This window comes from Ovis canadensis, chromosome 10, assembly GCF_042477335.2.
Source record: "Ovis canadensis isolate MfBH-ARS-UI-01 breed Bighorn chromosome 10, ARS-UI_OviCan_v2, whole genome shotgun sequence".
NCBI classification, from domain to species: Eukaryota; Metazoa; Chordata; class Mammalia; order Artiodactyla; family Bovidae; genus Ovis; species Ovis canadensis.
The window spans coordinates 88,343,367-88,487,545 of NC_091254.1; the positions used below are offsets into that span (position 1 = coordinate 88,343,367).

General features: G+C 42.1%; 1 protein-coding gene across 5 annotated transcripts; it reads left to right on the top strand.

Annotated features, from left to right (window-relative positions):
• The first annotated feature begins 58,144 nt into the window (after positions 1–58,144).
• Positions 58,145–117,222, top strand: IPO5 (importin 5). Of its 5 annotated transcripts, XM_069602403.1 has the most exons (29): positions 58,145–58,491; positions 58,887–58,966; positions 70,651–70,762; positions 76,080–76,173; positions 82,402–82,482; positions 85,034–85,226; positions 87,013–87,115; positions 88,213–88,309; positions 88,530–88,634; positions 90,749–90,871; positions 90,957–91,077; positions 93,361–93,448; positions 95,416–95,522; positions 101,000–101,124; positions 101,218–101,307; positions 101,389–101,562; positions 103,266–103,484; positions 104,948–105,031; positions 106,432–106,564; positions 106,662–106,783; positions 108,793–108,889; positions 110,053–110,225; positions 111,144–111,255; positions 111,344–111,399; positions 112,438–112,560; positions 113,414–113,633; positions 114,216–114,444; positions 115,665–115,806; positions 116,404–117,222. In XM_069602403.1, the coding sequence occupies exons 4-29, from the start codon at positions 76,084–76,086 to the stop codon at positions 116,488–116,490; spliced, it is 3,294 nt and encodes a 1,097-aa protein (XP_069458504.1). In that variant the 5' UTR covers positions 58,145–58,491; positions 58,887–58,966; positions 70,651–70,762; positions 76,080–76,083; the 3' UTR covers positions 116,491–117,222. The 5 variants fall into 5 exon arrangements, with proteins under 5 accessions (XP_069458504.1, XP_069458508.1, XP_069458505.1 ...); XM_069602407.1 differs by lacking the exons at positions 58,145–58,491; positions 58,887–58,966; positions 70,651–70,762 and adding an exon at positions 75,037–75,146; XM_069602404.1 differs by lacking the exons at positions 58,145–58,491; positions 58,887–58,966; positions 70,651–70,762 and adding an exon at positions 75,184–75,342.
• The last annotated feature ends 26,957 nt before the right edge of the window (positions 117,223–144,179 follow it).

A 144,179-nucleotide genomic window follows, 5' to 3' on the forward strand; every position in this document is an offset into this window, starting at 1 on the left:
GTAGTGGCAAAATTTTACCAGTTGTCTGACTTCCAAGCATGCGCAGGAACTGCAGGTTTAACAAGAAAAGTACGGTGGTTTAATATCAAATAAAAAGAAAAGGGGGAAGAAAGAGGGAAAGTGTTGGACAGTGGTATGATTTTGTAATTTTTAAATTTATTTTTAGCTGCGCTGGGTCTCTGCTGCTGTGCTCGGGCTTTCTCTAGTTGTGGCAAATGGGGGCTACTCTTCATTGCAGTGTACGAGCTTATTGCAGTGGGCTTCCCTCGTCACACAGCTGGTAAAGAATCTGCCTGCAATGTGGGAGACCTGGGTTCGATCCCTGGGTTGGGAAGATCCCCTGGAGAAGGGAAAAGCTACCCAACTCCAGTATTCTGGCCTGGAGAATTCCAAGGACTGTATAGCCCCTGGGGTTGCAAAGAGTCGGATATGACTGAGCGACTCTCTTACTGCGGAGTACAGACGCTAGATGCCCAGGCTTCAGCAGTTGCAGCAGGCAGGCTCAGTAACCGTGACTTGCTGGCTCTAGGGCACACAGCAGTTGCAGTGCTCAGACTTAGTTGCCTCACAGCATGTGAAATCTTCCCAGACCAGGGGTTGAACCCCTGCGTTGGCAAGGCAAGATTCTGATCTACTATACCACCAGGGAAGTCCATGATACTGTACTTTATAGGAAATATAGATGTGGTCATTCAGATGAGCCAGCTATATTTCTTATTTGTGTTTGGTCTTTATTTATGGTTCCTGGCGCATCGCTCCCCACACCCTTGGAATTTTCTGAGTGAAAAGACAACAGTAGTGTCTTTTATTACAATGTTTGGTCTCTAGTTCCCAACTCCTAAAAAGCTTCAGAGCCAAAAAGGTGGACTGGGTATATTGATATTCCTGATAAGTCCTTTCCACCACAATTGGGCTTAGGTTAATAAGATGACTTTTGTTTAGTCTCTATCTTTTTTAATTGTTGATTTACAATGTACAGATAACTTCTGATGTGCAACAAAGTGACTCAGTTATACATACAGACATAATATACACGTTCTTTTCTATTTCTTTTCCATTACAGTTCCAGGAGACTGGGAGGTGTTCCCTATACAGTAGGACTTCATTGTGTATCCATTCTACATGTAACAGTTTGCATCTCCCAACCCTAAACTCCAAGTCTGTCCCTCTCCCTGCCCCTCCCCTGGGAGACACAAGTCTGTTCTCTGTCTGCAAGTCTGTTCTGTAGACAGGTTTATTTCTGCCACATTTTAGAGTCCACGTGTACGTGGTATCATCTGGTATTTGTCTCTCTGCTTCTGACTTACTTCTCTTAGCATGATCATCTCTAGTTGCCTCTATGTTGCTGCAAATGGCATTAGTTCATTCTTTTTACAGCTGAGTAATATTCCACTGTATATATGTACCACGTCTTCTTTAGTCATTCATCTGTTGATGGACATTTAGGTTTTTCTACGTCTTAGCTATTATGAATAATACTGCTATGAACATAGGGGGCGCACGTATCTTTGCAAAGTGACTTTTGGAAAGCAGCAAGAGAACCAACCGTGAATAGAAGGGTGAAACCTTCAGACACACCCCCTGGTTTCTGGGGAGGTGAGAGGGGATGAAGGTTGAATCAATCACCAATGGTCAATGACCTAATCAACTGTGCCTATGAAACCAAGCCTTTGTAAAAACCCAAAAGGAGGGGGTTTGGAGAGCTTCCAGGGTGGTGAATCAGAATGCTTCCATGTAACACTGCACTGGGTCCAAACTCCATAAAAGTTTATGTCTACATACCTTGGTCACCCACAAATGAGTAAATAGCATTTTAAAAGATGGACAGGACATCAATAAACTGAAGGAGTCAACCAACAACATGGGAGGGGTGACAACCATGGTGAGGGATGTAATTGGCAGACAAGATGAGAACATACACACCCCAAGAAAGTTGAGTAAAGCTGGCTGCAGCAGCCACGTGAGTCACCTGTGGTGAGGAATACCCAAGAGGCTCAGTGTCATATGGTTTCTTTGTGAGCTGACTGCTACACTCTAGACGAGGGGTGCCCAACCTCTGGGCCATGGACCAGTACCTCCTGTCCAATCGGTGGTGGCATGAGGTTTGAAATAAAGTACACAATAAATGTAATACACTTGAATCATCCTGAAACCATCTCCCCAACCCCTGGGGGGAAAAAAATTGTCTTCCACGAAATTTGTCCCTGGTGCCAGAAAGGTTGGGGACCACTACTCTAAGCCAATAATAAGTAAATAGCCCTCACCTCATCATAACTTGCTTATCCACAGTGTCTAAATAAATGAAAGAAATTATAAGATATCCACCACACATGACCTATTTCAAATTGCAAATGGGTCAAGGGATACTCACCATTACCCTCAAACCATATCAAGGAGTGCTAGGCAACAGCTGTTATCCACCTCATTGAAGAAAACGTTCTATGAGAAGCAGGCCAAGCGTGGAACCTTTGGGAGGCCAGCCGAATATAGCACAAATGTCTATATTTGTGATCCAAGAGGGATCCAGGGATCCAAGAGCTGACTTGCAGCTGTTCAGCTTTCAAAGACATGAATCCTCTTGGATATTTCTGGACCAGAATTAGCACCCATGTTCTGTGAGCTAGCTCCCTTATGCCGTTCAGCTGACATTCTTCCTGCCCTTTCTGAGAAAGTAGCTGACCTGAGAGAGTAAGGTAAAAAGTTCCAAAGAGTTTCATGCTCTCCTATTTCCCTAAATAGCTGTGGTCTGTCTTTAGACCTGTAAAGAGCTACACAGCAACAGTGGATCACAGATGACCCTAACAAAGGAAATTACTGGACAAGGGTAAGCCTGCCCCTTTAACCAGAATCCAAAGTCCAGTGGGTGACCTCAGCATTTAATTTTTTTCAACACCAAAAGCACTTTGTACTGGGGGTTTCCCAGGTGTCACTAGTGGTAAAGAACCTGCCTGCCAATGCAGGAGATGTAAGAGAAGTGGGTTTGATCCCTGGGTCGGGAAGATCCCCTGGAGGAGGGCATGGCAACCCACTCTAGTACTCTTGCCTGGAGAATCCAATGGACAAGGATCCTGATGGGCTACAGTCCATAGGGTCGCCATGAGTCAGACACAGCTAAAGCGACTGAGCACATGGCCAATTAACAATGCTGTGACAGTTTCAGGTGAAGGGACTCAGCCATACACAAAAACCATTTCTGAATCAAGAACTGTCCTCGGACTAGAGTGATGAAAAAACATGGTTGAAAGAGGGCTGAAGCAGGGCTGGAGGACTTGGTTTCTTATCATTGTCCTTAACCCTGGGCAAGTCAACTGAACTCTAAGCCTTCATTCTCGCTGTCTTTAGAAACAGGAACGGGGTGTTCACTGGCTCCTCTGGCTTCACTCTGCACCCTGCTCCAGCTTGCTTTCCTGAGAGGCTGACCTGTAGGAATGACAACAAAGTGTCTTTCACCCTCTGGATTCTGGCTGGGAATCTGCCAAAGGGTGCTCCTGGTGATCTCAATGGAGCAGCAGTGAGCAAAGATGTGAAGCAAGATCTTAATTCCCTGTCCAGGAATTGAACCTGAGGAGCCTGGAACCCTCCCTAGAGGAGGGCACGGCAACCCACTCCAGTATTCTTGCCTGGAGAATCCCCATGGACAGAAGAGCCTGGCGGGCTACATACAGTCAATGGGGTCGCAAAGAGTTGGACACGACTGAGCGACTAAGCACAGCACAGCGCAGCCTGGGATCCTAGCCACCAGACCAGCAAGCGCTAGAGGCTCGAAGCTTTTTATCTTTGCCCCCTGAAAAACATGTTTCTCATGGAGGCCAAGACTGTAAATGTGCATACCCAGCTTATTATTAGAGATAACCACAACATGTGGGCAGGCACACAGAGAAGCAGCTTAACAAGACAGAAGCAAAGCTGCACACCCAGAGAGGAAGGGCAGGGGCGTCCATCCCAGTGAAGAGCACAGTGAAGAGGCGGTTAAGTCACTATGTAGGGCAGTTTTCCTGGGTCTTTGTTGACCTTTAGCCAATTATCTGTTGTCCACACCTGACCTATCCTAGGACCCTCCCCAACACGCATGCACAACTTCTTCCAAGATGGATTCCAGCCCAGAGGTGTACAGGATCACATATTAGCCTCATATATAATGGGGTGGTGCCCCCCTCCCTTCTCACCCCCAAGGAGCTTTCTGTGCACATACAATGTCTCCCTTGCCCCAAGGATGGGAAATATAGACCTTCGGATCCCTTACTCAGAAAAGGTTTAGCCCCTCTCTGTTCTTGCCAAGATTGTTGTCTTAAAGCATCCACAGGAGACAAAGCCTGACTATTTACTCTGTTTCAGTTGTTATTTCCACAGTTTTAAGTATCTAACCTGGAGCCCACCGATCTCCTGTTTCAGGAGGCTAGTTTTAAGTGTCAGACCTGAACCCCCTTTTTTTTTCTTGCCTCAATAAATGTAAACAGGAGGCCAGTTGTAAATGCCTACCCTGGGGCCCATCTATCTCTTGCCTCACTGGAAGGCAGCAGCAGGAGAAAGGAGAGTGACACTGGGTTTGTACTCGTTTTTTTCCTGGAGGATCTCTTGGGAGTGGCGGAGCCCCTCTCCTGAAAGCCTCTGCTCTCTCAAGACAGCACTGCCTGCACAGTCATCCTCCAGGTTCCAAGAGCTCGCTCAGCTTACCCTCAGGTCTACTGGCGCTTACAGCTCCACCGTCAGCAGCCCTGAGGTATCCCGCCACCTATCCCCAACCCTGCCTCTGCTCTTGTAAATGCTTTAATAAACTCAAGGTCTCCTGGAAGCATCCTAATTTGAGAGTGCCAACCGCTTCCTGTTGGGGCTGCGACTGATGCAATGCTAGATTAGACGTATACTGAATATCATGGGACACTTCCAAGAGTTCATTTGCATTTTGATTTGAACTGTATGCATGTAAGTTAAATCTGACAGAAGACCGCAAAACCAGAAATCACCAAATATGAGTTTTGGATTCTTCCAAATTGCTTGGGCTTCTGTGGTGGCTCAGTGGGAAAGAATCTGCCTGCGGTGCAGGAGGTGCAAGAGACGTGGGTTCAATCCCTGGGTTGGAAAGATCCTCTGGAGGAGGAAATGGCAACCCACTCCAGTATTCTTGCCTGGAGAATCCCATGGACAGAGGAGCCTGGTGGGTTACAGTCCACAGGGTTACAAAGAGTCGGACACAACTGAGCACACACACACAGAAATTGCTTTACTCTTCTTGTTGATTGAGGCCAACATAAGTCACAAAATACCTTTCAACTTAGAAAGGTTATCTTAATTGCCAAATTTCACTTGACTGGTCTTGCAGATCAGTGTGTCATATAAAATTGTATTCGAGAAGCAAAACAGGCTTTACTGCTTTCAAATGTTTGATAACCACCAATAGGTGGCTTCTGGGTTCCTTCCAAGATTCTTAGATATTCAAGAGTTGAGCAATACCTAAATCTCTCAGCCACGCTTCTGGGCGATGAAACAGGGTGGCAGCCCCTAGAGGTAAAGTACAGAGAGAACTCTATAGGCCACTTCCACCCCTGCCCAGGGTGACAGCCACTGGAGGCGGGACACCAGGAAGGTTACGTATCGGATGCAGTAGCATCCTCCCACCCCCGACACCCTCATCCCCTCAGCTCAGATGGCTAATTCTTTTCATCAGGATCTCTCCAGTAATATAACGATGCTCATAATTACCGACCACTTCTTTACAACCTTCTATGTGCCAGGCACTGTGCTTAGAGCTTTGTATTTGTAACCGGTCACTGATATGACTGTAGTATTCCAAAATGGAATGCTGTCAGCCCAATTACACTGCCCAGCAGGAAGTCCAGGGTCCCACCCCAACCCCTTCCACCAGCAAAGCGCTCCCCAACCCGATCCCCACTCTGTGGGGGGGGCGGGGGCAGGGGACTTCCAGGTACTCCCACCGACTCCATCCTCTCAGGCTAAAACCGGCAGGAAAAACTTTACCCCAAACTGGACGGGGCTCCCTTTTAGGTTATCCTTCTGAGCTGCTTTTTCTAAGGTCTAACTCTGCCCTCGGGAGGGCCAGGTAGGGCAAGGTAGCAAGCAGGTTGGCTTCCTGGGGGACCAAGAGACACCTGGACTCTGCGCTGTTCACCAGCTCAGGGCTGCAGGCCAGCCACCACCCCCAGGGCCACACATCTTTCTACCTTAGTGGTAATTTTACTTCAGCATCCTCATCAGCCTGTCTCTGCTTGGAGTCCCCCTGGACCTTTCAGAAGAGTGTTCTGAACCTCGATTCTTGGGGACAAGAGGTTAGGGTCTTGGTTCCAGGCTCTCTTAGAAGGTCCAGTGCTCTGTACGCAGGTGCTGAAGATCCATCGAGCGCTCTGCTTTCCAACTGAGTATGTGATGGGAGACATATGGAGGCATTCTCCCTGTGGGTCCCCACGCCCCAGTAATTCAGATCTTCTGCAAAGTAAATTTGCAGTCTCTACCAAAGGCTCACCAAAGTTTTAGGACCCAAATCACCAAGCGCTGCCAACTGTCCATGTTCTATTTTCTCAGCTCCATTATTCCCACGTTACAGTGGCAGTCTAGAATGTCCCAGAGCCTAAACACAGAAAAGACTGAGCTGTAACTGTCATCCTTCAGGGCAGAAGAAAATGCCAACAACTATGCCTATTTCTAATTTCTATTATGAGCAGAGATCTCTCAAATAAATCCTCCCGCTCTGACTTTAAAGTCATCCTGTACTGTCAGGACACCAGATTCTAAAATAAAGCCCTTGGGGAGCCAGGGGTAATTTTTAGAATCACAGTGAATTACAGAGCATGCAGAGCCTCAAAGTCAGAGTAAGGCACGTGTCTCTGATGAATGAGTTAGCAAAAAAAATTTTGTTCTAGTTCAATTCAAACCCCGAAGTCAGACTCTGCTGTTTTTAGAATCTGTAAGGGTTCTGCTAAGTTCAACTCGAGTTCAACGGTGTAAAGAAGAGGCGTTCGATTGTCACTGCGATACGGGAGGAAGAACTCCAGCTTTGGAGGCAGGGGAGCAGACTTTAGTCTCAGCTCTGTCTTGGGTGGGTGCATTACTTAACTTGCCTGCAGCTCAGAATCATCATCTATAGAAGAGAAACAGTAGCAGTGACTTGGTTGTGAAAAGTCAGGGATAACACAAGCTGAAGCCCGACAAGTCCTGCCACATTGGAGACAATACAGCATCTGGTATTCACTCATAGACTACTCAGTAAAGTTGATTTCCTCCTCTAAGTTGAAGCATAGGTGTGATTGAGGTCATCCAAGGGGAGAACAGACAGTGAAGAGAGGGAATTCCCTGGTGGTCCAGTGGTTAGGCACTTTCACTCAAGTCCCGCAAGCTGCCCGGTGTGGCCTAAAAACAGAAAGAGAAGGGCCGTGCAGGCATGCAGGGGTGGGCAGGTGAATGAGGTGGTGCCCACAGATGACACCCATCATGGGGACTGCCAGCTGCCAGGAGGTGGGGCCCGGGTGAGAGGAAGGTGGGAGGAAAGAGGTTGCTGAATGCAGAGATGTCCACTGTCTGGTGCTGAAGATTAGAATGGAAATATGTCCCAGTGATTAGAAGATTAGGAGGCCCTTGGGTTCCAGGGTCAGGGTTCCAGCAGAAACGGATGGCAGGTCCAAAGAGAGCTTCATAGAGAGTATGTGGAAGGCTGGGGCAGACTTACAGGCAAGTGGCCAAGGTGAAGAACCTGGCACTGAAACAGCAGGAAGCCACTACCACCCTTGGGCGTACTGGAGAAGGGGGATCAGGTTCTCCAGGGCCCGGGGACACAGACCGGAAGAAGGGCCGTCCACATGGGGCCTTGGGAGAGAAGGCACAGCCCTTCAGAGATGGCCAGATGGGCTGGAACTGCTGCTGACTCTCCCCTGTCCCTCCTCCCTCTGCCCACAGTCTCCAGACCTCCCCTCTCCCCGCCTCCATCTCTCTCCACCTTCCCTGTATGCCTGCTGCTGCTGCTAAGTCGCTTCAGTCGTGTCAAACTCTGTGCTACCCCATAGACAGCAGCCCACCAGGCTCCCCTGTCCCTGGTCCCTGGGATTCTCCAGGCAAGAACACTGCAGTGGGTTGCCATGTCCTTCTCCAGTGCAGGAAAGTGAAAAGGGAAAGTGTCCGACTCTTCGCGACCCCATGGACTGCAGCCTACCAGACTCCTCTGTCCATGGGATTCTCCAGGCAAGAGTACTGGAGTGGGGTGCCATTGCCTTCTCCCTCCCTCCTTTTCCCTCTCCACTCCCTACTCCCTCCATCTCCCCCTCCCTCCCCCCTCCATCTCCCCCTCCCTCCCCCCTCCCTCCCCCCATCTCTCCCTCCACCTCCCCCTCCCTCCCACCTCCCTCCCTCCATCTCCCCCTCCCTCCCACCCTCCCTCCCTCCATCTCCCCCTCCCTCCCACCCTCCCTCCCTCCATCTCCCCCTCCCTCCCACCCTCCCTCCCTCCATCTCCCCCTCCCTCCCACCCTCCCTCCCTCCATCTCCCCCTCCCTCCCACCCTCCCTCCCTCCATCTCCCCCTGCCCTCCCACCTCCCTCCCTCCATCTCCCCCTGCCCTCCACCCCTCCCTGCACCTCCTCCCCACCTCCTCTCTACCCCTTCCCTCCCTCCATCTCTCCCTCTCCCTCCCCCATCTCTCTCTCCCTCCTTCTCTCCCTGCTGGCCTCCACCAGCAGCCAGCAGTCCAGGGAATCCAGGCGGTGCCATGGGTGAAGGGTGGACCTGTGGCCCCCTGTCCCACCCTCAGTGCCAGAGCAGTTTTCACAGCCGGGAAGTGGGGAGAAGGTCCAACAGGTCCTCTACTCACAGCGGCTCTGGGCACAGCCCCAGTCTCTCTGTAACCCTAAAAAACAAACCATGACACACTGCCACCTCCTATAAGACAGCCTGTTGTTCAGACAAGGTCTCCCTGGCCTCTCCCCGCCCCCACTGAGCTGGGTGTTCCTGCCCACTGTCCCTGTGAGCAGCAGATCAAGCGCTGTTGGACACTAGAGACACCTCAGCAGCGGTATTGGATGGCAACACGCCACAGCACTGTTTCTCTTAGAAACTGTAATTCCCAGACCTGAAAACCCTTGGAGAAAGAACTAAAAAAAGGAGCGTGTCTGCTCCGCTTCTCTCTCTTGCGTCATCACCAGGCAGGGATGCGAGATATTTCAGCTCCTCCTTGGAGGACAGACGTGCCCTGACCCACCTTCCTTCCCCCTGACCGCCTGGAGCTATCTTTGAAACTGGGTCTGCGCTGGGGCCTTGTGTCCTCAAAACCTTGGAGCGAATCAAGCAGGCACTACGGTCTGTGGGCAGGGAGTGGGGGAGCCGGGGGCTTTTGCTTTTCAGGACGGCCCACTGGCTACTCAACGTGCGCACGCGCACTGGCACACCACACGCCATGGTCTGCAGCGTCCAAACTTGAAAAGCAGGAGTGTGTCACCCCCAACCCCGAGGGGAAGCCAGGCCTCCTGGATGGCGCTGGAGGTACTTCTTCCCACCTGAATACCCTGGGCACATGCAGGGAGGTTTTGCGGCTCATGGAGCCGCGGGTCAATGCACCAACTCTCTTACAGACCCTGCAGACCCTGCGCTACTCCCATCGGCAATTCTGACAGCCTCCGGCTTGTTCCATCTTCCTTCAGGCCCTGTTAAAACATCCTTTGCCAGCAATTTTCCAGACCTTCTGAATGTGAAATGTGACAGGGTCAGGGGACATTGGGGGCCCTAAGCGTCACTCTCCATCTCTTCAGGGGATTCCATCAGTTGACGCGTGGCTTGAACCATATGGAACTGCTGTTATTCTTAGGTCAAAAAAATGGTTGAACGTCAGCATTCGAGTGATCCAACCTAAATCACAGAAAGATCCAACCGTCAAAATATCAGCTTTATGAATGTCTTGGACAATGCCCAGCAACGTCCCAAAGGCAAGGATCTCTGGGGAAAACTAAATTAGCTGAAGTGCATCCCGAGGCCTGAATGGAGCCTCCAGTTGCCTTTGCCTAGAACTGCTGACAAGGCTGCCATACACTTTCCCCCGGGGCACAGGGAGAATGGGAGTCCCCCCTCCAACATGGGGATGACTCACCGAGGTCTCCTGTAGAGGTCGCAGGAGGCAGGGTAGGGTGAAGGTTACCCCTTCACTTCATTCTGAACTATGAAAAGTGGCCACCAAACAAGTTGCATTAGCCTGGGGTGTGGACACACTAGAGTGAAACTGGAAGAACAACACGGTTGCGATAGTTAATTTTGTGTCACCTTCCCTGGTCATGGGGTGCTTAGTCACTCAGTCATGTCTGACTCTTTGCGACCCCATGGACTGTAGCCTGCCAGGCTCCTCTGTCCATGGGATTCTCCAGGCAAGAACACTGGAGTGGATTGCCATGCCCTCCTCCAGGGGATCTTCCCTGGAGATTAAATATCAGTTCTGATGTGTCTGTGGGCTGTTTCCAAATGAGATGAGTGTTTGAATCAGTGGACTTGGTAACACAGATCATCCTTCCCAATGCACGTGGCCATCATCAAATCCACTGAGGTCCTGAAGAGAACAAAAAGTGCAGAAAAGAAGAATACCACCACCCCTCACCATCCCCCCACCGCTGCCGCTTTTTTTCCTGCCTCACTGCTTGAACTGGGACCCTTCATCTAATCTTATTCCCCTCTTGCACTTGGGTTTACACCATGGCTCTCAGATCTTCAGACACAGCTGAGTTACACCACTAGCTTTCCTGAGCCTCCAGCTTGCCAGCAGCAATCCTGTGAGCCAGTTCCTTGTAATGAATCTCCCTTCATACATGAGGATTGTCTCCTATTGGTTCTGTTTCTCTGGATAACCCTGGCTAATAGAATGGTTCAGCAAAAGAGCACCCTGGTACTTTGCTTCCCCAAGCTTCTTGTGGCTTCCAGGGGCATAGGTAGAACCAAGAAGTTCCTACAGTCCCTACGTTGAGGACTCAAAAGGCAGCTGAGTTAAAAGCAGCCATGGGCCCGCCATGGGTGACAGGAGGAACAACCAGAAACAGAGGCCCGGGGTGGACCCCCAACCAGGGAGCCAATGCAGAGATTCAGTGTGCTTCAGTTCAGTTCAGTTCAGTCACTCAGTCATGTCTGACTCTGCGACCCCATGAATCGCAGCACGCCAGGCCTCCCTGTCCATCACCAACTCCCGGAGTTCACTCAGACTCACGTCCAGAGTCAGATGTCCAGCCATCCCATCCTCTGTTGTCCCCTTCTCCTTCTGCCCCCAATCCCTCCCAGCATCAGAGTCTTTTCCAATGAGTCAACTCTTTGCATGAGTGGTCAAAGTACTGGAGTTTCAGCTTTAGCATCATTCCTTCCAAAGAAATCCCAGGGCTGATCTCCTTCAGAATGGACTGGTTGGATCTCCTTGCAGTCCAAGGGACTCTCAAGAGTCTTCTCCAACACCACAGTTCAAATGCATCAATTCTTCGCTGCTCAGCTTTCTTCACAGTCCAACTCTCATATCCATACATGACTACTGGAAAAACTATAGCCTTGACTAGATGGACCTCTGTTGGCAAAGTAATGTCTCTGCTTTTGAATATGCTATCTAGGTTGGTCATAACTTTCCTTCCAAGGAGTAAGCGTCTTTTAATTTTGTGGCTGCAGTCACCGTCTGCAGTGATTTTGGAGCCCCCAAAAATAAAAGTCTGACACTGTTTCCACTGTTTCCCCATCTATTTCTCACGAAGTGATGGGACCAGATGCCATGATCTTCGTTTTCTGAATGTGGAGCTTTAAGCCAACTTTTCCACTCTCCTCTTTCACTTTCATCAAGAGGCTTTTTAGTTCCTCTTCACTTTCTGCCATAAGGGTGGTGTCATCTGCATATCTGAGGTTACTGATATTTCTCCTGGCAATCTTGATTCCAGCTTGTGCTTCTTCCAGTCCAGCATTGCTCATGATGTACCCTGCCTATAAGTTAAATAAGCAGGGTGACAATACTCAGCCTTGACGTACTCCTTTTCCTATTTGGAACCAGTCTGTTGTTCCATGTCCAGTTCTAACTGTTGCTTCCTGACCTGCATATCAAGAGGCAGGTCAGGTGGTCTGGTATTCCCATCTCTTTCAGAATTTTCCACAGTTTATTGTGATCCACACAGTCAAAGGCTTTGGCATAGTCAATAAAGCAGAGCTTAGAACACCAGTAAAAACAAAGGCCAGGTCACGGGGGAGGGCTACCAGGCTCTATGTTATTTGTGAGAACAATTAACACATTAGTTCCCACCAAGACTGTAGATGCAAATGCCAGGAGGGTGTGTGGCAACCAGAGCCGCCAGGGAAACTTACACCTGACCAAGCTGTATTAGTCACTATCCATGCTCCATGCATCCAGAAGCCATCTCAGATGGCAGAGAACAGCATTGAAATAAACAACAGCAAAAACACAAGCAACACCAACTTTCTAAACCACTCTAAAATGCTAACTTACTAAAGAACCTGTTTACATTGACTAGATTAGACCTTTTTTTTCCTCTACTCCTTAATGTGGTGATATTTACGAGAAAGACTAGAAGCTATAGAAGAAAATTAAGAAACATCTGAGAATAGTGTGAGCAGAATTTTTGACCCTACTATACTTATGAAAAGTAATTTATTCTGAAGAAACAGAAAAAGACTACACTATACCTTTTGCTGGAACCTTATATAATCTAGATGGATTTTGGTACATACCATATATGCATGACATCCAAAAGGCTTAGAATACATGAATGCAGTGGATAAAACTATTGGTCCTAACTCTTCCTTCATCCCTATATCTATGCCCTTTGTCATGTGATTTTAAAGTTACTGCTACACAAAAGATGGTGTGAACTTCCCCACTCTTTGACCATGTGACTTGCTTTAGCTAAAGGGATGTTAGTAGGAACTAGACATGTGGTTACCTATTGAAGCTGTTCTCTATTCTTCCATCACTGACAGGTAACGGGCCTTGGCTGATCCCAGAAGAATGAGAGCTATTTGGTGCAGAGATATCCTCACTGAGCTGGAACATAAAAGAGTTGACTCAGCTGCCTCAAATTCATGAGCAAGAAATAAATGTTTATCGCTGTGTGACACTGAGATTTTGAGGTTGTCAGGCAGCTATAGCTGACTGACACAGACAGAAAGCTGGCTAGTATGCCAGAAATAGTCCCAACTTAATCTAGGTGGTGGTTACATAGGTGTATAAAATTCATTGAGCTAATCACTTAAGATTTGTATTCTTTGGTGTTATATAAGTTACGCCTCAATTTAAAAAACAAAAAATTATTAACATTAGGATCAGTAAGCTTTTTTAAAAAAATTGAAATCACACAAAAATTTAAGATAAAATCTGTTTGATTTTCTCTCTTATCTCTTTTCCCTTGAAGCATCTTTAGTTTGGAGAATTACCTGATATATTCAATGGGGACACATTTCGAAAACAAAAACAGTTGGCCATTTTTAAATGTTATGCAAAGCATAATGCAGTTAAATCTATTTTTAATCTTTTCTTTTTCACTTTATCTTATAACATGGGACAGTCCTTTCTTCTGCAGATCCTTCTGAGCTGTAGTTAGTTGACTTGTAAAAAGAATGAGAATTTTCTGTGCCTCATCTGAGCCATAAGAATTTGTGAACAAAATCCTGCTAGCATTCAAAAACATTTGGATGTTGTAAGGAATATTTAGAATATGTGATGTGGCATTCTACCCTAGGCTAGCCTATGCACCATATGTGTGGGTAGATTCCTTTATAATTAATGAGATTTCTTTCATTGTGAACATTTCCCCTTTTTTAGCTTTTATCTTTTGAATATAGACTGTATTCTGAAACATAAAGTCTAAGAAGTTTCTGACACTTAAGTTTAAATCACTAAGATACTAGACTCTCAAGCTTTGCCTCCCCTGGAGTAAAATGTGTGTTGAATGGAGTTCCAAACAGACATATCGAACTCCAAACTGTAGCTTATCAGGGCACTTTAGGTAGCTTTGTAGATGGGGCAAGAGGCTTGTCTGCAGAAACCGTTTCCCTGTGTACTGAGGACTTAGCTTTTCAGGATCAACCCTAGATGTTCTTTGACCCCAGGATCTCCTTGAGAATCTACCCCCACTGCCTCTCTGACCTTGTCCTCCTCCAGATACCTGATGGTTGGGGCACACCCCGACTACAGTGACTTCCCCCATGACTACTTATTATGAATTAGAGTGGTTCTAAAATCAGTTGTCATTCCCCATCTCTTTAGCAAATTCGCCTCACAGCACATCATCCATCTACAAGATAAAAGAACATTTAGCTACCACCAGTTCTGCTAATGAAATGCGTTTTCCCTACTGGGGAAAAAACCACCAAGGTAGCTTTTCCTCCATCTCTAGGGAAGGGTGGGGATTCATGCTTCCCAGAGTTCCATGCTTTTCTACTCAGCATCTTTTAGATCTAAAAATCTCCATCCCTCCCTCTGGGTGTACCGCTACCACTTCCCCTGTGATAGGCACTCAGTTCATTCATCATATGAACTGAAGCTGGAATAATGGCATTTAGAATTCCACACTGATTTCCTATTAAAAAGGATCTAGGCCTGTGCCCCTTGGGAACAAGAGTTACTTTTATAGGCTTCCATGAATATATCAGTACTAAATGAATTTAGAATGTCCAAAGTTAAAAAAAAAAAATCTTTCAAAGAACTATGACCACAATCATAAAAGTCAGACCACAAGAGTAAGAGACGATAAACAGGGAATGGTACTGATGATTTTCCATCCTTCAGAGCCTCTTACAAAGCAAAAAGAGTCTGAGCTGCAAACAAGATTTACACATTACCTATTTCCGTGGGTTTTTTCCCTTAGACACCACCTGGGCAGCTGACCTATTTCCCTGTCAGCAGCAATGACATGAGGCTCTATGTGATATTTTCCTACATCTGTAGGTTTGAAAATAAACAATTTTAAAAGCCTACAGCTCAGCACTTGGCATTTCACCAGAACTTTCCCAACTCCCAAAAGCCAAATCTGTTTTTTATTCCACTATGCAGTGCCTCATCTATCTTTCCAGGAGAAAATATAATAAAAACTAGAGAATTTGGTTCAAAGGGTATATAATGGACACTTAATCCTATAATACCAATTTTTATGAAAAGCATATCAGACAGATTTATATATACATATATATTATGTAGAAGATTTATATTTATATACACACATATAAATAGGTAGATTATATATATGTATATTTATATTACATACATATGGTCTAGTAACCCAGTTTTTATTCTTTTCTATCTCTTCATTAGTAGAGTAATAAAATTTGGGGTAAGAGATAGCAAAAGAGCTAAATGAAACAGAGGCAAAAGACCAGTCTTTTAGTATAATTATTTACAGAATCCTGAGGTCATGTATGGATGTGAGAGTTGGACTGTGAAGAAGGCTGAGCACTGAAGAATTGATGCTTTTGAACTGTGGTGTTGGAGAAGACTCTTGAGAGTCCCTTGGACTGCAAGGAGATCCAACCAGTCCATTCTGAGGGAGATCAGCCCTGGAATTTCTTTGGAAGGAATGATGCTAAAGCTGAAACTCCCACACTTTGGCCACCTCATGCGAAGAGTTGACTCATTGGAAAAGACTCTGATGCTGGGAGGGATTGGGGGCAGGAAGAGAAGGGGACGACCAAGGATGAGATGGCTGGATGGCATCACTGACTTGATGGACGTGAGTCTGAGTGAACTCCGGGAGTTGGTGATGGACAGGGAGGCCTGGCGTGCTGCAATTCATGGGGTAGCAAAAAGCCGAACATGACTGAGTGACTGAGCTGAACTGAGGATAAATTTCATAATATAGCTATCATCATACCTTTAGTCAAGAAGGGACAAAAGGGCTGGTGCTGTCTTTAGAGCTAAGAAAAATTCATTTTTTTCTCAGCAAAAAAAAAAAAGTGATAAAAATTGATCTATTCCTTCTAAGAAAAAAATTTACTATGGCAGAAACACTCAATATTGCAGTCATTTATTACAAATGTTGAATTTAAGAAGTACAGACTTAGTCTGCCCTTGATTGGTCAGATTTATTTCTCTAGGAATAATCTGAAAAATCCCTGTACAAATGTAAACCATCATGTGATTCAGGGTGGCCAAAGGCCTGACATAGGGCCTGCTGATTTAAAACATGTACATGGGCAACTATACGCCAATAAAAATCAAATAAAACATGTCTGTGTATTATGTTGACCAAAACTTTAAACACTATCAAAATCTTAAAGTGTCTAAATCAAAAGCCAATTATCATTTCCTGCAAAATAGGGCACTTAACCATCCATGCCATCTGCATTGTCAGGGGCAAAGGCTCGCCTCTGTGATTATCTCAAAGGCCCCCCACCAGTTCACCCAGGCCTTGGGGGAGCCAAAGAGCTATTCACCTGCTGCTTCAGCTACCCACAGTTCCGGCCCAGAGACAAAACAAAAGCGGAAGCTGTTGTCCCAGCAAGAAGAAAGCTGCGCACAAGGGGAAGACCCCACTGAGCCCGCCGGTCCTTCAAGCAGGTGTTAACACTGTCCCCACCTTCTGAAGAACAAGAAGGCTCAGCTGGTGGGAATGGCACACAGACGCACACCACCACCCTTAGTGGCCTGCCTGCCTTTTAAGGCCGGCCTTAAAAGAGGAGTTCCCAAGTTCATTCTCAAGGGATAGACCAGACTAGGATGTCTCGTCTAAAGAAAGACACTTTGCACAGGTTAACTCAGAAGACACAGGAGCTCTGGCTAAGCTGGTGGAAGCTTTCAGGACCAGTTATGATGACAGATATGTCGAGATCTACCATCACTATGAGGCAATATCACAGGTCCAAAAATTATCTGTGGTTCTCACTGCCAAGATGGAAAGGGAAGGGCTAAAGATTTTGCCACCAAACTGGGATAAAAGCACAATGTTAACTTTTCTGTACATACAAAATACAAATTACCCTTCAGAAAGACTCAACCCCATAACAGTATCTTCACTCTCCAAATTCCCATACTGCAACTATACCCTAGCACATGCAAACACATGCATGAATACCTAGGACTGCATGCTGTTTTCTTCCATTGAGTTAAGGTGAGTGACATGTCTTCACTAGCTAAGTTATAATCTACAATTTATAATGTCCCCAAGTCTAGAAAACGTTATCACTCTACCTTGTATTTAAATTATTTGGTATCTGTTCTAAAGCTCTCCTACCAGGCTGCAAGTTTACTGGGGGGAGAATGTGTGTGTTACTCATCCTTGGACTTAATTCATTTATGGCTAAGATCATGTTGTTGTTGTTTCTGTTGTCAAAGTTCCTCATGCAGTAAAAGTATGGCAGCAAATGAGCAAAGCCTAAAGAGGGCCCCCAGGAACTCCACCATGTGCCCAGATGCATGTCAGATATCAATCTCCCCACATTTGGGATTATCTCAACACTGCAAGTGGTGAATGGGTTGCTGCTGCTGCTGCTGCTGCTAAGTCACTTCAGTCATGTCTGACTCTGTGCAACCCCATAGATAGCAGCCCATGAGGCTCCTCTGTCCCTGGGATTCTCCAGGCAAGAACCCTGGAGTGGGTTGCCATTTCCTTCTCCAAGGCATAAAAGTGAAAAGTGAAAGTGAAGCTGCTCAGTCATGTCTGACTCTTATCGACCCCATGTACTGCAGCCCATCAGGCTCCTCTGTCCACGGAATTTTCCAGGCAAGAGTACTGGAGTGGGTTGCCATTGCCTTCTCTGGTGAATGGGTTAGTAGTTCCCAATTCTCTCATGGTTGCAAGACTTAAAAGAATCAGCATCACACTAGATTGAACTACAGTAACAAACAGATGCCAAAATTTTAGTGGCTTCTCAAATCCAAAGTTTCTTTCCTATTTATAAAATGTCTAATAGAGCTGCTGTCCTTGACATGGTGACTCAGTGACAGAGGCCACCTCCCTCTGTGATGCCTCCATGTCAAAATACTCACCACCAAAAGGAAGAAGATTATGAAAACCTAGTATTCTTTAACTCTCTTGGACCAAAAGTGACAAAAGTCCCTTTTGCTCATGGCCCAGTGGCCTTAATCTAGGCACCTGGTCCCAACTCAGTTATAAGGGAGGTTTATAATTAGGGGTGTCCGTGGAATTATCTGTTGAATATTGCTGGCTCACCATACAACTGAATTTATAAAATGAACCAGGGACCCGTTAAGGAATGACACTTATGTAGAGAGATGGCTGTACCAACAGGGTACACAATGAAGATGTAATGTTTCATCATATCATTGAATCAAGAGCGCCACCATTTTTATATAAGACCTAAGTTTTTGCAATGTACTTTTGCCATTTTCAAGGAAAGCAAGTCCTATAATAAAAAAACATGTTTTCTATTGCAGATAAAGCAATAAGGTGTTATGACTTTGGAGGAAAGTTCTTAAAATAATATATCAGGCTCATCTGTTGAGGCCCTCCTGCTGCAGCTTGCTATTGCCCAGTTTGCTGTCTCTTATAATAGTAACCAGCTTTGAGGCCAAAATAAACTCTCTTGTTGTTCTTTAGGACACCCCATCTGCCGCATCCTTCAACACCAGGAGTACTTCCAGAGCTCTCGATGGTTATGGCAGTGCGTAGTATAAATCAATGGTCACGTGGCTTCATTCCATCCAGGCTAAAAAGATGCGCTCATTTCATCAGTATTGCAAGAATACTTGAATTTTTAAAATTTCATACAGCAGTTTTCCTCATATCTCTAGCTTAAAGACCATCTTTGGGAAGGCAAACAAAAATTATCTAAAAACATTCCTTGGAGATCAAAATAATATCAGAAGAGAATAATCACACACAGAAATAAGTTTTGCATTTTTTAACAAATGCATTTGTTCTATTTATATGCACAGACTAATCATTTCATCATAGCCCTTTTCTTAGTTTACTAGAGAAAAAAAAGAAAAAGGCCTATTTTTGTAACTTATAAATAATGTTTTTATAACTTATAACTCTACTAACTCCTTAAAGTCTGTGACCAAAAAAAAATCAAAACAAAAAACCATTATAAAAATCACACTAGCGTTTCACAAATTCCAATAAAAGGGCATCCTCCAAAATGCCAGTACTCTTCCAAACTGTCAAGGTCATCAAAAAGAAGAAGAGTCTAAACATCACAACCAAGAGACACCTAAAGAGACGTGACAAATAAATATACTGTGGTACCCTAGACATAATTCTAGAGCAGGAAAAATATCATTAGATAAAAACTGAGGAAATGTGAATTAAGTATGGACTACAGAAAGTAGGAGGCTGAGACTCCAGCTGAGGCTGGAAGGGGATGGGAATTATTGTTAAATGGGCAGAGAGTTTCAGTTGAGGATGATAAAAAAGTTCTTGAGATGAACAGTGGTGATGGTTGCCCAACAAAGTGAATGTACCTAATGCTACTGCATGCCCACAAGCTCAGCCACATCCAGCTCTTTGTGACCCCATGGACTTTAGCCTGCCAGGCTCCTCTGTCCATGGGATTCTTCAGTCAAGAATCCTGGAGCAGGCTGCCATGCCCTTCTCAGGAGATCTTCCCAACCCAGGGAACAAACCTGTCTCTCTTGAGCCTCCTGCATTGACAGGCGGATTCTTAACCACTTGAGCCACCTAATGCACACATAAAACTGGTAAAAATGGTAAATTTTATGCTGCATGTATTTTACCAAAATAAAAGCAATCATAAAGTGTGAAATGCGTCACAGTGGTATTACTCAGTTTAGAGATAGGTTTTATAAGCATCAGGTGTGTTCTCCATTCTCAAGGAACTCCAATATATTCTAAACATTAATAACAAAGGGATGTAATTCTAAGTGAAGGCTCAGGAAGTGTTGCTTAGTCAAGAACAGGGAAACTTTCCCAAAAAAGTGTAACCTGAAATCCTTCTAGAAGAAAAAATATTTGGCTGAGAGAAGGTGTTGATGGAGAAGGCAACATTTGATCCAACAAATGTTCTTCTGCAAAGATTTAGGCTTCAAACTGATTCTGGATTAGATCTGCTTGAGTTGGATTCAGGCACAGAATGTGGCTGACTAGCCTTATGGTTGCCACCACCCACCCACACCTTTGTAAAATAAACTTCCCCAAATTACCCAAATCTGAGTAAACCATCTGTGTCTTGTTAGGACCCTGACTGGCACATGGAATCAAATTAGAAGTCACCGAGTTCAGATTCAACCTCGGACAAAATTAAAAAGAAAACTGTAGGTAACACGATATTTGATGAGAAGTTTTTTGGAAGAAATAATATGTTGATATAATTTGCAAACTCAAAAAGATGCTGGTTATTATCCTTGTTGATAACATGAGAGGACAGAGACAGTAGATAGAGGTCAGCCTGGGCTTCCCTGGTGGCTCAGAGAGTAAAGAATCTGCCTGCAATACAGGAAACCCAGATTCGATGATCCCTGGGTCGGGAAGATCCCCTGGAGAAGAAAATGGCATCCCACTCCAGTATTCTTGCCTGGAAAATCCCATGAACAGCAGAGCCTGACGGGCTACAGTCCACGAGGTTGTAAAGAGTTGGACATGACTAAATGACTAACACTTCCACTTTCAGAGCAGAAAGCAGGGTGGAAAAGAGTTGAAAGTGTACGTGGAAGGGCAAAGGGAAGCTATCCAGCACATCCCATGGACAGAGGAGCCTGGTAGGCTACAGTCCATGGGGTCACAAAGAGTCGGACACGACTGAGCGACTTCACTTTCCTTTCACTTCAGAGCAGAGAGCAGGGTGGAAAAGAGTTGAAAGTGTACCTGGAAGGGCAAAGGGAAGCTATCCAGCACATTCCACAAGAAAAATACTATAGAAGGATTGTGAGCTGTGTCAATTATGATATTTTGGACTATAAGAAACAGTAGACCCAACTGATAGAAGTTAAAATAGGGATTTATTATTTTACTGTAAATCTGGAGACGGGGAGGGGAGCTGTTTCTAGGTAAATCCATGATGTCCTCAAAAGTCAGGGGCCTTCCATTTCACAGGCATGAGAGCAAAGTCTCTTCTCTGGGCCACAAGATGGCTGCAGATGTTCCAGATGTCACACACTAATCCAGCAACATCTAGTCAAGAATAAAAGTGTTTTGCCTCCACGGTTTTCTCCAGTTCGGAAAATCTTTCACAAACTCTCCATGTAGGATACCTCAGATCTCATTAGCCAGAATTCAAGCCTAAACCATTCCCTAGCAATGTGACTGAGACTGTCACTTAAATTCATCATGATTGACTTCTGGGATCAGGACGAACCCACAAATTCAGAGCTCTAACAACAAAGAGAAGGGTGGGAATTTCTGAGGGCTGTTATCCAAAATGCCTATCTCTAGAAAGGATAATATATTAATAACATTCTTTTCTAGAAAGACTCTTGTAGCTTCTTCCTCCTTCCCCCAAGAGATCTTCAAAGTTAAGGTAAAACTTTTTAGCGAGAGGAAGATTGGAAATTTCTATTCTTTTCTGCCTCCCTGACTTTAAGAAAGTGCGTTATGGGGCTTTTTACTTAATCTTCTGCTTTCATTCATTCATTTACCAAATATGTGTGGAGAACTTAACATGTGTCCAACTTTGGAGATATAACCAAAAATAAAAAGACAAAGTCCCTGAATTCTAGAAGCTCACAACTGATGTCAAGAGAGCGACCATAGAAAGTGCTCTGTGTATGGAGGAAGGGCAGGTGACTGCAGTCAAAGAATGGGCAAAGGCGGCCAGGAGATACCTTCCACTCTGGAGAGCTGGGTGGAGAAAAGGAAGCCCCAGGAGACAGTTGCTGACAACCTATTTTAGATGCTGACTTTTTAAAAAATTTTATTGTAGTTGGCTTGCCATGTTGTGTTAATGCCTTCTGTACAGCAAAGTGACTCACTCATATTTTTTTTTCATATTCTTTTTCATTATGGTTTATCACAGGATATTCAATATGGTTCCCTGTGCTATACAGTAGGGCCTTGCTGTTTATCCGTCTATATTAACTAGCTTTCATCTTCAAATCCCAAACTCCCAGTCCTTCCCTCCCATGCCCCACTCACACTTTGGCAGCCACAAATCTATTCTTTATGTCTGTGAGTGTTTTTGTTTCACAGATATGTTGATTTGTGTCATATTTTAGATTCCACCTAGAAGTGATATCATATGGTATCTTTCTCTTTCTGACTTACTCCGCTTAGTATGATAACCTCTAGGTCTATCTATGATCTTGCAAATGGCATTATTTGATTCTTTCTGATGGCTGAGTAATACTCCATTGTGTATATGAGTGTGTATATATATACACAGACAGACACACACACACACCACATCTTCTTTATCCATTCATCTGTTCATAGATATTTAGGTTGTTCCCATGTCTTGGCTATTGTAAACAATGCTATGAACATAGGGGTACATGTATTTTTTCAAATTATTGTTTTGTCTGGGTATACAATCAGAAGTGGAATTGCCGGATCATATGGCAACTCTGTTTTTTGAGAAGCCTCCATACTATTTTCCCTACTGGCTGTACCAATTTACAAATAATGCCATCCCCACCAATAATATAGGAGGGCTGCCTTTTCTCCACACTGTCTCCAGCATTGTTAATGATGGCCATTCTGACCAGTATGAAGTAAACTCCAACTTTAGAAGGGAGATGCAAAGACCTTACTAGGATAAGAAATAAGGAAGTAGGACAAAGTTTCTTTAGATGAAGGTTGTATGGTTGACAGAAGCCCTCTCTGAGCTGGATCTCAGGAACCAGAGTGAAGCAGTGATGACTCATGATGAACACCTTCTCATAAAAATGCAGGGAGGGTCATGGTGGGACATCCCAGCCAAGAGATTTCACCAGAGCCAAGGTTCAGAGATGAGACTCCCAGAGCTAAATGCATACATGTGTGAGATAAACCACCCTTGGAGCAGAGGTCTGTGACTACAGAATGGTGGAATATGGAATAGAGGTCTATGCCACATGCAATGAGTTCCTAAACGAACAATCCTAATGATGGCGGTAAAGATGACCACAGTGATGAAGACGATGATAATGACAACATCCCAATGGCTGACTGTGATCACTATCATAAGCCTGGTAGGTTAATGTAGGTCTTTCCTTGACTATTCTTACAGTGTCACCTACAGGTAAACTTGGGAAAGACCTGACCCTTTTTATCGCTTGACCCATAAATCCTGGCAACCTCTCTGATGCTTTTCAGGAGGATGTTGCTAAATATTAATATTTATCTAAGTAATACCTCTATCACTTCACATGATTATCATTTCTTTTTTATAGTGGGAACAATTAAGGTCTAGTCTCAGGACTCCCCTAGTGGCACAGTGGATAAAGAAGCCACCTGCCAATGCAGGGGATATGGGTTCAATCCCTGGTCCGCGAAGACTCCACATGCCGTTGAGCGACTAAGCCCGAGCCACAGCTTCTGAGCCTGTGCTCTAGAGACCATGTGCCTAGAGCCTGTGCTCCGCAGCAAGAGAAGCCCTTGCACCGCAGCAAAGAGAAGCCCCCAACAGTCATAACTAGAAAAAGCCCATGAGCAGCAATGAAGACCTAGTGCAACCAAAAATAAATAATTTTTTTAAACTTAAAAAAAATCTAATCTCTTAGCAGCTTTGAAGTTTATAATACAGTATTGTTTTCTAATCACTATGCAGTGCATTTGACCTTCAGGATTTATCTACTAGTTCCAAGTTTGTATCTTTAAACAATGCAGCCCCAATTTCCCTACCCCTACCACCAGTGTCTGGTAGCCATGCTTTTACACTGTTTTTCACCAATTTGTTTCTTTGGATTCCACATATTAATGATATCATAAGTATCTGTCTTTGTCTTACCTTGATGCTTAGCATAATGGCTTCAGATCCAAAGGTCCATCCATCCTATTGCAAATGCAGAATTTACTTTTTTACTGTGGCTGAGTAATATTCCATTATATGTATACACTCCTATCTTCTCTATTCATCCATTGATGGGCACTTGTTGTTTCCCCTCTGTTGACTGCTATGAATAAACACTGCAATACACATGGGATTGCATACATCTCTTTGATATCCTATTTCCATTTCCTTTGGGTATATACCAAGAGGTGGAATTGCTGGATCACATGGCAGTTCTATTTGTAATTTCTGGAGAAACCTCCATACTGTTTTCCATAGGGACAGTAAGATTTATATTTCAAGGAAGAGAGAGCAATTACCTGAGGCTGTTCTTCCGGTAAAGTCTCTGGGAACAGGTAGTCATGGTCTCCGGGAGTTCGGGGTGGGGTACTCCTAGGCCCCTCGCTGCTTCCGGGCGCAGCGCAGAGAAACAAACGAGCTCGGTGGGATGGCATGGCTCGCTCCTGGACCTGGCGCAGTCCTGGACCTGGCAGATGTTAGATGGGGGCCCCGGTGGCCCACAGGAGAAGCCTGGGCTCCCGGCGTGGCCCTTCGGCCTCTCAGAAGTTGATGCACTCGCAGCACAAGCACGAGCAGTTCTCTCTCCCACTCGGGCCTCGGGTGCTCCGGCCCCTGCACAGCCACAGGCCTGAGCCGGGTCGTTAAGAGCTGGGGGTGCAGCTGGGACGAACAGGCCGCCACACAGACTCACGACAAACAGCAGGGGGGAGGCAGCCCCAGGAGCGGCTTTGGCCAGGTAGGCGATGGGAACCAAACTCCATGGTGAGTGAGGCACCCAGCTGTTTCCCCTTTCAGGAACCTCTCGCCAACCTCTTACGAACTCGCGAGATCCTGTGAGACTTGGCTTCCGCTGGGGAAAGGGATTCTGGGAGGAGCCTTTCGGGCCTGATTCTGCCATCCTCTGGGCTACCTCCTGTGGCAACGCATCCCAGCTCATCTTCTTCCTGCCTTTCCATATGGTCTTATACTTACCACCACCGCCCCCCACCCATACACGTTGTGGATAACAACAAACAGTGGAAAGTTCTTAAAACAGTTGGGCATACCAGACCACCTGACCTGCCTCCTGAGAAATTTGTATGCAGGTCAAGAAGCTATAGTTAGAACAGGATATGGAACAACAGACTGGTTCCAAATTGGGAAAGGAGTACCTCAAGGCTGTATATTGTCACCCTGCTTCTTTAACTTATATGCAGAGTACATCATGAGAAGTGCTGGACTGGATGAAGCACAAGCTGGAATCAAGATTGCCAGGAGAAATATCAATAACCTCAGATATCCAAATAACCCCACCATTATGGCAGAAAGTGAAGAATAACTGAAGAGCCTCTTGATGAAAGTGAAAGAGAAGAGTGAAAAAGTTGGCTTAAAACTCAACATTCAGAAAACGAAGATCATGGCATCCAGTCCCATCACTTCAAGGCAAATAGATGGGAAAACAATAGAAACACTGACAGACTTTATTTTTTAGAGCTCCAAAATTACTGCAGATGGTGACTGCATCCATGAAATTAAAAGACGCATGCTCCTTGGAAGAAAAGCTATGACCAACTTCAGTTCAGTTCAGTTGCTCAGTTGTGTCCGATTCTTTGTGACCACATGAATTGTAGCACACCAGGCCTCCCTGTCCATCACCAACTCCTGGAGTTCACTCAAACTCACGTCCATCGAGTCAGTGATGCCATCCAGCCATCTCATCTTCTGTTGTCCCCTTCTCCTTGTGCCCCCAATCCCTCCTAGCATCAAAGTCTTTTCCAATGAGTCAACTCTTCACATGAGGTGGCCAAAGTATTGGAGTTTCAGCTTTAGCATCATTCCTTCCAAAGAACACCGAGGACTGATCTCCTTGAGAATGAGCTGGTCGGATCTCCTTGCAGTCCAAGGGACTCTCAAGAGTCTTCTCCAACACTACAGTTCAAAAGCATCAATTCCTCGGTGCTCAGCCTTCTTCACAGTACAACTCTCACATCCATACATGACCACAGGAAAAACCAAAGCCTTGACTAGATGGACGTTTGTTAGCAAAGTAATATCTCTGCTTTTGAATACGCTGTCTAGGTTGGTCATAACTTTCTTTCCAAGGAGTAAGCGTCTTTTAATTTCATGGCTGCAGTCACTATCTGCAGTGATTTTGGAGCCCCACAAAATAAAGTCTGACACTGTTTCCACTATTTCCCCATCTATTTCTCATGAAGTGATGGGACCAGATGCCATGATCTTCGTTTTCTGAATATTGAGCTTTGAGCCAACTTTTTCACTCTCCTCTTTTACTTTCATCAAGAGGGTTTTTAGTTCCTCTTCACTTTCTGCCATAAGGGTGGTGTCATCTGCATATCTGAGGTTATTGATATTTCTCCTGGCAGTCTTGATTCCAGCTTGCGCTTCTTCCAGCTCGGCGTTTCTCATGATGTACTCTGCATAGAAGTTCAATAAGCAGGGTGACAATATATAGCCTTCATGTAATCCTTTTCCTATTTGGAACCAGTCTGTTGTTCCATGTCCAGTTCTAACTGTTGCTTCCTGACCTGCATATAGGTTTCTCAAGAGGCAGGTCAGGTGGTCTGGTATTCCCATCCCTTGAAGAATTTTCCACAGTTTATTGTGACCCACACAGTCAAAGGCTTTGGCATAGTCAATAAAGCAGAAATAGATGTTTTTCTGGAACTCTCTTGCTTTTTCCATGATTCAGCGGCTGTTGGCAATTTGATCTCTGGTTCCTCTGCATTTTCTAAAACCAGCTTGAACATCTGGAAGTTCACGGTTCATGTACTGCTGAAGCCTGGCTTGGAGAATTTTGAGCATTACTTTACTAGTGTGTGAGATGAGTGCAATTGTGCAGTAGTTTGAGCATTCTTTGGCATTGCCTTTCTTTGGGATTGGAATGGAAACTGACCTTTTCCAGTCCTGTGGCCACTGCTGAGTTTTCCAAATTTGCTGGCATATTGAGTGCAGCCCTTTCACAGCATCATCTTTCAGTATTTGAAATAGCTCAACTGGAATTTCATTACCTCCACTAGCTTTGTTCATAGTGATGCTTTCTAAGGCCCACTTGACTTTACATTCCAGGATGTCTGGCTCTAGGTGACTGATCACACCATCGTGATTATCTGGGTCATGAAGATCTTTTTTTTTTTTTTTTGAAGATCTTTTTTGTACAGTTCTTCTGTGTATTCTTGCCACCTCTTCTTACTATCTCCTTCTTCTGTTAGGTCCATACCATTTCTGTCCTTTATCGAGCCCATTTTTGCATGAAATGTTCCCTTGGTATCTCTAATTTTCTTGAAGAGATCTCTAGTCTTTCCCATTCTGTTGTTTTCCTCTATTTCTTTGCATTGGTCGATGAGGAAGGCATTCTTATCTCTTCTTGCTATTCTTTGGAACTCTGCATTCAGATGCTTATATCTTTCTTTTTTCCTTTGCTTTTCGCCTCTCTTCTTTTCACAGCTATTTGTAAAGCCTCTCCAGACAGCCATTTTGCTTTTTTGCATTTCTTTTCCATGGGGATGGTCTTGATCCCTGTCTCCTGTACAATGTCACGAACTTCCATCCATAGTTCATCAGGCACTCTATCTATCAGATCTAGTCCCTTAAATCTATTTGTCACTTCCACTGTATAATCATAAGGGATTTGATTTAGGTCATACCTGAATAGTCTAGTGGTTTTCCCCACTTTCTTCAATTTAAGTCTGAATTTGGCAATAAGGAGTTCATGATCTGAGCCACAGTCAGCTCCCAGTCTTGTTTTTGCTGACTGTATAGAGCTTCTCCATCTTTGGCTGCAAAGAATATAATCAGTCTGATTTCGGTGTTGACCATCTGGTGATGTCCATGTGTAGAGTCTTCTCTTGTGTTTTTGGAAGGGGGTGTTTGCTATGACCAGTGCGTTCTCTTAGCAAAACTCCATTAGCCTTTGCCCTGCTTCATTCTGCATTCCAAGGCCAAATTTGCCTGTTACTCCAGGTGTTTCTTGACTTCCTACTTTTGCATTCCAGTCCCCTATAATGAAAAGGACATCTTTTTTTGGTGTTAGTTCATAAAGGTCTTGTAGGTCTTCATAGAACTGTTCAACTTCAGCCTCTTCAGCATTACTGGTTGGGACATAGACTTGGATTACTGTGATATTGAATGGTTTGCCTTGGAAATGAACAGAGATCATTCTGTCGTTTTTGAGATTACATCCAAGTACTGCATTTCAGACTCTTTTGTTGACCATGATGGCTACTACTCCATTTCTTCTAAGGGATTCCTGCCCACACTAGTAGATACAAAGGTCATCTGAGTTAAATGCACCCATTCTAGTCCATTTTAGTTCGCTGATTCCTGGAATGTCGACGTTCACCCTTGCCATCTCCTGTTTGACCACTTCCAATTTGCCTTGATTCATGGACCTAACATTCCACGTTCCTATTTAATATTGCTCTTTGCAGCATCGGATCTTGCTTCTATCACCGGTCACATCCACAACTGGGTATTGTTTTTGCTTTGGCTCCATCCCTTCATTCTTTCTGGAATTATTTCTCCACTGATCTCCAGTAGCATAGTGGGCACCTATGGATCTGGGGAGTTCCTCTTTCATATCCTATCATTTTGCCTTTTCATACTGTTCACGGGGTTCTCAAGGCAAGAATACTGAAGCGGCTTGCCATTCCCTTCTCCAGTGGACCACATTCTGACCAACTTAGACAGCATATTAAAAAGTAGAGACATTACTTTGCCAACAAAGATCCGTCTAGTCAAAGCTATGGTTTTCTCAGTAGTCATGTATGGATGTGATAGTTGGACTATGAAGAAAGCTGAGCGCTGAAGAATTGATGCTTTTGAACTGTGGTGTTGGAGAAGACTCTTGAGAGTCCCTTGGACTGCAAGGAGATCAAATCAGTCCATCCTAAATGAGATCAGTCCTGAATATTCATTGGAAGGACCGATGCTGAAGCTGAAACTCCAATACTTTGGCCACCTGATGCGAAGAACTGACTTATTGGAAAAGTCCCTGATGCTGGGATAGATTGAAGGCAGGAGGAGAAGGCGAATGACAGAGGATGAGATGGTTGGATGGCATCAGCAACACGACGGACATGAGTTTGAGCAAGCTCTGGGAGTTGATGGGGGACAGGAAAGCCTGGCATGCTGCAGTCCACGGGGTCACAAAGAGTTGAACGTGACTGAGCAACTAAATTGAACCCATACCCAAATCCACAAACACACCCTGCAAGCTCCAGCCTACAGACTCTGCTTCCCTTCCTGGCAAACACCAGGCACTATCGCCAGTGGTTGAGAACCCATTTAGTTTAAATTCCAGGTCAGACACTGTTGGTTTGACCTTGATAAATTCCACAGAAAACATAGTGAAAGTGAAAGTGAAGTCACTCAGTCGTGTCCAGCTCTTTGCGACGCCGTGGACTGTAGCCTACCAGGCTCCTCCGTCCATGGGATTCTTCAGGCAAGAATACTGGAGTGGGCTGCCATTTCCTTACCAGATAACAAAACTAATCTTTCTAATCCTTAGCATCCTCATCTGTAGACTGGGCACAATAATATTTACATCACTGCATATATAAAAAGTATATGCACAATTGCACTCATCTCACATGCTAGTAAAGTAATGCTCAAAATTCTCCAAGCCAGGCTTCAGCAGTACATGAACCGTGAACTCCCTGATGTTCAAGCTGGTTTTAGAAAATGCAGAGGAACCAGAGATCAAATTGCCAACAGCCGCTGGATCATGGAAAAAGCAAGAGAGTTCCAGAAAAACATCTATTTCTGCTTTATTGACTATGCCAAAGCCTTTGACTGTGTGGGTCACAATATACTGTGGAAAATTCTTCAAGGGATGGGAATACCAGACCACCTGACCTGCCTCTTGAGAAACCTATATGCAGGTCAGGAAGCAACAGTTAGAACTGGACATGGAACAACAGACTGGTTCCAAATAGGAAAAGGAGTACGTCAAGGCTATATATTGTCACCCTGCTTATTGAACTTCTATGCAGAGTACATCATGAGAAACGCTGGACTGGAAGAAACACAAGCTGGAATCAAGATTGCCTGGAGAAATATCAATAACCTCAGATATGCAGATGACACCACCCTTATGGCAGAAAGTGAAGAGGAGCTAAAAAGCCTCTTGATAAAAGTGAAAGAGGAAAGAGAAAAAGTTGGCTTAAAGCTCAACATTCAGAAAACGAAGATCATGGCATCTGGTCCCATCACTTCATGGGAAATAGATGGGGAAACAGTGGAAACAGTGTCAGACTTTATTTTGGGGGGCTCCAAATCACTGCAGCCATGAAATTAAGAGACGCTTACTCCTTGGAAGAAAAGTTATGACCAATCTAGATAGTATATTCAAAAGCAGAGACATTACTTTGCTGACTAAGGTCCATCTAGTCAAGGCTATGGTTTTTCCTGTGATCATGTATGGATGTGAGAGTTGGACTGTGAAGAAGGCTGAGTGCTGAAGAATTGATGCTTTTGAACTGTGGTGTTGGAGAAGACTCTTGAGAGTCCCTTGGACTGCAAAGAGATCCAACCAGTCCATTCTGAAGGAGTTCAGCCCTGGAATTTCTTTGGAAGGAATGATGCTAAAGCTGAAACTCCAATACTTTGGCCACCTCATGTGAAGAGTTGACTCATTGGAAAAAACCCTGATGCTGGGAGGGACTGGGGGCAGGAGGAAAGGGGACGACAGAGGATGAGATGGCTGGATGGCATCACGGACTCAATGGATGTGAGTCTGAGTGAACTCCGGGAGATGGTGATGGACAGGGAGGCCTGGCGTGCTTCGATTCATGGAGTTGCAAAGAATTGGACATGACTGAGCAACTGTACTGAAGTGATGTTTAAACATATACATACAAAACAAAAATGTGTAAAAGAAAGTACAGTGATTGAGATGATTTTCTTTATTATACTGTTTCTGGATTGTTTTTTAAATTCGTCTGTATTTGTGTATTTTCTGCAATAAACATGAATGACTACTTTTTGTAAAATTTATATATATATATTTAGCTAAGGTAATATATATGTATATCACATTTAGCTAAGTGGCTCAGTGGTAAAGAATCCATCTGCCAATGCAGGAGACGCCAGAGACGCGGTTTAATCCCTGAGTCAGGAAGATCCCCTGGGTCAGGAAATGGCTATCCACTCCAGTATTCTTGCCTGGAAAATTGCATGGACAGAGGACAGTCCATGGGGTCTCAAAGAGTCGGACGCAACTGAGCACACATACACAAGGATTTGCAATTGGATTTTCAACCATACCAACAGGAACACGATCATCCTGTCTGAAAGGCTCCCACTTCAGAAACCGGTACCACCCCACAAGTTAATGAGCTTTTCTATAGATAGTTTCTTCCAGTGTATAATTACTGGCCTGGCTTCATATTATTTTAGGATAGTTCAGCAGCTAATCGTGGTACAGTCTGAATGCTCTGAAATGAGTTCGGCTGAGGATGAGAATAGCTCAGCAAATTTAGGGCTGTGTGTGCATCATTTTTCAAGTCTATTGTTTAGAAGGACACTGATCATGGCAGATTAATGGTGGCGTCCAATTCAAAGGGCAAGTGACTGTGGAGTCTGACCTGCCTCACATTTCACTTTGAACTTCCTAAACTGCTCATTCCTCGGTACCTTGTCACATGCAACCATCATAGGATATTTGAGTTGACCTAAGCATGCAGGGGAGCCTCGGGTCCTGGCAATGCTGAGTCCCTAACATTGTTGTAGGCTCTTGTAGAAAAGGAAGCATTTATTCCCCCCCCCCCTTTCAGATTTCCCTTAAAGGAAAGGAACTTCTTTCCATTCACCTGGAGGCAAAAATGCATGTAAAATTTTTCTGGCCTCTTTCTTCTTCCTTCTTTCATTCCTTAGGGTACAGGAGTATGTTATCTGATGGATCTTTGGGAAAATTAATGACATTACTGACTTAGTCACCATCACTCACTCTTTCTGTTACTCCTGTTTGGGGATACAAGTCTTTTCCACATGAAAATTTGCCCTTGTAGGGGAGACTTGTTCTTACTATGGCAAGCTGTGTTTTCCTGACAGTTTTCCCAATAATTAACAAAATAATTTAAAGTGAACGTGTTAGTCACTTAGTTGTATCCAACTGTTTGTGACCCCATGGACTGTAGCCCTCCATGCTCCTCTGTCCATTGAATTCTTCAGGCAAGAATACTGGAGTGGGTTGCCATTCCCTTCTCCAAGGGCTCTTCCCTGGCCCACGGATCGAACTTGGGTCTCCCACATTGCAGGTAGATTCTTTACTGTCTGAGCCACCAGGGAAGCCAAATTCCACATATTTATTGAACCAAAAGCTGTAGTATAACTACAGTGGGAGGATAGGGGAGATAATGAAGTACAACAAAGCTAAATACTTATCTACCGTCATGCAAAATTAATAGACAATGTCTAAAATTGATGAGTCGTAAGATAGAGCCATATGGAACTCCAATAGATCGGATGGGATAGATGCCAGAAGAAACAGTTTAATCCATCTAAAATTGTTACCAGTAGGAGAAAAACCAGGAGAAGCAGGGAAATATGGAGGTATGCGTCTGCTCAGACTGTCATAATGAAACACCACTGGGCAGGGGTGGGGTGGACTTGGACAACTGAAATGTATTTTCTCTCAGTTCCTATGGCTGGGAAGTTCCAGATCAAGGTGCTAGCCAATTCAGTCCCTGGTGAGGCTCTCTTCCTGGTGTATAGATGGACTCTTTCCCATCATGTGCTCATGTGGCCTTTCTTTGGAGCCTGCATGAGGAGGGGGAGAGCAAGCTCTCTGGTGTTTCTTGCTATAAGGGCACTAGTCTTATCAGCTCAGGGCCCTACCCTTATGACCTCATTTAACCTTAATTCCTTCTTTTAATACAGTCACACTGGGGGGGTTAGGACACCTACAAAGAAATTCTCAGCCCATAGCAGAGGAATTCTGTGTCCCTGTACATCTGGGAACTAGCCTGACACAGCTAGACCATGGTGTTCTCCTGTTGCACATGAACCACCTCATGGGAGACTACCATCAGTCAAGGTCATTCTGGGACTGTGATGAAGTGAGACAGTAAGCTCACATCTAAATTGTGTGTTTTTGTTTGGTCACTAATTCATGTCCATGTAAGGAAAGACAAAAACAAGATTTTTCTGCTACCCACAAAACACCAAGCATTCTCCTTCCTAGCTAATAAGAGTGGCAACTGCCTTCACCAGTCACAACTTCATCAGGGTCTAGTCTGCCTTCTCTAACACAACTAGACATGAAATTGGAGAGACGGGAACGGACTCTGATGGTAGTGAAACTGTGCAACTCAGAGTGGGGCTTGAACCCACCAGGCAGGACTGGAACCTAGCCAAAACCCTGACTGGGACTTGAATGCACAGTCTCTCAACTGAGATCACATCTGATCTCAGGATGTAAAGAAGCTTAGTTTCTTTATGTCTCTTTGAAGAAAGAATTCAGTGAGAGACAAAGTGATAGGTAAGAAATAGATTTATTTAAAGAGAAATGCTCCACAGAGTATGGGCACTCTCAGAAAGAGAGAGTTGCCTTCAGGTATGAGGTTGTCAGTGTTTATAGACTAATGAGTGGAAGGAGTATTCCAGATATTTTGGAGAAGGGGTAGGCCAGGAATTGGGCTTCCCTGGTGGCTCAGACTGTAAACAATCCACCTGCAATGTGGGAGACCCAGGTTTGATCCCTAAGTTGGGAAGATCCCCTAGAGGAGGAAATGGTTATCTACTCCAGTATTCTTGCCTGGAGATTTCCATGGACAGAGGAGCCTGGCAGGCTACAGTCTACAGGGTCGCAAAGTGTTGGACACGACTTAGCAAATAAGCACAGTGCAGCAGTCCAGGAGTTGAGCTGCTGCCCACTTTTTGAACTTTATAGTTGGCTGTAGAACTGTCTTGGCACCTGTGGGTGTGTCATTTAGCTTGCTTGTGTGTTCCAATGACTGTATACTGAGGTTCAAGATCTAGTGGAAGTTGACTCATCTGCTATCTTGGACCTGTTTGGTTCTAATCAGTTTATGTCGTGTCCTCAGGCTATGTCATTCTTTTCAAGACTATGCCCTGCCCCCCCTTCCTCCTGTATCATTACTGCCAAGGGCCTAGGTTTGATTCCTGGTTGGGAAACTAAAATCCCACAAGCCATGTGGTGTGGCAAAAAAAAAAAAAAAGGTACTAGATCTATCTGTATGAATATTAATATGTTTTTTAAAAAGTTCAGTGGAAAAATCTTGATGTAGATCAAATATATTGTACAACATCACTGATATCAATTGAAAACAATAACCTCATAAAACAGTTTTATATACTGATTATAGATCCATATATACATGAAGATGAAGTGAGCAAATACCTACAAAACTCATAATAGTGGTGAAGGAAACAAGAATGGGACATGAAGTCAAATGTCACTTAAATGTTTATCTATAATAATTAAAGAATAAAATGACAAATATAACAAAAATATTCCATGTTGATCCCAGGTGGTTAGAAACTAGTGTTTTTTACACTATTCTTTTCTATTTATTCTTCCTACCTTTCTATCCATGTAAGAAATAGCTAATCTATTTTACAGCAATTAGTTGAAGGAAAAGGAAAGTCATTTTGCACATTTATGCTCATATGAGATTATTTTTGCCTTGAGGAGATAAAATCAGATCTCTGTTTTGGACTCAAGAAGAAGATTAAAATGTTTTCCTGCCTTTTCGTGGGTAAAAGAGGCCTTTTAGAATTCTTACGAGGCCTCTGTGCCTTTGGGCCTTGGCAATCACTTCCTGTTAATCCTCTTCAACAACCCCCTCAGAGGTAGGGTCAATATTGCTTTCGTTGTTTTACACAAAGAGGTCTGTTCACACAGTCCTTCAACCTACATCCAATCAATTAATTTAAAAGAAAAAAAAATCTCTCCATCCCTGGGAGGAGGTCCAACCCCTGAGATAACATGTGGGCTGGTAAGAAAGTTTAAAGCAAAATACTGACTTAGGCTTATTGATTTCATTGATTTCATTCATCTGGGGGCCTGGATGGGCCCCAGTCTCATTGGTTGTGATAACTAGAAAGAAATAAAGTGAGTTACATTTAAACTACAAGGTGATAATCAGGTACTTCCTGCTGGTGCCTAGGGAGAGATTGTGTGTGGTGATTCAGGTGAGAAGATGGGGCGGGTCCACTTCTTCCTCCTAATAAGCATTTTTTGCAAATCTTAGAATTCTTTTTTTTTTGTGGAGACTTTGAACATGTATCCAATTCCAACTGATATTGATGTTAAAAATCTGATCTCATATTCCTTTAGCTTATCTCATTTACATTTCTACCAGATCTTAAATTTCTGTATGCTAAGATTTCAACCTCTGGAACTGACCTTCAAGGGGAAATTGATCTCTATCACTCCCGTGCTTAAGCCCTAGACTTCAGACTCAGCACACACAAAAACAGTGATCTCCTTCTCTTCTCTGTGGCAAGTGGTGGTGGTTTAGTTGCAGAATCATGTCCAACTTTGCGACCCTACGGACCATCCCCCACCAGCCTCCTCTGTCCATGGGATTCTCCAGGCAAGAATACTGGAGTGGGTTGCCATTTCCTTCTCCAGAGGATCTTCCCGACCCAGGGATCAAAATCAGGTCTCCTGCATTGCAGGCAGATTCTTTACCGACTGAACCACCAAGGAAGCCCTCTCTGTGGCAAGTGATATGTTTATTTCTCAATACTCAAGTATGAGAAAGTAGGTGCTTCTCTCTAAGCCAGGTAAATCATGTAGATTCCCACTGGTGGTGATCCTGGTCAAGAGAGGATCTCTCCACAGTTCAAGGAATTATGAGACTCCTGGTGCCAGAAAGCAGGAGAGGGCTGGTCCAGGGTTTTCACCTCACTGCTGGGGTTCCCTCTGGGATGTTGCCCAGGTCCTCTCTGGGTGAGCCCTCATGTCAGGCAAACTCAGGAGTCCCTCTGTTGATCACCTGTGGAGCACAGAATCCTCCCTAGAATGCATCACTGCTGCCAGCCTTGGTCATCCACAGAGATGCTCATTGTACAATGTTTCTGGGGGTGGAGGATAAATGAGGAGTTTGGGATGAACATATGCACACTACTGTATATAAATCTTCCCTTGTAGCTCAGACGGTAAAGAATCTGCCTGCAATGTGGGAGACCCAGGTTCGACCCCTGGGTTGGGAAGATCCCCTGAAGGAGAGAGATGCTACCCACTCCTGTATTCTTGTCTGAAGAATTCCGTGGATAGAGAAGCCTGACAGGCTACAGTCCATGGGGCCACAAAGAGTCAAACACAACTGAGTGACTAACACACACACATATAATAAAACAGATAAGCGACAGGGACTTACTATATAGCACAGGGAAATACACTCAGTATTTTTAATAAACTACAAGGAAAAGAATCTGAAAAAGGATACATAGATTATATGTATTATATATAGATACATATATATAATGCTGCTGCTGCTGCTAAGTCGCTTCAGTCATGTCCGACTCTGTGCGACCCCATAGACAGCAGCCCACTGGGCTCCCTCATCCCTGGGATTCTCCAGGCAAGAATACTGGAGTGGGTTGCCATTTCCTTCTCCAATGCATGAAAGTGAAAAGTGAAAGTGAAATCGCTCAGTCGTGTCCGACTCTTAGCGACCCCATGGACTGCAGCCTACCAGGCTCCTCCATCCATACATACATATATATATATAACTGAGTCACTTTTGCTATACACCTGAAACTAAAACAACATTGTACATCAACAATACTTCAATTAAAAAAATAAAATTTAAAAATTACATTAAAAAACAGTTTATTAAATAAACTGTACCAGCAGGCAAGGACCTGGATATGACAGTGAACTATATTTAATATCTTGTAATAATCTATAATGGAAAAAAATCTGAAAAAGAATATATATATTTTCCATATGTATCTTTTATATCTATATCTATATATCTTTTATATATAGATTCAGCTTAATATCTATATAGATACAGCTATTAAATATAACTATATATATATAGATTCTATTAAACTGAACCACATTGCTGTATACCTGAAACTAACACAACATTGTAAATCAACTATACTTCAGTTTAGAAGAAAGTACCAAAGGGTACATTTCTCCAGCAAAGAAGCCTGCTATGTGTTTCTAAAGGCCCTGGGCTGCCCCGAAACCTCCACCTCATCATCTTCTGCTTCCCCATTCCTTTCCTGGTGAGGAAGAAAGTTTTTATTTCTCATACCTTTTGAGACTTAGGAAATATAAACATGACTGATCAAATTATACCCACCAAATGAACTCTGTTTTTAAAATGTCTTGACATTTTTCCCAGACTTCCACACCAAACGTGAGAAATTAAACAGATTTAAATGTTGAAACACATGCATAATCTCATTTTTTGACATAACTACTAATTTTTTAATTAAAAGGATAACATATATTTTGCAGATTTTAATGTGTTCATATCTCCCCTTGCCTTCTTACACTTTATGAATTCATCTCTGGGTTTTGCCCATCATCTCACATCAGTCTCCCCCAGGAAAGGAAGGGTGACAGTTATGAGTCTATCCTGGAAGATGCTACATTGTATTCTAACTTAGAGAAATCATTATCAAACATCCGTGATTTATTATAAACATAGATAAATTGTGGAATGCCTGACCGATAGATGCACTCAAGAACTCATTCTACCACATTTCTGCTTCTATATTATCTCAACCTTTCCCACTCTCTAAGGCCAAACCCAAACATGTTTCTCCTTCCGCATTCCCCAGTGTCCCTACCTGCCTCCATTTCCTGTTGGGCCAGAGTCCTGTCCTTTCTCTGACTTAAAAATGCCAACCTGACCAAGTTACTCTCTCCTGACTGCTTACTGCGTTGAGAATAAAATCCACAATACAGCCTCACCCCTGGGAAAGTGGTGTGGGGTGCCTGCTTCTCCTTTCCTCCCCCAAATCCCCAACCCTCCCTTAACCGCGCCCCCCAACCCTGCCCCAAATACCCCAACAGTCTCCAATCAGCATAGACTCTGCCAGGAATACCACTTCCTCAACCTTCTCTTCCTGACCACCCCTCCCACTCAGCATCACCTTTGCTAATTCACATACTTTTAATGCAGATGGGATCTCAGACCAAATTACTTGGGTTCAAGTCCACTTATACCTCTGTGTGACCACGAATGAGACACTTAATTTCTCTGTGTTTTAGCATCCATAAGTGTAAAAAGGATATATGTGCTAAGTCGCTTCAGTCGTGTCCAACTCTTTGCGACCCCACGGACTGAGCCCACCAGGCTCCTCTGTCCATGGGATTCTCCAAGCAAGCATACTAGAGTGGGCTGCCATGACCTCCTCCAGAAAAAAATGGGTATACTGACATGTTAATTTAACAAATAATGGTTGTTGATTAAAATAATATTAATAACAGCACCTATTGGCAGGGTGGTGATAAGAATTAAATTAGCTACTAGCGAGCTCTAGGAGTTGGTGATGGACAAGGGACCCATGGCATGCTGCAGTCCATGGGGTTGCAAAGGGTCGGACAAGACTGAAGGACTGAACTGAAACGAAATACTACAGTGCTTGGAGCAAAGACCAGCAGGTGGGAAAACCATACCACCAGCTCTGCTCCAGCTTGATCTCTGAGGAGTCTCCCCTCACTCCTCCAAACTGCCTCTAGCTTCCCCTGTCTGTGTTGTGATGGTTTGCTCAGTGTTAGATAGAGGGTTCTTCAGGTCAGTGATGTCTTTGTCACTACTTCTGTGCCCAGAGCAGATCACATTACAGTGAAAACAGCGCAGATACTGGCGTTCAGCCAGACCACAGTTTTCCAACCCTAGCTGCACATTAGAATCACCTGGGGGAGCTTTTAATACGCTGCCTGGGCCCCCGAGCCATGCGAATTATATTGAGATCTCAAAGGATGGGTTTCTGACGTCAGTACTTTATAAGCCCTTCCCTAAGTGATACCACGGAGAAGGCAATGGCACCCCACTCCAGTACTCTTGCCTGGAAAATCCCATGGACCAAGGAGCCTGGTGGGCTGCAGTCCATGGGGTCGCTAAGAGTCGGACAGGACTGAGCGACTTCACTTTCACTTTTCACTTTCATGCATTGGAGAAGGACATGGCAACCCACTCCAGTGCTCTTGCCTGGAGAATCCCAGGGACAGGGGAGCCTAGTGGGCTGCCGTCTATGGGGTCACACAGAGTCGGACACGACTGAAGCGACTTAGCAGCAGCAGCAGCAGCAGCAGCAGCAGCAGCAGCAGCAGCAAGTAATACCAAACTTCCCTGGTGGCTCAGATGCTAAAGTGTCTGCCTGCAATGTGGGAGACACAGGTTCGATCCCTAGGTGGGGAAGATCCCCTGAAGAAGGAAAGAAATGGCAACCCACTCCAGTACTCTTGCCTGCAAAATCCCATGGACCAAGGAGCCTGGTAGGCTACAGTCCACAGGGGTTGCCAAGAGTTGGACACGACTGAGTGACTTCACTTTTTCTTTCAGGTGTTAACTAACATTCAGCTAGAAATAAGAACTATTGCACAACATACACCCAGGCTTCAAATTCAACTCTTCCTCACTTACTAGCTCAAGGACCTTGGGCAAGTTACTAAAACTGCCCAAGTCTAGACGTGGAAAAAAAAATGTCTAACTGCAAAAGTCTCGTGCAGAACGTGTGGCTACCGCCCTCACCTCCTTCACAAATACCGGGAGAGACACAGCCGCCGTGTTCGCCCTCCACCTCCTCCATCCCCTACACACACATCAGGGATAGACCCCGCGAGGTCAGGGCATTCATTTCTCGGCCTTCCACCCTCCCAGGTCATCTCACATGTCTTGAGTCCCTCCCCCAACGGCCACAACTGCTGCTGGGCAGTGCTTTCCTACAGGCAGAGTAATAGTCTCCCTATTGCAGTAACCATAGCATTCCCTGCCTTTCCAGTGCAGGTGCCATGATGGCTGCTGTTCTCTCTGTCCTCACAAATGTTCGGTGCGCCTTGTTGCTTCTCCTTAACCGCCCACGTATTTACAGATAATCCTTTTGATAAAATTTCCCACAAGCCCCTTCGAATGTGCTATCCTTAATCCTGCCATGATTACATCAGGGCGGGGGAACAACGACAATAAAGAGAGAGAAGAAATTAGAGAAAAAGTGGAACATATGGTTAAATGTTTATAAAAGTGTAAACACACAACACCCTTCTAAATCCTGACTTTACTTGCAAAATTCTCCCATGGAGCCCTGTGCTATGCTGTCTGTGCTTAGTCGCTCTGTTGTGTCTGACTCAGTGATCCCGTAGACTGTTGCTCGCCAGGCCCCTCTGTCCATGGAATTCTCCAGGCAAGAATCCTGGAGTGGATATCCATGCCCTACTCCAGGGCAGCTTCCCAACCCAGGGATCGAACCCAGGTCTCCCGCATTGCAGGTGGATTCTCAGCCACCAAGGAAGCCCTCTAACACTGGAGTGGGTAGGCTATCCCTTCTCTAGGGGCTCTTGCTGACCCAGGAATCCAACTGGGATCTCCTGCATTGCAATCAGATTCTTTACCAGCTGAGCTACCAGGGAGCCCTAGAATGTTTCAAAAGTACTCTGGGTAACTATGATTCACTATTTGGGGGAATAAATAACACAACAAACTGAATTTTATCTCATGTTTCTCTGAGACTTTGTTTCAGACTTTTTTTCCCTAATTCATTATATTGTTCCCTTCTTGTTCTCTTCATGTTGGCATAAATCATCTAACAGGATCACTGTGAAGATTAAAAGATACACCTTGAAAATACATGCCTTGTGGTGATAGTGCAGTGGAAGAAGCTTGGGCTCTGGTACCCATGTAGATAGAAATTTGAATACCAATCCTAGTTCTATAACTAGACGTTTTTTGCATATTGCCTCTGAAGAAGGGGTATGAATTCTTATCTTACTGGGTTGTTGTAAGATGATATATCATAATAATGATAATAGTTATTATTTCTGAGCACCATTGTGTGTCAGGCGATGTGATATGTACTTTATATGCCTTAGCTCACTTACTTCTCATGAAAACCTGTGAAGTAAGTGCTGTTGGTTGTCCTTATTTTACATATGAGGAAGCTGAGGATCTAGGAGGTTAAGGGATTTGTTCGAGATCAAATAGCTAGTAAATAACAGCATTAGGCAATAATGTATGATGTAAGGTGACTGGAGTGCAAATTAGGTACATATTAATGAAATTCTCTGATATTTTGATAATGATTAATTTTCCTTCAAAAAAAAAACAAAAAACAAAAAACCAAGATGAGTTCAGGATAATGTCATGAAGTTCCCAAGCTGAGTAATTGTATCATTTGTTTCCTACCTCAATAGTCTAGGTTTCAATGTTTTTCTGTATGGAAATGGAAAATGGGGTATAACGTCCAGTGTTGTTCAGTTCAGTTCAGTCGCTCAGTCGTGTACGACTCTTTGCGACCCCATGAATCACAGCACGCCAGGCCTCCCTGTCCATCACCAACTCCCAGAGTTCACTCAGAGTTGCATCCATCGAGTCAGTGATGCCATTTAGCCATCTCATCCTCAGTCTTCCCCTTCTCCTCCTGTCCCCAATCCTTCCCAGCATCAGAGTCTTCTCCAATGAGTCAATTCTTCGCATGAGGTGGCCAAAGTACTGGAGTTTCCGCTTTAGCATCATTCCTTCCAAAGAAATCCCAGGGCTGATCTCCTTCAGAATGGACTGGTTGGATCTTCTTGCAGTCAAAGGGACGCTCAAGAGTCTTCTCCAACACCACGGTTCAAAAGCATCAATTCTTTGGAGCTCAGCCTTCTTCACAGTCCAACTCTCACATCCATACATGACTACTGGAAAAACCATAGCCTTGACTAGATGGACCTTAGTCGGGAAAGTAATGTCTCTGCTTTTGAATATTCTATCTAGATTGCTCATAACTTTTCTTCCAAGGAGTAAGCGTCTTTACTCCTACAAATGTTCCCAGTAGAGAGTTGTATTCTTTTTTATTTTTATTTATTTTTTGGCTACTTCTTCTTTTCTGCATATTCTTTGCTGTGCACCTAGCTTTCTCTAGCTGCAGCAAGTGGGGGCTACTCTTCCTTGTGGTGCGTGGCCTTCTCATTGCAGTGGCTTCTTTTGTTGGCTTCTCTTGTTGCAGAGCACAGGCTCTAGGTGTGCAGGCTTTAGTAGCTGTGGCTTGAGGATTCTAAAGCACAGGCTCAGTAGTTGTGGCTCACGGGCTTGGTTGCTCTGAGGCAGGTGGGAATCTTCCTACACCAGGAATCAAACCCGTGTCCCTGCGTTGGCAGGTAGATTACCTACTGGACCACCAAGGAAGCCCAAGAGTTTTATTCTTAACCATCTAAAACTAGAAACTATCCAATAGATAGTGACAGGTGAAAGTCTCTCTGTTGTGTACAACTCTTTGAGACCCCATGGAATTCTCCAGGCCAGAATACTGGAGTGGGGAGCCTTTCCCTTCTCCAGGGGATCTTCCCAACCCAGGGATCGAACCCAGGTCTCCTACATTGCAGGCAGATTCTTTACCAGCTGAGCCACAAGGGAAGCCCAAGAATACTGGAGTGGGTAGCCTCAGGGCTACCCACTTCCTCAGGGGATCTTCCTCAGGGGATCTTCCTGACCCAGGAATCGAACCGGGGTCTCCTGCACGACAGGTGGATTCTTTACTGACTGAGCTATAAGGGAAGCCCAGAAACTACCCAAATGTCCATCAGTGTAAGATGGAAGAATGAATTGTAGTATAGCCATGCAGGGCTTCCCTGGTGACTCAGACAGTATTGGAGCCTTGGGCCTCCTTATTCCCATCCAACAAGAGAGAGTGAAGGAAAGACTTCCTGTTACTCTCTTAATAACAGAGAGAGGGATTTCCCTGGTGGTTCAGTGGTAAAGAATCCTGCTGCCAATGCAGGAGACATGGGTTCGATCCCTGGTCTGGGAGGATCCCACATGCTGCAGAGCAAATAAGCCCGTGTACCACGGGCCTGGTGGTGCTCTAGAGCCTGGGGGCTGCAACTACTGAGCCCGCATGCCACAACCGCTGAAGCCCGTGCACGTAGAGCCCGCGCTCCACAAGACAAGCCACCACAGTGAGAAGCCCATGCACCTCAGCCAGAGAGTAGCCCAAGCCCAGCACTGAAGACTCAGCACAACCAAAACTAAATAAATTAAAGTATTTGTTTTAAGGGAGTAGAGAACTTACCTAGAAGTCTCTAGCAACAGCCTGCATCTCTTTGGCCAGTATTGGATTGCTCACATGTTTATGAACTAATTCACTAGTCAGAGGATTCAGTTATTCTTAGAACAGTCAAGCGTGCCCTGGAGGAAGGACAATCTCCCAGAATGCACGCTGCTGCTCAATGGGGAGGAATAAACTTGGGAGCGCCAGCCATCATATCCACTAGAGGAGCTTTAGGAGACCGAGGCTGGACGGTAAGGGTTAACCCAGATTATGGAGATGCTTTAATAACAGACCGAGGAATTTGGATTGAACATAATAAGGTGCAAGAAAGTAACCTAATGCACATGATAGTTGTAGGATTGAGAGAAGGGTATTGGATTTGAATTTGCAGGTTCTAAGTCTGGTTCTGCTGCTTGCTGACTGCCAAAAAGTGGGCAGTGGCCCAGTTCCTGGGAAATCCTCACCCTTCCCCCAAATAGCAAGAATATTCCTCCCACTTGTTGGCTTATGAAGTAACTCAATCCATAAAAATCCTCAACCCCATGCCCTGGGGCTGCTCACACGTTCTGAGCTGGTCGAGGTCTGTCTATAGAATGTGTATCTGTCCCAGTAACCTGCTTTCCCTTTACTTTGGCTGGGTCTTGAATTCTTCCCTGGGCAAAGTCAGGAACTTTCACTTGGCTGTCCATCCTAAGGAGTCACGACTTTTCCCTGTCCAGTAACATCAACATGTGAAAGTGAAGTCGCTTAGTCCTATCTGACTCTTTGCGACCCTATGGGCTGCAGCCCACCAGGCTCCTCCGTCCATGGGATTTTCCAGGCAAGAGTACTGGAGGGGGTTGCCATTTCCTTCTCCAGGGGCTCTTCCTCACCCAGGGATCAAACCCGGGTCTCCCGCATTGTGATTGCGGGCAGATGCTTTACCAACTGAGCCACCAGGTAAGTCCCTGTACATCAACATGTACAATGCATTAAAGGATGCTGTCATACTTGATCAGTATTTAGTCAAGATTAAAAACAGGATTTAGATATAAGAGAGAAAAGACGTTCTTGAAGGTTGATCAGAGCTGTCACAGAGAGAATAGTTGACAAGGTAAAACCAAGTTGTCCCCTGAAGACATTGCTGCTGCTGCTGCTAAGTCGCTTCAGTCGTGTCCGACTCTGTGCGTCCCCATAGACGGCAGCCCACCAAGCTCCCCCGTCCCTGGGATTCTCCAGGCAAGAACACTGGAGTGGGTTGCCATTTCCTTCTCCAATGCATGAAAGTGAAAAGTGAAAGTGAAGTCGCTCAGTCGTGTTCGACTCTTGGCGACCCCATGGACTACAGCCCACCAGGCTCCTCTGTCCATGGGATTTTCCAGGCAAGAGTACTGGAGTGGGGTGCCATTGCCTTCTCCCCTGAACACATTGGGATGTGTAAATTGGAAGGTTCTAGATTTTGCAGAAAAAAAAATTGATTTTTCCCTCTCACAAATTCCTAGTTTAATCTGAGATCCTCTATTTTAAAAGGGAAATGTTTTTCTGGAATTACATCATATATATGGTTAAGTCCCTAAATCGCAAGTTTATAGCTCAATGAATTTTCACAAAAGGAACCAACATTTGTAATCTCCACCCTGAAGAAATAGAGCATAACCAGCCCCTGAGAAACCCTCCATGGGCCACTTCCAAATCTTTATTCTGTTTCACTGCAGAAACCTCCAGTATTCTAACTGCTAATCATACAGTATACTTTTTTTTGTGTTGGAGTTTTTACTCAACACTACATTTGTGAGATTTATCTATGTAGTTGTTTATAGAAGTAGTTTTTTTTCTTTCTGCATAGCATTCTATTGTATGAATATATCACGATTTATCCATTCTACCATTGATGGAAATATGGATGTTATCAGTTAATCGTTCTCACAGATATGCTGCTCCATGCATAATTTTACATCTTTTAGGGATTTATCTGGAGACCTTTCTACTGTGTATACAGAAGCAGAGCTACAGAATAATATAGTCTAGATGCCTAGCTTTTAATAAATAGTTGTACTGGGAGACTCTTCTGAAAGGATTTTATGTCTGTGGCCAGTTTGCATTAAGAATGTATGTATTGCCGACGTAGAGAGTGGACCTGTGGACACAGCGGGAAAGGAGAGGGTAGGATGAATGGAGAAAGTATCATTGGCACATATACACTCCCATGTGTAAAACAGATAACTAATGGGAAGCTGCTGTATAGCGCAGGGAGCTCAGTGTGGTGCTCTGTGATGACCTAGAGGGGTGAGATGGGGGGATGGGAGGGAGGCTCAAGATGGTAGGGATATATGTATTTATGACTGATTCATGTTGTATGGCAGAAACCAACATGACATTGTAAAGCAATTATCCTCCACTTTTAAAAATTAATTTTTAAAAAAGAACTTATATAGCAAAGAACTATTCAATATTCTGTAATAAACCATAATGGAAAAGAATATGGATATATAAGTGAATATATATATATATAACTGAATCACTTTGCTATACAGCAGAAATTAACACAAATTATAAATCACTGATGTGTGTGTTAGTCGCTCAGTCGTGTCCAACTCTTTTCGACCTCATAGGCTGTAACCCAACAGGCTCCTCTGTCCATGGGATTCTCAGACAAGAATATTGGAGTGGGTTGCCATTCCCTTCTCCAGAGGATCTTCCCAACCCAGGGATCGAACCCAGGTCTCCTGCATTGAAAGCAGTCTTTACCACTGAGCCACCAGACAAGCCCCCCTAAAACTGGCCATACTTCAATAACATAAAAATTTTTTAAAGATAATTACAATCCATAGGGTGCTAAAAATAATAAAATTAGAAACAAACAGAAAAAAAAAGATATATCAGTTACTGCTGCTGCTGCTGCTGCTTAAGCAAGTCAGTCATGTCTGACTTTGTGACCCCAAGGACAGTAGCCCACCAGGCTCCTCTGTCCATGGGATTCTCTAGGCAAGAATATCAGAGTGGGTTGCCGTGGCCTCCTCCAGGGAATCTTCCTGACCCAGGGATTGAACCCAGGTCTTCTGCACAGCAGGCAGATTCTTTACCACTGAGCCACCAGGGAAGCCCCATCAGTTACTATGTGGGCCATAATAAACAAGACCAGAATGCAGAATCTATTTGGCTGTGGTGATTCATGATTCAGTAGATCAGCAATTTGGTTGGCTAAACCAATAACCTTTTCTGCTGGGGTCACTTCTGTGGCTGCAGCTATCTGACAGCTCAAGGAAGTTCAGTGGGATAAAACATCCTTATTTATGTCTTGGCTGAGCTCTATGTCTCCAGCAGGACAACCTGTGCTTTTCACAGGAAGCAGAATTACAAAGGATGAGAGCTAAAGCTGTTATACTTCCTGAGTCCTAGGCTAGGAGGCTGTACAGCATCACTTTTGCTGCATCCCGTAGGTCAAAGCAGGCAAGCCACATTCAAGAACAATAAACACCTCTTTTTGATAAGAGAGCCAGTAAAATATTGTGCCCACTTTTTTTTTTTCAAGTTCCCATGATCTTCAACCTGACTACAATTACTTATTTTCCTCTCACAGGCAAAATATGCTCACTTCCACTCCAGGAACCCCAAGTGTCTCATCCAATTATGGCATCAGGTTCAAAGTCTAAGATCTCACCACCTGTGAAAGTATTAGTTGCTCAGTCGTGTCCAACTCTCTGCGACCCTATGGACTGTGGCCCGCCAGGCTCCTCTGTCCGTGGAATTCTCCAGGCAAGGATACTGGAGTGGGTTGCCATGCTCTTCTCCAGGGGATCTTTGCAACCCAAGAACCTGGCTCTCCTGTGGCAGGCAGATTCTTTACCATCGGAGCTGCCAGGGAAGCCCATTTGGTCCAAATGAGTGCTATCCTCGGGTGCAGCTCCTATCAGGAAGGACACCTGCCCCCACAAAAAGGCAAGTTTCCCGCTCCCCACACACCCAAAACATATTAGGAACGCAGGATAACCACAGTAGACACTCCCATTCAAGGGACGGGGAGGTTGGGAGGCATATAATAGTCACTGTTCCGTGGAAATTCTCAAATATAGCAGGGCACATGGTTACTAGGTCCCCCTGAACCAGAAATAGGAAGGGTCTCTTTTTTTTCTTTTTAAAAAATATTTATTATTTTTATTTATTTATTTGGCTGTGTCATGTCTTAGTTGCAGCATGTGGGATCTTCTGTTATGGCTCACAGACTCTCTAGTTGTGGCCCATGTGCTCAGTAGTTACCGCTCGCAGGCTTAATTGCTCCCTGGCTTGTGGGATTTTAACTCCCCAACCAAGGACCGAACCCAAATCCCCTGCACTGTGAAGCAGATCCTTAACCGCTAGACCACCAGGGAAGCCCAAGAAAAGTTTCCTGATTAGGTTCCATCACTTCTCCCTAGGTATTGAACCATCCAATCCATTTTTCTGGAAGCCTCTTGACTCAGCTCCTATCAGAAATGGCCCATTTTGCAGCTGAGTAGGTTTCTCAGTCTGCCTGCTACCTATATTGACAGCCCAGAGTTTGTTTATTCATTATGAACTGTCTCGGTTCCTTTTAGCCTCAGCTGGCAATGATTTTGCCAGCAACACTCTCTTTAAAATTTTGTGCATTTCCTCTGACTCTGATACAGGTCTACTCGGTGGGGCAAAAGTCATATTTACAGTTATTTTTGAGGCTGGTCTCTTTCTATGTTGGGTCATAAGTCAGGCAGTAGTTGGACAATGTTCTTTTGTCTCTTGAAAGAGTAGCTGACACTGCCTCAAACTATCCAATGATCTTAAGTGTGACATTACAGCTGTATGCTGAATTTGGACCTTGGCCCCAGGCCTCATTTTATTTTGAGAATCTTATTTGCTATGGACCCTGGGCATAATAAACAATTTTATTTTACAGCCAAGCGCATCTTGGATGCATTATGTTTTTCTCAAAACTGTGCTTGCAAATTAAGCAGTTGCATTTTGACCTTGTCTCTTCCTGGTATCTTATCATATGTATCCAAGACCAACAAAGTGACACTCACATCATTCTGCCTGGGGATTTCTTTAGGCAAATCCAAAAGTTTATCAGTAGCATTTCCTATCTTCCAGGTTATTAGAGACAACAGTTTTGTACATTGTTGGGGCACTGCATAATGCCGCATGCTATTACCCACATCGCTGATGAAGTTTTCTCACTGCTTTTCTAATCCCCACTAACAGTTGGTTTGCCACTAATCTAGCTGCTACTGAAAGTTTTCTCATCACTGTCTGCTCTTTTTCCAGGGCAGGATAGTTTATTCAGGTGGTAACCTTGAGTGATGGATTAGTATGTCCCCAGGGATAAGAAGCAGGCTTGCTTACTGCTTGCTCTAAAAGCAGTGGATTCCCCAAGCTCAGTGTTTCTCAGCTACATTTCAAACCCACTGTGTAGAGAGCGCTCATCTGGGCTGTATCACATCACCCACACAGGACCCAAGGGCAATGAGAACTGAAGCAAATATGCTGATGTGCATGCTGCCTGCTCTTCCATGAATAATAAAGCCCCACATCTCAGCCCCGGGAATCTTTGTCTATCGCCAGCACTCAGGAAACAGTCACAGCCTCGATGATTCAACCAAATCCCAGATCTAATAGTCTCCATCTCCAGGAGGCATTCTCAGTTTAATTTTCAATAAAACTTGAGTTAACACTACCAAAGTCTGGCCATGACCTGAAAAGAAGTCTCATTTTCCAAAGGTATAAGGGGGAGTGAAAAGATTTTTTTTTTTTCAAAGTTAAGAACTATATCACAATTCAGAACTGAAAGCAAATCCTGTTGACATCTCTGTATCCATGTCACTTTGTGTCTCGAGAGCTGGCCTGGCCTGAGATCAAAAGACAATATTACAGCATTGTTGAAAATTGTGTATTCTCTTTAAGAAAATGTTATCTTTTAGGCCATTTATCAATCCAGCAACAGAAAAATTCCAGCAACTGGCCAGCTTCAATGATTTACGTAATTTCTAAACAAACACAGTCATATTTTAAGTACTTTTTTGAAAACAGTTGGCCACATGGCCACATGGCCACACCTTGCTGCATGTGTGGGATCTTAGTTCCCCAATCAGTGATCAGATCCATGTACCCTTCATTGGGTTTGGAGTGTGAAGTTTTAACCGCTAAAACCCCAGAAGTCCACGTAAGTTTTTAACTCTGTGATCCCCAAATATGTCTGTCTTGTAAAACAATAAGTCAAAGGAAGAACAGGGGTATCAGAAGTGGGAAAAAAAAGGATTGATAACATTCATACAAGAAAGACAAATACTGCATGGCATCGCTCAGATGTGAAATTTTAAAAATTCAAATTCATAGAAACAGAAAGTAAATTGGTGGTACCAGGGGTTGGAGGGTTGGGAGAAATGGGGAGATGTTGGTCAAATGGTACAAACTTCCAGTTGTAAGATGAATAGATCTTAAGAATTAGATTTGAGGAGATAATGTACAACCTGGTGACTATAGTTAACCAAAGTGTATTGCATACTTGAATGAACTTACTTACAAAGCAGAAACAGACTCACAGACTTTGAGAACAAGCTTATGGTTGCCAGGGGGAAGGATAGCGGGGAGAGGATAGTTAGTTTGGAATGGGCATGTACACACTGCTATATTTGAAATGGATCACCAACAAGGACCTACTGTGCAGCACAGGGAACTCTGCTCAGTGTTATGTGGCAGCCTGGATGGGAGGGGTGTTTGGGGGAGAATGGCTACATGTCATTCAGCATAGGGCTGAATCCCTTTGCTGTTCACTTGAAACCATCACATTGTTTGTTAATCGGCTATATCCCAGTACAAAATAAAAAGTTTAAAAAAGTGTATTGTATACTTGAAAGTTTGCTAAAAGAGTAGATCCTAAGTGTTCTCACCACGAGAGAAAAAAAGATTTTAAAAAACTATGTGAGGTGTTAGATGTGGTAACTAATACTATTGAGGCAATCATTTCACTAGAAATATGTATATCAAGTCACTGTATCACACATCTTAAAACTTACACAGTATTATATGTCAATTATATCTCAATAAAGTTGTGGGGAAATTCATGGATCATTTGCCATATGCCAAGGAACTGTAAAAAGTTCTTTTACTGACACTGATGTGAAACTTTATTATGCCTGTTGTTTTAATCTTGTAAGAAATAGCAGAGGCTTAGTGCCTGAGATCACAGGCTCTGGATCCAGACACCTGAGTTCACAGTGTAGCTGGCTGGTAATTAGCTCTGAAAGGACAGGTGTGTTGTTTAGCTTCTCTAGGCTTTGTTGCTTCATCTGAAAAATGGGGGAAGTATTGGCTCTGAATCACTGGGGCATTGTGTTGAATTAAAAGAGTGACAGGTGTAAAGTGCTTTTCTCAGGGCAAAGACAAGTAAGTGAAGAGGATGAGAGAGGAAATTGCTCCAACATGCAGGATCAAGAATGACAATTTGCAGGACACCCTGAAAATCCAGAAGACTGGAGTGTCTTTAATGCCTGAATTTCTGGATAATGCTAAACGGACTCTGGAAGCATCTTTCTAAAATCTAGGAATCTAATTTCTTTGATCTTGGGTTCTGGTCTCCATAACTGTGAGACATTACATTTCTGTTGTTTAAGCCTCTCAGTTTGTAGTACTTTGTAGTGTAAGCTCTAGAAAAGAAATACAAAATACTAGGGTAATTCTGTCATTTTCTTTTTTTTAATTGAGATATAATTAATTTACAATGTTATTAGTTTCAAGTGTACAGGAGAATGATTCGATTATACATACATATATTCTTTTTCAGATTCTTTTTCCATTATAGGTTATTGCAAGATATTGAGCATTATTCCCCTTGTATTTTCTTTTCTAATCAAAGTAAGACATAGCACTGAAAGGCATTATGGCAAGTAACAACTTCCGGGCCCATCCTTCCCCTCTCTCAGTGCAGTTCTTTTAAAGGACCCTTTATAAGTCAAACAGAGAAGTAGAAATATCATATGACATTGTTTATATATGGAGTGTAAAAAGAAATTATAGAAATGAGCTTATAAAACAGAAAGAGACTCACAGTCAGAGAAGGAATTTATGGTTGTCAGGGGGAAGGACAGGGTGAAGGGATAGTTAGGGAGTTTGGGATCGACATGTATACACTGCTATATTTTAAATGGATGACCAACAAGCTTCCCAGGTGACTCAGTGGTAAAGAATCCACCTGCCAATGCAGGAGACATGAATTCAATCCCTGAGTTGGGAAGATGCCTTGGAGAAGGAATTGGCAACCCACTCTAGTATTCTTGCCTGGGAAATCCCATGGACAGAGGAGCCTGGTTGACTACAGTCCACGGGGTCGTGGAGAATCGGATACAACTAAGTGACTAAGATGAATAGGGGAATAATAGCTCAACATATTAAGCTCAGTGCTCTTCCTTTCATCTTTTTTTCTTATACCGCACAATTGTTTTATAATCTCTTCATGAGGACAAGATCTCTACCTGTCTACAAATTTTTGCAAACACGGAGCAGTTAATTTAAAAGCCAAAACATTTTTTTTCCCTCCTCTGTCCTTTCTTCCTTTTTTTTTTTCTTTTTTTCTTCTTTTTTTGGAAAGAGTCAAAAAGCAAAGCTCTGAAGATGCCACTGATAAAGTTTATCTTTAAACAAGACCTGGGAGGAAGTTAGGTTTTTCTGGGTGAGGATGAGAACCCTGGGGGGTGGTAAAAGGAAGACGTAGGTTCCCCACTGCTGGGGGTCCCTTTCCTCAAGGAGCAGAGTCTCCTCAGGATAGCCTGGCCCCTCCAGGTGAGCATCTTTGGTCTTGACTTCTGGAAGTTAGGCTGCGAGCTCGGTCAAAGTTAGCAACCACCACTGCCATTTGGGAGCGCTTCCTAGTGCAGTGCTAAGAAGCTGCAATGGTTTTGTTGTATCCCTGGAGGGCCTCCCAGCAGCAGCCAGTGATGTGTCAGGGGACCCTCATTAGGAGGGACTCCTGTGAGCAGCTTCAGACTTTGTACAGCCCATCCAGATCACTCAGGGCCCAGGACACAGGTCTGTGTCTGACTCTATGTGACCATATGGACTGCAGCCCTCCAGGCTCCTCTGTCCATGGGATTCTCCGGGCAAGTGTACAGGAGTGGGTTGCCATTTCCTTCTCCAGGGGATCTTCCTGACTCAGGGATCAAACTGGAGTTTCTTGCATCTTCCTCATTGGCAGGTGTATTCTTTACCACTGAGCCACCTGGGAAACCCCTCCGTGTCCCTAAATGTATCCCGATTCTTGAGCAAAATACCAGCTGTCTTCAAGGTTTGCTTTAAGGATGCAATAACCAACCTGAAAGTATCCATAACAGAGTCAACCTCAGCTGTACAGAGGTTTATTTTCTTAGGCAGACCCATCTCTAACGCTGATTACACAAGAATTGGGGGAGTGCTATCGCCATCTGTACAAAGTGTTCTATTTGCTGATAACTCAAGTAACATGAAAGATAGGGAAAAGAAACAACAGTCACCTCATCGTGTGACTGTAAGTAGTGAGGTTGGTTCTCCTGAAAGATGGCCATCTAACTCTGAACAAAATTCCCGCACAGAGGAGGATCCATGCAATTTTGAGCAATGGTGCCATCACTGGGAAAAGCGTGCAGTTTTCCTACTTTGAAGACCAGCACTTACTTAGGTGTGTGAACTCTAGTGACTATTAGAGTTCACACACCTAAGTAAGTCTCTTTATGATGTAACTGATCTCCTGAATGTTATGAGACATTTGTGATTGTTTAAGATGCTTTAAATGAAGTTTATGTTTCTCAGAAATCATTCTTCTTCTTCTTCTTCTCCTAAGTCATGTCAGTTGTGTCCGACTCTGTGCGACCCCATAGATAGCAGCCCACCAGGCTCCTGTCCTCGGGATTGTCTATGCAAGAACACTGGAGTGGGTTGCCATTTCCTTCTCAGAAATCATTAGACCCACAAAAAAGTCTACCTGGACTATAAAATGTTTATTGTTATATTTTTATTTAATAGTTACACCTCTTCCATCACAAGACAACAAATGACATCAGTATTTCCTGAGTAAATACCACGTAACTGCATTTTTATAGGCAGTGAAATGTTACAAAGGAGAAATTAGACATGATCGCTTGCCCTCTGGTTTCTGAGATCTGACCAGAAAGATAAGACAACTTAACAGTGAAATCAATAGAGAAGTGGGGGAGGAAGGGTCAACTAGAAATATGTTTAACCATTTTTTATAATTAACATCGATTTTTTACAAGGCAAAATTTGCAAGGAAAATATTTTGTTGACTTTTTTATGTTCTTCTTGGCTTTGTTTACATTGATCATGATTTCATTATGCTTTTATTTTCATGCTTATTTTATTTTTTACTATGCCATATTCACTATTTTTTTTTAATTGATTTATTTGGCTGTGCCAGGTCTCAATTGTAAAATATGGATCTTGTTCTCAAACCAGGGATGGAACCCAGGTCCCCTGTGTTGGGAGTTCAGAGTCTTAGCCACTGGACCACCAGGGAAGTCTCTTTATTTGTTTTAAGAGGAGATGATGAGATCGAAGAAAAATGGGCTGCCCTAAAAATTAGGTGCCATAAATATTCTCCAAGGAAAGAATTCTTTCAATGACAGCATTTTTGTTTCAATTTATAAATATACAAACTACTGTTAAAATCTTTGCGTTACAATATTTGCTCATGTATACATCAATGGGAACATTTCTTAGAGAGAGGTATGTAGGTTATATGAAGCCCATTTGACTTAAAAGGAAATGTACACGAGGGGGTCGTGTGACTTCTCCAAACTCTCACCATGAGTCATAAAAGCAGAAATCAAGTTTCCTGACTTGGTCTTCCGCTGCGTCCACTTCATACTGTGTTCACTGATTTTAAAACGCAGCTACTTCAATCAGTTTTCAGGTTCTTTGCAGAGCTGGTTATAGTTATGCCTACAGTGGCTCAGGAAAATATCCATATTTTATGTGTCTAGTTTTCTCACAGGACACTGACATCTTCACAGGACTTCAGAGCTGGAGTGGGTCCCTGAGATCTAGTCCAAGACTCTCATTTTATAGATTGGGAATCTGAGGCCCAGAGTGGTTCAGAAGCTCCAGGAGAGGAGATGCTCCAAGGTAAACAAGGGTGTAGAAATGAATCCTATGAAAAAAGGTGAAAGGCGCTGACGTTGTTTCCTCTAAACAGCTAATCAAATATGACCTCTGAGTATTAGAAGCGTCATGATTCAGGAAGTTTAATAAGGAAGTTGTTTCCCTCTCTCTGTCTCTACCAAACTCAAAAGGGAATAAGTTTTGCTTAGAGTGAGCAAAAAAAATCAGAATGAGAATAAATATAAAAAAGAATTTTCTGACAGCCAGAATGATTTAAAAAACTGAGATAGGAAACCTAGAAATACAGTTCACCTACTGCACGATTCCCCTATGCTGCTAAGTCACTTCAGTCGTGTCCTACTCTGTGCGACCCCATAGACGGCAGCCAACCAGGCTCCCCAGTCCCTGGGATTCTCTAGGCAAGCACACTGGAGTGGGTTGCCATTTCCTTCTCCAATGCGTGAAAGTGAAAAGTGAAAGTGAAGTCACTCAGTTCTGTCGGAATCTTAGCGACCACATGGACTGCAGCCTACCAGGCTCCTCCGTCCATAGGATTTTCCAGGCAAGACAGGTGTCAAAGTCAATGGTTGTTAGTATAATATAGTCACTGTTGTGCAATGGTAAACATAATCCATTTTAGAACATAGTCATCAACTCAGGAAAAACCCATACCCTTTAGTTTTCACTCACCATCCCCTCCTTTCTGCTAGCCATAGGCAACCCCTAATCTACTTTATCTTTACAGATTGATCTATTCTGAACATTTCATGTAAGCAGAATCTTATAATACGTGATCTTTTGTGACTATCTTCTTTCCTTAGCATCAAGTTTTCAAAGTTCCGTGTTGTAGCATGTATCAGTTCTCCATTCCTCTTTTTAAGTATTTATTATTTAGTTTTGGCTGTGCTGGGTCTTAGTTGCTGCACATGGGCTTTCTCTAGTTGTGTCGAGCAGGGGCTGCTCTCTAGTTGTGGCATGCAGATTTCTTACTGTGGTGGCTTCTCTTGTTGCAGAGCACGGGCTCTGGGCACTTAGGCTCAGTAGTTGTGCTCACGGGCTCCAGAGTGCAGGCGTGGTTAGTGTGGCTCACGGGCTTAGTTGCCCCGTGACATGTGGGATCTACCCAGACCAGAAATCGAACCAGCATTGCAAGGTGGTTTCTCAACCACTGGACCACCGGGGATACCCTCTTCATTCCTTTCCATTGCCAAAATAATACTCTATTGCATGGATATACCATGCAATCTGTTCGGTAATTTGCTTATCTGTTCATCGGTTGACAGGTATTTGAGTTGTTTCCAACTCTGGCCTTTGTGAATAATGCTGCTGAAAACATTCATCTGCCAGTTCTTGTGAGGACATCTGTTGTTATTTCTCTTGGGTATGTACCAAGATTGTGGAACTGCTGGGTCAAATGATAACAAGTACATTTAACTGTTTAAGGAACTGCAAGACAGTTTTACGAAGTGGCTGCCCTATTTTCACTCTCACCAGTCGTGTAAGAGGGTTTCAATTTCTCTGCATTCTCACCAACATTGTTATTATGACTTTTTGATGCTAGCCATTTTAGTGGGTGTGAAGTGATATCTCATTGTGGTTTTGATTCTTATTTCTCTAATGATTAATGATATGGAGCATCTTTTCCTGGTTTATTGGTAATTTGTGTGTCATCTTTGGAGAAAGTTCTATTCAGATCCTTTGCTCATTAAAAAAAAAAATTGACAGGTTAAGTACAGATTAGATTCTTAGTCTCTGGGTTGCTTCAGATCAGATCCTCTATTATATAAGAGTCCTAATTGCATGAATTAGAATTGTTCCAATTCTGGTTCCATGAATCTACAATTTGGAAGAATTTCTGTATTTTAAGTTTGAATTTTATAGAAGGAAAGATGAGGAATAAAATGTTGCAAAAGGTCCCCACTTCCTGCAGAGATGAACTTTCGAGTTAGAAGAGCTATGGAGACGCCTTTCAGGAAAGTCCTCAGTTTGCCTGTAAGTCCTGCAAAACAGGTTTTCCATATCGGTGCAAAACCTGGCCCAGAAAGGAGCCAGTGGGCAGATGTGCTTAACTTCCCATGGCCTTTGAAAAAAATAAACCCAGTTTTTGTCTGAATTACATTATGGGGTGATCCATCTTCAGCCAGCTAAGAGGGTAGCTACGTTGTTCCACCAAATGTATGATGTAGCATGAAAATATACATCCCAAGAAAAGCAATTCAACAGGGTCTCGTTATAGACATGCTTGTGAAGGGTACAGTCTTGGCAGGGAAAAGCCAGCACTTTGCTTCCAGTCCATTCCCTTCCTCTGAGTTCTCATGTCACTTAATTTAAAGATGAACATTTAGGCCCTTCCCTGGGGTCCAATAGTTAGGACTCCATACTTCCACCACAGGGGGCACCCAGTGGTTAGGACTGAATATTGCCACCGCAGGGGGCACAGGTTCAATCCTGGGTTGCAGAACTAAGATCCTGCAGCCACACGGTATGGTCAAAAAAATTAAAAATTTAAAAAAAAATACAAATGAACATTTAAATTTGTTTTAATTATTTTTTTTAAGTCTGTAGGCTCTGCATTCCTATGTACCAGGTTGTGAGTGCGTAGATGGAATAGTTTGAGGTTTGAGAATTTAGGGTAAAAAGGTGTGACCTGGGGCCAGTGAAGGCACCACAGTTGATCATTTAAACACAGTATGAGCTCACTGAATATTTAAGAATGAGTGACAGGAATTTTTCTTTTTTCAAGAACGGAAGATATTTACATTATCCATCACTAATATGCCCATCACCAGCTCAAATAGAATTTAAGTGGTGAAGCCTACATGAACAGCTTAAAGGATTCAAACCTATTGTTGAGTGAAAATGGAGACTGTATCTAAGTAATCATTAGAAGGTTTACATTTTAAAAAGAAGAAGAGATCACGATGTTTTCTGATTAGCCAAGATTCTTATGGCTCATTTTGTGCCTAACGTGGTGCATGCAAGTTCAGGCACTTCAGTCATATTGACTCTTTGCCACCCTATGGACTGTAGCCTGCCAGGCTCCCCTGCCCATGGGATTTTTCAGGCAAGAATACTGGAGCGGGTTTCCATGCCCTCCTCCAGAGGATCTTCATGACCCAGAGATCGAACCCACCTCTCCTGCATTGCAGGCAGAATCTTTACCACTGAGCCACCTGGGAAGCCCCTGCCTAACATGGACTAGAAGGCAAATAAGGCCATAATGCAAAGCATCCACCCCAAGTCCCTCTATACCTGATTTTCTAGCCTACCCTTACCACTATGATGCTCCCTACTCAACTATTTTTCCATCAGTTGCACCTGCTGATGAAGAAATCAATAGATAGTCCCCAGATTACAGTCTTTGGTATTGGTTTGAAATGCCCAAAGGCCCGCCAGGGCAGCCAGGGTCAGCCAGCAACTGGTCACTTTTCTGGGGGCTGAAGGAATGGCTGAGATTCACTCCTTTAATATGTTCGTCATACATCTTACGATCACCTTGTGATCAAGCATTGATTCTTAACCTGTATAACTTCTGATTTTGGACTCTTGGTAGGATCCTCAAGCAAAATGCCATGAGGACACCTCACAGACATGAGCCCTGCTCAGGAGCCAAAACATTAGAACAAATAACACGTGATGGAACTGAGGAAAAAGAAGTGGGAAATTGGCACCAAAGAACTTTCAGGATTGGCAAGGAAACCTTGAAAATGCTGAGACCTCACATTTTACCAAGGGGGAAAAAAAGTGACCTTTACAAAGGGGTGTGCATGTGTTTTTTATGAAACAATTTTATAAACTGAAAAAATTGATTTTCAGTCATTAGTGATGAAAATTAGGAAACAGAAGAAATACTAAACACAGTGAAACTAGGTTATCAAGGACAATCTAGGCCGAATTTGATCAATTAAAATATCATATAAGAACTTAAACTATAGACCAAAATACCATACACTTATTTAATAGGGCATTGCCTTCTGCTTCTATATAAATTTGTCTCTATCTACTTGAGAAACCAGTTTCTCTTTTCAGTACTGAGTAGTAGAAGTGAAATCCTAGGTCAAGAAGCTAAGTAGTTTCAAAACTGAAGTTGTTGATATATTTGGAGTCTGAGTAACCCCCAACCGCATGAGTTGTCCCTTCTGTGGCTTTGGGAACAGTTGGGTCAGCTAATAATAACCGAACGGCTGAAAGCCTGGGAAGCTTGTATGGTGGGCAAGTTGACGGGGGCCAGCAGCATGGCACTGCTGACCTGCAGCGGGTCACAATGGTAGTCAGCAGTCTCCATGGTAACGTCTCTGAGCCATGAGGTCGGAACTGTGGGATTAATGACATCCCACGACTGGAGCAATCATAGTGCTGAGAACAGCTTTGACTACTACGGTAAGTCATCCCTGGACCTGAGATATAAATGAAAAACTCAATTCATAGTGAGGACAAATTCAGGAGATTCTGGAGAGCAAGTCTTTCGTGTGAGATCCTGCAGGGTCTTTTCACTTTCTCCCCATTTGTGGTCCCCATAGTGGTAACAACAAGGGAGGAAAGGCCAGAAAAAGTGATTCTGAGAATGGATTAGACAGAAACCAAGAAAGAAAGAATGTGAATTCTGTGACCTCAAGTTATTCCTTGAGACTGTGTCTTAAATTAGCTGTTGACCGCCTTTGTGTATTTAAGGAAGCATCATTTGGTTAGAGTTGCCCAAAAGAATGTAGACCATTGCCCGAGTGATCTGGGTGGCCATCCTGAAAGAGTTAGAAGTGCGTTTTTGTTTCATTTAGGTGGTTCCGGGAAGAAACCTTTCCAGGACCTATGTATGGGCACGGCTGTTTCCCCTGATCCGTATCCTTGCAGCACCCAAGTAAGACTAAAATTATCAGATACATTTTGTTCTATCTCTGGCCACTGCTAACTGCATTCTTTGTTTCCTTTATAACAAAAAGTATCTACTATTTTCTTCTACAGTGATGATATTCATTTCTTGATCATTTCACCTTCCAGTCGTCAATAGATTGAAATCCAAGTCACCAGGATTTTCCACCTGACTTTCCCACAGGAAATAAGCACTTAAAAGCAGTTTGACTCTTAGCGTCTTTCATTTCTCAAGCATCTCAAGATAAGCTCTGTGTAAACTCTTTAGAATTTCCGTCCTAGGCCTCTATACATTCTGGCTGCTTCCTTTCAGAGGCTGAGGACATGTTATTTTCATTTTCAGGGACTAGAGGCTAGTAAAGGAGGGATAACATAATTCATTTTCATTGCAGGAAAAGTAAATCACTTAGTAGTCAAAAGACTACTTACTTGATGGACTATCTTACTTAACTGTTTCTCCGAGAACTTAATATCCTAACAAGGTATATGAAGTTGCTCAGTCGTGTCTGACTCTTTGCGATCCCATGGACTGTAGCCTACCAGGCTCCTCTGTCCATGGAATTTTTCAGAAAGAGTACTAGAGTGAGTTGCCATTTTCTTCTCCAGGGGATCTTCCCAACCCAGGGATCAAACCCAGGTCTCCCACATTGCAGGCAGACGCTTTACCATCTGAGCCACCAGGGAAGCCCAGCAAGGTATTAAAAAAAAGCCAAAATTACAAGGAAAATTATTAGATGCAGGCGACTTGTCAATGGCAGTGCTCTTATTATTTAAAGTTCTAATTTAGGCCTCCCTAAACAGTTTTGCTCCACATTTTAAAATGTGTTTAAACATATATATATTGGAACCTCTGTAACACTAGCAGTGAGAGGCAGCTTTGTGCTGGGGCATTGTGTCTGCACCTGCTTAAACATTTGGAGTGCAGTTAGGAAGCCCTCAGTGAAAAATATCTGAGAGGCCAAATAATAGTGAAGTTCATGCACGGGACTCTACAGAAAATATACTCAGTTTTCCCTATTTCATATCCCATTTAATATCCTTGGTTATTCAGTCTCCAGAGTCCACAGCAAACCAGATGATGAGAGCAGCTGAGAAGGAGACGGCTGTCGTTTTATGTCAGCAGCTATGAAAAGTGGCAGGACACCCGTGTTCGATCCCTGGGTCGGGAAGATCCTCTGAAAAAGGAAATGGCACTCCACTCCAGGACCCTTGCCTGGAGAATCCCAGGGACAGAAGAGCTCAGCAGGCTACAGTCCATGGGTGTCGCAAAGAGTTGGACATGACTGAGCGACTATTACTCACACACTCACTCATAAGAAGTGGCAGCTGAACTGACAGGAAAAATAAAAAACGAAAAAGAGAAAACTTCTAAAAGCCAGGCAGGTATAAGACCTCAAATCCCAGAGGTGCAGAACAACTTTGTTTCAGGACAAGCACCTCTAAGTGCCCTCTGTAGTCATCTGTTTCAACGACAGTGAGATAATTGACTTAATTATCCTCAAACCTTGGTGCTAGAAAGACTTCTTGGGACTTAGGCCAACTCTCCCAATTTACAGATGAAGAGATGAAGGCCTAGGGAAGCTCCAGGGGCCCAGGTCAGCAATTGTAGCTGGTTAGTAGTGGAGCTGTAGTTGGAACCAGTTTTATTCTGACCCCAATACACTTTTTTCTTGACAAAATGGTTGAAGCCTCATTCGTTAAAGATGAGGATCAACTGAGATAAAGTATAGAAAGTTCACACAAAAACAGAAAGAAATTGAAACCTTTCTTGTTAGCTATTATTATGAATTTTTAAATCTGATCTAAACAATGGTTGAGCGTTTTTAATACAAATCTTTAAAATATTGTTTCTTCTTCTGAAAATTGATTTCCATGAAGCAACCCATTCTTGGGTGCTAAAATGTCACCTCTTCAGAAAGGTTCTCCCTTGATCACCCTGTTAAAAACAGTGCCTCTTTCTTTTACTTATATCTCCTTACCTTGGTTTAATATGTCTTATAACCTATCACCGTATGAAGTTATGTATCAGTTCAGTTCAGTCGCTGAGCCGTGTCCGACTCTTTGCGACCCCATGGACTGCAGCACTCAGGCCTCCCTGTCCATCACCAATTTCCGGAGCTTGCTCAGACTCATGTCCATCGAGTCAGTGATGCCGTCCCACGATCTCATCCTCTGTCGTCCCTTTCTCCTCCTGCCACCAGTGTTTTCCAGCTTCAGAGTCTTTTCCAATGAGTCAGTTCTTTGCATCAGGCAGCCAAAGTATTGGAGCTTCAGCTTCCAAGGGACTCTCAAGAGTCCTCTCCAACACCTCAGTTCAAAAGCATCGATTCTTTGGTGCTCAGCTTTTTTCCATAGCTTTGACTAGATGGACTTCTGTCGGCAAAGTGATGTCTCTGCTTTTTAATATGCTGTCTAGGTTGGTCATAGGTTTTCTTCCAAAGAGCAAGCATCTTTTAATTTCATGGCTGCAATCACCATCTACAGTGATTTGGGGAGCCCAAGAAAATAAAGTCTGTCACTGTTTCCATTGTTTCCCCATCTACTTGCCATGAAGTGATGGGACCAGATGCCATAATCTTCATTTCTTGAATATTGAGTTTCAAGCCAGCTTTTTCACTTTCCTCTTTCACTTTCATCAAGAGGCTCTTTACTTCTTTTTGCTTTCTGCCATAAGGGTGGTATCATCTGCATATCTGACGTTATTGATATTTCTCCTGGCAATCTTGATTCCAGCTTGTGCTTCATCGAGCCCAGCATTTTGCATGATGTACTCTGCATATAAGTTAAATAAGCAAAGTGACAATATACAGCCTTGATGTACTCCTTTCTCAATTTATATACATATATACACACATACGCATATATGTGCATACACACACACACACACATATAAAGGCTTTCCTGGTGGCTCAGTGGTAAAGAATCTGCCTACCAATGCAGGAAACACAGGTTCAGTCCCTGGGGTGGGAAGATCCCCTGGAGAAGGAAATGACAAACCACTCCAGTATTCTTGCTTGGGAAATCCCATGGACAGAGGAGACTGATGGGCTACAGTCCATGGGGCCACAAAGAGTCACACATGACTGAGCCACTGATCTGAACAACAAATTACACACACACATATAAATGTAACTTATTATAATAAGCCTAAATTATAACATATAACAAAATCCCTTTATAATGATAGTGTTTATATATAAGTACCAATAGTCCCACCTTAAACTGAGTTCTATCAAGATTTTCTATCTGTAGTCAGGTTTTAAGAGGAAATATTTGGGCTGCGGTAGAGGTGAATTCATGTAATACAAGCATTCTTTTTTAAAAAATTAATTTGTTTATTTTAATTGGAGGCTAATTAGTTTACAATATTGTGGTGGTTTTTGCCATACATTGACATGAATCAGCCATCGATGTACATGTGTCCCCCATCCTAAACCCCCCTCCCACTTTCCTCCCCATCCCATCCCTCAGGGTCAGCCCAGTGCACCGGCCCTGAGCTCCCTGTCTCATGCATCAAACCTGGACTGACGATCTATTTCACATATGGTAATATACATGTTTCAGTGCTATTCACTCAAGTCATCCCACCCTCGCCTTCTCCCAGAGTACAAAAGTCTGTTCTTTACATCTAACACAAGCATTCTTATAATACAGTTTCAATGTCACTGTTACTGGACATGGCATATAGAAATTAGAACACTTTCCTGAATCTTCCCCTTTACTTTCCTTTCAAAAAAAATTTTTTAATTTAAATTTATCTAGTTTAATTGGAGGCTAATTACTTTACAATATTGTATTGGTTTTGCCATACATCAACATGAATCCGCCACAGGTGTATACGAGTTCCCCCTTCTAAATCCCCCTCCCACCTCCCTCCCCACACCTTCCCTCTGGGTCATCCCAGTGCACCAGCCCCAAGCATCCTGTATCCTGCATCGAACCTCAACTGGCGATTCATTTCTTATATGATATTATACATGTTTCAATGCCATTCTCCCAAATCATTCCACCCTCTCCCTCTCCCACAGAGTCCAAAAGACTGTTCTATATATCTGTGTCTCTTTTGCTGTCTCGGATACAGGGGTGGATAAAAGATCTAAGACCAGAAACTATGAAACTCCTAGAGGAGAACATAAGCAAAACACTCTCCAACATAAATCACAGCAGGATCCTCTATGACCCACCTCCCAGAATATTGGAAATAAAAGCAAAAATAAACAAATGGGACCTAATTAAAATTAAAAGCTTCTGCACAACAAAGGAAACTATAAGCAAGGTGAAAAGACAGCCTTCAGGATGGGAGAAAATAATGGCAAATGAAGCAACTGACAAACAACTAATTCCCATTTACTTTCTATGTTCTTTAAAAGGGCCTGGACTATTATCTCTGATGATCAAGCAAAAACTTAAGTGTAAACAAAATTTAGATAACAGCTTTATGTCTTAGTTTTGATTTGATCTAACTTCCTTAAATGATCATTTTAATTCCATATTGTTAAAGCATGATTTCTAAGTGAGGTTGAGAAGTAGATGAGATTGTAGGAAGGCTGATAGTTGAAGATTTAGAGAAAATAGTATTTCCTCAGCACCACCACCACTACTACATCTCCTGAAACATGAAGAATTAAAATAGGGAGACTTCCCTCACGGTTCAGTGGTTAAGACTTCACCTTCCAATGCTGCAGGTGCACCAGTTTGATCCCCGGTCAGGGAACTAGATCCCACATGCCTCATGGGCCAAAAAACCCAAACAGAAAACAGTAAATATATTGCAACAAAAGCAGTAATGACTTTAAAAATGGTCCACATCAAACAAAATCTTTTTTTTAAATCCCCTCAAATAAAATGTTGTGCAATTGACATTTAACATTTGTACCTACTTGTTCCTTTGACTACCTTTATTTTCACCCTTAGTGGAGTCCTAGATGTTAAAACAGCCCTTACAAACAGATCAAAGGAAATTAGAATATGAGGGGACAGGTTCACTGTGCCAGTTCCCTCTTATGATGATATGTGTGTTATGTACCAATTAGAAACCTCCTGCCTGACCTCTAGTGTTAGGATGTCTCAAGGCTGAGTCCTTGGCCCCCTTCTCTCTTCCCCAGGCAACGTCACCCACTTCCACAGCTTTAAATGCCGTGAATGTGATGGCTGAAGTTGGTATTTCCAGCTCTGCCCTCCCCCTTGATCGCCTGGCCTCTCTGTCCAACTACTTGCCGGACATTGTCACCCAGGTGCCTAGTGGCATCTCAAATTCACCATGAACAAAACCCAACTCTTATGTTCTTCTCTCCAGACCTTACCCTTAAAAGATCTTCATCTAAATTCCATCACCAGTTCTCAGACCCCAAACCTAGGCATGCCTGATTCGTCCATCTCATTTTCATCAGAGAAGGATCCACCATAACGCTTGTGAAGTTTCACCTGCCATGCCTTCCCCACGCACCGGACCCTTGCAAGGCACCCCATTTTGTGTTCGGGTTTTCATTTTTCTTACAGAGGGCCCTCAACTTGCATATATTTCAGGTCTGCCTCTGCACCCTACCTCCTGCCCTATTTCGTAAGAAAAGTATTGCAAGCCACCACCTTTTCTGACCTCGAGTACAACAATGACCTCCTGATGTTCGCAGCTTCCTCACTTTCCTCTACATAGCAGCCAGAATGATCTTTTGAAACTGTTTTCTAGTCGTACCCCTTACTTAACCCACTGGCTCCTCATTCCACTTAAAATAAGTCATACCACTGAACCATCACAATGCCTGTGGTCATCTAGTCCTTGCTTAGCTCCCAGTCCTTTCTCTGTACAGCTGACTCCCCTCTAGCTGTACCCTTCTTTCCTTGCTGGAATATACCACAGTCTTTTTTGCCTCAAGGCTTTTGTACTAGCCCTTTCCCTGGCTTAAGGGAATTTTCCCCATTTCTTCACTTGTTGCCTCATCATTCAAGCCTCCCTGGTGGCTCAGATGGTAAAGCGTCTGCCTGCAGTGCGGGTGACCTGGGTTCAATCCCTGGGTTGGGAATCCCCTGGAGAAGGAAATGGCAACCCACTCCAGTACTCTTGCTTGGAAAATTCCATGGACTGAGAGGCTCCTCAGAGCCTGGTAGGCTACAGTCCGTGGGGTCACAAAGAATCGGACACGACTGAGCGACTTCACTTTCACTTTCACTTTTCATTCAAGTCTCAGCTCAAATGTCACCCCCCCTCAGAAGACTGTGTCCTTTGGGTGGAGATTCAGCTCCACCCCAGTCATTCTTGATCCCATTATCCCCTTCTTTTCACTTGTCACAATAAGAAACTATCTACTCAGTTTTCTTTATTGTCTGACTTCTTTCAAAAGATTACATACTCTGTGAAGGTTCATTTACTCACCACTGAATCCCCACAGCCTAGCAGTATCTAGTACAGAGAAGGTTCCCATAAAGTATTTGCTAAATAAATGCACAAGTGAAATGTGTGTTAAATAAATACTAATGTAGTAAAATATGCTACGAAGAGGTACTACACATAGAGTCAGTAGGATTGAGGAATACGAACTTTTTATTAAGTTTTTTTTCACGTCTTCCTTATTAACTGTGGACTGTTAAAAATCTACCTTCCCAGTGGATGCAAGTTTGAGATGTGAATTGATGTCACAATTAATATTGCACTCTGTATAGCATCATAATATGTGAACTAAAATATATATGTCATTGTGTCCAAACTGTAAGGTATTTGCCACAAGTAGCAAGTAAATGGAGAGGAAAATATACAGACTAAATCTCATCTGAATCTCCCCATTCCTCTTGCCCCCAGACATTGGTTCAGGAGTGCTCAGGTTTGAGAGTTATGAATGCCATCCATATATTCTGAACAGAACTACATATATTGTGAAAAAAATAGGAAAAAAAATCAGTACTTGAAATCTGCATCAATTTCCTTCATCTTTCTAAGGAAAAGCATTTTTTTTAAATATCCATTTTATCAGAGGTATAATTCATATACCATAAAGTTCACTCTTTCAAAGTGCACAGTTGAGTGTTTAGTATATTTACAAGAGGTTCACATTCATCATCACAATCACATTCCAGAACATTTCACTCCCCCAAGAAAATCTAGACCTATTACTAGTCACTCCACATTCCCTCCCCTTCTCTCTTACTCAGCCCCCTCACCTCCCGGCTCCTGGCAACCACTAGTCCATGTTCAGTCTCTCTGAATTTGCTGATTCTGGAAATTTCATAACCACGTAACCAAAAAATATATGACTTTTAACATTACGTTTCTTTCACTGATAATGTCTTAAAGGTTCATCCATGTTATACACTGTGTCAGTATTTCTTTTTTTTTTATTGCCAAATAATATCTCCATTGTGTAGACAAGCAACATTTTATCTATTCCTCAGTTGATGGACATTTGGATTGTTAATTCTTTTGGGCTATTACGGATAATGTTGCTATGACCATTCATGTACAAGTTTTGTGTAGATACACATTTCCGTTTCTCTCAAGGATATACTTCAGCAGAATTGCTGAGTCATATAGTAGTTCTGTTTAACTTCTAAAGAATTGTCAAACTGTTTTCCAAATTGACGGCTCCATTTTACATTCCCATCAGCAGTGTATGAGGGTTCCAATTTCTACACCAATCTTTCCACCAGAACTTGCTGTTGTCTTTTTTATTATAGTCATCCTTGTGGGTATGAAATGGTACCTCATCATACATTTCCCTAATAATTAAGGATGTTGATCATCTTTTAATGTACTTAAAGCTATCTGTATTCATATATCTTCTTTGGTGGAGTGTCTGTTTAAATATTCTGCTCATTTATTAGTTTGGGGGTTTTTTTTGGCTATAGAGTTTTATAGTTCTTTATACATTCTGATGTAAGTCTCTTAACAGCTATATGATTTGCAAATATTTCTCCCATTCTATGGATTAATTTTCTTGATGGTTTCCTTGCAAGCACACAAGTTGTATCTGTTTTTTTTTTTTCTTTGTCTTTTTGTGATTTTGGTGTCACATCTAAGAAACCAATGCTTAATTCAAGGCCATGAAGATTTGATCTCATGTTTTCTTCCAAGAAAGTTACAGTTTTAGCTCCCACATTTAGATCTGTGCTTCATTTTGAGGTCTACACACTGTGCAAGCTGGCAGTCCTGCTTCATTCTTTTCCATGTGGATATCATGCAAAAGATAATATCAAGTTGTACCAGCAATCTTTGTTAAAAAAGAGTGTTCTTTCACATTGAATGGTCTTGGTACCTGTATATATCAGCATTCTCCAGAGAACCATTAGCCTACATGATAGAGAGATTTATCTTAAGGAATTAGCTACCATGATTGTCAGGCCTGGCATGTCTGTAAATCGTAGGGCAGGCCAACAAGTGGAAATTCAGATAAAAGTTGATTTTGTCATCTAGAGCAAGCTAGCAAGCTTTCCTATGTTGCCATCTTGAAACAGAATTGCTTTTTCTTCTATAAACCTGTCTTTGCTATCAAGGCCTTCCACTGGTTGAATGAAACCCACTCACATACTGAGGGTAATCTGCTTTACTTAGATCAACTATTGTAAATGTTACTCACATCCACAATACCTTCCCAGCAACATCTAGACTAGGGTTTGACCAAACAACCGGGCTTCATAGCCTAGTCAAGTTGAAACATAAGATTAACCATCACAGCACCCTTGTCAAAAATCAACTGACCACAAATGTATCATTTATTTCTAGATTCTCCACTCAATTTCATTGATCTATATATGCCTATCCTTATGCCAGTACTGCTGTGTTTTGATTATTGTAGCTTTATAGTAAGCTTTACAATCAAGGTGTTTGTCCTCCAACTTTTGTTTTGTTCAAGATGTTTTGGCTATTTTGTAGTCTCTTGCAACTCATATGAATTTTAGGACCAGCTTGCCCATTTATGAAAAAAAAAAAGAAGTTGAAATTTTAATAGTTACTGCCTTGAATCTAATTTGAGGAATACTGCCATCTTAATATTAAGTCTTCAATTCATGTACATGGAATATCTTTCCATTTATTTAGCTCTTTATAAATTTCTTTTAGCTATGTTTTATAATGTTCAGTGTACAAGTCTTACTCTTTTGTTAAATGTGTTCCTGGGTATATTATTTTTGATGTTGTTATAAATGGGATTTCCTTAATTTCATTGTTTTGATTGGTCATTGCTAGTTTATAGCAATGTAATTGATCTTTGTACATTGAGCTTGTGTTCTGCAAGCTTGCTGAGTTCTACTAGCATTTTTGTGGATTCATCCGGATTTTTTTCCATACAAGATCATGTCATTTATGAATCTCCAGTACAATGTAAAATAGAAATGATAAGAATGGACATTCTTATTCTTGATGTCAGGGAGAAAGCATTGATTTTTCCACCCAGTAAGCATGATATTAGCTGTGGGTTTTTCATCAATGGCTCTTATCAGTTTAATGATGTTTCTTTCTTTTCCTAGTTGAGTGTTTCTTATTACGAAAGGGTGTGGGATTCTGTCAATGCATCATTGAGATGACACTGTGATCTTTGTACTTTATTCTGTTACTATGATATATATTACATTGATTGATTTCCTTAAGTTATACCAACCTGGCATTCCTGGGTGAAACTCACTTGGTAATAGTATATAATCCTATTTATATGTTGCTGGATTCACTTTCACTTTTTTCATATCAATATTTATATTGGTAAGTGGTTCTCCTGAGCTATCAGTCTTTAGTTTTGATATCAGGTCAACATTAGCCTCACAGAAAAAGCAAGTGTTCACTACACTCCTGTTTTTTGAGTTTAAGAAGGATTGGAGCTAACTCTTCTTTGAATGTTTGGTAGAATTTACAGTGAGTCCTGGAATTCTGTGAAAAGTTTTTTTTTAATTATTAATTCAATCTCTTTTCTATTCCGATTTTCTATTTCTTCTTGAATTTACTTTCAAAGTGGAGATTTTCTAAGAATTTCCCCATTTGATTTAGGTTATTTAATTTGTTAGCATATGATTCCTCAGAGTTGCTGCTAAGTTGCTTCAGTCGTGTCCAACTCTATGCAACCCCATAGACAGCAGCCCACCAGGATTCTCCAGCCAAGAATACTGGAGTGGGTTGCCATTGCCTTCTCCAATGCATGAAAGTGAAAAGTGAAAGTGAAGTCACTCAGTCGAGTCCGACTCTTAGCGACCCCATGGACTGCAGCCTATCAGGCTCCTCCATCCATGGGATTTTCCCGGCAAGAGTACTGGAGTGGGTTGCCATTGCCTTCTCCGATTCCTCATAGTATTCCCTTATAATTCTTTTTATTTATGAAAGTTTAATAGTGATTCCCTCTTGTCTTATTTTATTTTGAGGGGCTGTGCCACAAGGCTTGAGGGATCTTAGTTCCTTGACCAGGGGCTGAACCTGGGCCACTGCAGTGAAAGCACCAAGTCCTAACCACTGTACCACAAGGGAATTCCCTTCTTCTTTATTTCTAATTTTAGTAATTTGAATCTTCTTTTCTTGGTCAACCAAGCCCAAAGTTTGTCAGTTTTTTGACTTTTCAAAGAATAAAAAATTTTTTGTGTATTGTTTTTCTATTTCATTTATTTCCGTTCTTTTTATTTCTTCTTCTTACTTTGGGTTTAGTTTGCCCTTTTCCTATTTTCAGGAAAATGAGATTATTGATGTGAGATCTCTCTTCTTTTTTAATAAAGATCCTTACAACTCTGAATTTTCCTATGAAAATTGTTTTCCCTGTATCCCCTAAGTTTTGGTATCTTATGTTTTCATTTTCTTCCATCTCAGCACTTTCTAATTTCTCCTGTGACCTTGTCTTCAAGCCACTTGTTATTTAGGAGTGGGATGATTAATTTGTACTTTATTTGTGAATTTCCTTTGTTCTTGAGCTCTAATATCATTTTACTGTGGATGAAGAACATACTTCAAAGGACTCCGATCCTTTTAAACCCACCGTAGCTTGTTTTATGGTCTAACATATGATCAATCCTGGAGAATGCTCCCCACGCACTTGAGAAGAATGTATATTTTGCTGTCATTGGATGGAGTGCTACAGATGGATGTCTGTTAGGTCTTCTATTTATTGTTGCTTTTCTGCCTAGTGGTCCTATTCGTTATTCAAAGTTGACACTGAAGTCTCCAACTATTTTATTGAATTTCCCTCTTCAGTTCATTAAAGCTTTACTTCATGTATTTTGGAGCTCTATGGATAGGTACATATGTTTATAATTGTTAAGTCTTCAGGACTGATTGACACTTTTATCATAAAATGTCCTTCTTTGTCTCTGATAACAATTTCATTTTAAAATCTATTTTCTCTAACATTAATATAGCCATTTCAACCCTCTTTCAGATACTGTTTGCATGTATATCTTTTTCTATTCTTTTACTTTTAACCTATTTGTGTCCTAAGGAACAACATTAAACTAAGGAACCACAGTAAACTTAAAAACTAAACTGTTGTGCTAACTATATTTTGTCTCAGGTATTGAGACATTGCAGCAAATGATGGCTTTAAAATCCATTTAGCACATTTAAATGAAAATAATATCTAAATAATAAAAGATAGTCTTCCATCTCCCCCATCTCTTAACCAGTCCTTGATTTAACCCATAACGGTTTATTCCACAGGATTAAATCTGGAGTCTTACTTACCTTCTAAAGGTTCACCAATCCATTTATTGTCAAACCAGCAGGGAAAGGAAATTCCTAAGCAAGGAACACTGCTCAGAAAGTACTGTACCATGTCTCCCAATCCCTGAGAATCAAGTCCGGAAAACTGGAAGCAACGGAGAGCACTATAAGGTAACTGATTTTCATTTGAGTTATGTATATGACTGAGCAACTGAATCTGCATTGGTAATGATTTGTAACATTTATTAAGCATTTGCTCTGTGCCAGGCACTATGACAAGTATTTTAAAACATGGTGAAAGCTGCTTCTGTTATCTCCATTTTATGGAAGAGGAAACTGGGGCTAAGAAAAGTTAATTAACTTGGGCAAGATCAAGCAGCATGTAAGTTGTGAAGTCTCTTTCTGGCTGGCTCTGGAGCCTGGAAGCCTAGCCTCCAAATTCTACTGCCTCCCTAAAATGAATCAACCACCTGCAGACATACAGTGAATTTCATATATAAAGCTATGAGAGTCCAAAGTTCCCCTGCATGTGTTCAATTCAGCAATTTGCTGAGGGCCTATTGTGTTCAGTGCCCTTGGGAATCAGGTTTCACTCACCCCTGGCTGGCATGCTCTGACTGAAACTGACTGCTTCAGATAGGGGCTTGAACATTTTGATAAAAAGCAGCAGAAGAAATGTGAACTGTTCAGCATTTTTTATTTTGAGTAAATAGCTCTTCAACAGCTCTAACTTTTTCTGCTCAGTCTCATCTAGGCAATTGATAACATCAGTAATGGAAAAGAGTTAGAAATCTTCTTTATCAGCCAAGTGTCTACTAACTATTCTTTAATTCATCCACGTACTATTTTAATTTGTATAACTGAAAGACTAATAGAAACTACACAGATATATTTTATACACACAGAAATGTGATTATACATTTATATCATATGTAGCTTTAAAAGTAATTGTTTAAGGCCTGTTTATTATTCAATACCCAAATCCATCTAACTACTAATAGCTGCAACTGCCAAGTAAATACGATGCAGATGCCACACTATGTACATTGACAAATGTTATCCTAGCTTTTACAACACTCCTATGAAGAAGTATTATTCCCAGTTGACAGGTGAGGAAACACAGCCAACATTTTTTTTCAGTATGTTATGTTAGCTATTAATAAAATAAACATTTATAAATAATATCATCACCTTAAACCTGTGTACAGTTACAGATGATAATACTTCCATTTAGATCATCCAAACTGACTCTCATAATGAGTCGTGATACAGAATGCCCACGTGCTTACAACTACCAGGATAAGTAACTGAGGTTCTTTTGGAGTCCTGCGGCAGCTTTAAAAAAAATTACAAATTGTTCATTTGGGAGAATCTTACTTTATTTACATTCAGCACCTAATGAACCAGAAATGACAGACAAGACCAAATTCTACCACAGCTGACAGGAGCTTTCACAGAAGTGTCATAAGCCTCATTTCTCCAGCCTCCGCCCATTTCTAGGACAGGCCCATCCGCGTAGAAGCCCAGAAAACCAAGGGCAGCAACCAGAGAGGATTCTGAGACTCTCTTTTGCTCCTGTAGCTTTATAAACAGACTGATGGCCAGTCAGCACCATGCCTTCTCACAAACTTCAAATTTCCTAAACTACCTAGATGTCAAGTCCCAGGTGACAGAAACTTACAGCTTTCCATTTTTCCCACCTCACCGTCTTTTACAGGGAGTTGTAAATGCCCTAAGCAACTATGCCTCCAGAATTTAATAGAGGTCTGGAGAATTCCAGACTGTACAGTCCATGGGGCTGCAAAGAGTCAGACACGACTGAGCGACTTTCACTTTCACTTTCAATAAGCTAAGACAAAGGCATCAAGAGTTGGCTGTTTTCCCCGTTAATCAGTCCAAAGCAATGCCAACCAATTGGGAGTAAGACTCAAAAAGTTTTCTGCTCCTCCATTTCATTCCCAATTATAATTTAATGTCAGAACTTTGTGATTAGTAATATCATACCTTATCAACCATTATTATTCCTTTTTATAGATGAGACATTGAGCTTTAAAGACATTAAGTGCTCACTGAACTTCACATGACTAGTAACAGACTAAAGACCCAAACCCGTTCAACTCAAGTTCAAGGTGCTTTACCTTAAGCCATCTAATCTCCTTGGGAAATAAATCTCTATTCTTGTGGACTGCCTTTATACAATATCTGAGTTATTTTCTTATGGGGAGATAATACGCAAAAAACAAACTGCATTATCTCCATGGGAAACTGGTTTCCAGTGCAGTAAATTCCTAGAAAGCTGAGCATTACAAACTCTTCTAAGGTGGCAGGCAGTCCTGCTGCTAAGAGGACAGTAGGCCCTGCAATCTATCCACCTAGTAGGTTTAACGCCAAAACTGGTCTCAACTGTTAGGATGTCGGTTACCTACCCTAAGGTTATAGGCATTTCTCCCATTTGGGAATCTCCTTATTCATTACCCTTAAAAATCTCCTCCTTCTCTTTTGATTAGATATTTACAATGCTAAAAGAAAGATGGGCTGTCAGTCCATATTCTAGCTGTTGATGTCACCAATACTAACTTGTGTTGTTTCTAGCCTGAAATAATTTTACACTTTTTTGCCTCATCAAGCTTCCTCTTTTGACAAATCTGTAGACTTAGGTTGTGGTTTAGTTGCTCAGTCATGTCCAGCTCTTTGCAACCCCATGGACTATAGCCCACCAGGCTCCTCTGTCCATGGGATTCTCCAGGCAAGAATACTGGAGTGGGTTGCCATTTCCTTCTCCAGGGAATCTTCCCAACACAGGGATCAAACCCACGTCTCCTGCATCTCCTGCACGGGCAGGTGGATTCTTTATCGCTGAGCCACTAAGGGAGCCCTAGGCTTAGGTTGGAATTTCTATTATTTGAAAGTTAATAAATATATGTACTCTACAGAGTCATTGCCTATAAACACACATGCTACAGCAGGTGTTAGACCAGGCCATACTCTGAGCAAGCCTGTAGGCAATTCACTTACTTCATAGGTAAGCTAGTCATTAAAAGTGATTGTTGTAGGGTTGTTCCCCAAACCCTAATAAACCTTGGGTGAGGTTATTAAGCTTCCTCAGAATCCAGACATGTCCACTGCAAAAAATAAAAATCAAAACCTACCCCAAATTAATGTACACAATGGTTTGTCTTTGAAGAAATAAGGTGTTATAAGAATGACAAACTGTCACATCTAAGAAACATCAATTCTACAAAGCTAGGTTGGCAATCTTCTTATAGACAACAACATCACAGTCAGAGATAAAACTTTATAAGGGAGTTTTCTCCATGAATCAATCAGAATTCTTCAAAAATATTTTGGCTAGCAATCATAGTTTCATGTGGATCCCTGGCAGCTCAGCTGATAAAAGAATCTGACTGCAAAGTGAGACACCTGGGTTGGGAAGATTCCCTGGAAGAGGGCATGGCAACCCCTCCAGTATTCTTGTCTGGCAGGCTACAGTCCACGAGGTTACAAAGAGTCAGGCACAACTGAGCACCTAAGCACAGCACCCAAGCCTTGGCCCACAGATTCTGGACACAGTGGTCTAGACTCTAAATGTACAGCTGAGGTTTATCATTCACTCAAAAGCAAATGTTTCAAGACTTTCAAAGACTAGAACCTAAACAGAATAGTCAACAGGACATTAAATCCCCTAAATAAATACTATGAGCAGCCAGAAGTGTAGTCATCTCTATGTACTCGATGTGGAACCTTCTCTCTCCAAATGTGTCTTCTTGAGGCAGAAATGAATTGTTATTTTCTTCACTGTCACCTTTAGCCCAATGCATTGGACACAGTAGGATCTCAACAGAAGTGCCCTTTGATTGGATCACTCCTATTCCCTCAGCCTTTGGCAGCTCCAATGAAGGCAGGTTGGGGGTATTATCCATTCATTGAGTGAAGTGAAAGTGTTAGTTGCTCAGTCCTGTCCCACTCTTTGCGGCCCCATGGACTATAATCCACCAGGCTCCTCTGTCCATGGAATTCTCCAGGCAAGAATACTGGAGTGGGTTATCATTTCCTTCTCCAGGGGATCTTCCCAACCCAGGGATCAAACCCGGGTCTCCCTCACTGCAGTCAGATACTTTACCGTCTGAGCCACCGGGGAAGCCTTCAGGAGAGAGGGTAGCCATTCCCTTCTCCAGGGGATCTTCCTGACCCAGGAATAGAACCTGCATCTCCTGCATCGCAGGCGGATTCTGAGTCACCTAGGAAGCCCAGTATCTATGGATTAGTGAACTTCAAACTGAAACCAGGTCTCTGAGCTCTTAAGGACTGGTGTGACCCAAACACTTATTGAAAGATCACTACAAGCCAGTCTTTCTTTAGGAAAGGGGATGTGGTCTTAATTTACCCCAGCCACTGAAAGAATGACATCACCGACTCAGTGGACAAGAGTTTAAGCTCCGGGAGTTGGTGATGGACAGGGAAACCTAGTGTGCTGCAGTCCATGGGGTCGCAAAGAGTAGGACACGACTCAGCGACTGACCTGAACTGATTGAAAGAAATGTGACCCCCAAACAAGGTGGGGGGGAGAAGAGGGGGAGGAAAGTGTGCTACGTGGCAATCTCAGGACAACGGGCTAGGGGAGGAGGGTAGGCCTGGCGGCAGGGCCCGGAGCTGAGTAACCCCTCTTCCGGACAAGCCCAGGGCATGCGTCACCGGTGAGCGTGGCGGGAGGAAGGGGCGGCCTGAGTCACAGCCCCGGGGAAGACCAGAAGGTCTGACTGACGGAGGGATCTGTGGAGCTAGGGGTGGAATGGAAGTAGGAGGTGGATTTTGAAACTCATTCCCTCCTTCTGGGGGCGTGGGGGGGGGCGCCGGAGGGAGTGGGGGGTCTAACCTAGGGTCCCAGAGGCTGGGGGCGCTGCTGGGGTCGCAGGGAGGGGCTGGCGGACAGCAAGGGGAGGAGACCCGCCCGCCTGCGGCGCCGAAATCTCCCGCGCTCTGGAGCTAGCCCCTCCTCCCCAGCCGGGTCTCACGCCCCCTCGCAGCCCGGCAGGCTGGCCCACCGGCTCCTCCCGCTTTCCCCGCGACACAGCCGCGACCACAGCTGGGCCGCCAAGGCCCCACCCCCGCCCCCGCCCCCGCCCCGCCGCGCGCCCAGCCAGGCAGCCGGCCGCGCGCCGCCAGTGACGGCGCTACAGGGTGCGTGGCCAATCGGCACTGCCCCCGAGGAGGCGGCCTCGGCTCCGCCCCCCCACCGGCGTCCAGGACCAATGGGGCGCTGGCGCCGGCGGCCGCGGCGGGGGTGAGGGGTCACGAGGCCCCGCGCCGTCCTCCCCTTTCCCCTTTGCCCCGCCCTTTCCAGCCCGCTCCGCCCCCCGCCCCCCTCCTCAGTCCCGCGCCGAGGCTGGTGCCGGTCCCCGCGCTGGGCCCGCCCCCGCCCCTCCCGCCGGCCCGCCAGCGCGCCTCACGGCTCGTGTCTCCCCTCCCTCCTTCTCTCTCTCACGCCTAGCGCAATGGCGGCGGCCGCGGCGGAGCAGCAACAGTTCTACCTGCTCCTGGGAAACCTGCTCAGCCCCGACAATGTGGTCCGGAAACAGGCAGAGGTAACCGAGCGCGCCGCCCCCGACTGTCGGCGCCCTGGGTCGGCGCGCCGACCCTGCCCCCCGACGCCGCCCGCCCGGGCCTCGGTTGGTCCGCCTTGGCGGCGGCAGCGCAGGCCAGGCCGGGCCGGGCCGGGCCGGGCCGGGCGGGCGGCGGCCGCGCAGCCCACGTGTGAGGCGGCCCGCGGCTCCCTGCGGTGCCCCCAGGCCCTTCCGGCCCTTGCAGCCGCGGCGCCCGGCGCCAGTTAGCTCCCCGCCGCAGGTCGCACACACGTGCGGCCGCTGCTGACACGCTGCCCCCGCCCAGATGGGGAAGCCGGGCGGCGGGGAGGGATGTGGGGTGTGGGGCGGGCCCCTCGTCTCCCCTCGCCCCTTTCCCGCTTTTCTCCGGCTGGGAGCCTCCCCCGCCCTTTCAGCTGCGGTCTCCACCCTGCCCAAGCCCTTTGGTCCCCCCCAAACCCTGGCTGCTCCCTGAATCATCACCCCTGCTTTTCTTCTCCTGTCCCTCAACTCTTCATACCACCGTCCGTCCCTCCCTTCCCCGACCCCTCCTACTGAATAGTGTGCCTCGTCGTCTTCCACCTATTTCCATTTCGTCCTCTTTCTCAGTCTAGTTCCTAATATCAGACGCCGGATTTCCATTTCTCTCCCCCGCCCCCCGGCCCCCGCACAAGTTTTTGCGAAGTTGCCTTTAGGATTTCTTTCTAAGCAGCCTGCACCTTAGTTTGCTCATCCTTCAGATAAGTTTTCTTTGGTCTCTAGAGACTAATGGGATATCCTTGGACTTCCGTTGTCTATCTGGGCTAGTGCCACATGTTTAAGGCTTTTTTAAATTTCACCCAATCTAATCTGAATTTCTCTTTTTTTTAACCACCTTATTGGCTCCTGACCTCCAAAATGTGGAGCTGTGGATAAAGTTTCAAGAGACAGTATTTGAAATGTATCTGCAAGTTCATTTATCAGGTAGCGGTAAGGCACACTTGTTTCTGTAGAAGACTGTTGTTCGAATGTGTTGAGATGCGATTTGAGACACGTCAAGGGAAAGGCAGAAACTTTCCAGTTTCTGTGAAGTGCATTATCAGATCCTATCCTCAGACTTGATTACATATGGAATTGTCACCACGTGATTGAAGATTTTTATAAGATTCAGTGAAGGAAAAGAAAAAAATTCAATGAGGGATGTTCAGCCAGATAGTCTTATAGAGCAAACATTTATTTTTACATAGCTAATGAAATCCTTTTCAGGACTCACGAGATTTTATAGTTTTTTTAAAATCACAGCATCGTTCTTACTTTAAATAGAGGATCTGCTGGTTACACTTAGTGGTTTTGTGATCTGTGAGGTAAATACTCTGAAAGTTCAGTGCTGTGTGAAAAGCACTTTAAAGTATGATTAACTTTGTCCTAATGCTGTCGATTCATTTATTATACACGTAATACATACTCAGGGTAAAAAATTCAAATTGCAAATAGTTTTTTATCCCATTCCCCAAAAGTAACCAGTTTTAAGTGGTGTATGCATCTTCCTTGCAAAATATTACATGTATATATGTATACATTTATTTTTACACTAGTGGGTTTATAATATACATACATCCTGTTGCCCAACTTGGAATTTTTTACTCAGTATATTTCACATTGCCCTATTAGAGGGTTTTGTTTTGTTTTTTAAAGCAGCTATGCATGCCTTTACTCAACCAACCTCCTATGAATGAACGTTGAAGTTTCTAGTGTCCTGCTGCTAAAAACAGTGCTGTACATAGGAGTACGTGTATACTATCTTTTCAGACTTTTGCCAGGTTTATTTGTATAATACTTAAAAGTTGTCTTTTCCTTAGAAGTGATGTGCATTTGTTAGTTGCATCACTTTGCACTGACACCAGTGGGATGTGATGAGCCTATAAAAACGTTTTAATGCTGTCTGCTAACTCTAGAGGTAATTCTTCACCAAAATAAGTTCTTAATCCCAACCCATAATAGAAATTTCCATGTGTTGCAAAGCAGAACAGCATTGTAATTAGTAAGCTAGTTTAATTCTCCCTCTTCCCTCCAGTTGCTTAAGTCTCTATTGTCAAGCCTAGTGGGGAATCTCTCTTCTATTGAACTAAATACCAATGTCTGGTTCAGCTTGAATTCCAATTGGTGCCTGTTGTAAATCTTTTATCTCTCCCATCACTTTGGGGATAGTTAGCAGCATTCAGCACATTTTCTCATCAAGAACAATTGAAAATAAGTACTGTTACGCTCTCAGTCTCTTTATTCTTAGTGAAAACATTCAGATACTATATTTTCCCTTTCATTGTCTATCCTGGAACTGTGTTAACATGTAAAGTAAGTACTATAATATGCAATTTTCTTAATTTGACAGAAAAGGTAAATGAGAGGAAGCTCCCTGGCACCATATAATATAGCACTAAACTCGTCTATAGATAGAGCTTCTTTCCTAAGCAAAATATTTGAAACAGAAATGGCTGCATGAAATGATACCTTAATACCACCTTCTTCTCTTTTTTGCCTTACAAAGTGAACCTTTTATAACTAATCAAACTAAATAAAATTGAATATTACAGTTGTATCCTGGAAGCCATTGGGCTTCCCCAGTGGTTCAGCAGGTAAACAATCCACCTGCAGTGCAGGAGACACTGGATGCAGTGCAGTTTGATCCCTGGATGGGGAAGATCCCCTGGATTAAGAAATGGTAACCCACTCCAGTATTCTAGCCTGAAAAATTCCTTGGACAGAGGAGCCTGGCAAGCTGGAATCCATGGGGTCCCAAAGAGTCGGACATTACTGAAGCAACTGAGCGCACACACCACAGCAAATACAGAATTTTTTCTTAACTAAAGAATTGGCAAGGGCTCAGTAAGTATTTGTGTAATTTACTCAGTCAAAATAAAAATACTTAGTTGACGCATAAATACCAAACTGTTGACTAAGGTGACTTATTTCGACTCCAAATATGAAGTCAAGTACATTTAAAAACTTACTGTTAATATATTATTGAAATCATTGAATGGCTTCAGAACTTTTAAAAGATAAAGCTTTTTACATTGTACAAAGCATTTGGTAGGCTTTATTTCTATTAAATCTTCAAGGATTTTTCTCTTAGCTTTACAAAAAAATGTTTCTGGTATTTGAAGAAATGATTTGAATGCCCCTAAGTCCCAAAATTCAGTAATTAACAGAATAAGTTGAATGTCCATGGCATTCATGACTGGACATTTTTCTATGACATAAGCTTGAGTATTTCACTAATCATATATGCATGGATTTTATATTTGCAGTTGTTTCCAATGACTTATATTCTTTGTTGATTCTAGTACGACACTTGGTTGATGAGATTTGAAGGAGGGCAACATACTAAAAATTTTACCTGAACCAGAGTGTTCATTAGATAAAAGTTGTTTGTCCTCTCTTTACATTTCCATATACAAGGTAAGTGAAAGTGTTAGTTGCTCAGTTGTGTCTGACTCTTTAGGACCCCATGGGCTGTAGCCCACCAGTCTCATCTGTTCATGGGATTTCCCAGGCAAGAATACTGGAGTGGGTTGCCATTTCCTTCTCCAGGGGATCTTCCTGACCCAAGTGTTGAACCCAGGTCTCCCACATTGCAGGTAGATTCTTTACCATCTGAGTCCACCAGGGAAGCCCATATACAACGTAGGCTTGCCATAAATACGTATGTAATGAGTGAGATGAGTGCATATTAGCGTTTCTCCTTTGGGAGGGTTAGATGAGGTCTGCTTTACATTGTGTGATTGTTTTTGATGGTATCAAATGGAATTGAACTTTTATTATGGTGACACTGCTCACATTTCATTGAACCTGCCCGGGCTGGTGCTAGGAATATTCTTAGAAAAATTCCTTGTATTTGCTGTACTCTAACCTGCTCTGTGCTGGGAATACAACCAAAAAGTGATACCATTTCTATCTTTGTGGAACTCCATCTACTTAGGCTAAGAAAAAGTTAATTCTTTTGCGTTCACGGCTGTGTTCTTGCTGCCAAACTATCCTGACAATGTTGTGGTATAAATGTAATAATATTAGATCTGGATTGCCACACTGAAACATATCAAATGGGGAGAACTCTCTTGCAAGAGTCAGGGGTCACACTAAACTCTCATCTAGTTGACTTAATTTGTTATGGAATAGAGTTTAATAAGTTTTCTGAGCATGGTATCTTAGTGAAGAATATTTTTTTCCCCAGAACTTGATTTAGACCACTGAAAAGTTAAATGTTTATAGCATCTACAGGGCAACAGGGGCTAAGCTAGTACAAGGAACAAAAAGACATTTTTATTGTACTGTGAGAGTTTGTTTAAATGAAAATACCTTTACATGAATTACCTCATTTCTGGATAAATTCAGACCCTCTTCTCGGCTCAGCTGTGAATGCTTTTGGTCACAGTTTTCAGCAGTGTTATGTTCGTACATGTTTATGTACTAGAAAGGAACTTGAGGTTATCAGAAGATTTTGTATTGTCTTTTCCTCAAAATGTGTTCTTTCCCCAAATTCAGATATTGAGAAGTTTGAAAACTAAATAACACTGGTTGTTTAGGACAGTCGGGCTCCAGAGGTGAAACCCAGAGAGAGCATTCAGTGTCAGGGAGATTTGGGGTATGGTTAGCCTCAGAAGACCAGAGTTCTTTCCACTATTTACTGTCTGTGATATTAAGCCAGTTGTTTAACTTCTGAGCCTTTATTTCCTTATCTGTCAATATCCCAGGGCACCACAGAGCACTAGACAAATGGGAGATGTGGATTCAGAGAAGCCCAGTTTTCCTTTGCTTGTCTTCATCACTTCTGACTAGAAGGAAACTAGGTAAATTATAGGGCACAGTAGCTGTCAGAGTGTAGGCCAGCTCTTTGAATTTAGCCTGCTGAGAAATTAATGTGTTATCTACATGTTATGCCCTTAAAGTGGATAGATGAGAATATTTACTAAGAGACTTCTCAGGGAAAACAATTCCAAGTGTACTTAAAAGAATGATTTCTTTCCCACATTATTTGCGTGCACATGAATCTGTTTGTTGTTCAGTCGCTAAGTCATGTCCAACTCTATGCAACCCCGTGAATTGCAGCCCACCAGGCTTCTCTGTCCATGGGGATTTCCCAGGCAAGAATACTGGAGTGGGTTGCTGTTTCCTTCTGTAAGGGATTTTTCCAGCCCAGGGATTGAACCTGCATCTCCCACATTAGCGGGTGGATTCTTTACCACTGAGCCACCAGGGAGGTCCACATGAATCTATACCTCTCTTCAGTTTACTTTTGTAGGTATCATATACTTAGGTCTTACATTTTGATCCACTCTAACAATCTACCTTTCAATTGGTGTCAGGTTTTGTTTTATTTTTAACTGTTTTAACAGTTTGCTCTCATTATTTATGTGATTAATGGAAAAGGGAAGAAGTGTCCTGAGTTACAAAACCTAGATATCTAGATCTATTAAAGTGATATTAAAGAAATGATACTAAGTTTTCTGGCTAACTTTCTCCTGACCTTTTATTTATGTATGTAAAATGATGTCAGTATAATCCTTGCCTGAAAGAAAATGTAGCATAGAGAAGTTGAATACTTGCCCTTTCTCTGACTTGCTTCATCTGAGCTTGTTTCTCTGGTGGTTATAAGTGGTAATTTGAACCAGTTCTGCATCATCTGATCAAAACAATGTTGACAAAATAAGCAGTTTTCCATTATGGAGGAGGATATGGAGTGAGCACTTAACTTGGCAGCCTGGTAGCCCGTCACATTGATCAAGGTTTTGGTTCTCTTAGGCCTTGAGTTTTTGTTTTGTTTTTTTCCTTTTAATTAATTAATTTATTTTAATGGGAGGCTAATTACTTTATAGTATTGGAGTGGTTTTTGCCATACATTGACATGAATCAGCCATGGGTGTACATGTGTCCCCCATCTGAATACCCCCCAACCCCCCTACCCCCCACCCCACCCCAGGCCTTGAGTTTTATTAATCAGAGGAGCCTAAGATCCTGTACATCAGAAAAGTCTATTTAAGAAGGGTGGAAAGGATCTTAATTAAGTCACTTATTTAATATTTTCCCTTTCCTGGCCTGTCCAAAGTATGTTCTGTCACAGGAGAAAACTTCCACCAGACCTAGATTGGTGGACTCATCATGCATGAATCTTTGCTGCTCTTCTTGTCATTTCCTTTCACTGGTATACTCATGAAGTTTTCTAACATGATATTCGAATCTTTGATGTTTTTTATGTAGGAAACCTATGAGAATATCCCAGGCCAGTCGAAGATCACATTCCTTTTACAAGCCATCAGAAATACAGCAGCTGCTGAGGAGGTACTTCTTTAATACCTGAGAAATGTGCCTTTTTTTTTTTTTTTTTAACAAGTTGGGTATTAGATGGTGGTCAGAGTGAGTAATGCGAACTGTTTACTGTGTAGACGTTACCAGAACTCTGAACTTAATTTGTTGTGAAAAGCTACTTGGAATGATAATTTTTTAAATACTCTCTTTCAAGGGTGAGAATTTCTTTTTTTCCATGTAAGATGGTGTATCTCAAATGTTTTCGAATTAATGGTTCTTAAATAATTACAGATTAGACTTCCCTGGTGGCTCAGACGGTAAAGCGTCTATCTACAATGCGGGAGACCCGGGTTCGATCCCTGGGTCGGGAAGATCTGCTGGAGAAGGAAATGGCAATCCACTCCAGTACTATTGCCTGGAAAATCCCATGGACAGAGGAGCCTGGTAGGCTACAGTCCGTGGGGTCGCAAAGAGTCGGACATGACTGAGAAATAATTACATAGAAATTATTAAATTCAAGTGATTTTTTTAATAGCTATAAAAATTTTTCTTCCTAGGAACAGTTCATTCCAAAGGAGGAAGTTGAGTTCAGTGTTCTAATGTGTTGCCAAATGAAAAAATACTTTTTGTCTTTGAAGTTTTTATGCTTAAGCTATCTCTGGATGGTGAAGAATTTGTGCTACAGATGCGTAAGAACAAGGACACACTTTGTTAGAATCATTTAAAAATCATGGTTTTTAGCAAATTACCTAGCTTCTGTACTAAATTAAAATTTATAGTTTGTGACTCCTCTTCTATTTGTTTAACAGACAAGTTTATCTTCTCAAAAGTAATATCCTTGTATATAATGAATGTTCATTGAATAGCCTCCCTCATGGAAAAGGCATCAAAATACCCAAGTCTAGAAAACTTACTCCAAGTAAAAAACATTGCGTTAGAATTTTGTAAAGTGATAACTTTATTGCTAGCAGTCAGTCACATTAGATGTAAAATACTTCTTCTAACACATGATAGAAATGAAGTCATACTCATCTTCTTATAGTGTTATACCTGCCTTCTAGTAGGTCAGTTTAAGCTGGCAATTTAGTGCTTTCCAGTAACACTTAGGAAACACTATAAATGTGCCTCAGTTTTTTTAAAACAGGTGATAAAAGACACTTCTTCACCTTTGTAACATACTGTTTTTTCTTTAATTCAAAATAAATGTCAAATGTGAGGAACAAACATAGAAGTAACTTAAATCCCTAAAATAGTTGGCTCTTTTAATTCTTGAAGATCGATGCAGGTTAGCTGTTTTCAAGCCAAGAATAATATGAAAATTATTGAATTTTATCTTTAAAAACCTATTTTGAACCCTCTTTAGATCTTATTTTGATTTATGAACTAGCCTCAGAACCTTCATAAGTCAGTGTATGTGTGAGAAGAATTGCACTAATTTTAGCCATTGTTTAACCTCTCTGAGGGGCTTCCCGGTAGCTCGGACGGTAAAGAATCCGCCTGCGGTGCAGGAGATGTGGGTTCAGTCCCTGCATTGGGAAGATCCCTTGGTGAAGGGAATGGCTACCCACTCCAGTATTTTTGCCTGGATAATCCCCATGGACAGAGGAGCCTGGCGGGCTACAGTCCATGGGGTCGGAAAGAATTGGACATGACTAAGCAATTAAGCACTTCGTAGCAACCTCTCTGAATCCTTTGTAGAGCATAAATTAAATTTTTCTCTCTGCCAGAAGTGATTCAAGTAAGATTCAGATGATGGAAAAAGTGGCAGATTTTATTTTTATTACTTTTTGTTGTCACAGTATCAAAATAGTTACAGTGATCCATGAGTACCTGCAGTCCAGAAAAAAAGAACATGAAAAATCCAGTTTAATATTTTCAGTGGTTTATTGACTTATTATGATAAAATTTTTAAATGGCATTTGTTTCAGCTTTCTTTTAATAATCTGAAGTACTGTTATGTAGGAAATGCCAAATTTAAATACATTTTACAGATTTGAAAATGAGTTAGTAATACACATGCTGAGATTAGTTAGTACTTTTTAGGTGTGGGGAACTTGTAATATTTATTTGCATGAAAAATATAAAGACAAATGGGTTTGATAGCATTTTATGTAAGAGGCTAATGAAAGGGTAATAATGAAAGGGTAAGATAGGCCAGGCTGGGAGCATAGGATTAAATAGGAAAGGTACTTTATATACTGGAATGAGAGCCAGATAGAGACATAAGAAAAGACTTATTATAGGGTTTCTGACTTATATAAGATTTGCTTTTCTCCAAAGAGAATATTAAAAATAGAAATTAAAGACAGGTTCATCATTACCAAGATTGAAAGTATAATATGCTCAGGACTTTTCCTCAGCTATAAACAAATAGCTTTGTGTGGCATTTTCTATACAAAAGACTAATGTGATTAGAAAGATTTTTATATTTTTTATGTATTTTACCTTTTTTTTAAAAAACAAAATGCTTTTGAAGTGAACTATAAAAATAGAATAGTGAAATATATCAATGGCAGAGTGTAGTTTGTTGGAAATTTTTTCTCCAGTAAGACACCGGGTCATTAACAATGTTATCTATTTATAGGCTAGACAAATGGCTGCCGTTCTCCTAAGACGTCTTTTGTCCTCTGCATTTGATGAAGTCTATCCAGCTCTTCCCACTGATGTTCAGACTGCCATCAAGAGTGAGCTACTGATGATTATTCAAATGGAAACACAGTCTAGCATGAGGAAAAAAATTTGTGACATTGCTGCTGAACTGGCCAGGAATTTAATAGGTGTGTATGCAAATACAGTTATCATTATGTTCCAGAAGAAAGTGAGTACATTTTTTTGTTTGTTTCAGTGGAATCTTAGAGGACGAGTCACAAGTACTTGACTATCGTTTATTCTGTTCGAAATGAGAGTAATTGTGGATTTTTAATTTAAAACCAAACATTACAGATATAATTCTTATCTCTTGATCTTCAAAACCATTTCTCTCTAGAGAAATAATTTTCTAGTTTACTTTACAATTGTCAGTTTTACCTTCCCCTTAATCTATAGTTTTGAAAGCATCCTCTAACTTAACAAACCTGGCAATAGAAGTGGAGATCATGGGCTCCAGGTGATGTTGTGCTGTTACATCTGTGTTTATAAAGTAAGCACATGTGCTTATTATACTGCTATAGTTTGTTATTCAGTTCCACAAAATAGTTTTAGAAATTAAGTTAAAACATTTGAAAATGCATTTTATCAGCAGCCAGAACTTTTTCTGATCACACTTAAAACATTAGTAGTATAATCGGATATGCTGTTACTTTTTTTTTTTTGACAGAATCATCGTAAGCTCTGTTCACTTAGGTGGTATTTTTTAAAGGTTGAAAAGAATAATTCACTAAGATAAGGCTAACTTGGAGAATATTTTTAGTTGTGCTTAGTAAATTATGACATGACTTTTAATCTCCTTTCCTGGTGGCTCAGTGGTAAAGAATCCACCTGCAATGCAGGAGATACAGGTTTGATCCCTGGGTCAGATCAGAAAGATCCCCTGGAGAAGGAAATGGTAACCCACTCCAGTATTCTTACTTGGGAAATTCCATGGGCATGGCAGTCTGGCGGGCTACAGTACATAAGGTCACAGAGAAGTCAGAGACGCCCAAGCAGCTAAACCACCGCCACCAGTAACGCAGATGTTCAACTTACTGACACAACCAGTTCTTAAAAATTAATGGGAAATGTGTTAAGTTTTTAAGTAAGTTCTAAACCCACAGAAACCTGAATTTTTAAGTAACGTGGGAAGTTCTGTTTTCAAGTTTTTTGCAGATGACATTTTTGAGTTAGGAGTTAAATCACTCCCAACTCAAAATCCCTTAATAATGGAAAAAGTGCTCTCTCCATAAATTTTTTTGTCATCCCACTTCTCCTTTCAGAGAAGTTCAGCAAATATGGGGGCAATTTTTTAAAAAGAAAAAATGCGTAACTTGTCTATATTCTCTGTAACTCCTAAGTTCTTTGTGACAGTAAAACCAACAAGTCTAAACTGGTTCAGTAGATTTTTGTGGTTCATTTTTATCGCAAGGTATCACAAAAATCTGTGTTTTGAAATCTGTTTAAAATGTCAACACATTGATAACATCCTGTAGCACTTAAAACTGCAAAGCGTGAGCAGTGCTCTGGGATTCCCATTCTGCAGTTTGTAAGTAATAAGTGTTTTGGTTTTAAGACTTGTTATCAGATATTAACTTTGTCTACTTTTTAACCTAATCTTTAATAGCAATAAGTGTGAAAGATTCAACTAGTCACATAGTCAAAGTGTGCTTTCTTTTCTCCAAATCACTCTCCTGAGAAATAACCACCACTAATACCTGTGCTTCTGTAACCCAGATTTACACTATTGTTTTTTACTAGATTATTATGCCATTTTATGGTTGAAGGAGTTGATTTCATTAAAATGTTTGTAAAAACAGAGCAAGTGACACTTTCTATAGCCACATATTTTGAATGAGGCTTATGAAATGAATTCACCATCAATATTTTGAAGTTTAATTTACACACCTTATGCCTGGATTTCTTTACTTTTAGATGAGGATGGCAACAACCAATGGCCTGAAGGTTTGAAGTTCCTTTTTGACTCCGTCAGCTCTCAAAACATGGGACTGCGGGAAGCTGCCCTTCATATTTTCTGGTATATACATTGGTCTGATACGTTTGGGAAAATTTAATGTTATGAGTGCCCAAAGTGCATTTTAGTTGATTGTTTTACTCTAGTTTAACTTTTTAGCCTTAAATAATGCCTCTAGATAACCTTTGTGCTTTTGTTGGAAGCAAAATTGGAAAGAACAAAGCTTTCCATTTGATATTATGGATCTTTTTGTTACACAAGGAGTCTCTGCAATTTTTATTCCTTTCCTTTGTCCTTTATGATTCTGAAAAAGTTTCTGGGACAGTTTCTTCTTCAAGAGATTAACAGTACCAACTGTAACTTTTAGAAAGCCATTCTCATATTAGCATCTGAAAGAAAAGAACAAAAATGGTGGTGAACCCCCACTGTCTTGGTCTGTGGCCAAGCTTTATAAAAATGTATTATTTTAATTACCTGATTTATAAGCAGATGATCTAAGTTTAGGATTAAATGATTGTCTGCATTTAAAAAGTTTGGCCTACTCTACAGTTCTGCATTTAGAATGATAATATATAATTGAATTTGTAACTTACCAAGATCATATACTTTTTTTTTTTTTAAACGAGATCTACCTTGAACCTCTAAAGAAGGGTAGATAGTACACCAATTTCTACTTCAGTTGTCAAATGTATCTTCTTTCTATCAAAGGTCCAAACTGGAGAATTAAGTAAAGGTATTCAGTTTAATTATTTACCAAATTTAAAATAGAGCAGAATGTGGACTGCCTGGATACCAAGGCTGGAACCAGCTTGTGAGCGTGGTTAGTGTCGTTACCCCTGAACACCAGTGCTTGCTCTTGTCCCGTCTTGCACTCCAGATCAGCTTCCTGCTGAGACAGAGAGCAGTAAGGGTAAAGCAGAGACCTGGGCAGGTGTGCGCCTGAGTCCCCAATTCTCCCAGTCTGATCTCCTCTGCTCCATTTGTTTCTGTTCACCCTAGCCCAGAGTAGAATTGCTTGGAGGTCGGATAGTTGATGTTCAGCCTTAGGGATTAATGTAAGCTATTGAGTCATGTAAATAAACATAGAATTAGATGTTCTAACTGACACCTTACTAAGATATAACATAGTTTTCAGAGGATGTTTTCTATCATTTTTTCAGGAACTTCCCAGGAATTTTTGGGAATCAGCAGCAGCACTATTTAGACGTCATCAAACGGATGTTAGTTCAGTGCATGCAAGATCAGGAACATCCGTCGGTGAGTAGATTTCCATTCCATTAATATTAACATAATTTAATATAGCATCTAACTTGTGAAAGAATCTGTATGTGTTTGGAGATTGTCTTGGCTTTTATACTTGAAAATATAAATACTGCTTTTACTGATAAAGAAAATTTCATCTTGTGGAAGGAAACTTAAATTTGCACATCTATCAAAAGTGGTCTCATATTTGGCATTTGTCCTGTCTTCATTTTAGATCCGAACATTATCTGCTCGAGCTACCGCTGCGTTTATACTTGCCAACGAGCATAATGTTGCTCTGTTCAAGCATTTTGCAGACTTGTTACCCGGTTTCTTACAGGTAAGAAAATAGTTTAGGTGATAATTATATCCTTAACTAGTTTTCTGTTGCTTAAATTCTCATCAGAGTTCTGTATTGCATTCATTTATTCATTAAATATTTATTGCCTGCTGTATACCAACTAAGGATACAGCAGTGAACAAAACATGCACATTTCTTAATATTTTTTGCCTTTGATGTACCTTGGGTCTCTTCATTTCAAATTTTTTCTTTAAGGCAAATGATAATCAACATATGCTTATTATTGAGTATATAATCACAGTAGGTTATTTCTATTAGAACAACCAAATAACCTATGAAATGCTCATTTTACAGAAGGAGAAGCTAAGGAGGAGACAAGAAACTTGCCCAAGGTCACAGTGTTGAGGGGTGCATGCTGGAGTTGTGCATAGTTGAAACCCAGATTGGACCAGAGTCTTTACTGTTAAATACAGGGCTTGTGACAGTTTGTATCACAAAGTAATTTTATAGTTAAACATTACTGGAATCCAAGGATAAATTATTATTTTAAGGACATCTGCGCCAGTGAGAAAGTAAAATAAACTTGGGGAAGTTAGAGTAATTGGTTTCAACCTTGTCAGACATCAAACCTCCTTTTATAACAAGTATTTTATAATTTTCCATATTCACTCTTAAAATGAAATGCATTTATGTGCGTACAGCTCATGTATGCATGTAAGTTTTTAAAGTATCAATGTATGGTTGTAAGTGGATACAAAGGAAAAAGAGAAAGTAATCTCTAGTAAAATGACATGCTTTTCCACATATAAATGCTAGGGCCTGACCCAACAAAGACATAGGAGACTAGGTGATTTCTACATGGTCTATACGAATGCAGTAGCTAAAAATGTGGACTGATAGAGATCGTTGGCCGTTTGAACACCATGATTTCTGTTACTGTTGGTGTTTTGAACTGGTGATTTCCAGAAAAGGTACAGTTCAGGATGAAACAAAATACGTGTTCCTTCGTTTGTACAGTATCTGCATTTTAGGGAAGAAATATATCATAGTACATTAAAACCAGGCAAAAGGGAATTTGTGAGTTAGGGTCTAGGTTGAGACCATTATAAATGAGTTTTTTATGTATGTGTGTGACATAATCATGTAAAGATGCACAATAAGGTCAAATGAATTCCTCGTAAGCATTTGTGTCACAGGTGTGGGACCTCTAGTAGCCCAGCTTTTCCATGTCCTCAATCTTGTGACAACCAAAAAAACAGCTCCTGAGAGAGAGTGCCCTGTTGAGGGCCAGATTAGAGAGGGTTTAGGGAAACTGAAATGGCAACCCACTCCAATATTCTTGCCTGGAGAATCCCAGGGACGGCAGAGCCTGGTGGACTGCCATCTCTGGGGTCGCACAGAGTTGGACATGACTGAAGCGACTTAGCGGTAGCAGCAGCAGGGAATCTGAAACTAAAAAGTTCATATGTGATGGAGTTGCTGCCAGGACTTTGTAGAAACTGTTTTTCCCGTGATACTAAGCTGAAAATATAGTTTAGTCAATGACAAAACATTAGCTGATGAAACATTCTATTGTTTTATATTACTGACACATCTTGACTTACTATTTAATTTCATATTTTTCTTGTCTGAATTTAGAGTAAGTTAAAATGTTAGAACTTCTAGGAGTTATGGCTGTGATATAGGCAAAGGTAGATACAGAATGCTACATTAAAATTCCACAGTGACTGAACTTATCATTAAAGAGAAATACAGTAATATTGAACACTTTAAATATATCATGGGATCTAGTATTTACTATCTGTATGAATATTGGAAGGACAGAGAAAAGGAGATTCCTTCTGGTTATGAAAACACTTCCTTGCCAGTCTTAAGTTTTGTTGTGGTTATTGGAGATTGACTGGTTTTAATTTTGACTTCGGTTTAAATCTTTATATTATACGTTTCTAGTTAACATTAGACTAGAGGAAAATGTGTACGTAGTTGTAGGTAGAACATCTGCGTGATATTGATTGCAAAGTTATTTATTGAAAAACATTACGCTAGTGTTTCTCTGTTGTCCTTGCCTCTTGATATTCTGGCTAGTGAGGCATCATAAAGTGACTGTTGAACACAGACTTTTTTTTTTTTTTAATCTATTTCATGTTTTCTAGGCTGTAAATGACTCCTGCTACCAGAATGATGATTCAGTCCTAAAATCCCTTGTTGAGATTGCAGACACGGTTCCAAAGTATTTACGTCCTCATCTGGAAGCCACTTTACAGCTGAGTCTAAAGGTAAATTAAATACTGCAGTGAATGTTCTGTTTCTTGTTTTTAATGAATCAACTACTAAATGTGTACAAATATATCTTCTTTGTAGTTGTGTGGAGACACTGGTCTCAATAACATGCAGCGCCAGCTTGCCCTGGAAGTAATCGTGACCCTTTCTGAGACTGCAGCTGCTATGTTAAGAAAACATACCAATATTGTTGCACAGACAAGTAAGTCAAAAGTCTAAATAGTTTTTTTTTTAAGGTGGCAAAATTGTCAGATAGGTTTGCTGAAAGTTGTGCAAGGCCACAGATTTATTGGAAGAGTGAATGTCCTTTCTAACTCAGGTGAATCCATGAAAATGCAGCAATACATTCTTAACTGCATAGGCCCGACACGATGGCCATGCTCCAGCACCCTGAAACCTCAGCATAGCAAACATGGTTTGTCATACTTGGAAGTAAACCAAAAGATGTGTAAGACCTCTGGGGAAAATTGGGTGACACATTAAAAGACTAATAAGAGAACCCAGTGTCAATACCCTTCAAATTAACCTAAATATTCAGTATAATTTCATCCAAAAATTAGAATTGGTCATGATAAGATAGAGTCTAATGTAGGGCCTGGAGTAGCCAAGACAGTTTTGATGACTAAAGTGCAGGTCTTGCCTGTCAGCTGTGAAGATTTAGTTTGTTGATGGTGCAGCTATAGACAGATGAATCAGATGGGACAGAGTGGCCAGGAGCAGATCCACTCACGTGGAAACAAACTGATAGTTCAATAGTTTGCACGACTGGTTGTTTCTATTGGAAAAACATATTCAAACCTCAATTTTCAGTTGATTAGACATGAAATAATACAGATACATTTTACACGTAAAGCTTAATAGTAGAAAGTGATATTTTTTTTAAGACAGTCAAAACCATAAGTGCAAAACATAGCTCAATTTGTACTAAAACAGTTTTTTGACCAACCAAATACACCATAAGTGAGATCAAAAGATAAGCCAGACTGGAAGAAAGTAGTTGAGTGCACACATCAACAGTTCTGGTGTGTGGAAAACAGTGGTTGGAAACAGGAAGTTCACAAAAGCTATAGCTGTTGAACACTGCTCAGTCTCAATAAACACAAGTGTAATTAATTGTGGAACACCAGTTGTCAGAGTGTGACAGTGTCCAGTGTTGGTTGATGAAGGGTGTGGAGCAGAGAGGACTCACAGGAGACTTCACACCTGTGACATAAGATTGGCCTCCTTTTGAACTTCCCATAGGAATTAAGTTTATGGTGCCACTATGGAGAGCATTTGAGTGGGTTCTAGTAATAAAGATACTTGTAACAGTTTCAAGTACAGAAACAGAGAGGAAAGATTGATTTGTCAAGGGTTGTATAGCCTGGTTGTACAGACTGGGTTTAATATATGTTCTCTTCCTTTTCCCAATGCCCTGAACTTGCTCTTGTCAAGGAGATAACGTGTATCTTATCAAAGCACCTTTTGTCGTGTCCACCGACAGGTTGATGTGTTTATGTAATGGAATGCTGTGAAGTAATTCAAGTGAATCCATGTGTCTTGAGAAAAAAGCAAGTTGCCAAAGGGTATATGTACCATTTATTATATAGAAAATAAAACCTTTGAATACTACCATATGTTATACATAGATAGAGAAAACTGTAGTTCAAGTGTAAAAAAGAAAAAAAGTTTGGTAATGAGAAACATTGATTTTATTATGGTCTTACTTCTGATGAGGGAGGAAGAAAACATAACAGGACTTGGAAATTTTGACTTTTCTCCTTAATGTTTACTTCTTAAAAAAGAACAAAAGCTAAAACCAGGGAGATGAAAAAGGTGAAAATAGAACAAGCCACATGTGGGGAGCACAGGCAGAATAGTTTTTTGCTTTACTCTTAGTATGTCCTTTGTGTTTTACCTCTTAAAATTCTTGTTGGTGACATTGACAAAATCACAGCGTCGTGGTCTTTGGGTATGCTGCTGCTGCTCCTAAGTCACTTCAGTTCAGTTCAGTTCAGTCGCTCAGTCGTGTCTGACTCTTTGTGACCCCATGAACTGCAGCATGCCAGGCCTCCCTGTCCATCACCAACCCCCAGAGTTCACTCAGACTCACATCCATCGAGTCAGTGATGCCATCCAGCCATCTCATCCTCGGTCGTCCCCTTCTCCTCCTGCCCCCAATCCCTCCCAGCATCAGAGTCCTTTCCAATGAGTCAGCTCATTGCATCGTGTCCAACTTTTTGTGACCCCATAGATGGCAGCCCACCAGGCTCCCTCATCCCTGGGATTCTCCAGGCAAGAACACTGGAATGGGTTGCCATTTCCTTCTCCAATGCATGAAAGTGAAAAGTGAAAGTGAAGTCGCTCAGTCGGGTCTGACTCTTCGCGACCCCATGGACTGCAGCCTACCAGGCTCCTCTGCCCATGGGATTTTCCAGGCAAGAGTACTAGAGTGGGGTGCCATTGCCTTCTCTGCTTTGGGTATGAAGTAGTTCTTTTCTTTTAGTTCCGCAGATGTTAGCCATGATGGTTGACCTTGAAGAGGATGAGGACTGGGCAAATGCGGATGAACTGGAAGATGATGACTTTGATAGGTAATCACACACCCCGAACGCTGTACAAAGCTTCCCGGGTCGGGCAGAGCGAGGCCAGGTGGCGGTGAGAGCTTAGGGTTACAGGGTCTGTCTCGACCCCACGTGGTGGTCTACAAACTGAGGTTAAGCTTTTAAATTTGAAACATGGGACATTTCTCCATTTTGTGTTTTCCTGTATCAAATTTTGTAGATATTTATTTTTAGTGAAGGTGGCTATCTTTTCTACCCTGTCTTACTCTAAACTGTTCATCATGTCAAGAATTTTTTAAGAGTATCTTCTGAAATAGATATGAAGGAGCTCTGTTGTGGTAAATACCTTTGTATATGTGTAGACCTTAACTTATAATAGTTGTTTCAGCAAATTCCTTGTGTTTTCCTCATGTAATGCAGTTTAACTGTAGAATGGAAAAGGGGCAGTGATGGTGAGATGTAGACACTGGATGACAGTAACACTGAAATTACTATTTGACTTATTTTGACTCAGTAGGTGCCCGTGAGTACAGATTCCTGTGGAAAAGTCCCCAAAATGTATACTCACTGTGAAATAGTGAAAATGGCCCCTTAAACACGGATGAAACATAGCACTTCAGAGCTGCCATTTTAATTGATCCTTTCAGTGGCTTAAAGGTTTAGTATCATATTTGAAGTGCAGAAATGGAGAGGAAAGATTGAGTGATTTGTCCAGGGTTTATGGCCAGTTAGTAGACTGGACTTAAAACCAGTTCTCTCACTCTTCCCAGGACATCAAACTGCCTAACCTCCTTTTCTTAAAAAGAACTGAAACTATTTCCCTGAAAGATTGGTAGTCAGCGTAAGCTACTTTTACAGATATAATTAAAGACATTTGACTTCAAAAATATATGGTGTATTTTTGAAGCTTGATCCTGTCATTAAAAATGACTGACTTTTGGCCTGAATACCCTATAGAAGTTAATGAAGATAATCCTTGACTGCTGCTGCTGCTGCTAAGTCGCATCAGTCGTGTCCAACTCTGTGACGCCATAGACGGCAGCCCACCAGGCTCCCCCGTCCCTGGGATTCTCCAGGCAAGAACACTGGAGTGGGCTGCCATTTCCTTCTCCAATCCTTGACTGGAAACACCTAAATAGGGCTGAAGAGGAGACAGGGCTCCGATCAAGTTTCCTTGTCCTGGTTCATTTACTGTGATGTGTTGCTACCTGGCTTTTAATTTGCCCTGTAAAAGGCACTAAGGTGTATGTGGTGTTAAGAAGCTATTTTTATCTGAACTAGATGAGTAAGATTTTATCTCTGAGTAAGTAGGACATAAATACATTTTCAAGGTCAAGCTAAGTCTTAAGAGCCTGTTTTCAAGGTCATAGTGTCGTCTTTCTGATCTTGCCTTCACAAAGCAGTTAGAGGTCATGTACCTGGCAACTGCTGATCTTGAGGTTCTAAAACAATAAATGTGCAAAGGTGTTAATGTCCAAATTCCTTCAGTTTTCAGTGAAAAAACTGTAATTGAGTTTCACTTACACATAATATTCTGTGGGGCAGATTGCATCCCTTTAAAAGATGAATAAGCTTCCAGTTGAGAGAAAATCACATACAGGCTCAGCACCCTTTTCTGTTTTCTGTGTTCTGATAAGTTTGAAGACTGTATTTCCAGGAAATGTGATTCAGAGGCTCTCCTAAACACTGCTGATCCCTCTGAGTCTTCAGAGTGTCAGAAGCTAAGTTTTAACCAGTGAGTGGGGACAGAGGGAAGTCGTGAAAGATCAGATTCAGACATAAGACTTTTAAACTATTGATGAGGCATGATAAAAATTTTACCCACCTCCGCCTCCTGCCACTTTTTAAATTCTAGGGTTTTTTAACCCCAAACTTCACCACATACGTTAGAAAAGACTGCTCGAGCTATTCTTCTTCAGTCTCAGTTTAGAAACATGTCCATGTAGCGTCCTGTTCTTACGTGCTTCCATATGTCCGTTACATTGTTCTCTGTGTAGCAATGCGGTTGCTGGTGAGAGTGCTCTAGACCGGATGGCTTGTGGACTCGGGGGAAAGCTCGTCCTGCCGATGATCAAAGAACACATTATGCAGATGCTTCAGAACCGTAAGCTGTTGCCTCTTTGAAATGCTGGGACAGTGGAGCTTGGCTTAGACTGCGTCTAAAAGTCAGTCTTTGCCTTTTTATATTCTCTGTTTAACCTACTTCTCATATTGATAAAATACTACTTAGTCATCTTTAGAAGCACTCAGTCTTAACGGTAAAGAATGTTTTTTCCTCGATACTGCAGCTATTGCCCTACTCTCCCTCCTCAGAATTATTAGCTTCAGTATATTGGAAAAAGTTTTTAATTCTAGGAAAAACTGAGTTTTACTCCCTAGTCAGAAATACCTAAGTTCAAATTTAATGCACCAGTATTTGCAATGTTTATGAAATATTAGTATATTTGGTTTAGTTTTCCTTCATCTAATATCTTTTGTTTTAAAAAAATAAAAAGCCTTGTACAAATCAGAGGAGAGCCATGTCAATATTTGTTTTTATAATTTAACAAATACTTGGTCACTAACCTTGAACCAGGTTTTTCAATAAGAAAAATTGTCATTTTTGTGTTTTATATTACCAAGTTACTGTGCTTGACATATTTTTAAAAGTTCAAATCCGAAATGTATAAACTGAAAGGCCCTTAACTGAGATTCGGAGTTGCTCACTGTTAACAGTTCTGAGACTTGAGTGTCTGTCCTCCTTATGCACATAGGCAGCTGTGTTTAGTGTGAATAAAGCGCCTAGACCCCATGCTTCCGGTAGCTTCTGCCCCACAGCGTATCCTGTCACCACATGATAACCTCCCATTCATTTAACAGCCACACAGCATTGCACAGTTCCCCATTAGACCGTATAGTTTTGTTGGTAACAAATAATGCCACTGCATACACTCTTACAGAAGTCCTGGCTTACCTGTATTAACATGTATGTTTGTAGCATACATTGCAGGAGACAGACTTGAGGGTCCAGGCTTTGATTCTGGGTCTTAATAACAGCTTCATACCAGCCCTTATGTTTTTTATTATGTAGGTCCTCCTTATGCTATAAAGCTCTTACGTATTCTAAGAGGGCATTGTCCAAAACCATTGTTTCTTTAGGATGATGGTGATTTTATGTCTGGGTCTTGAACAATAGGTTCGCCTTTTATTACTCCTAAATTTTGAAGGATTTTTCCCCAAACAGAGACAGCATCACAGGCTGGTCAGCCTATAAGAGCTAGTAGATAGAGTCTAGCTTTTCCATTTTGAAGATGAAGAACGTAAAGGCCAGAGATGTGAAAGTTTGCAGAGTCACCCAGTTGCCAGTGTCTCACACTGCTTAGTGCCAGTCTTCACACATACTGTGGACCTGCTAGCTGGCTGCAGAAGGCTTCGCGTGTATTACAGTGAACTTGCATGTATTCACAGTAAGGCAGTGAACTCTCAGTAAGGCTTTGCTGTTGTTAAATGTGTGGCTTGGAGCAAGTCTGGACCTTTGATTTCCTTGTTTGTGGAGAAAAATAGGGTCTTCCTGTGGAATTAGGGGCCAAAAGTATATTTAGTGTTAATACTACATGTGAGAAGGAAATGGCAACCCACTCCAGTATTCTTGCCTTGAAAATCCCATGGACAGAGGAGACTGGTGGGCTGCAGTCCATGGGGTCACCAAGAGTCGGGCATGACTGAGCAACTAATACTTCACTACACGTGAAAAGAGTGTAAAAAATGACAAACAATACTTTTTCTCTAGTAACTTAACATCTCAGTCAGTTCAGTTCAGTCACTCAGTCGTTTCCAACTCTTTGCAACCCCATGAACCGCAGCACGCCAGGCCTCCCTGTCCATCACCAACTCCGGGAATTCACCCAAAGTCATGTCCATTGAGTCGGTGATGCCATCCAACCGTCTCATCCTCTGTTGTCCCCTTCTCCTCCAGCCCTCAATCTTTCCCAGCATTAGGGTCTTCTCCAGTGAGTCAGCTCTTCGCATCAGGTGGCCAAGGTATTGGAGTTTCAGCTTCAACATCAGTCCTTCCAATGAACACCCAGGACTGAGTTCCTTTAGGATGGACTGGTTGGATCTCCTTGCAGTCCAAGGGACTCTCAAGAGTCTTCTCCAACACCACAGTTCAAAAGCATCAACTTAACATCTATCCCACTGTAATTTAAATTTTTTTTTTAAATTTATTTTCTTTATGGCTGTGCTGGGTCTTCACTACTGTGTGGGCCTTTCTCTGGTTTCAGAGAGTGGGGTCTGCTCTCTGGTTGTCAAGCACAGACTCTAGGATGCTTGGGCTCAACAGTTGTGGCTCCCAGGCTGCAGGGCACAAGCTAAATAGTTGTGGCACAGGCTTAGTTGCTCTGCAACACGTGGTATCTTCCCGGATCGGGGATTGAACCCATGTCTCCCCATTGGCAGACAGAGCCACGGAGCCACCAGGGAAGCCCTTGTTTTTTTTTCTAGCATTGATAAACAGCATTTTTTTTTAAAATCTTAAAATTCAAAGCAGAAAGACCATTTCACATCCCAATACCATCCCATCACATTTGCTGAATATACTTCTAGGAACTCTGCCCATTGAGAATATATGAGACATAACTTTTTTAAATGTCCAAACCAAAGATAGGCATCTTTCTATTTCAGTATTTGTTGCATTAAAGTTTTTATTCTTTAGTATTTATTTTTGTTCGAGTTACTGGCATAACAATATTATTGGTCTCAGATGTATAGCATAGTGATTTAGTATTTGTATACATTGCAAAGTGACCACCACAGTATAAGTCTAGATTAGTATCTGATGTTGGTTTCTTAAGATTCTTATTCCTCAGTTAAGAATAAATTCTGGCTTAATAGTATATTGATACCTGAAATACATTTAAAGCATGTATCTATTTCTGCTTTATTGACTATGCCAAAACCTTTGACTGTGTCGATCACAATAAACTGGGAAATTCTGAAAGAGATGGGAATACCAGACCACTTGACCTGCCTCTTGAGAAACTTGTATGTAGGTCAGGAAGCAACAGTTAGAACTGGACATGGAACCACAGACGGGTTCCAAATAGGAAAAGGAGTACGTCAAGGCTGAATATTGTCACCCTGCTTATTTAACTTCTATGCAGAGTACATCATGAGAAACACTGGGCTGGAAGAAGCACAAGCTGGAATCAAGATTGCCGGGAGAAAATCAGTAACCTCAGATATGCAGATAACACCACCCTTAAGCCAGAAAGTGAAGAACAAAAGAGCCTCTTGATGAAAGTGAAAGAGGAGAGTGAAAAAGTTGGCTTAAAGCTCAACATTCAGAAAACTAAGATCATGGCATCTGGTCCCATCACTTCATGGGAAATAGATGGAGAGACAGTAGACACAGTATCAGACTTTATTTTTCTGCACTCCAAAATCACTGCAGATGGTGATTGCAGCCATGAAGTTAAAAGATACTTGCTCCTTGGAAGGAAAGTTATGACCAACCTAGATAGCATATTCAAAAGCAGAGACATTACTTTGTCAACAAAGGTCTATCTAATCAAGGCTATGGTTTTTCCAGTGATCATGTATGGATGTGAGAGTTGGACTGTGAAGAAAGCTGAGCGCAGGAGAATTGATGCTTTTGAACTGTGGTGTTGGAGAAGACTCTTGAGAGTCCCTTGGACTGCAAGGAGATCAACTAGTCCATCTTGGGAGATCAGTCCTGGGTGTTCGTTGGAGGGACTGATGTTGAAGCTGAAAGTCCAATATTTTAGCCACCTGATGCGAAGGGCTGACTCATTGGAAAAGACTCTGATGCTGGGAAGGATTGAGGGCAGGAGGATGTCCTTCTCGAGACAGCAGAGGATGAGATCGTTGGGTGGCATCACCGACTTGATGGACATGGGTTTGGGTGGACTCCGGGAGTTGGTGATGGACAGGGAGGCCTGGCGTGCTGCGATTCATGGGGTCGCAAAGAATTGGACATGACTAAGTGAATTGAACTGATAAAATAATATCATAAATAATAAAGTTTTAATGTTTAGCAAATAATTTAGCAGTTTTTTTTTTTTTTTTTTTTTTTTTCAGAAAAATTAGTTACAACAGACATCTTTACATGAGTTTTGGGGTCCCCAAAGGGAAGAATTAAGTCTTATCTCTAATTTAGGATTTTCTTTTATAACTTAGTGTTAGCTCTTACACCAGCAGTTCTCAAACTTTATAATCTCAGGACCCCTTCACAGTGAGGATCTCAGAGTGCTGTTGATTTTTTTTTTTCCTATGAACATTTCCTACCCTTTATAATATGGTGAGACCTTTTTTTTTATTGAGCATAGTTAATTTACAATGTTGTGTTTAGTTCCAAGTGTACAGCAAAGTGAATCAGTTATACATATTTATTTATCTATATATATGTATCTCCACTTTACGATTCTTTCCCTGTATAGGTCACTATAGAGTAGAGTAGAGTTCCCTGTGCTATAGAGGAGATCCTTATAACTATTTTATGTATAGTAGTGTGTATATGTCAATCCCCCATCTCCCAATTTATCCTTCCCCCTCCCCCTGGTAACCATTGGTTTGTTTTCTACAACCATGACCCAGAGTGCATTTGTTAAACTGTTACAAGTTAACAGAAATGACATATTTCGTGAAAAAAGACTCTCTATTCCAAGACAAACAGGGAAATATTAGTGAGAATGTCTTTTTTTTATTTTGGGCATTTTTTTAAATATCTTAGGTAAAACTGAATTTGTATGTCTGCTTCTGGGTTGATTTTCTTGATATTTCACATATGCTGTAATCCTGAGAATACTGTCTGTACCCTCAAAACGAAAGTGAAAAAATGTTATTAGGAGAATGATTTTGACCTTGTGAACCCCGTGAATGAGTCTTAGGAAATCCCAGGGTGTTTGAACCCCACTTTGAGAACCATTGCTCAGGTTTTTATATTTATGTGTATATTCCTTTGTTCCACAAGGAATTTAAAGCAGCCTTAAAGTGAACAATAATATAGTAAAAACAAATATTTAGAAATGAGAGTCAGGAAAATCATATAAATAGGATATGAAGTCCAGTAAAATAAACATTAGTTAATATTCCCTTAACGAAAAAGCAGATAGCCATTATGAATGTTAGAATACAGATAAGGTTCATTCATACTCATTTACTGTATTATTAAGTAAAAATTTTTCGAAAGCAGCATCTTTTCTCCTTGGCGGTTTTTCTTTTTAGAGAAATATGCCTGTGGAGATCATTAAGTCTCTGTTCAGTGAACGGCAGTATGTGTGTGACACAGAAGATCTGCATTTTCATTGCCCATAGTCAGTCTGGGGGGATGTGTCTTATTTTGGGTGGTTGGTGTAAATACTGACAGGCCCTTTGCCGCCACACTGTCCTTTCAATTTTGGGAGTGAAATGCTTGTGTGACGTAACTGCTATGACAGTGAAGTAATCCAGTCAAACACTTTCTCTGTTTGCCTGCCTAATAGTCATGTATAACCATACTTTGTTACTGTCATGCTCCTGACGACTGGAAGGCCCCATCCGTGGTGTCTAATTGCTGTTCCTCCGCATGTAACTGTTCTGCAGCTGACTGGAAGTACCGGCACGCGGGGCTCATGGCCTTGTCCGCCATTGGGGAAGGATGCCACCAGCAGATGGAGGGGATTCTCAACGAGATAGTAAATTTTGTTCTGCTTTTCCTTCAGGATCCTGTAAGTACCAGTAAATATTTGATTCCTTAATATATTGTCGTGGTTTCACCGAGGACCCTGTTGCCTTTACTAACACCCGGGCTCCTCTTCCAGCATCCCAGGGTGAGGTATGCGGCCTGTAATGCCGTGGGACAGATGGCTACTGACTTTGCACCTGGTTTCCAGAAGAAATTCCATGAGAAGGTAAGTAATGAGTCTGCAGACACTGGAAAACTCCGAGAAGAGGGGTGGCGTTTGAACAGCCTGTGTGATTTAATGTCACAGGTGATTGCAGCGTTGCTGCAGACCATGGAAGACCAGGGCAATCAGCGTGTCCAGGCCCACGCTGCTGCCGCTCTCATCAACTTCACAGAGGACTGTCCCAAGTCACTGCTTATTCCGTACTTAGACAGTTTGGTGAAGCATCTGCATTCCATCATGGTCCTTAAACTTCAAGAGGTAAGTTTCATGGTCTTTTAAGCTCTCTGTTTGGCTTGTAATAGTGGAAATCGGAGGGAAAGGTGATTCTGAAAGACTTCTCAGGAAACATTAGCAGTTTCTGCCACTTTGAATTTTAAAAGATGAAAGAGAAGAAAGCAAAAAGTGCTGACCACTCTCTTAACCTGAATAACAGACATAGAGAAGATGTGAAAAAAGAATCTTTTTTGTATTAAACATGTTGAATTCTTAAAATAAGGCCTGGCCATCCAAATAGAAGATGGTTTATAGTTTACAGCTAAAGTAAGAGGTGACCTAAAAACAAGTGAATAATGTCAGTGCAGCAGCATGAGAAAGACAGGATGCAGGTAAGACAGGCAGAAACAGAGACCTGGTTTGTTCTCAAGTAGAATGAGATGAAATTCTGCTATAAGACAGAAAGGACGCACAAAATAAAAGCCTTGTAACTCGAATATTCAGCAAACACAAAGTTACTGTCAAATTGCTATAAAATTTTTTATAAACAGTGTCTGTACTTCGGCTCCTGATGAACTGGTAACAGTTGGTAAACCACACTTCACCTAGCCCTGGTCTAAAGGAGAGCAGAGAGGAAGACAGGAAGTTATAAGGTCCCAGAAGGCAGAGAAGGGGTCTGAAGCAGAGGATGGGCACTCAGTGTACTATGATACCAAACTAAGAGCATGATATAGGAACGTGAGTGTACGTGAAGACAGGGAGGTAGTCGAGGGCAGGTCAGTTAGGTTAGTTAAATCAGGACTAGATGGATCAGATAGGACATTAGAGTAGATCTGGCTGAAGGGTGGCCCTATATAACCCAGTTCCCCCCATGGAACCTGTGTGTGAGATGCAGACTGAAGGAAGGGGCTGCTAAGATGGGATGGGGGAAGAGGGTCGTGTGTGTGAGAAGAGCTGTGCAGAGGCAGAGTAGCCAGGGAAGAAGGACGGTCCTGTGGGCTCACAGGCCGGTCATGACGTTAACTGCAGAGCAGATGGGAGATGCCAAAGGAAGGAGTGAGCTTACCTTGCAGAGCGGTGTGTGGACTCAGGTACAAGTAGAAAGAGCTCTGCCAAGAGTGGCTGTGGTTGATGAGGGGGTGAAGGGCCAGAGCGGTTGCTGGCTCAAGTATTTCTATGAACCCACAAGGAATTACAGGTGCTGACATGGCCTGACCGCAAGTACCCAGGAAGGATTTTCCTCGGCAGCTCAGAGAACACCGTGGATCGTTGGTGCAGGGGGAAGGCTGATCTCACCTGTTGCACCAGGGTGGAGAAAGGGGGCACCTCTCAGGGGTGTCCTCAGTGGTATTTTTCTGGAGAGAAATAGAAAATAAAGGAATGGGCCATAAAGGGAACTTTCTCCATGACCTAGTCGGACAGCACAAGATATAAAATTAAGTAGTGGAAATAAACGAGGAACGATGAGTAAAATTAAGCTTGCTGGATACAAACATTTGAGGGAGTTCACATTTATGCTCGAGAATTAGCCGTGCTTTGAGATAAAGTGGACACAAGTGAGGAGCGCTGTGCTGACAGGGGAGCACCTCGCAGATAGTTCAGGGGGCTCTTCAGTGTGCGCTGTGGTCTCCACTCTGGCTGCCGTGGGGCGGGCTCAGCCTGCAGTCTCAGCGCAGCCCTCGGGAACTGGCCAGGACTGTTTGCCCCATCTTCTCTGTGGGGCTGATGTTCTGTTGTCTTCCTTCCAGTTGATCCAGAAAGGCACCAAGTTAGTTTTGGAACAAGTTGTGACGTCTATCGCATCAGTTGCAGATACTGCAGAAGAAAAATTTGTCCCCTACTATGACTTATTCATGCCGTCACTGAAGCACATTGTCGAGAACGCAGTTCAAAAGGAACTCAGGCTTCTCAGAGGAAAAACTATTGAGTGCATCAGCCTCATTGGTTTGGCTGTTGGGAAGGAAAAGGTAAGTGATTTATCAGCAATGTGTTGGGTTTGTTGTGTGTCATCTGGCTTTGGGGGCATCAGAGGGTTTTTTCTTTCTGATAAAAGGTTTTCTGAAGATTTAACTGTTTTTCATCATCTTATTCTTGTATTACTTTAATTTTATATATAACTTGTTGCCTTCATTTTTTCATTGCTAATAAGATTTCTTCTTAACTCAGTTATGCTTTTGAAACCTTCGCTTACATGTGCGGTCTTATCTCTGGAGGCTTGTGGAATTCCAGACCCATATGTTCAGTTTCACCCATATTTAAACATACGCTCGGGGGACCCAAGTCCAGTGATTGAGACTCCGTCTTCCAGTGCATGGGGCACAGGTTCCCTCCCTGGTCAGGAAACTGAGACCCACATGCCTCAGGGTGCAGCTGAAAAAATTTTTGTTTTTAAACTGAAAAAAACGTGCTTGGGAACATTCCAGTTGCATTCCTGTTAATCCCAAAAGCTTTTGAGTGTCCCAAGAGAAATATGCATTTAGTTCTTCAGAAAATAATTATAAACTAAATATGCATCTAGATCTTCAGAAAAGAATTAAAAAGGACCATTGACCAATGTGTTTTTCTTCCTAGCCAGTATCTCAGCTGTCAAAGCTAACCCAAAAAAAGTTTCTGCTATCAGCCCCTCCCATTCTGATTCTCAGAGCTTTTAACATAGAACCTTTCTCTCTGGTCTCCTCCACAAGTAGCATTTTTATCTTACAAACAGTTTTCTGGGAGACACTGGGAACCTAATCAGTAAAACATTTTTATGTTCCATACTCTGTATTTTGGCTTTCAAACTATCTTTGTACAACACTGCCTGTTTATACAGTGGAGATTGCCAAAACTAAACAGAGCAGTGAAAATCATACAGTTTTTGCATCCTAGTCACTTACTCGTGTCCAACTTTGCAATCCCACGGACCATAGCCCACCAGGCTCCTCTGTCCATAGTAGGATTTTCCCAGAAAGGATATTGGAGTGGGTTGCCATTTGCTCTTCCAGGGGATCTTCCTGACTCAGGAATTGAACCAGAATCTCCTGCATTGCAGGTGGATTCTTTACCACTGAGCCAAGGAACAATGGTTCCTTGGCTAGGGAACAATCCAGAATTGTTTTTCTGAATTTGAGTTACCTTTTTACTGCTGGAAATGCATAAACCATGGACCAAAACTGGATGCCACCAGAACTATCTTTATACTGTAATTCATTTTGACTTTCACTGGAAAACATTTTTCTAGAAATTCTAGAGCACTAAATCCATTGAAGTATATGTGAAAACTTCTCTATATAGTACTTTTATCTGAGGGGTTAAAACTCATGTGGGAAATGTTAATAGATTTGGGGAGAAAGACTTATTGTTATGTGAGAAACAAAATTAGGTGGCAGTAATATCTCTGTGATGAGATATACATGAATAATATGTGTCTTCCCCAAACGTTTCCTTCCAGTTCATGCAGGATGCCTCTGACGTGATGCAACTGTTACTGAAGACGCAGACAGACTTCAGTGACATGGAAGATGACGACCCTCAGGTACAGCAGCGCTCACGGTCCCCTCCATCCTGGTTGATAGTACAGGGCTAAATACTGAGAAGAAAAATTGAGCAGTAGGTCTCTTGAGATAATACCAACCCCTGGTTTCAGGGACATTCTTCGGTGGCTTTCCACACTGTGCACACCGTGTGTGCATGCACGTGTTTACTTTTGCACACCGTGTTTTTCCTCAGTCGATTTTCAGGCTGCTACTCTTGTGACTAAAGGTTTTTGGTGCTGCTGATCTCCATTATCCTAGGTGCTCGTGTCTCCTCACTTCCCTCGAGCAGTGTCATCCACAGTCGTGGCTTTGGTGTTCCTCCATAGGGTTGTGACTTCAGTCACTGAACGCAGGGTTTATTTATCCAACCGCTTCCAAGACACGTCTGTTTGGATGTCTCCTGGCCCGTTCAGTGCCACGTGACTTCCTTCCCCTTTCGAAAGCAAAAGGAATGTCGCAACCAACAGTGTTAGAATGTGTTGTGCTCTTTTCTCTGCCTAGGAACAAACATCCTGTAGCTTAGAAAGAGCCATTCCCACTCAGCCTTTCTAACTCCTGCCCAGATTTCCTGGCCAGTACAAGTCTCAGTGGGGGGTGCTAAGGACCCAGTCGTAGTAATGTCGCAAATGCCTACCCTATTCTTGGTGCTGTCCCCAGTGCCAGCTGCACAATGAGCATTCAAGAAATAGTTGTTGGGTTAAATTTTAACTTTACACAGCCATGCTGTAATTGTTTTCCATACTTAAATTTTTTTTTTTCTGAACATTTTTTTTGGTTTTGTTTTTAAAATTAGGAGTAGGGGAGTGTGTTTGCACATGCAGCCACATGAGGTAAACAAGTATATAAATAGATACCGGAGGGTAAAAATCCCTTTGTGGGAAATAGAGATGAAATAAAACCAGATTCTCTGTAGGTACTTTGTAGTGATTAAAGTCTCCGTAAATTGAGTAGTAGAAGAGATATCTTAAATGTGGACGACCCCGTACACAGAAAACTTAAACAAAGAGGAGAAAGGGGTGATTAATATTGACTGAGTGGAGTGTTAGGCTGTAGGCAAAGTCAGGTGAAGTCCTGCCTTGGGGAAAATTAGCGGCCAGGGGTTGATAAGTCTAAGTGGATTTTTGTTACATGATTCATGTGCTGTTATGTTCTGCTTCTTGCAAACAGGAAAAAATAAGACATAGCACTGGTCTGTCTCTTGCCTCACCTGTTGTCTGTATCCTCATGTAGAAGTTCTCAGTGACTTTTTATCGTTTCCGAACATTTTAAGTATGTGATCTTTAGCGCACTTGTTGCTTGAAGGGCCAAAATAAAACATCATTTCTATGAGAGGGGAAAGGGGCTTTACACATTTGTGAAACATCAATTTAAATTTAATTTTTAATTGTTTTCCCCCCAGATCTCTTACATGATCTCCGCATGGGCTAGGATGTGCAAAATCCTTGGAAAAGAATTTCAGCAGTACCTGCCAGTGGTGATGGGGCCTTTAATGAAGACAGCTTCAATTAAGCCTGAAGTAGCCCTTCTAGATAGTAGGTGTCTTCATGAGGAAGTGGCACTTGTAGGATTTCTCTTTGTTGTCATTTTTAACAAAGTTAAAATGAATTTTCTTTGATTCTTTGTTAATAGCTCAAGACATGGAGAACATGAGCGATGATGATGGTTGGGAATTTGTGAACCTTGGAGATCAGCAAAGTTTTGGTATTAAAACTGCAGGGCTGGAAGAAAAGTCAACTGCTTGTCAGATGCTGGTAATTATGTTTTCTGAACTTTATTTTACAACTTCTCATGAATGCACGTGTGTGTGTAAATATATTTCATAGGAGTGCTTTTTATAGATACTGAAGAAGTTAGTTTGAAGAGCCAGGAATGTATTCTTTTAGAAATAAGATATATAAACCTTTAGACTCAACATTTTCACTTATGGATTTCGATCCTAAAGAAATCATGTGGATGAAACCTTTCGTTACCAGTGCTGTTTTTAATAACAAGACCAAAGTGAATAGCCCAGATACAGTGAATAGCCCAAATACCTGTTGTTAGAAGATGATCAGGAAGCACTGTGCCTTGGACTATTACAAAACTGTTACAAAGCTAACTGATGGAAGGATTTCTGCCCATTTTGTGCTTAGTGTATGACAGGGGCTAAGGAATGTTTTTGAATGAACAAAAATGTGTTCATAGTATTAAAAATAAAATTGGTATCATTTCATTGTATTAAAAAAGACCTGGTAGGAGAACCAGGATATTTACAGTGATTATCTTAACCTGTATGAGCATGTGTTATAGACAGGGAGGGGTAGGTTTTGTTTTGTTTTTAACTGGTTAAGAGATTATGGTAACACAACTTTGTGAGTCAACTAAACTTGAGTAAAAAAGTTAAGAGATTCAGTTCAGTTCAGTCACTCAGTCATGTCCAACTCTTTGCGACCCCATGAATCGCAACACGCCAGGCCTCCCTGTCCATCACCAACTCCTGGTTCACTCAGACTCATGTCCATCGAGTCAGTGATGCCATCCAGCCATCTCATCCTTTGTTGTCCCCTTTTCCTCCTGCCCCCAATCCCTCCCAGCATCAGAGTCTTTTCCAGTGAGTCAACTCTTCGAATGAGGTAGCCAAAGAACTGGAGTTTCAGCTTTAGCATCATTCCTTCCAAAGAAATCCCAGGACTGATCTCCTTCAGAATGGACTGGTTGGATCTCCTTGCAGTCCAAGGGACTCTCAAGAGTCTTCTCTAACACCACAGTTCAAAAGCATCAATTCTTCGGCGCTCAGCTTTCTTCATAGTCCAACTCTCACATCCATACATGACCACTGGAAAAAACATTTTATGATATAAATCTAGTAGTTAAGTAAGCCTGAATAAAAACTAATGGCTTCAATTTTATCTTTCTATTAACAAGGCATGGTTTTCTAGTTCATTTAAGCATATCTCTTGAACTTACTCTTATCAGTACCTGGTGTGCTTATTTACTCTATTGTGTTAGACTCTGTGACCACACGGACTGTAGCTCACCAGGCCTCTCAGTCTGTGGAATTCTCCAGGCAAGAATCCTGGAGTGGGCTGCCAGTAGCTCCTCCAGGGGGTCTTCCTGACCCGGAGATTGAGCTGCATCTCGTGCATCTCCTGTATTGCAGGTGTATTGTTTACCACTGAGCCATCATATTTGCCTATAATTTATAAATATTTTGGAATTTTTATAGTATCTTTCAACTTGAGAAAAAATATAAATGTAACGTCTTTTACATTTACATAAACCCAATTATGAAATTTTTTAATGTGGTAAAAGAGAAAATCATTACTTAGGATGGTTTTTTGTTTGATTGTTGTAATGATTTTTTTTTTTAAATTCAAAACAGAAACTCATAGCTGCAGATTTAAAGAAGAGATGTGCCGTGATTACACTTTCATGGTTTTTAAAATAACTTTTTATATTGCCTTAATTAAGTGGTATCTTTCGTTTGAAGTATTTTCAGAGTACGGAAGCTTTTGCTAAATTCTTCCCCACACTAAATAAGAATATGAAGCATTCCACTTTTGAATGACAATGTATTTTACAGTTGTTTCATGGCCCTCTCCCATTTTACAGTTCCCATGAGTTAGATGACTAATTTCCATGTCCTACATACATACAGCTTTAAAAGTAGTTAGCTCTGGTTGGGGTAGAGCAGTCTGTGGTCCTTAAAGGTTTGCAGTTTGTAGTAAAAAACAAATGTATAACGTGGATCTTGATTTCTCTTCCAATACTTTTATTTCAGGTTTGTTATGCTAAGGAGTTAAAAGAAGGCTTTGTGGAGTATACTGAACAGGTTGTCAAACTCATGGTACCTCTTCTGAAATTTTACTTCCATGATGATATCCTGTAATTTTTGAACAGAAAAGATTTCTAGATATACTTAAGTTGTAGAGGTATTAGACTTTGTGCTAGCTAAAGTAAGTGGACATCACCAGTATTCTGTTTGCACTGAAGGTGGTTTCAGATTCTTAGCTTGTGCCTTTGTTTCACTTGTGCCAAAAACCTGAAAAGGAAAATGTCAGCTATCCACTAGTTTGACAGTTCCTCTGTGAAGCACTGAAGATTTTTAAGGACTTGGATTTTATTAGCAAATATCTGTAATAGTGTATTGCCACTTTCCCCAAATATCTTTTGGTGATGTTAAGAAAGTAAGATTCTTTTCAATAGGTTAGAGACCAGCTTAACTTTCTAGCTTATTTCAAATGTGGATAATACCTCTGGGGAGAAATGTCTCAATAAATCTGCATGTAACAATTGTCCTCTTCGATATAATGCTAGTTGTAATAAGTATAGGTATATTTTAACACCTTTTTGCACGTGCACGCACACACACACACACACACTTTAAGATGGGTTAAAAAAATGACAGCACAGTGGAGTGAGCCACAAACAGATCTGCGGCCCCAGAGCCCCTCGGTTGCAGTTCCTCCCGCAGCACCCCACGGTGGCACCCTTCACAGAAGGTGGCTTTTCCCCAGCAGACGTCCCGTGATGCCTGAGGACAGGATAGAATCATTTCTAAGAGGAATTCTCAAGACATTTATTTTAGACATAATATTAGATGGGGGAGGCAACTCTGCAGAGATCCTTGGCAGTTTTCTTAGTAAAGTCATTACTTCAGTTGCCTTTGTAAGAAATGGACTACCTGAAGTTTGGGGATAGGTATATCCTGAGATGCTGTGAGAGTCCTGGCTCTTTCCTCAGTTATTTTTGTGTTGAGAGGTTATATTTGAACCTTTATTCCTGTTATATTTTAGGTGATTGGAAAGACAGGAAGTATGTCTTGGGGCAGGGAGACTTGTGTTTTTATATACAGGTTATATTAAACGCAAACTCTTGGAGAGCACTCTTAGATAAACAGAAGTTGCCTAGTACTCCTGTTAATAACTCACGGAGCATTTCAGCATGTAAGTGAGCAAAACAATAGAACAAGCTTGAGGATAATAATCACACTAAATGTCGTCTAAGGTTCATTTGAGTATGTTTTCCTTAACAATAAAACGCGTTCGAGTGGCAGCAGCAGAATCCATGCCTCTTCTCCTGGAGTGTGCGAGAGTTCGTGGTCCTGAGTACCTCACACAGATGTGGCATTTTATGTGTGATGCGCTAATCAAGGCCATTGGCACAGAACCAGATTCAGATGTCCTCTCAGAAATAATGCATTCTTTTGCAAAGGTAAGTATTTTTCTCTCCAAAATTAGTGTAAACAGTTTGTGTGTTCATATATTTGTCTTAATAGATGGGGGGATTTTTTTTTTATGCTGTAACATAATTTGCAACCAAAAATATTTAACATTTTGGTGTTATCACTTTTTTCTTTATTTTTTAAGAGTAGCTGCTCTTATATTCTGGTCTTGATTAGTTTCCATCATCATTTACCTAGTAATCCAACTACCAGTTGACACTTGGGTGTCATCCAAGTCAAGTCTAGTCCCTGTCCTCTTCTCTCTCCCCTAAATCTCTCTATGTTTTGCTGTATTTCTTCTTTTTGCTTGAGCCTCACTTAATCTGCTCCAGAAGCCATTCCTTCTTTCCCTCACAGTTCAGTCACCTTCCCTCAAGCATTAACTTGATCTTGAGTCACTCCCCATTTTCCAAGGCTCACAACTCCATAGCTTACTCCACAACTGGGTTTAAAAATTCTTTGTCCCCATTTGCACTCCTCAAGTTCAGATTTTCTGTTACTTTCCCAAAGAATGCATGCTTCCATGCCTTTGCTCATCTCATTCTCTCCGTTTGTGGACAAGCATAGCCTTCTCTAGCACCATCTCTGTACAGAGTATGCATGTGATAACTGAGCTTCTTAGGAGTTGGTTGGTCTTTTCCATCTTTGAATTTGCAACACCCAGCATAATTCCTGTCACTTAAGACATGCTCAGGACATGTTTAAAGGAAAAATATTTTTTAAATTATTTTCTTTAAAGTACTGATGTGGTAGCAAATATAATCCAAGTGTATCTACTGTTTAATCTCAGGGTAGGAGTTATGTTCATTTTTCTCAACGCTTCCATCTGATTCTTAATGGAGTTTAACTTTGACTCCAAAAACACTTAAATCTTATGAGTCGCTTTCTTTCCTCAAATTCATTTTTAGTGCATTGAAGTCATGGGAGATGGTTGCCTTAATAATGAACACTTTGAAGAGTTGGGTGGTATACTGAAAGCTAAACTTGAAGAACATTTTAAAAACCAAGAATTGCGGCAAGGTAAGTTTTCCACGCCTTTATTTCTGGATGTAATTCTTGACCATTTTTGGCTACCATTTAAAAAGACATTTATTTGGGTGTGTTTTAGTTAAAAGACAAGATGAAGACTATGATGAGCAGGTGGAAGAATCACTACAAGATGAGGTCAGTTACTCCATTTAGAACTTAACATATGTGACCATTTGCATTAATGCTTAATTTTCTGATTCCTCTGACTTCTCCTAAAAGGTACTTCTTAGTAATCTTCAGCAGAAGAATCTGATGTGTGTTTCGTTTATTAGTTTAGAGATTAAGTGGATTGAAGTTGGCTGGTTTGTGTTTTGGGTGCTGTGTGTGCACTTCGTTGCAGTGACCTTACATATAAAAGCCCTTTGGAGTTCCCTCGGATCTTCTACACCCTCTCACAACACTCATCTGTGCCTGCTGGTGCTTTCCCCATCTTGAAGATGAGTGAACTCAAACTCAGATGTTAAGTAATTGCCTAGAGCCACACTGTTGACACTTGTGCTTAAGGCCAGGTCTTTCTGTAACACCAGCGCTCTTTCCCCTGGACCATAGAATTGTGCAAATTCCCCTATAAACAATAGGCGTGTGGTTGACATAATTCTTCACGTTGTTACTCAGAACTCCTACCATCAGACCACTTGATGCCATCAGCATATGTCAGCTCTGTATGTAGGGTCTGCCATGTGTGGCATGTGGCCATCTGATAGACCCGTGCTGGCTCGTGGGACTCATCCCTGTCCTCGGCAGGTGCTCACCCTGACACGCACATGGTTCCCAGGGATGAGGTGTTGAAAGTAACTGACCCCACATCTCCCCACCATCCCGCTCCAAAACTAGAGATGTCCTAGAAAACAAACAAAACAGTAAAATCGCTCATTTCAGAACTTTGAAATTTGGGATAATCTTTCAACCATCTATTTTAAATATATTCCAAGGGAAGTATTTGCAGTAAGTGCAGTACTTGAATACGCCTTCTGTCTTTCTATTGCCAGACAAGACATCACTGGAGTAACCTCAGTCTCTGGACTCTTGCTATTCTCTTAAGAGAGTGACAAGAAATTTAATTTTCTGTGTTTCTTAGATTTTTTTATAGTAAATGTTAAGAACAGTGAGGACACTTCTTAAATTCATACGTACTTGTTTTAACACATAGTATGCCCACTTGGTTTTTTTCAGGATGATAATGATGTTTATATTTTGACCAAAGTGTCAGACATTTTACACTCAATATTCAGTAGCTACAAGGAGAAAGTGTTACCATGGTTTGAGCAGCTGCTTCCGTTAATTGTCAACCTAATTGTGAGTATTACCTCTTTTTGACAATTATTTTAGATAGTTGACCTGAAAATCTATTACAGCATTTGAAAATTTTAACACTTTCAGGTTAAAATGGATCCTAGAAATCATAGTTTTCACCGTACCTCTTTAATTTACTGAGTTTTTTGCATTGCCTTGGATATTTTCTCAAATGTATGCTTGGAAGTTTACTAATTAGGTTTTCTGTAGTCCAGTTAATTTATAATGCAGTCTAAAAATATACAACTGACTTTTTATTATTTCAGATTATCTATACCCTGCTAAATTAATAAATGGAGACAAAACGGTTACAGGTTTTTGTTTTAAAGTAGACCCTAGAAAATTCAGATTTGATCTTTATTATGTACCACCAGCAATCATAGGTTCTGGATGATAGCATTACATATTCAGTTTTTTAAAATGTATTATAAATTAAAAGCAGTCATTGGATATTTATCCCTTTTTGGCTTTTAATTTTGTGTTTTGTGATACTTAGTAGTACAGTATGTTTTTAAAAATGATTTACGCCCGTGACATCCTGTTGAATCAGAACTATGAAGTTTGCAGCTTTTGCTGTTGCTGTGCTTTTTACATATAGCATTGCCGTTGTCTTTTTGTAAAGTGAATGTTTGTGCATAGATGCTGCTGTCATTCTTCCTCACACTTGGTAGTTTCAGGTGGTGGAAAATCTAGAGTAGTTTGAGGGTTGTTACTCACAAGAGCTGATTGTTGCAGTGTTTATTTTTCATTACCTGTATCAGGAATATCCCTGTGACGTGACAGCCAATAGTGAATGTTTGTTTCTTTACAGTCTTCACTCCAGTATCCAAAGCTTAAAAGAATGTCTCTTTTGTAGTGTCCGCATAGACCGTGGCCAGACAGACAGTGGGGACTGTGCATCTTTGATGATGTCATAGAACACTGTAGTCCAGCCTCATTTAAATATGCAGAATATTTCTTGAGGCCGATGCTCCAATATGTATGTGACGGCAGCCCAGAAGTCCGGCAGGCAGCTGCATATGGCCTGGGAGTCATGGCACAGTATGGTGGCGATAACTACCGTCCTTTCTGCACAGGTACTTCTGTTTATCCGGTTACACGCGTTTCACCCTAGACATCCCTGTTAGCCCTGCCTTGCTCTCTGCCCCGACCCTGAAAACAGTATACACTGCTTCCTTCTCATTTCCTTTTGCAAACACCTTACTACAGCACTTAGACATTTACCATCCTCATTCGCATAGTGATGGGAATGAAGTCTGAGTGGGACCAGCACCTCCTCGCCTCACTCCCAGGGTGCAGTTCATCTGGGGCTTGGAGGGCGTGCTTTTAAGGCATGTCTTGGTCTCTGTGAGTTCGACATAGGAGTAGAGCTTGGAGGCTTTTAAAAGCTGTAGTACACTGAGGTGATCGGGAGTGCAAGTCTGGAGGCTGCTGACCTCTTAAGGCCTATGAATTAATGTAGTGCGGCTGGTCCTAAGCACGCTGGGCAAACTCCCTCTCTCCCTGTCATGGTTCTGAAGTCATGAAAACAAAGTGCTCCTTACACTTGAACATTTTCTCACTGTGATTTGTAGCTGGACCAAAAATAATACATTTTTTTGATCATTTGCATGAAAATGAGCCTTGAACTGACTTCTTTGCAAATGCTTGTGTTTTAGAAGCACTTCCACTGCTGGTAAGAGTTATTCAGTCTGCTGATGCTAAGACCAAAGAAAACATCAATGCTACTGAGAACTGCATCTCAGCAGTGGGGAAAATGATGAAGTTCAAGCCTGACTGTGTGAACGTTGAGGAAGTCCTCCCACACTGGCTCTCTTGGCTCCCACTGCATGAGGATAAAGAAGAGGCTGTTCAGACTTTCAGTTATCTTTGCGACCTGATTGAGAGGTAGGCAACGGGACAGGGCAGCCTTTTTTCCTTCCGCTTCGTGCAACTTGGTGCTTCCTGTGCATGCCTTTCAGGCGTTCAGGTCCTAATAATGCTGTGTTTATAAATCAGGTTAAGAAGCCTTATCACAGTTAGGAGTACCTTATAATCACGTCTAATTTTGAGTTATTTGTGGGATTCAGTTCAACAGATGAGGCATTATAGAATAAGATGTTCAAAAAAGATTCTGTTCTGTCTTCCACCCCATTCATTTTTTAATCCATTCAGTTATTAGCTTTACTGAGGCATCATTGGCATATCATTTATTAATAGAAATGAGATGAAAGAACATGGGTTAGTACTGTTATTTGACCCTCTGAAATACTAGTGTTTTTCTTTGAATTAAAAAACCAGTGGTCTAAGGGAAATATACCAGATGGGCACTCAGGGTCTGGCCCTTGACCTCTGGCGTTATTACTGTTATTTTGTGTCTATGAGTATTGCTAAGAATTAGAACAGTCAGGAGGTTACAAAAGCTATCACATCAAAGTTGTGTCCATTGGTAGTCTGGGCTCTGTCACTATTAACTACTGCTTTTAGTTCATAAATAAATCCAGGGGCTACAACCACTTGTCTCATGGAGTTTGTAGAAATGAGCCAGTGGGTGTATTCCTTCATGCCTAAGTTCTCATTGGTCATGCAAACACTGGAAGTCTCTCACTGAGGACATCATTAAGGAATGCTTCAGAGCCATCGTGGAGACACGCTAACCTGCTCTTGCCTCTGAAGTGGCTCATTCTCCATCATGCTGCTTAATCTTCTCTCTTGGAAATGACTGCTCTGGAATTTTCCTAATGAAAAAGATGAAACTAGTCAGGTTCACTGTTAGGCTTCTTTCCATTAAACTCGGCTGGAACTTATTTCCCAGTTTACTTTTGAAGTGCCCGTACGTCTTTTTGAACTTCAAATTTATTTTAGAAACCATTCTGTAGTATCTAAATAAAATTTATGTTAAGGAACTGTTCTTATATGTATGGTTTACTTGGGAAGAAGCTGCAAAGCTAATCAGGTTTCCTCCTACTGGATTTAAAAGGCAGTTGATTTTAGTGCATAATCATTGTATAAGGAGGGACCTAATAACAGAATTTGGTATTGAGGGAAGGGTATGGGAGAGTATATGAGTGCTTGAGTGATTTTCTATTACAATTTTCATTTATAATTGTTTTCTTCTCTTATTTCAGTAATCACCCAATTGTTCTTGGCCCAAACAATACCAATCTGCCCAAAATATTCAGTATAATCGCAGATGGAGAAATGCACGAGGCAATTAAACATGACGATCCTTGTGCCAAACGTCTGGCCAATGTAGTTCGCCAAGTACAGGTAAGCTGCTTTAGCTAAACTGGGAGAGAAGAACTAAAATGGTTTAGGGGGTTTTTTGTTTAGTTTTGGTTTTCTGTATTTTTTCTATTAGAGGAAGAGAATAGAAATTCAACAAGCTAAGGAAATTTCACTTTTATATTATCTTGTCATCAAGCCTCAAATATATTTTACTTAATATAATCTACCCATATATTCTCATTATCTATTAAAACTGAAACCTTTGTCTTAAATCTGAGATTAGCACATACTCATTATGTTTTCTATATATATGTGAAAACAGGAAGACGACATGTTAATCGTAGTAACTGTCAGCTACCAACGTTGTATAATCGTTTTCCTCCCTAAGTGGATGTGTATAGATAACTTGAACAGGGCATCAAAAGTGTAGCTTTATCAATGTAAAAATGAGAAAGCTTACTGTGAGTGAAACAAACTTCATAGGAATGAAAGGATGTCTTGCTTCTGCAGTGATGCTCATCACTCTCATCTGTTGGAAAGAAAGTATTTTGGCATCCCAGTCTGCCTAATGGTGGTCATGAGAGTACTGCCCAGCGATCGTTTTGCCAAATCTAAATATGTAACGTTGTTCTCTCCTAGACTTCCGGAGGACTGTGGACTGAATGCATAGCGCAGCTCAGTCCCGAGCAGCAGGCAGCCATACAGGAGCTCCTGAACTCTGCCTGAAGGGCCTTACTACCACCACCAGAAAACTAACTCCAAATAAACGTTTACCCTTTTGTTTAGGTTTCTTTGTTTTGTTTTTGAGCAAAAGAGAACGGTAGAGTTGTGTGTAGGCCATTCTTCTGCAAAGCCACAACAGCAGAACGAGAAGCCCTGGGTTTCAGGATGGTGTGTAAGTGGATGTCCCCCACCCGACTACTGAGGAAGTCCCGTGAGCCCTGCAGTAACACTGAAGAGTATTTTTCTATTGGTGTAACCCACCCATGTGAAGGCGAAAGGGAAATAAAATTAATTTTCCTCACTAGATGTAAGGAAACTTAAGACAAAACAGCTTTAATTAAGATCCGTTCCTCAGCATAGATGTGTGTGAAAACAAGTTGCTATACACCTAGTGTTCATTCTGTTAATTGGAGTGTGAGTCTTTTTGTGGGGTAGAAAGAAGCCTTCTACCCAGCAAGCTCATAGATCCAAACATTGAAGAAAAGCTGAAGACAAAAACAACAAGCATGAAAATGTTACTTTACGTCACTTTCGGTCCTTTTCCCTGAAAGGCTTATGCGGTGACTCAGTTTGGAGATGTAACTTTACGTCACTTCCGGTCCTTTTCCCTGAAAGGCTTGTGCAGTGACTCAGTTTGGAGAGCTTTTCGGCTTCCAGCCCTTGAATGTGAAGTATCGTTGGCATGTCTGGCAGTGGTCTCGTTCACTCCTCAATAAACAGCGTTGAAATACGAAAGGAGTTTGTGTAAAAATTCAGTACTGTCTGGCTTTGATTCATTTAATGTTTTTAATATAAGAGTAATATTTTTTAAACTGCTAACAATGGCTCTGAATTTTGTTTCCCCCTGATATTTTCCTCGTGCAATTCAAAGTTAGAAGCATCTAGTTTTTACCATCTTCCACTTTAATTTAAGCTAAGTTATGATACACCTACGCCATTCACAATTGATGTGCAAACTTCAGTCGTTTAAAGCTAGCATTGTTCTTGTTAGAAAAAAAGAATTTGGCTTAGTATTTTTATTGCAAATTGTAATTGCTATGGAGCCACACACAACTTTTAAACTTTTAATTTTATGATAAGTATTATGACTAAAATTATTTACTGATAAATTCAGTAAAATGTGTGAATGTTTTTTTCTTTATGTATTAACCTCATAGCAGTAAATGACTTGCTGTTGTTTCTTTAAGGAATTTTTCTAAGAGGTCTTACTAGATTTCTGTTGAAACTCAAGTGTTAACAATTTTATAGTTTGTACTGAATTTAACCGTGATACAAAAATGAATTTTATGCCTAGATCAGAATTTAAAATTAAAGGTTTTTTTCTTTAAATGATTTGCATTACTTTATTAAAAGTAAATCTGAAATGAAGTAGAAAGTAAAATAAATTATATAAAGATGGATTGGTTGGGAGCAAATACCCTTCATGTGTATTTTGTTTCCAGCCCAGAAGCTTTGGTATCTGGCAGGACAAACACCATGTTGAATGACTTCTCAAGAAGATGATTGCTTTCAGTGGTACCTGTTTGACTCTCTTAATATGGCGGGAGGGGATATTTGAAGCTGCCTAATAGCCTGTCTTCCTGTTGGAGTAAAATGTGGTAGGACAACCCCTCAGTCCTTTCTTAAACAGAATGCTGTTTGGAAAGCTAATTTCTGTAGCGATAGCAATCAACTGGAGCAATTTAGATTTGCCTTTTTTTTTTTTTTTTGACACTACTATACTTAAAACATGTTAAAAATGTGGTGTGTGCTCACCTAAGTTGAGATGGAATATGGTCAGAAGATGGCTACATTTTTTTTGGAGAGTCTAGTGTTTGTGGAGGGCTATACTGAGCACTTACTTCAACGTTTTTGGAAAAAGTCAGAAGACATACTCGTCACAGAGGTCTAAGGTCCCTGAAAGACGTAGTTGGGTACAGATCAATCAATTGCAGGTTGACTGCATCCTTCTGCATAGAAATAGAATAAATAATTGGAGTTGAACCAAATTAATCAGAGATGTTTGGTTTTAAAGACAGTGTGACATGATCCTGAAATCCAGGGCTTGTAACTAATTGTGACACACAATTCTTAGAAATTACCTGGGGAAACCTTAACACCTCTACAAGATTTTGCCTCTACAACGTGAAAATTGGTCTTTTTTTCTTTTTGTACCAAGTTTAGTGGCCTTGCATGACAGCCAAGAATGGTATATTTACGAATCTGAGCTATTTCTAGAGGAAAAAAATGTGTGTGGCCCTTAACATTTTCTGGGTCTTTTGTAACAGAGGGTTAAGCTACGTGCATAAGTGTCAGAAATTTTTAGCATAACTCATTTGGAATATTTTCTTAATGCTGTAAATCTGAAGAAAAGCAAAATTGTCTTAAAGCTCATATGTTTCTGTAATGAGAGTCAACTTGATCGTAACTCTGTAGTTGTCATTTGACTAACAAAACCATCAGTAAATACATAAGCAAATAAACATCCGTGATGCACCTGGTCTCCTGATAAGGGGCAGTGCATACTTGCAGTGCCTTAAGCGTTGTATCCTCGTGATCTCACGTTGAGTGACGGCCTATCTGGAGGGCTAAAGAGCTAAGCTAAACGGTTCACTTAGTAATTAGTGCACCTTCATTCTGCCTACAAGTATTGCATCAAACCGTCTGGCTCTCGGCTTGTTCAGTAGAAATCTCTCTGTTCCTCCTAACCCCCTACCTCATAGAAGCCATAGCCAAAATCTTCTTTCATTTCCTCAGCCCTGAAGGTACGAAGCTTTAGAAGGAAGTGAATTACCTGCAAGGAGTGGGGTTGGATTTTTACTTCCAACACTTGAACTGACCAGATAGGGTGTTGGAACCATCCTGGACTGACTGACTCCCCCCTCCCCTCCAATTTTCCCTCGCACAATCTGTAATCCTGACAGTCAGCTGCTGGACAATATTTGGTCATGTTTTTTCCGTGTATGTTGTATGTTTGAGTGGATGAATACAAACTCTTTGAAGATAAACTGTAGCTCACTCATTTCTAAGAAATCCTAAAGCAGTGTGATCTTAGTTTTTGTGTAAAATACCACAAAAATTATTTACAAAAAAAAATTCCAGTTAGAGTAGCAGAATATTGTTGTGAAATGTTTAGACAGTACTTAACGGGTGTGCCAGTAGACTACAGAAACAAGATGGGCCGTCGTGCCTGACAGCTGATTAAAACCTTTGGGTTCCAGAATCTCAGGGTACACGGTACATGTGCTGAGACTCCAGACAGGCTAATAACTTCAGTATGTTGCCTTCTCTTTAAAACGGGAATAAAATAGTACCCACCTTATAGAAAACTGAATTGAGTTTAGAAGTCAGGCTTGGTATTAGCTGTCATTTACATTTTCATTTTTTCAGAAGTATTATTTTTTTGCAAATTCCTTGAAGAGCCTCAGCATTGTGAGGCAGTTGTGAAAAGGATCAACATCTTTGCAGAGTCAGCGGAGTGGTACCAGGAGTGTGTCTGGCCGATGGAAATGGGATTTTACTTGCTCAGCACCAAGTGGCTGGTGTTTGGAGATGTGTGTGTGTGGCACAACCCCTAAAGCCACCCATTACCGCGTCTGCACTGCGACCTCAAAACGAAGAGCTTGCCCTTGATAAGGGAACACACTTGAAGCTTTAGGTGGTTCTGTCCACCAGACCAGGGACTCTTGCCCTTCCGGTGACGGCCGCCCCTGCAGGAGGAGGTCTCCATGGTGGCCATCCAGAGGTGGGCAGCCTGACCCCACTGTCACCAGTCGACCCTTGGGAAGCTCTTCCGCCTTTCTGTGCCTCAGTGCTCACTTGGAAGCTGTCCATCTGGGCATTCCAACAAACTGCACCAGACACAGAAGTCTGACCTCTGCTGGTCACTGAAAAGCCTTCCCTGAGCGGAAGCGGTCTCTCCAGGCCTCTCCTCCACAGGCTGTGTGGCAGATGGCCCATGTGGGATCCCTCTTTTAGGGCAACCAGTGGCTGCTGCTTTCCACTATCTTGCACACACTCCTGGATTTCCTCTAACCCCTCTCCCCTTGGGGGCTTCCCTGGTGGCTCGGTCGGTAAAGAATCTGCCCACAGTGTGGGAGGCCCGGGTTCAATCCCTGGTTTGGAAAGAACCCCTGGAGAAGGAAATGGCAAACCCATTCCAGGATTCTTGCCTGGAGGATTCCATGGGCGGAGGAGCCTGGCGGGCTAGAGTCCATGGGCTGGCAGACAGTCGGACAGAACTAAACAGCTAACGCTTGAACTACTTTCACTGCTCTCCCCTTGGAGGAAAATTATAAACAGCCATTGAAATGAAGTAGATCCCCCTTTGATCAGGAAATAGTGAAAGAATGTTTATAGGGTTACAACCCTGTTGCATCTTCTTACTAAAAAACACACATTGAAAGTTCATTATTAAAAGGCCAGAAAAGATAGTTCTACTTTGGGAAAAACAGCCCGTCAGTGTTGCCATGCTTGTGAACTGGGTCTTATGGGGAATGGTTACCACTACTATGAATGATCAATAAGCCGTAAGGCAGATAAGCTCTTCTTATGGCTGCTGTCTCAAGACGAATCACCAATTCGGAGACATTATAATGCACTGAAATAACCGCGTCTTAAAAGAGCAGTTAGTGAAGGTGCATAAGTGGAATGGAGGTTGTGCTTGAGGACACTTTTTAGTGTCAGAAAAGGGATTGCTACTCCTTCCAAAGTTAGAAACCTCAAGGGCCCGGTCAGCAGAAGCAGAGTGAGGGGCACCTTCCTGGCCCTCAGACCTGCCATTCACCCTTTGGCAACTTGCTTTACCCACACAGCCTGCCCACCTCCAACACAGCAGCCAGTTCCTGGAAGTCACTCCCGAAGGCCTGCAAAACGGCTCAGCCAGCCAGGCCCGAGCCCATCCCCACATCTGACTGGTCACCATCCCTTTCCGTCCCAACTCTTCCCACCTGATGAGCCCTAGACCCACAGGCTTCCTGCCTGAAAACCACTGTTTCCACCTGAAGGTAGGGTCTTTCCCTCTGCCCGCTCCTGCTTTCTTACACAGTATACAGAGAGCATTTGCATCCGGATGGCTCAAAGGTCAAGATGGGATGTTTGCAATGAACCAGGTCGAGGTAAGAAGCAAATGCTCCCCCCATGAAAGTGAAAGTGCTCAGTAATGCTTTCATATGGAAAGCATTTGCTTCTTACCTGGACGGTCTATTGCAAACATCCCATCTTTACTTTTGAGCTATCTGGATGTTGTTTAGTTGCTAAGTCTCATCCACCTCTGGCAACCCCATGGACTGTAGCCTGCCAGGCTCCTCTGTCCATGGGATTTCCCAGGCAAGAATGCCGGAGAGGGTGGCCATGCCCTCCTCCAGAGGATCTTCCCAACCCAGGGATCAAACCTGCGTCTGCTGCTTGGCAGGCATATTCTTTACCTCTGAGCCACCAGGGAAGCCCATGCTGCTGCTGCTGGGGCTGCTAAGTTGTTTCAGTCGTGTCCGACTCTGTGCGACCCCATGGACTGCGGCCCACCAGGCTCCTCCGTCCATGGGATTTTCCAGGCAAGAGTACTGGAGTGGGGTGCCATTGCCTTCTCCGAGGGAAGCCCATAGATTACCTTATTTCCAAATAGTTTCTTCTGGGTGCTCCAACGGCTTCCTCTGATTGGTGTGTGGTGGAAGGTGGTGGTGAGGATTGGACGGAATCCTGTAACCACAGTGTAACATGCCTGGGGAACTCCAGTAGTGGCTGTTACTTGACAGCTGCATCCAGGCCTCGGGGGCCAGTCCCCAGTCAGGCAGACATTCCAGATACCAACAGAAGTTGAGAGTCTGTTAGCAATCGGAGCTTCCTGCTTCTGAACACTTTGCTGGAAATATTATGGAAAAAAGCACTGACATATTTTCTCAATTCAGGTGGTAGGAGCAAATGGATAAGTAAGGGATGCTCTCTGCCTTTAGTTCTCATACGTCACAAAAATATGTGGGTATTTTGAGAAAGGGGCCCAAATTCTCGAGTCTTAATTTCCTTTTTGAATCACTTAAATTGTACAAAAAGGGCCACCTGCACCTGGTTCAAAATTTAAGGTTTATAAAACATTATTCGGTGAAAAGTCTCTTCCCACACTTTCTCCTCGGCCACCTCCACCTAGTTCTACTCACAAGGAGAACTTGGTCCTTCCAGAACATTTTTGCTTGATGCAATTCATAACCACCTTCTGGAAGGAAATTAGCATCCCTGATGAAAATGCAGACATGTCTTTCTGTGGATATGAATCTCAGGTTAAGAACTACTCTGAGAAACTGCCCACCCTCCTAGGTAACCTAGCCTGAGTTCTTTAAAACATTTGGTTATCCTCTCCGCCCCCCCCCACCCCCCCACCCCCCGCCATTAAGTCAATAGTGATTATCTACCCTATTTTTTTCTTTTTTTCTTTTGGCTTCTAAATACCTCTGCTATGAAAGAAATTTTTTAAATTGGCCAACTCAAGGTCTGTGCCCTTGCAATACGTGTATAATAAAGTTCCCACATAACTAAATTATCCAAAAATTATTTTTTAAAACACTCTCAGAAGGAAAAATTGTCTATTTCAATGTATCCTTCCAGGGTGATAAACATTCACATGCGTTTTTGGAATAAAATTACCGTCATTTTGGTTAGGAATTAATTATCAATATTGAACTTTGTTAAAGATGGAGGTTAAATGTCTCTTGTCCTTTCCAATACATGAGGATATATAAAGTAGTATGTGCAGTGCTGGTTACCATCAAAATTTTAAAACTAGCTCATTATATGGACTTAGAACCTCATTTCATCTTAAACTAAGTGACATCTGGCCAAAATCCTTTTATACAAAATCAGCATAAAAAGTTCCACTATCTTTAGGGAGCATATTTTCAAGAATGCATTTTCCTAAATTAATCGTCTCATCATTTATTTCATCTTTTTTAAATTTAATAACACTGTTCTGTTTTTAATGTGTGTATTTTGTGATTGCATGCTGTTTTAATAGCAAATGATATCAGTCTGTATTTCATTCATAGTAGTAATTTAAAATTTTCCTTTAAAAAGTCACTGAGTGGATTTTTAAAATTATAATGTAAACAGAGGCACAATTGCTTTGAAGTATGGCAAGTACATGGACAGTATTCATGAGTGAAGTTCAGGAAACACTTTTTCTTGGATGAGGTTTGCAACACAATTGTATAGGTCCAAGAAGCTTTGTTCTACTTGATTTGAAGAAATACAGTGTGGTAATTATTCTGTCACATTAGATGAACAAAAGCCAGCAAGAAGAATATGGCTCAGCCAGTGAGACACTTGGAGGTATGAATCAGAGGAGAACAGGAGAATTGCATAGGTTGGTTGGGGTTGGGGGGGCAGGTTACTTTTCATTTTGAAATAATTTTCAAAGACAAAAACTCCCAGGTATCTTTTATCCATGTTTTAAAATACTGTGACATTTTCTGACTCCCCTGAGAGTGACAAAGACTCTCCTTAACCCAAGTTCTAATCAGACTCCTTTCAGTTGTTTCCCTCACCTTGCTGTTGTTCAGTTGCTCAGTCATGTCTGCCTCTTTGTGACCCCATGGACTTCAGCACACCAGGCTTCCCTATCCTTCACCATCTCCTGGAGCTTGCTCAAACTCATGTCTGTTGAGTCAGTGATGCTATCCAACCATCTCATCCTCTGTTGTCCCTTTCTCCTCCCACCTTCAATCTTTCCCAGCATCAGGGTCTTTTCTAATGAGTCAGTCCTTCAAATCAGGTGGCCAAAGTATTCGAGCTTCAGCTTCAGCATCAATCCTTCCAATGAATATTCAGGACTGATTTCCTTTAGGATGGACTGGTTGGATCTCCTTGCAGTCCAAGGGACTCTCAAGAGTCTTTTCCAACACCACAGTTTAAAAGCATGAATTCTTTTGATAGAGAATATAAAGACTTTTGACTATAAAGACCTTTGTTGGCAAAGTAATGTCTCTGCTTTTAATATGCTGTCTAGGTTGGTCATAGCTTTTCTTCCAAGGAGCAAGCATCTAATTTCATGGCTGCAGTCACCATCTGCAGTGATTTTGGAGCCTAAGAAAACAAAGTCTCTCACTTTTTCCATTGTTTTCCTATTTATTTGCCATGAAATGATGGTACCAGATGTCATGATCTCAGTTTTTTGACTGTTGAGTTTTAAGCTTTTTCACTCTCCTCTTTCACTTTCATCAAGAGGCTTAGTTCCTCTTCACTTTCTGCCATAAGGGTGGTGTCATCTGCATATCTGAGGTTATTGATATTTCTCCCGACAGTCTTGATTTCCAGCTTGTGCTTCATCCAGCCCAGCGTTTCGCATGATGTACTCTGCATATAAGTTAAGTAAGCAGGGTGACAATATACAGCCTTGATGTACTCCTTTCCCAATTTGGAACCAGTCTATTGTTCCATGTCCAGTTCTAACTGTTGCTTCTTGACCTGCATACAGATTTCTCAGGAAGCAGGTAAGGTGGGCCCTTCACCTAGGGTTTGACTTTTCAGACTGCCGTGCTTGTCTCTGCATTATCCAGTCTTAGCAAGAATCCTGCCAAGTCTGCTTAGCCACCCTCTAAACAGCCACATACAGTATTTGCCTTTCTCTGTCTGACTTAGTTCACTAAGCATAATACTCTCTAGCTCCATCCATCTGCAAATGGCAGAATTTCATTCTCTTTTTTTTTACGGCTTCGCAATATTTCAATTTCTATGTGTGCTACATCTTTATTCATCCATCTGTTGATGTACACTTGGGTTGCTTCCATATCTTGTCTATTGTAAATAATGCTACTGTGAACACTGGGTACACCTATCTTTTCAAATTAGTGGTTTCATTTTCCTTGGATGTAAATCCAGGAGTGGGGTTGCTGGATCATGTGGTAATTCTGTTGTTAATGTACTGAAGACCCTCCGTGCTGTTCTGCACACTGGCTGCACTGATTGACATCCCCACCAGCGCTGTGCGAGGGTTTCCTTTTCTCCAACATTTAAGCATGGACTTCACAGTCAGACCAGGCTGGATTTGAAAGGCGCTCAGTCACGTCTCACTCTTTGCGACCCCATGGACTATACAGTCCATGGTATTCTCTAGGCCAGAATGCTGAAGTGGGTAGCCTTTCCCCTCTCTCAGGGGATCTTCCCAACCCAGGGATCAAACCCAGGTCTCCCTCATTGCAGGCAGATTCTTTACCAGCTGAGCCACAAGGGAAGCCCAAGAATACTGGAGTGGATAGCCTATCCCTTCTCCAGCAGATTTTCCCAACCCAGGAATCAAACCAGGGTCTCCTGCATTGCAGGTGGATTCTTTACCAACTGAGCTATCAGGGAAGCCCCATTTGAACTGCAGGTATCCTCTTTATTAGTTGTGTGGTTTGGAAAATGCATTTGGCATCATAACCTCTCTACCTCAATTTGCTCATTGTGAAACAGGGAAATACCTGCTCTGCTGGGTCTCTGAGAACTCAGTGAGGTCAGGCGTGCAGACATTCTGATGAAGGTTGGGCGCCCCCCATCCCTCCCATAGATACATTATGCCTGTGGAACCTGAAGGGGACCTGTTCACAGCAGTTTACAAATAACTTAAAACACCTTTTCGAAATTTGACCTTTCACAATATCTAGTAAATTCTTTTATTGGCGAGCAAAAATTGAGTTGATAGGTTGGTGGACAATAAAATAATCAAAATTGAATTTATTCTGACAAATGAATACTGTGGGTATCTTTTAAATTTTATTTGTTTATTTATCTGTCTTTTGGGTGTGTTGGGTCTTCACTACTCGGGCAAGCTTTTCTCTAGTTTCAGCGAGCAGGGCACAAGGGCTTAAAGGCGTGTCGGATCCTCCAGAACCAGGATCGAACCTGTGTCTACTGCACTGGCAGGCAGATTCTTTACCACTGAGCCTCCAGGGAAGTCCCTGTGGATATCTTAGAGTCTAGAAACATTTGAAAAAAAGGTATCGCTGGTACTCCTTGGTGGTCCAGTAGTTAAGACTCTGTGTTTTCACTGCCGAGGACGTAGATTCAGACCCTGGTTGGGGAACTATGATGTTGCAAGCTGCATGGTTTGACCCCCTCAAAAAGAAACTCTTTGGGTTCTTTGTTTTTTCTCTTTTACCTTAAAATGTACACAAAACATATTTGAAAGATACATCATCCTTGAATTTTGCTCAATGGAAAGTAAAGAGTCACCCCATGAAATAAATGTCTGGAAGATAAGATTACTGGTTTTTGTTTGTTCGTTCTTGTCTGTTTTTGGCTGTGCTGGGTCTTCATTGCGGTGCAGGCTTCTCGTTGTGGGGGCGTCTCTCGTCGTGGTGCACGTGCTCTAGGCGTGTGGGTGTCAGGAGTTGTGACTCGTGGGCTCTCAAGCTCAGGTTCAGTAGCTGTGGAGCACAGGCTTAGCTGCTCCGAGGCGTGTGGGATTTTCCCAGAGCAGGGATCGAACCCCTGTCCCCTGCACTGGCAGGCGGACTCTTCACCCTTCAGGGAAGCCCCAAGATGACTGTTTTTAAATAACTGATGCTGTCAATAGTTTGCACGGTGAGCAACGTATGTATGGTTTTTATATTCTATTTGGGATAGGATTAGGGGTTATTTAAGATTTGTCTCCCTGGAGAAAAAAATGTGAGAACCTTGAGGGGGCAGCAGAGGAGCGTCACTGCTTTAAAGAGTTAGCGAACAATGACTTTTTGTGTTTCATCCTTTTGGAGAAAAAAAAATGCTGGCCTGTATGGAAGCTGATTCTGAAGAATATACCGATTATATTAGAGACACTGCAACACTGAGGCCTTCTCTTTGGTCAGGTGGATAATGTGGCTGCCATCTCCTGCCACAGGCCAGGGTTACATTTTCATCCTTCCGTGTTCAGTTTTCAAAGCATAAATGGGCAAGAAATGCAGATTATTGTGAATTAGAGCCCTTGGGGCAGAAAAGATAGCAAATGATTCTCAAGTGGAAAGATTCTCTCCTGGCTTAATTACTAGTGTGTTTCTATGATCGTTTCTGACCCTCCTTCATTGTTGAGACAAATAATTCAATTAACAACATAAACTTGGTAAGGTTTAAGTCTTGAGCTATTATGTTGAAAATTTTCCATGGTGGAGGACTTAAAACTTTCTGTACTTTCAGTGCCTGATAAATGCCAACCAGTTATTTGATCTTCAATAAACATATGGTGGAGAATTAATTGCTATTTGATATCTAGGATTATTTTTTACAGCAATATTTAGAACCCAGCTTCTAGGCATTCCCTTCAGAATTAGAGCCTAGTACAACTATGGTGAAGCAAACGAGCTAGAAGAATTTGAAGAAACCACAAGCATTTTATGATCAAATGAATAACAACAGAATTAAGGGACTCATTGAAGATAAATATTTTAAAATGTGAAAAATAAAATCTATCACCCTAAAATACAGGTGAAGCTAGCTCTGTGTTCTTAACACATTTCTGAAAAGGAATATATACACAATATGGTGAATACTTTTTACATTGTTATACATTTGGCATATGTCTATGGATAAAACAATAGCCTTTGTATATGATAAAAACACAATTTTGACAGTACTGAATTTCTTAAGTATGTCTTTTGTTGTTAGTGGTCATAATATGAATACATTTAATTCTCCCACAGTTAACAGGCAACATGAACACTCAGTATATTAATTTTGTGTATAATCAAGTTTGTGAATATTAAAATATGATTTGGTTAATGAATGTAACCATCTTTCCATGGGCTTAGTTGCCATCCCTAATTCCTATTTGATGAAATATTTATTCATATCTTTTGCCCATTTCACAATTAGATTGCTAGTCTGTGTTTTTTAGTTTTGTTTTTTACTGTCAAGTTCTGAGAATTCATTGTACATTACAGATATAAGGTCTTTGTCAGGTATGCAATTTGCTAATTTTTTTCCCATTTGGTAGCTTATCTTTTCAGAGTCTTTTGTAGCACAAAATAGGGCAGGGTCTGTATGCTCAAAATCACATGTTGATTAAATAATCCAAAGAAGACCTGGCTAAATGTAGAGATATATTGTACTCTTGGTTGGAAGACTCAGTATGGTAAAGATGTCCATTTTTCCCCAAATTGATGAGTAGATTCAACACGTGCATGCATGCATACATGCTAAGTTACTTCAGTTGCGTTCTGACTCTTTCCAACCCCATTGACTATAGCTCGCCAGGTTCCTATGTCCTTGGAGATTTCTCCAGGCAAGAATACTGGAGTGGGTTGCCATGCTCAACTTCAGGGGATTGTCCCAAACCAGGGATCAAACCTAGGTCTCCCGCATTGCAGGCAGCTTCTTTACCAGCTGAGCTACCAGGGAAGCCCCTACTACTAGTAGGTATACCTCTAACATTTTTTTTTTACATGACTACTTACTGTCCTCCTGAAAGGACAAACAAAAACAGAAAGACTCCCATTTAAACTACAATATGCACTACGTGTCCTTATTAAATTCTCCCACCTTGGTTCCTCAAAAGTCCTCTAATTCTGTCCTCCACCTGCGAAGAAAGCATAGAAAACCCAAGATTATTGAACCATGTTCTTTTAAATTGGTTTCCCAATCGTGCTGACGGATGTACCCACGCCATCTCACCCAGACCCATTCAGAGTCAGTGACTTGCATTTTTAAGAGGGCTGAAATCAAAGTACAGTTAGTATTAATAACTGTGTTAGGAGCAATGTTAAGGGTCCACATGGGGACTGAACTCACAACCAAGGCCTCTTTCCGGCTGCTGCCAAGCCTCGGAGACAGCGGATGTCCAGACAAGTATCTTTGCAGGAAGATTCTCTTTCCAGGGATGCTTACTGACCAAAACAACCTTTTGAAGCAAAGAAAACAAGCTCATATTGGTTTTCTGCCTTGAAACGGAGTCGTCTTCCTCCGCTTCCTCCAATTTAATAATGAGTTGTTAGTTTCAAAGGTTCATCACACAGCTGTTGCTGCTGCTGCTAAGTCACTTCAGTCGTGTCTGACTCTGTATGACCCCATAGATGGCAGCCCACCAGGCTCCTCTGTCCCTGGGATTCTCCAGGCAAGAATACTGGAGTGGGTTGCCAGTTCCTTCTCCAAGGCATGCATGCATGCTAAGTCACTTCAGTCGTGTCCGACTCTGTACTTACCCCATGGACAGCAGCCCACCAGGCTCCTCTGTCCATGGAATTCTCCAGGCAAAAGCACTGGAGTGGGTTGCCAGGTTCTTCTCTGACACAGCTGTTAAGAATCAAGAAATAAGCTGATTGTCTTCATTCAGCTTGCCAACAGCTGAAGCTCTTTTCAGTTGTTGTCTACAGTCAAGGGATAGGCTGGATCCCTCTCCTTACGTTTACTGAGCACACCCAGCAGAGCAGGTTGCACACCCAGAGTTCTTTGTCCCAGGAAGGTGCCAGCCAGTGTGACCGCTCTATAAAGAATGACTGGTCTTCCCTTGAAAGGTCTTCCCTAATGAAGACAGACCCCGTGCTCGGTAAGTCTGTAAGCCTCAAGGATAAGATAAAAATGAGACAGGGTGCCTGGACTGAGCCTGGCAAGGTCACAGTGACCTCTGATATTTGCACAGTGGATATGCAACTGAAAGTGGGGTCCAGCTGCTCACCACTCAAAAGCCAATAGGGTCCAGGTTGGTGGGATGGAAAGTGCTTTATTTTGGATGCTGGCCTCTGGCAGGGAGGACAGATGCCTGTCCAAAGGCCGACTCCCACCCCTGACAATCATTGGGCAAGAGCTTTTATAGACAGAGAGGGGGGTTACATGCAGAAATAGCCCAGTCCTCCCGGACAGTCATCTTAAGATTGGTCAGCAATGGTTGGTCTGACCAGCGTCATCTTGGTTGTTCTAGGTGCAGTTAATCGTCCAGATTCCATTTCTTTCTATTTATTTGAGGCCAAAGACAAGAACACCTCAATTTTACAACCAAAAAATCAGGGAAGACATTTACAGAGAAATTTAGGACCAAGCATCACCATCCAAGGTCAGTTATCCCATCAAGTTGTTGTGCTTTGAGAGGAGAAAAGCAACATTTGTAAATCCTCAAAAACAGAAAAGGCTGCCATTAAAAACCATTCACTTCAAGGATCATTAAAAATGGACAATTGAATTTGCATCTCAAAAGTAGACTCAGAGCAAAGATAAATTTTTCCCTATAACTAATAGGAAAAACTTGGTGCAAATTACATTGCCTTAATAGAAAATACAATATGTAACAACAAGGTATAAAAAAGGAACTAAAAAGGTTTTAAAGCAATGATATTAATGATTTAACAATGATAGAAAGATGGAAACTAAGCATCCCTCTAACAGAACTTCATACTATTTTTTAAAACCCATAAATAGCAAGAGTAATGTTTGATTCATTTCTTTATTCAACAACTGTTTACTGAGTGCCTACTATGGATCAGGCTCCATTCTAGAAGCTGGCATTCAGAGAGGTCAATTCAGGGCAGTCCTGGCCCTCAAATTGCCCACAGGCTTACAAAGGCAGATGGACAAGCAAACAAGGTTGCACCACGTGCCAGGGGGTGCTCTTCAAGCTACAGGAGACCCGGAAAGGGCACCTGCCCCCAGACTAAGAGAGAAAACGCTCCTCAGCAGAGGGAAGGCCTACTTCCAAATTTCTAAAGTAGAGAGGAGTTATTCAGGCAAAGAGGGAAATTCCAGGCAGAAGGAAGAAAACCCACATTCAGGGACATAGAACATGAAGCAGGCGTGGCTGCAGCTTAGGGCAAAGAAGGCTGTACCTGGATAGGTGGGCAACGTCTGGATAAGAAGGTTCTTGTATTCCACACGAAGAGTTTGGACCTAATTCTGAAGGCAGCGGGGAATGTTGGAGGATCTTAAGGCCAGGAGTGATAGGATCAGATACACAGTTTTGGAAAATGACTCTGGCTTCACGGAGAGGAACAGAACTATAGGCTAGGAGGGCAAGTAGAAAGATGAGGTAGCAATCCAGAAGGAAAACTCTGAGGACCTGGAGGCAGTGGTGCTAGAAGAGAGAAAATGAGACAGATATGAGTTACATTAAGGAAAGAGAATCAGCAGGTCATCGACTGGACTTGAAGTGGAGGGCAGGTAGTGGGTGGACTTGAAGTGGGGTCCCCATGGCTTCTGACTTGGATGGCTGGGCTTTTAGGGCATAAAGAAGGTGGTAAGTTCTCTTTATCAGATGCCAAATGTATTAAAATTGGAAGCATTGAAAAGTTCATCAGATCGGAATTTCTCAGCCTTTTATGTGTATGAGAAGCTTGTTCAGATGCAGAGTCCGCTTCTGTAAGTCTAGGATGGGACCCCGAGATTCCCACAGGTTCCCGGGTGATGCTCACGTTCCTGGAACACCGGCCACACTTTAAGGAGGAAGAATTTCCACTACGAGGTCAATTAGATAACTTCATCTTGATCTCTCTCATGCGGAAGAAATGGGGAAATTCCTATTTTATGATACCTGACACTTAGTAACACAAATATGATTGAGACTAAGAAGAAGAGACTCAAAGGAGAAGGACTTCGGCAGAAATGCTTTGTTAAGTACTCTAGGTAGGAGGTAAGACCAGAAGCACCAGGGAAGAGAGCTGGACAGAGGCTTCGAAGACGATGGGAGGCCGAGTAAGAGGAGAGCATGCTGCGGGAAAGGTCACGTGGTCCGTCCCCGCGTCCTCCAATCAGCAGGCTCGTGAGCGGGCGGGGGGGGGCGGGGCGTGGCACCTGTGCGCATGTGCGCACTTAAATGTGCGTGGGTTGGTGGGCGTGGGTTGGGGCAGGGTGTGTGTCTGAAATATAGCTGACATCTGCATCTAGGCAGGCAGTGCACGGCCAAACGCAGAGCGAGCAACAAGGGTGAAGTGGACCAGGGGTCAGCTGACATCCGGCTGTGGAAAAGACCATCTTAACGAAGATAAACACACACGTGACAGTTATAACAGGGACCAATTCCTCTAAAAAGAAAAAGTCACCGAGTGCATTTAAGCACCAAGTCCAAGGATTTGATGGATTTGGGATTATGTCCAAAGACCCATTTAAAGAAAAAAAAAAAAAGGCCAACTAAAAGGAATGCCCTGTGCCCATGTAAGAAAGGCAGGAGTTTAAAAAATGAGCTCTGACAACACAGACTTAAGCAAAAGCGAGAGGCAATAGCCACGTTGGCATGTCAGAATGATGAAAGGCACAGTAATGAAAACACAGCAGATTCGTTGGGTATCATGGACTTCCTGACTGCAGAATGTATAAATGAAAAGGTGACTGATCCAAGAAGCACTCACTGAAGATCTATTAGGATTCCTTAGAACTTCGCTTCAGAATATGGCAGATCACATACAGGAAAGACTGGTTCTAAAGATTCAGAGCGCAACAGCATCACTAATAAGGTAGGATTAACAGAGTTTTAGACAATTAGATGCATTGGAGAATCTACCTTTTCAAAATGTGTGTGAGTTTCTCTCACACTCCAGATAATCATAGATGGAGAAGTTTCAAGTAAATAAAAAGAATGTGCAGACAGCACATATATTGATAAAATTAGAAATATATACTCCAGTGTTCTTGCCTGGAGAATCCCAGGGGGGAGCCTAGTGGGCTGCCATCTCTGGGGTCGCACAGAGTCGGACACGACTGAAGCGACTTAGCAGCAGCAGCAGCAACCCTGTCGTGGGAGGTTACAGCTCCCGCTGTGTTATAGCCGAGCGCTAGACATGGACCAGCTGTAAAGGGAGAATCTCAGTTTACCCGTGGAGCCTCCCCAGCGGATCGCAGACCTGTTTTCCAAGCTGCTGGTTTCTGGTGTATAACTGCTAGTGTTTCTTAAGGGTTTGCCATTTGATTTAGCTTTGTGAAGTATCTTTTATCATAATCATAACTTGCTTTTCAAGCAATGGTACATGACCTGGTTCAATGTTTGGTTCTGAATTTATAAACTGATGTGTTTAGATATCTTAATGTAACTTGACAAGTCCTCAGTAGGGAACTGTGAATTTCTGTAACATTTTGATACGTTTTAAAGCACATGACTTAGATCTTTTTGAATAAAGCACTCTCAAAAAGAAAAAAAAAAAAGAAATATAGCAAACACTTGCATGGTGTCTGTTATGTGACAGGCATTGTTCTCTCTGTTCATGTTTACAAATAGTAACTGATTTAATTTTCATTAAATGAAACCTTATGAAGTGGATTTCATTATTATCCTCATTTTACAAGTGGAGCAACTGAAGCAGAGAAGTTAAGTAACTACCCAAAGGCCTTACTAGGACATGGCAGTGACTCCACTGTATACACAGAGGTAGCCACTCAGTTTACAACAGTTCTTTATTCTGTGACCCCACATGTCAGGGACCCTGCCTCTGATGTTCCTCCCACTGGACCCAGAAGCAGACACCTGATCCAAGGTGAGCCAATCAGACTTTCTCTTCCAGCTGTTCAAAACTGACCCTGAGCTATCTGGAGTCTTGACTTGATTTCCCAGCTAAGCCCACAAGGGGGTGCCCTAGAGGCAGCCCCAGCCAGTGCTCCCAGGCACTTAACTTGAGTTTGAGAGCTGGCTGTTCAGTTCAGTTCAGTCGCTCAGACGTGTCCGACTCTGCGACCCCATGAATCGCAGCACGCCAGGCCTCCCTGTCCATCACCATCTCCCAGAGTTCACTCAGACTCACATCCATCGAGTTGGTGATGCCATCCAGCCATCTCATCCTGGGTCGTCCCCTTCTCCTCCTGCCCCCAATCTCTCCCAGCATCAGAGTCTTTTCCTGTGAGTCACCCCTTCGCATGAGGTGTCCAAAGTACTGGAGCTTCAGCTTTAGCATCATTCCTTCCAAAGAAATCCCAGGGCTGATCTCCTTCAGAATGGACTGGTTGGATCTCCTTGCAGTCCAAGGGACCCTCAAGAGTCTTCTCCAACACCACAGTTCAGAAGCATCAATTCTTTGGCACTCAGCCTTCTTCACAGTCCAACTCTCACATCCATACATGACCACAGGAAAAACCAAAGCCTTGACTAGACGGACCTTAGTCGGCAAAGTAATGTCTCTGCTTTTGAATATACTATCTAGGTTGGTCATAACTTTTCTTCCAAGGAGTAAGCGTCTTTTAATTTCATGGCTGCAGTCACCATCTGCAGTGATTTTGCTGTTGAGCTCTTTACTATTCAGGGCTGTCCCAGGAACCTTCTAGTACTTTCTCCCTTTGCATAAGTTACCCAGTAAGCAGAAGAGCCTTCACGGATACCCTGCAGCACGAAAACTCCCCAGAAGAGCACTGGAGTCCGTCCACCAAAATCCATGAGTGCAAAATGTTATTTAGAAGAAAGTACATTTCTCTAAATATATCAATAAGAAGGCAAAAAAATAGAAAATAGATCTCATAAGGGATTTAGAAAAGAAAGTAATTAAGCATTGCTCAACAGAACTGAACAAACTAGAAACTTTAAAAAAGAAAAGAGAATTTAAACAAATGATCATTTCCTCAAAAGGTTAACCAAAGTAACAAATGATTGGATCAACTTTAAAAGTTAAAAAAACAAAAAAAAATTTTTTTAAGTTTTAGAAAGCTATTAATTCCACAGGAGGAGGGAATTGGCAGTCAAATAAGACAACCCTTGTTGTAATATAAATGCATGGGATTAGCTGTGTTTATAGGCTTAAATTACCCATTTATTAAATCTGTGTATGGCTCAGCCACTCTATCTTTGCCTCTTACCAGCTAATCTCTTTGGTTTTCTGGCATTTTTTTAAAGTGCCATGTTATGTACAGCTGCCAGGAGTTACAAATCACAACACTCCTGCCTCGGAGGATGGAAACAGCTTGGCCAGGGGTCAGACCCATGTGCCTGGAGGACCTACAGGACAGGAGCTGCACTGGGTCCTCGGAGGTGAGTGGGCACTCAGGCTGGTAGCCTTTCCATGGCCCATGCCCCTGCCGCCGGTGCCACCCACAGAGATCCTTGCTGCTGCTCCCGAGAGCGGGGTGCAGTCTGAACCCCGTTCTCCATATTCGAATTCCACTCCCACCTCCTTGGAGCTGGCATGTCTGCTAAATGCAGGAATCCCCAGACCACCACCCTGGCCAGTTCAGGGGAGCCTCGGAGCACCTCTCCCTAAACCTCTCATTCCAGCCTTTCAAAGCCAAACCCAGCAGTGGGGATTGTCCACTGGGTGCCTGCTATTTCTGCTTTTGGCTCAGCATCCCCTAAACCACTAATGAACCCCCTAAGCTCTGAAAGGCAGGTCTTGCTTCCTGAAAAAAGAGAAGAGAGAAAAGACAGCAGCAAGAGACAGACACAAATTAAAATCTCCCCTGACACGGTCCCTGGTTCCCTGTGGCTTCCGGGGAGGGGTCCTCAGCTCCTTGAGTGAGAACTGGCTGCGGTTTGAGCCCCAGAGTTGGGTTCCTTTGGACATCCACCAAAGAGTGTGGAAAGGAGAGGATGGGCCACAGAGAGAGGTGTTGAAGCCTTGACAGCAGAAGGCTACTGTTCTGGCATGTTCTCTTTAAGACAGAAAACACAAGTTTTTAAGAGGCTAGGCAATATTGTCCCTGTAAAAAAAGAAACCTATTTTTTTTTATTTCTGAAGGAAGCAAGTATATTCCAAAGAAAGCCAAAAGAACCTTTAACAATAGCTACAGTCTGGAGCTTTATGGATTTTCTTTGCCAACATTGGTTTTTGTTCAGTTCAGTTGCTCAGTCGTGTCCAACTCTTTGCGACCCGTGGACTGCAGCACGCCAGGCCTCCTTGTCCATCACAAACTCCTGGAGCTTGCTCAAACTCATGTCCATAGAATCTGTGATGCCATCCAACCACCTCATCCTCTGTCTTCCCCTTCTCCTGCCTTCAATCCTTCCCAGCAGCATCAGGGTCTTTTCAAAGAGTCAGCTCTTCGCATCAGGTGGCCAAAGTATTGGAATTTCAGTTTCAACATCAGTCCTTCCAATGAATACCCAGGACTGATCTCCCTTACGATGGACTGGTTGGATCTCCTTGCAGTCCAAGGGACTCTCGAGAGCCTTCTCCAACACCACAGTTCAAAAGCATCAATTATTTGCCGCTCAGCTTCCTTTATAGTCCAACTCTCACATCCATGCATGACTACTGGAAAAACTATAGCTTTGACTAGATGGATGTTTGTTGGTAAAGTAATGTCTCTGCTTTTTAATATGCTATCTAGGTTGGCCATAACTTTCCTTCCAAGGAGCAAGCATCTTTTAATTTCATGGCTGCAATTACCATCTGCAGTGATTTTGGTTTTGGTTTTTGTTAGCAATAAATTATTGCAAAAAATACCGTTGCTAAAATACACTTATTCATGAGTTTTATTACTGAAGAGCTGGCCAGTGTTTTAGGTATTTGTTATGGAACAACCATTTCTGTGGTCATCAAATTAGTACTCTGAGATCTATTTCTTGGCATTTGGAGTTGTAAAATATAGGAACATTTTAGGATCTAAAATAGGTATCTTAAGATGCACTGTTACAAAACACCATGAACACTGTGCTATTTTAGTTAGATTAAGAAATTATTTGGAAGGAAAAACACACTAACTTGCTAATACATTATATTTAATAATTTATATTTACTATAACAATAGGATTGTGATAATAACAGAACCTACTTTATAATGACCAGTAGACTAAGTGCTAACTCATTGCCTATACTTTTCTGAGCACTGTATAGGTATTAACATATTAAATCCTCACAAAAATGGAGGTCTTTTTTTTCTAGCTAGTTAAAAAAATTTGTTTCAGCTTTATTGAGGTTTAATTGACAAAGTTATCAGGTGTTTAAAAGCACATGTAGTGGTGATTTTTAAAGGTTACTCTGAAGTAAGATTAGATTTTTAAAGGTTACTTACCATTTATAGTTATTACAAAATATTGGCTCTCTTCCCTCTGCAACACATCCCTGTAGCCTGTCTAATAGTTTGTGCCTCCCAACTCCTCGCCCCTGCATTGCCCCCCACCGCCCCACTGGTAATTACTAAGTTGTTCTATCTGTGAGTCTGCTTCTTTTTTTGTTATATTCACCCTTTTGTTGTATTTTTTTTTAGACTAAAAGGCAGTTATTATTACTACCCCTTTTTTAAAGATGAAATTTGAAACCCCAGAAAGTTAAAACACTTGCCCAAAGTCACACAGCTACTGCGTGGTTAATCTGGGATTGGAACACGAGAATTATAGCTCTCGTTATGTCCCCTTTCTATATTTATTAAAGAATGCAAGCTTCCTGCCAGTGCAGGAGACTTAAGAGAAGCGGGTTCGATCCTTGGATCAGGAAGATCCCCTGGAGGAGAGCATGGCGACCCACTCCAGTATTCTTGCCTGAAGAATCCCATGGACAGAGGAGCCTGGCGGGCTACGGTTCATAGGGTCGCACAGAGTCAGACACAACTGAAGTGACTTAGCACAGCACAGTACAGGCTTAGTGGTTAAAGGAAATAACAAGATGGCCCCATAGGAAAAGCTCCTTTACTTGTCCTTATGGTTGTAGACCAGCATAACAAGCCAGCATCACCATCTCAAGGGTGGATTCCCAGTGATTTCCACAATGTAGCGTCTGTCTGAGAGCTTTTTTGCCCAGCATCCCAGTTGGCTGATACTCGCTGAGTTCTACCAGTGTGGAACCTTAGCAAACCTCCCCATCACCCCACTAGGCGTGGCCATACCCCCTTCAACAAGGTCTGTATCCCGCCTGAGCTGGGGATGGGTCCATCTTTCAGGTTTCTTCCTTTTTCAGATGCTCTGCCTCAGCCTGGAGGTAGTGGCTGTTCCCCACGCCTTCTTTTCAGGTAATTAACAATTCTTAACATTAAACTCTCACTGTTTGGGTTACTGTGTGGTTTCTCCTGATTGGACCCTGACTGACACATATGAGCTATTCCCATAATTTATAATAAAGGCTACCATTTGTTGAGTGTTTCTTACACGGGAGATACTGTTAAGCATTTAAAAAAAAAATCATTTGACTTAATCATACAAATAGTGCTGCAATGTAAATGACATTATCTACATTTTCAGATGAGGAAGTTCATGTCAGTATTGCATGAGTAAGAATGACAGGCCTGATGGAACAGACTCAAAGTGTATGCTCTTAACGTCATGCCATGATCAAGGACCATTAAGGCTACAATGCCATCTGACACAACTAAGGCGTAGGTGCCAATGTACCGGTAACTAGTCTCGACTACACATCCATTCTACAGCAGAAATCACAAGCTCTCTTGGAAAGCCCATAAATTACTAAAATTGCCTTCCCTTTAAGTATGTCCCTCTGCTCCAGGGCAGACTGTCTTCCTTGGCAGTTTTCAGCTCATCAGCTTTCCCAAAGACCAAAAAATTAAGGGCAATCTCTGGTCCACAGATGGTCTGTGATTTTTACTTTATAAACCTTGCCCTGACTTTGCTCAGTGACATTTGATTTATAGACAATTAATCTTCCTTGTGTATAAAAGTCCAGTTTCAGCTGGGCTTTTAACTAAACTCATTTCTCTGAATTGCCCTTTGACAATTCTTCCTGGAGGGCCTGCTGAGATCTTTCTGTTCGTGTGTTCAAGGGAGCCTGGAGAAGCATGCACTTTGCGTGTACACCTCAGCTGGACCCCTGGAGTCCTGGCTTGCTTTCTCTCGGTCCCTCTGGTGAGTGTCATTCTGAGCCAGTTAAGCTCTATATTTTTGTTGTTTTTAATGTGATTGATTTATTTTTGGCTGTGCTGGGTCTTCATTGCTTTGCGCCAGCTTTCTCCCGTTGCAGTGACCAAGGGCAACCGTTGCGATGTTTGGGCTTCTCGTTGCAGTGGCTTCTCTTGTTGCAGAGCATTGACTCTGGGGCGCATGGGCTTCAGCAGTTGCAGCTTGTGGGCTCTAGAGCATGGGCATAGTAGTTGTGGGGTATGGGCTTAGTTGCTGTAAGGCATTTGGGATCTTCCCAGACTAGGGATCGAACCTGTGTCCCCTGCAATGAGAGGTGGACTCTTATCTACTGTGCCACCAGGGGAAGTCCTAAGCTCTACATCTTACCCACTGCTTCTACTTCCTGGCCTAGTCTGGTTCTACTCTGTCCGTGGCCATTGAGCGGGGCGACAGGTCACGTAGTGACGATCCTCTGGGAATGTGGCTTTGGGGGAGCTCTAGAGCTGTTCTTCCTCCACGGACTGAGGGACTGCTTTTCCGACTGTGGTTCTAAGACTGTTGGGTTCCAAGACTACTGCAGAGCTTGAGAGAGGGTGCAGAGTGAGGCAAATTAAAATGCCAGGAAGATCATGGTTCTTACCAAGATTCAGCCTGTTTTCTTGAAGAAGCACTTTTTGGATTGTTGCAAGCCTTTGGTTAATTTTCAGAGCTCTGAAAAATTTTGTTTTGACGCTTTTTGCTGGTGTTCTCGTTGCTTTTTTGGAAGATTGGGTATTCAGAAGTCTTTATTCCTTTGTTCTAAAGTGTTTTGATAGCAGCGTTGAAATAAATAATAAATTTGAGGCCTTGATTTGACTAACATTATTTGCAAACAAGTACAACATAAAACAGCCTGGAACAAACATGAGGAATCGGCTGTACAAGCCTCTAGTTACCTTATCTTGCCTAAGGCGATTTTCCCATTGCAGGGTTTTGGGGAGATTTCTGAACAAATCGATTTTTGTTATCTTTGGCTAGCTCTGGAGGAGGTTAATAAATTAGACTTTAAAGTCTCTTAAATTAAAAGGGCTCCCATTCCGATTGATTTGTGGAGATGGATAAATGCAATTTAAAAAATTCTGAGTTGCAGTATGTCAAGTATTTGAGCTTTTTCAAAGGACTAGCCTTTGTAAGCATGTGGATTTAAAATTTATTTTTTCTCTAAGTATTCTTGGGTTATGTTGTGTTGATTTATACAAGCATATGTTAATCTCCATAAACTAAAGTATTGCCTTTACATGTTTAAATTATAAGGTTAAAAAGCAAGAAAAATACAAGTTGTTTTCAAGCTAAAAAATAATATACTAAAAACCCCCACAACTTTGGAAGAAAATATAAAGATTTGGAAGATCTTGGTATATAAATACAGAAAAATTGTATAAGGGCAAGTGCAGGTAATGCTAATAAGTATGATTCATCTTCAAACAACTTATACTGCTTTGATACTTTGGGTTTAAAAAGAATTATGTTTTCTCTATGATATTTTAGCAGTATAAAAAGAAAAGGCATAATATTCTAGCTGATGTAAGGCCTGAGTTTATTCTCACACAGAAAACTTAATATGTCCTTAAGCTTCCTTAAGTTTTTCATAATCAAATAGTATTTTCACTAAATGTTTAATATTATAAATGATTAATTATCATTTCAAAATATAGTCTTCCAAAATATAGTTGACCCTTGAACAGGGATTAGATGTGTCCACCCTCTGACCCTCTGCATAGTCAAACTCTGTGTATGAATTATAGACCTCTGCATTCCAGGTCTTGCATGTGCAGATCCAAACCTCCATGGATGGTGCAGTATATAATATTTACTATTAAAAAAAGTCATGCATAAATGGACCCAGGCAGTTCAAACCCGTGGTATTCAAGGATCAACTGTAATTTACTCTTAAAAATTTCACACAGGATGTCAGGATGGCCAGGTTGTCTAAGGTGCCAGATTCAACCTCAAACAAATTTCACATAATGCTACAAATTATACAAATTGTGGTTTTCCATTTGCACTGCATATAAAATTTCAGGTACCGTATTTTTCCTAGATACATTTTTTTTCTATCCATAGGTTTCAGAGTTTTTTCTTTAACTTTTTTTTCTCTTTTTAAATTTATAAATTTTAAAATTTTATTGATGTATAGTTGATTTACGATGTCGAGTTAGTTTCAGGTAGACAGCACAGTGATTCATTTATTCACGTGTATCTGTTCTTTTTTGGATTCTTTTCTCTTATAGGTTATTATAAAATATTGAGTATAATTCCCTGTGCTATACAGTATGTCCTTGTTAGTTATCTATTTTATGTGTACCATGCTTACTTAACTTATATGCAGAGTTCGTCATGAGAAACGCTGGGCTGGAGGAAGCACAAGCTGCAATTAAGACTGCCAGGAGAAATATCAGTAACCTCAGATATGCAGAGGACACCACCCTTATGGCAGAAAGTGAAGAAGAATTAAAGAGCCTCTTGATGAAAGTGAAAGAGGAAGAGAAAAAGTTGGCTTAAAGCTCAACATTCAGAAAACTAAGATCATAGCATCCAGTTCCATCACTTCATGGCAAATAGATGGGGAAACAGTGACTGACTTTATTTTTCTGGGCTCCAAAATCAGATGGTGATTGCAGCCATGAAATTAAAAGACGCTTACTCCTTGGAAGGAAAGTTATGACCAACCTAAACAGCATATTGAAAAGCAGAGACATTACTTTGTCAACAAAGGTCCATCTAGTCAAAGCTATGGTTTTTCCAGTGGTCATGTATGGATGTGAGAGTTGGATTATAAAGAAAGCTGAGCACAGGAGAATTGATGCTTTTGAACTGTGGTGTTGGAGAAGACTCTTGAGAGTCCCTTGGACTGCAAGGAGATCCAACCAGTCCATCCTAAAGGAGATCAGTCCTGGGTGTTCATTGGAAGGACTGATGTTGAAGCTGAAACTCTAATACTTTGGCCACCTAATGCGAAGAGCTGACTCATTTGAAAAGACCCTGATGCTGGGAAAGATTGAGGGCAGGAGAAGAAGGGGATAACAAAGGATGAGATGGTTGGATGGCATCACCGACTCAATGGACATGGGTTTGGGTGGACTCCTGGAGTTGGTGATGGACTGGGAGGCCTGGCGTGCTGTGGTTCACGGGGTCGCAAAGAGTTGGACACAACTGAGCGACTGAACTGAACTGAACTGAACTGAGTGTGCATATGTTAATCCCAACCTCCTAATTTATCCCTTTCCTTCGGTAATCATAAGTTTTTTTCCTACATCTGTAGATCTATTTCTGTTCTGTAAATAAGTTCAAGAGAAAGAGCAAACTTTTTGGCCAACCCAATATATATGGTTCTGGAACTACCACCGTCCCCAAAAGTCCCCCTTCAGTGTGCCTTCATTTTCAACACCCCCTCCATCCCCAGTTCCTAGCAACCACAGATCTGGTCTCTCTTCCTGGAGTTTGCTTTTTCCAGAATATCACATAAATGAACTTATACAGTTTATAAGGTTTTGAGACTACCTTCTTTCACCTAGGCTAATGTTAATACTTTGGAAAAACTTGATCAGTGTTTCGCCATCCTAGATATTTTCTGACTACTGCCATTTAGTAATGTTATAAAAATGTCACCTCCCACCTGCTAATCACCTTACTTGAGGATCTCTGGGTACAATACCCTCTGAGACCCTTCCCAATGTTATTAACATGTTGTAACTCACAATGTGTGACTCACAGCAAGAGCCCACTGCACTTTGTTGGCCAACAAGTGTGTAAGTACCGCTAAGAAAAGTGTTTTCAAACTGAAGTCCAAGTAACCCGTGGGACGGAAAACCTGAAATGTGAGAGTGATATGTGCATTCTGCTGGTCTACTCATGAACTGTCTAACATTCTCTGGGGTTTTTTTTTTTTCTAGTTTTATTTTTATTTAGTGCTGATGGATAAAACTATTGACATTAGTCTCCCTACAACCTCACCATCTCAACTTCTCACTGTCCAGGGGTCACTGTTTTAGTTCTTTAACTGATTATTTTATTTTTCTTCATCTCTTTACATAGCATGCTTATTTTGATATTTCTTTTTCAACCTTAAGCAGTACCTGTTGACTTTCTTCTCTCTGATAAAGAATTTGCCTGCAATGCAGGAAACACAGGTTTGATCCCTGGGTTGGGAAGACCGCCTGGAGGAGGAAATGGCAACCCACTCCAGTATTCTTGCCTGGAAAATTCCATGGACAGAGGAGCTTAGCAGGCTATAGTCCATGGCGTGACAAAGAGTTGGACACAACTGAGCGACTAACGCACACTTGACTTCCTGCCATGGAATATAAGGATTTAACTCTTTCTTACACCTCTTACGCCTTCTTATCGTCCTAATAGAACAAGAGTATAATTTTGCTTAGAATAATTTTCAGTGTCACATTCTTGCTGCTGCTAAGTCACTTCAGTCGTGTCTGACTCTGTGCGACCCCATAGACTGCAGCCCACCAGGCTCCCCCGTCCCTGGGATTCTCCAGGCAAGAATACTAGAGTGGGTTGCCATTGCCTTCTCCAATGCATGAAAGTGAAGTCGCTCAGTCATATCAGACTCTTAGCGACCCCATGGACTGCAGCCTACCAGGCTCCTCCATCCATGGGATTTTCCAGGCAAGAGTACCAGAGTGGGGTGCCATTGCCTTCTTATGGTCACATTCTTAAGACCATATAATTGCAATTGATACATCTGTTATGCAATAAATTCTGGTTATTTTCCTTTTCTATACAATTTTTTCTAACTGGAGGGAATAATGATAGTTTTTTAATATCCCAAGTTTTCTATATTCTTTTTTTTCATTTTAAAACATTTCAATTTAATTTAAAAATTGGAGTATAATTGATATATAATACTGTATTAGTTTCAGGTGTACAGTGTCATGATCCAATATTTGTATGTACTGTGAAATGATCACCACCATAAATCTAGTTAACATTCATCACTATGCATAGTTAGAAATTTTTTTTCTTCAATGAGAACTTTTAAGATCTTTTCTTGAGCATCTTTCAAATATATGATACAGCATTATTAACTGTGATCAGCATCCTG

Bases quoted from the DNA above. Each gene is read 5' to 3' on its own strand.
- IPO5 (XM_069602403.1), top strand. From the start codon at position 76,084: ATGGCGGCGGCCGCGGCGGAGCAGCAACAGTTCTACCTGCTCCTGGGA. The intron at 82,483-85,033 runs GTACTTCTTTAA...ATCTATTTATAG, and splicing joins ATACAGCAGCTGCTGAGGAG to GCTAGACAAATGGCTGCCGT. The intron at 101,563-103,265 runs GTAAGTTTCATG...TCTTCCTTCCAG, and splicing joins TGGTCCTTAAACTTCAAGAG to TTGATCCAGAAAGGCACCAA.